This window comes from Rhyacophila brunnea, unplaced genomic scaffold (assembly GCF_057557595.1).
Source record: "Rhyacophila brunnea isolate RB1 unplaced genomic scaffold, BYU_Rbru_1.0 scaffold_16, whole genome shotgun sequence".
In the NCBI taxonomy this organism is placed as follows: Eukaryota; Metazoa; Arthropoda; class Insecta; order Trichoptera; family Rhyacophilidae; genus Rhyacophila; species Rhyacophila brunnea.
In genome coordinates, this window is record NW_028232816.1 from 28,906,340 (window position 1) to 29,028,757 (window position 122,418).

General features: G+C 33.2%; 2 protein-coding genes across 3 annotated transcripts; both read left to right on the forward strand.

Moving 5' to 3' along the window:
- The first annotated feature begins 26,909 nt into the window (after window positions 1-26,909).
- Window positions 26,910-114,679, forward strand: LOC147074612 (uncharacterized). 2 transcript variants are annotated; one of them, XM_085943846.1, is made up of 4 exons: window positions 26,910-27,052; window positions 27,515-27,648; window positions 106,473-110,179; window positions 113,728-114,679. In XM_085943846.1, exons 2-4 carry the CDS (start codon window positions 27,631-27,633, stop codon window positions 114,392-114,394), a joined length of 4,392 nt encoding a protein of 1,463 aa, XP_085799972.1. In that variant the 5' UTR covers window positions 26,910-27,052; window positions 27,515-27,630; the 3' UTR covers window positions 114,395-114,679. The 2 variants fall into 2 exon arrangements, with proteins under 2 accessions (XP_085799972.1, XP_085799973.1); XM_085943847.1 differs by lacking the exon at window positions 26,910-27,052 and having other exon boundaries at window positions 27,097-27,648.
- A 4,648-nt stretch (window positions 114,680-119,327) lies between these two features.
- Dad1 (dolichyl-diphosphooligosaccharide--protein glycosyltransferase subunit) lies at window positions 119,328-121,662 on the forward strand. The gene is made up of 2 exons (XM_085943384.1): window positions 119,328-119,612; window positions 121,477-121,662. Exons 1-2 carry the CDS (start codon window positions 119,405-119,407, stop codon window positions 121,605-121,607), a joined length of 339 nt encoding a protein of 112 aa, XP_085799510.1. The 5' UTR covers window positions 119,328-119,404; the 3' UTR covers window positions 121,608-121,662.
- Window positions 121,663-122,418: the final 756 nt, after the last annotated feature.

Here is a 122,418-nt window from a genome sequence, read left to right on the forward strand (position 1 = left end):
TGGATGAAGGCCTCCACATGCTTCCTCCACTATATTCTCGTCTCTAGTTCTTTGCTGACACATGCTTCCACCGAACTTTAACCAGCGAGCTTTAGGGCATCCTTATGGGCACTTAATGCCCCTTGGGTACCATTCTATGACGATCCAGTGGTTGTTCAATCGCTACACCTGCTTAGCGACCTTTATCACATCTCGTATTTTTCTCTGCTTCCTTATTCAGAAAGTAATTATAACGAATTTAAAAATGGCAGTAGCGAAGGGTGGAAGTAGACTGTTAAGATCCGCCATTAATAGTGCACATTAAACTTTGGTAGTCACACGTGGACCCACGGTGGTCGCGCGGCTTGAGCGTTAGACTATCACGCCGTGGGTCTCGGGCTCGAATTCTGGGTCTGGCAAGTACACATATTGTTTTTCAATTTGTCTGTGAGTCAGGGTATGGACCTAATAGGTTGATCAAGTGGCTGACATCCATTTCTCGTAAAAAACAAAATTTGTCAATACAAACCTCTACTCTGTGGAGGCCCATATGATCCTATTAGGATCGGACATGGTCGGAAGTCACACGTAGTTTTTAAAAATCAAATAAACCCTGCCTGAACCAAACCATAATAGTGTTGGTATACTTTGGGCGATACGACAAAATTGTGCACACTTATTCATTCATACTTATTTTTTTTCGTTGGATTAAGAATATCTATTACACATATTGTTGGTTCATTTTTTTTAATTTGTAAAGCCCTGCCTAAACCAAACTATAATACACAACAAATATTATTCTATCTATAAAATATCCAAAGTAATGTATAATTTAATTGCATATTTTTTGACTATTATCTATTATGGATGGTTTTCGCAGGGTTTAATTGAATTTTAAAAAAACTAGCTAACACCATCTGTAAATTGTAGTAGATTTCAATAAAAACAAATACGTATGACTGACAAAATTTTGTGTGCACTATTTATTTCGGATCTTTGCAGCTTACCTACACCCTTCGCCACTGAAAAATGGAATAGAAAATCGGAATGCCAACTAAGCGATGTTAATATTTGTGAAGTTTACGAACTTAACTATATATTTTAAAATATCATAACGGAAACGGAAGGCTTCTTCTATATTATGTAGTCCAAATTATTTAGTTTTTTTTACATTTAATAATTATTCAATTAACTAGGCAGGTGCGTGAGAAGATATTATCCGTTCCTTAGTTGTTATTAATTATTATATTTATATGCGGTAATTTTTCTTGCCGGAACAAATATTCTGAACTGAAAATAATATTTTATATCAGAATCGGAAGTGGTTATTTTTATTTCATAATAAAACTTTACAGCCGATCTGTCAAAGTCGAAACTCCGTTCGAAATTTGAAAATGTATGCAAGCGTACAATGGGCATTACACAAAACGCTGCCTGGCTCATGTTTTTTTCCTGTGAGAAAAAGTACAAATTACAACAATTCCTTTATTAACACTTGCAATTAGACATTTTATACATTTTGCCATCGAACTGGCAATGACGCAAGTCTTAAAGAACCATTTTAGGTTAAAAAAAAAAACTCGATTTAGATTGTTCTAATTACGTACGAAAAAGTACAATTGCGAAAGGAATGATACATCTGTTATGAAGTGTAAACAATGGAGTAGCTGACATCTATTTGCGGAAAGTGAATTTACAGGTCATTCGAGATCTCTGATTACATAAAGGCGTAGTAATTATAACCCCGTTAGTCAGTATATCTGTAAAGATTTAATGCCCTGATTTTGATTGCAATAGCGATTTTTTAAAGATTTTTAATGATATACATTCCATTTGTTAGCTACCTTGATAATATAAACGTTGCATACAAACATCGGCTTTTATTTGATGCAACTAACGAAATCGATTTATTAGAAGATTTAAAGGGCATCGAAACAGTTAGATATTATTAAATTATACCAAAATCTTTAAAATATGCGAATTTTCTACAAATTTAGTATAAAATATTACGTAAAGCATCTCAAAATCCTTGCAACTAACATCAAAATGGCCGATAATATAACCACTGAAACAGATACGTATATACTTGTACACAAAAATAAACCACTAATATTATGCATGGTCGCCATGACCTATTTTGGGTAAAAGCTGTTTCCTTATGTCAGGCTCACCAGGCACCAATAGCGAGGGCTGTGCGGCTGGTCAATGCACTCCCTAGAGATGTAGACATTTTATCGATGCATTCTGTTTTATAAATTCTATTTATTGTGTAATTTATATTTTCTTTTGAATTATTGTTGCTTTTTTAAATTTAATTTCTTTTCTATAAAATTATTTTTTCTATGTTTTTTTCTCTAGTTGATTTACAAAATGTCATGTTGTGAACGTCTTGAATTAATAATTTGTTATTTGCTCAATGTGTGTTTAAAATAAAATAAATAAATAAAACTATTATATTAATTATTTCATCCTCAATAATAGGTATTTTTAGTTAAAGAAAGTTATTTATGATTATTTATTGTTGGGAGGGGGACGCTCAAAATCAGTCGGTTCGTCGTCGTAAACAAATTGCAAACGAAAATGAAATTAAAAACGTGTCTATAAAATTGTACGTATGCAGCTCACCGTGAGATGTTGTATCGTAAGCTGATGGTCGTGTAGTATTGAGATCAAATTCATCTCTTAAGACGATACATCAGTGAAACGGCAAATAATTTTCAACTATAGGCGCGACGAAATTTTGGACTCGCTGGCATTCGGAGAGCAAACGTCGAGGTGTGAATACGTCAATTTGTTCCGTAATGGCGACGGGGGTAGTCATTCTTAAATCGTATAAAGATAACTAAAAACGTTACCCATTTACTTGAAAAAGAAAAAATGTCGATGAATATATTATTATTGTTACAAATATAACAATAAACAGAACATTAAATGGACGCATGTTGGATTTATATGACAAATTATATTTCATTCGGCATTCGTCATTTGGACCCGCAATCCGCTCATCGCCTAGCCGCGATCTTTTTAGACCATGCCTCAACTGAGGTATAGCATTAAAACATATAATAAAACCATCATAATACAAAGAAAAGACAGAATAAAAGAATTAGGTAGGTAAATAAATTAGAAATACACGCATATCGTATACATCTATACAGAATTATGAATTTTTCAAAAGTAGATTAGCAAGTAGGTGACCGATAGTATCCAGTCGTACCTATCAAAATATGTCTGATAATAGATACAACGCTACTATCGGATATTTGATACCAATCAATATCAAAATTATTGAATATAATAAAACTAATACGGTACTGTTTGCAATGCTTCATACGACGAGTCTTATTTTGATCTCATTTTTATACTGCCATCCCTTTTCGGTATGATATTTCGCGGTGAACTGTGATATAATACGTACAATTCGAGGGCTTAGTGTCAAACAACACTATCTACAAAAGTGCAACTTTACAGGAGAGCCAAAAATCGTTATTTTAGATTCTTGTAACTCAACAAGGGAAATGTTTATTTAAAACTTATGTTAATATTTTATAATTTATTGTGTATTGTACATTTATCTTGCTTATGATGATGCTAAAATTTATAGGGATAGTTTTAAAAAAATATGAAAACAAGGGTAACTTATGTAGTTAGCGTTAAACTTCACTGACGATTTAATAAGAAATTAGAAAAGATTGACATAACGTTGTTTGACTATCATGTAGCCATAAATGTAAAATAACGTTATCTCAAAAAAAAACATCACTTTTTTGTAGATAACGTTGTCTGACTTTAAGCACTCGAATTTACATGTAACAATAAAAAATAAACTCTGGGTCCTCTGATTTATATACAAACTCTGGTGTATAAACGACAATTGAGTTAACTCATTCGCTGCTGACTAGATAATGATTTTTTAATTACCACCTTTAAAATGCACGTTAATTACATCAATCGGCCGCCTGGTCATTACGCGCCAGGTGCGTCTTCAGCGTCCAAAGTATTAAAGCAAACCGGAACTGGCTATTGATGCAGAGGAACCACGGAAGGCTTTGTCTGGAAGAAAAATCAACATCTTTAGTTTTTTTTATGATTTTACCAAAATTTTGACTACGACTCGCTGCCATATCGCTTTTTCTCATCTGGAAGAGGATCCGCCGATCAGGCCCTCACTCCAATTCTGTTAAAGCACGCTTCCGTTCTACCCACGCCAGGGTACCTTTCAATTCATTGATATTCTCAAAGATATTTGCAATTCGCAGCTGTACTCTGTTTCGTTCATATTTAGGGCATTATAAAACATTAGTTGTGTATATTTCTTTATTTACCTTTTCTAATATTTTTTTATATTTTATCTATAAATAAAACCCTATGAAGTTTATAGCCTTCCCCTACCTTTAAGTGGCCATAATGATTAGGTAATAAAATAATAAAAACGATTAAAATTATTGTATTATTAAAACTGATTATGAATGCTTCCTAGACTAAAACATGACTTCCGACGAATTTCCTTTCGTTCGTAACAATAATTACAACTATTTTTTTTATTACAAAAAATGCTTTTACGAACATAATCGTCTTCACCTGAAATGCGTATCTAAATCACTCCGCGGTCAATTTAACTCGAGCACCGAAAATCTGATGACTTATTCTCCATGTTGTAGTTTTCGTTTTCTACTTCTCCTTTCCTGCAGTGCTCCACAAAGGCCATTGTTACATCACGATGTATTTGGAATAGTGATGCCTTCAACAATAATAATTACAAGATAAAAAGAACTTTTTATATACTTACCACGTTTTTAAATTTTCTGTTGAATCATATAAACTTGACAATTCTATGTAATAATAATTTAGGACAAATAAGGCAATTGTCAACAAAACATTTTTTTTGCTATTTTGCAACAAACAAACAAATATAGAATACTGAAATGTTATTTTGATTTCCATAGTAACGCACGTATATATTAATAATTAAGTTGCTAGGACCACCCCTTTAGCAACCAATAATAGTGGATTGTATTACGGATTTCTTCCGAAATAACTTTTCATTCAAAACAGAATTAACTGAAAATGAATTCAATTCTACTTAAAGATGGCTAAAAGTATTAAAAGAATGCATTGGCATCGTGTTCTGATATATTATAAAAGTTTCAAATGTCTAGCTAGTCGGAAAGTTAGTTAAAATTGATTGCAAGATTTGTACTGGATAAAAAACCACCGGACAAACAAGAATACGAGCTAAGAAAGACGTCGTAAAAAATAACGTCAAACCCAAACGGTTCGAACAGAGCTTTACAAATGGGTCTAGGACGATTAGGCACCGGGACAACTGGACGCCACGGAATTCGAAAATAAATAGACGTTAGGTACTTATAAGTACTTTAAAAAATATTTAATATTATTATTTTTATTTAAATAATTATATTATGATTTAATAGTTGGTGAGAATGTAAATATGCAGACGTAAATAATGATTTAATCGTGCATATGTTTAAGTTCCAACGAAAAAAGAGTATCTTATTTTATATAAAGCCTTAGGCATGGTTATTATCATTCCGCAATAAAGAACACATTATGTTAAGAGTAAAATGAATTAAAACTACTAAGTAGTAGATAGAAACTGATTAAAATACCTCGTCTACGCTCTGTATACGTGTATACGACAGTACGGCGTCCAATTGTCCGGAGTCCAGTCCTCCCATTCCCTTACAAATATACTCCACGGTGAAATGTTCAACGAAGAACTCGTCATTTGATTAAATGTTACACGAACTCATGTTTCACGTACTGCGACGCACGAATAAGTGTCCTACGGTGAACTTTTTACGTACAAATTTCCGGATACGACTATGGATGCCTCAAGAAAGCTTCAACCTGATGTACCCGTTTTCTCAAATGAAATTGATACTGACGTTCTGAAAGGCCACTAAATATCATACAGAAGATATCGTCTCTGTTCTGGCAGAACACACTAACTGGAGAATACTAGTTTTGAGTAATTTGACTTTGAAGTTGTTAAAATGTTTGAAATGGTCTATCATGTGAGTTTATTAAGTAATCGTTAAAAGGATGACTTTAAAATAAAGACTGTTTATTTATTAAGAAGGTTTCCAGACGGTAAAGTTTGAAATAAGGAACATTTTGGTATAACTAACTCAATATGTAATTTTTTCGAATTAGTGTCTTCTGCCAGAACAGTGACGATATATACAGCAGAGTTTCGGAATGCCTGGAAAGATGCTAGAATATTTGCGAAACTCTTATTAGCTCTTCATCATATCCACATGCCTCTAATAAGCAGCGAACAAGACCTAAGAAGAAGACGATATATAAAATGCCTTTCGCTTGTAAAACAAATATATAATACATATTATGTTCTTATGTCAAAGCTACCCAACTGTTAAATATTATGCTACAAATTGATCTAGTCAGGGGGGGGCAAACTGCGGCCCGCCGGGTATTTTTTTGCGGCCCGCCATTATTAATTGTACTTCTGACTACGAATAACTTTTTTATATATATTTTTTTTAAATACGAGGGTGGGTCAATAAGTCCTTAGAAAAGCCGACAGGTGGCGCGACTAGTACTGTAAGCGGTTTGTTTTCATGCAGCGGCACTACCGATTCAGTATGCTGCGAAGTTTCAATCAGATTGGTCGGGTTGTTGTGTGTTTCTCGTACATTTAAAAAAAAAATTTGCTTGTGGAAAATGGAAAAATGGAAAATGGAGAAAATTGAGTTTAGAGCTGTTATTAAACATTTTAATATAAAAGGGTTAACAGCAAAAGAAATAAAAAATGAGTTGGATTTAGTTCACGGCATATCTGCTCCTTCACTTGCAACTATTTATAACTGGTTAAATGAATTTAAACGTGGTCGTACATCAACAAAGGATGAACCACGCTCAGGACGTCCTGTAGAGGTGACTACACCAGAAATGGTCAATAAAATCCACGATATGGTGTTAAGTGACCGAAGATTAAAGTTGAGTGAGATAATTGAGGTTACAGGGATCTCAAAAAGTAGCGTCATTTCTATTTTACATGACAAATTGGGCATGAAAAAAATTTCTGCAAGATGGGTGCCGCGTTTGCTCACAGTCGACAATAAACGCAATAGGGTGGTGGCCTCTAAAGCCCTGTTGTCGCTCATGCAACGCAATCCGGATGATTTTTTTCGTCGCTTTGTGACTGTAGATGAAACATGGATACACCACTATACTCCCGAGACGAAAGAACAGTCAAAGCAGTGGATTGCGAAAGGCGAACCATGTCCAAAGAAGGCGAAAACCGTAAAATCAGCTGGTAAGGTTATGGCTACTGTATTTTGGGATGCACGTGGAATTATTTTCGTTGACTATTTGGAAAAAGGAAAAACAATAACAAGGGATTATTATGCATCTTTATTGGACCAGCTAAAAAACAAAATTGAAGAAAAACGGCCTCATTTAAACAGGAAAAAAATCCTCTTTCATCAGGACAATGCCCGTGTTCACACATGTTTACGATCAATGGCTAAAATTGAAGAATTGAAGTTCGAATTGGTCGACCACCCACCGTATTCGCCAGATTTAGCCCCCAGTAACTTTTTCCTTTTCCCAAACTTAAAAAAATGGCTAAGTGGACAACGTTTTTTTTTCAAATGAAGAAGTCATCGATCGGACAAATGCTTATTTTGAGGACCTTCCGAAAACTTATTTTTCTGACGGTTTAAAAAAAATTGAGAAACGTCTAACCAAGTGTATTGAGCTCCAAGGAGATTATGTTGAGAAATAAAAAAAAAATACAAAAATAAAAACTGTTTTAATGCTTTTTTCTAAGGAATTATTGACCCACCCTCGTATTAACAATAGATTAAAATTTAAATAATTTGTTGTTTCGTAAATCTATTATCTCAGTACGTCTTCTTTGCGTCTCGTCTCACACTATATAACCACTATTTTCTACGTTGAACATCGATTGGGAATGAATGGAAAGAAATTTCGGATTGTAATCTTGCTCTGGATGTATTGTATGTAGATCAATGGACATTGATAGTGTACCGACAGAGCTACAACTTGAGATTATTGATCTGCAGTGTGACACTGATTTAAGAGAATTGCATCGTCGTGAAGAAATCTCCAAATATTACAATGCCCTTAATTCAGACAAATTCGACCAACTTAAAGATTATGCAAGAATAATGTTCGTTATTTTTGGATCAACCTATATATGTGAACAAACATTTCCGATCATGAAACTCAATAAAAAATCTTTACGATCAAATATCTCCGATACCCATTTAGAAGCAGTTTTGAGAATATCAACTACAAAATTAACACATGAATTTAAAAAAAAAATCAAAAATGTACAACAGTTTCATTATTCTCATTAATTTTTTTGTAATGTTTATTTTTCGTGATAATACAGAGTGTATATCTAAAAATTGTATTTTGCTTGCGGCCCGCCGCTCATTTTGAATTCTTGAATTTGGCCCTCCATCCAAAAAGTTTGCCCCCTCCTGATCTAGATTAAAATACTTTGGACGCTGAAAACGCACCTGGCGCGTAATGACCAGGCAGCCGATCGATGTAATTAACGTGCATTTTAAAGGTGGTAATTAAACAATTATTATCTAGTCAGCAGCGAATGAATTTATTAATCTTGCTAACCATTTTTCAGTTTACCTGTCATATAATGAAATATCTATACCAAGGCCTAAACAAAAACTAGCTATACGTGAGAGCAATAAAGCATTTGGCACGTTTATATATCCGCAATATGCGTTAGAGTTAGAATTTCTATGGCTGAATTAAATATTCTTGTACGCGTCGCGCGGTAAATATTGATTTGGATGACTACAGTCATTTAAAAACTGCAAGCACGTTTTGCTGAAATTTATTGTTTTTGTGTTAAATAATATAAAGTTAGTGATAATTATTTTTAGTGAATTTAGTAGAAAATATGATTAAATATGTTGTTTAAATTTAGTAGCCGTACTGAAAAGCAACATGATGGTATAACGTTTCATAGTTAAGTTAGAAATAATAAAATTGAGGTTCTACTGTGAGTTATATGCAATAGAAACGTTTTCGTTTTGATTATTTCTTTATATTATTACTTTGAGCTCCATATACCTATCTAAACATGTAAACTAAACTGCCTTGAACAACTGGATCTCGCGAACTAGTGTCGGCTACTAGAGGACATCACTGATTTGCAGGCGTTTAAAATTGTATCAAACCAAAATGACATTGAATGATGTTTTGTTGCCTCAGTATAGAAATGGAAGAATAATAATGTCATTTTACTATTTTTTATAACCAAAAAGGTCGATCTAAAGTAGATTAAGTCATCATTAGGGACGCGTTTTCATGTGCTAACCAAAATGAAAATAATATATATATATATAAATAAATAAGGAAACATTTTTTCTCAGTTTTTATCTATTTTTTTTCTAATACTAATGCCATAAGACGTAGTTTAATAGCACCTGTACACGAACATGGATTTACTTGCACCAATAGTGTGTACATATTTTCAACTATCACAATTTTTTTTACACGTAAAAGTGCTGAATGTCTCTCTAATCCCATTCTTTAAGAGTAAGCGAGACGCGATTTTGTAATTTTATGATAGGTACTATTTGACGCGATGGAGCGACCAAGTGAAAGAGCTGACTGGGGGGCACCATCAATTCTGCCCTGAGAGAAGCGGAAGATCGAGAAGGATGGAAAGCCTTGGTCGCTCAAAGGATGGCGAAATTTAAATGTGGTCATGATCCTCAGCTATGAGTATTGAGCTATGAGTATAATAAGAGACTATTTGACAGGTAAAAATTAGTCAACCTTAAAATGAGTCTCTGCGTGATGTGGTTCGTTTTTTTACCACCAGGTTTACCATTATCATTCTACTACGCAGGCGCAGATATCGAACTGTCTAATTGTCACGTCAAAATACAAAAGCTTCTAAGCTCTTTTGATTCATGCATGCAATCTTGGAATTTGCACAATAATACGTGTTTATACGTGCATTGTTTGTTATGGCCGTGATAATACGTACCTACTGTCAGCCGTAAATTCATGTACGTGTAATGGTAATAAAACAGTGGTGTAATAGTAGCACCAAAAAAACTATTCTCTTCCCTGAAACTTAAAAGCTTTTAGCTTCAAGCCGCCAAAGAAAAGCTTCCCAAAAGTGATCGTCTCTCAGCCCATGTAGCACTGGCCTGCGTTATACTATGATTTATTTAATTTTTACCGCAAAAGGTCACAAAGCTCAATTACAGTAGTGAAACATAGCACAAAAACATACTTGAGGGAATTACCTACATATATATATATATATATTGATACCAAATATCATAATGCCTAAATCTCCCATCACAAATCCTCCAATCGACAGAGTTGGGAATATAATGATATTATTGCTATTGTAAATGAGTCAAGGCTAGACCAGGATGCACAGCGAAACAAAGAAAAAGAAAGTTAGCGTTATCTGTTTCTGGGCGGACGAAGGGTCAAGAGTAGGTACGGTCAGTCGGTAACCTACTCTTGAGCCTCGAACGTCGCCTCTAAAAATACAACTTGCCACCTTTTCGTGCCAAAGCGTGCGTTTACAAAATAATGTTGCTAATAATTAATCGTTACTTCAGTTACTTGTCAAGTAAAATATACTGACGTAATAAATACTTAATGTCCCTGAATCAGTGTTTTTAATAAGTGGAAAAGTGTAAATCAACACCCTACGTAAACCCACACCCTTCAATATATATATTTATATTGTGTCCTTACAGGGGGCCATGATCATCATCCGCAGAGGGTACGAGTGACAACATATTACTTTAAAAGTATTTCTTTACTGGTCAAACGCAGTAATGTTATAATATCTTGTTATATTTCAATATAAGAAAATAACTCTGCGTTTGTGTTAATAATAATTTCGAGAAAGAGAAACGAAACAGGTTTACTTTGATTAAGATCTCTTACATTACAGAAGATAAGGTTCTGTATTATATAAAATGAAGGATTATGATTTGTTACTATGCATTAAATTAAACAATAATAAATGTAAGCTGGTTAAGTAGTAAAATTATATTATCCGTATCCGACCATGTCTGATCCGAATAAGATCATATTATGGGCCTCCACAGAGTAGAGGTTTGTATTAACAAATTTTCTTTTTACAATAGATGGATATCAGCCCCTTGCTAAACCTATTAGGTCCATAATTTGACTCATACACAAATTCAAAAACAATATGTGTACTTGTCAGAACCAGGATTCGAATCTGGGACCCACGACGCTATAGGACAACGCTTAAGCAGCCTTCGTGGGTGTTATACGTGTGAGTTTATTACACTTAAAAGTACTCAAGCACACAGATACACAGCCTAACTCAAAGATGAAATCACAAAACAGATTCATAAATAGAATTCCGATAGTTTATACCGCAATACACTACATTTTGACGCAGGGTTTTGAATATGTGAGTGTCCTACGAAAATGAAACACTCATTAGGTTGTGCACGTCTATAAAGTTGTGATTATATTGAGATGCACATCGCGTACTGTCACGCTGTCGCGGCGAAAAATTTAGCCTATGGTTTCGTTATTTTGCAGAATATTTTGAGCGATCATCACCTCTGTAAATTCAATGATGGAGAGTGCCAACTCTAATGTATTAATATTTTTAATTATTATTCATTATTCATGCTAATTTCAATTAATTTTAACAGTTTCTACGCGTGTGTACGCTAAAATTACCTGCGATATTATATCAATAGATAATATTTTGAACAACCTGCAGACCATAGATTGAAGACAACATTCTAATAGAAAACACGCGATTTTTACATGAATCGAAAATGTGTACCTAGGCATATAGAAAAAAATGTTCATTGAGTCATGCAGGTGTCGATGCAGTGCGGTACAACGTGAGGTGACCTCGTATTCTTTTGGAGATTTAGGCAGATTTTGCTAACTGACAATGTTCGTTTAAAGGTTCAAATATGCTACGGAATCTGATATCTATAATCAGTCTGATAACACCAAGAAAAACGACATTTTATGCTTTTACTTCACCGTTGTGAAAATTTACTGTGACGTCACGTGATAGTACGCAACGTGCATCTCAATATAATCACAACTTAAGATTCAGCAGAGACATTGATTCTAAAAGCTCAAAATTCGATACCTTTGAAGCTTGTTAAGATGCCATGTCTCACAGGCATTAATTAATTCTCTTAATACGTACAAAAACGGCTGGTTATTAATAATTACCCGATAATATTGTAATATCTTTATTCGTATTATTACACTGAGGACATTGTATGTGATCAAACTTTACCGATGGTATAGTATTCTCCACGTAACTTTGCAATTGTACACAGTGACAAAATTTGTGTGTTATACGCACTGCGTATTAGTGTATTGGTAATTGCCAGGTTTGGCTGATTTCATTAAATAATTCAAATTTAAAAAAAATCTATTCCAAATTGCAAGATAAGCTCATTAGTCTTCCTCAGACACCAGGAAATTTGACTAGAGTTAAATGTTTTCTTAAACAGGTTGTCATGTGGAATAATAATGTAAGTACTAGACGGCTTATTGTTGCGTGAAGGCAGTGCCCACTGTTCCATGACATAGATCTTCAAGATAATCACTCTTCTTCGTTCACTCTTACTTGAACGATGCGGCGGTGGTATCTCGACTGGAACGCGGAGATTACATCGAACATTTGACTGAGGTAATCCATTATTATAATAACGATAACATTGACGCATGCAGATGACGCTCGTATTAATTTTTTGGAACGAATCATAAATTACTCGAAAGAAAATCCGGTCTGTTTTAGAGAGTTACATATTATATTATATTATGCTTTTTACATAATTTTTACAAAGTGAATGAAAAAAAAATACTTTTACGGGATTGAATCATAGTTAAATGAGTATTTTGCCAGATTTTAAGAAGAAATAATATATGTGTCGTTAGATTTCAAAATCAGCCAAGTCCATAATAGATGAATAGGAGAAAAACAGCTTTTTGTTTTATCAAATATACAGTCACCAGGGCGAAAGTTTATATTATTTCGAGTATAGAATATTTAAAATTAATAAATTCCACATTTTGATAATGCAGTAATGTTTGAAAGCAGCAGTTTTTCGGCGATTCACAAAAAAGTCAAAAATACCTAAAGGTGGACTTGGCTGATTTTGAAATGTAACTTCACATATATGAATATTTGGTAACATATGGTTATCCTGGATTCAGCGGCAAACACATTTTGAAAATAGCCGATATACTGGATTATTTGTTAGGATAACCTAACCTAACCTAACCAAACCTAAACTAACCCAAACTAACAAATAATCCAGTATATCGGCTATTTTAAAATTGTGTTTGCTGCTGTATCCAAAATAACCGTATAGTACCGAATATTTTTCAAACTGTACAAATCTAAAATATTTATTTTTCAGGAGACAGGAAAGTGTTAAAAGTCTTGCAGCGGTGATTTTATTTGACGCAGATAATGCAAACGATTAGTCAAAAGATTTAAAAGGGACCTCAAAACAGTTCATACACTTATTGTTCAAATATATATATATATATTACCATATCTGATCGTAAGAATATTGTATGGGCCTCCACATGTTAGAGGTTGTATTAACAGATTTTTGTTATTTTGAGAAATGGACGTTAGCCACTTGCTCAACCTATTATGTTCATACTACTCCAGACGCTAATTGAAAAACAACGTGTGTATTTTTCTGACCAAGGAGGAGAAATCCGGGACCCACAACATAATAATCCGACTGAAACAAAGCATATATGCCCCAGATAGTAGCATCAATTTTTGAGTGCCACGGGTTTTCAAGTGGTCACTGGTCTTGTGTGTCGTAGATTGCCAACCTGTTTCATTCGAATTATCCGGGTAACGATCCTCAGTCATAAAGAACAAGAAGAAGTAACATTTCATTTACCTAAATAATTTGTATTTTTCCATTTCTAGAGGGGAGGACTCTGGAACCGAAATCCTCCCTATGTGTGCACCCCTGCATATGCCTACTAGGTACAGTGTACACTACAATTACTATTGTTGTGAAGAAAAAATCATAAAAGCAAATTAATATTCTGTATAAATACATAATAAATATACCTCGATAAACTGAAATTGTAAAAAAGTGATTATGTTAATCCGAATATCTTTAAACTTGGTTTCTAAGTGCATTCAGAGATCATTGTGATTGTTCCGTGGTCAACCGACCGAAGAATTTTGTACAAAAATGAGGATGGCTTTTATTATATAAGTTTTTTTTATTCTGATAACTGTGACAGGCGTGAGTTTTGTTATAATTTTAATGTCTGTGTCATTAATATTATTTTTGTATAATAACTTTCTAATTATATATTACATTCTAGGTAATAAATAGTACTCATAAAAATGTTATAGAGTTACCCATTACCTATATTGTGTTTACCATTAATGCTGAAGCAAATATGGTGTATAGTAATATCTATTTTTAATTAAACTACATATTATTATGTTTTTTCAAATTTCAGTATTGGTATTTTATATGTGAGGTAGTATCCTAGTAACGCCCACGATGGCCGAGTGGCTACTCGTCGTATTATAATATCGTGGGTCCCGAGTTCAAATTTTGGGTCTGCCAACTACACAATATATTCTTTTTCGTTTTGTGTTTGAATTCAGAGTATGTACATAATAGGTTGAGCAAGTGGCTGACATCAATTTCTCGTCAAAACAAAAATCTGTTATTACAAACATCTACTTTGTGGAGGCCCATAATATGATCTCCTTAGGATCGGGCATGGTAAAAAAATTGTATCTAAGTATAATTTTAAATGCTTCAATGAAAATAAAATGCAATGGAATGCTTTACACCCACGATGGCAGCGAGGCTTAAGCGTTGGCCTATTGCGTCGTGCGTCCCAGGTTCTAATTCTGGGTCTGGCAAGTACACATATTGTTTTTCAATTTGTGTATGAGTCAGAGTATGGACCTAATAGGTTGAGCAAATAGCTGACATCCATTTCTCGTAAAAACAAAATCTGTCAATACAAACCTCCACTCTGTGGAGGTCCATATGATCCTATTAGGATCGGACATGGTCGAAAGAAGAAAGAAAAAGAATGCTTTACTTGTGAAGGAAACATAAAATATTAATAAGAAAGTAATATAATTTGTGTATCGTCTATAAATTAAATGCATTGAATTATTCATTATGGTATCAAGAAGGCCCTAAATTATAAAATAAATTCAGTATGTAGGTTAAACTATTGTTTTATTCAACGAATGTAATAATATTTATTGAACATAGATAATACTATTAGGAAAAAATTTGCTGGATATTTGAGAAACGTTTTAATTGCATGTCATTACATACTTAGGTAAGGTACATGTGTCTATATTGTTAAATCACATGGAATATAATTCAAAGGATGTATGCTTGAGGTCTTTCTGGCACTCTATTTATTCAAGATTTTTTTCTAATAAGTATATTTCTGAGGTATTTCCAAATTATGTGTGTAAGATAAATTAAGATTAATGAGGCTGAAAAATTAACTCGAATCTACATAAATTATAATAAGGGTGGTAATTTTAATACTGTGTTCATCTCTATACAGTATTGTTGTAATAATCTACTAGCTCCTCGCCTATTTCCAAAATTTACCTTGTCCATTTTGTTTTGAGATATTCACAAAAAACGAGTATGGAACCTTTACATAGAATAATTACAAGATAAAAAGAACTTTTATACACAACGCTTTTAAATTTTCTGTTGAATCATATAAACTTGACTTGACTAGCTTAAACGATCAAAAAAATTTGTACTTGATAGAAATACTGAATAATGAAATGTCATTTCATATTGATTTCCATAGTAACGCACGTATATATTATTTATAAATTTAGTTGCTAGGACCCTCTAGCAATTAATAATGGTATCAAAATAACTTTTCATACAGAACAGAATTAACTATAAATGAATTCAATTTCACTTAAAGATGGCTAAAAGTATTAAAAAATGCATTGTCATCGTGTTCTGATATATTCTAAAAGTTTCAAATGTCTGGCTAGTCGGGAAGTTAGTTAAAAGTCGATTACAAGATTTGTACCGGACAAATAAGAATACGTCCTAAGAAAAACGTTGTATAAAATAAAAAAAGTAACATATTTTGCTCCTCGGGCCATTGGGCGGGTGCTTTTAATATTTTAACTACAGAGCTTTTCCAAACAAACAGTTCAAAGTTTTGCGAAACATGATATACTTTCCTGTATTGAACGAAAGTTTCAAAATACTCACTCTGTAACTATGGAAAAGATGATATTTGAAAATTGCCACCAGACGGACAAGATGCATTTTGAAATTAGATGATATTTTTCAATCGTTATACTGATTGCAAAAGACTAGTTTTGGAAACATTTATAGAATATTTGTGTGCCACTTTTAATATGCAATAAAATTGAATATTCAGCTAATTTTTAGTCAAAACTGGACAAGATAATTTTCGGAAATGGGCGACTCAATTTTATATTAAGCAGGTATGCATAGTTTATAGTTTAAAGAATATACACGCGCACATACATTTTATAAATTTGTTGTCACGTGTTTAACCTATTCAACTAAATTTATTTTATATTAATTGTGAGGTAGTATCCTCGTATAGGTAAATGCTTTAATGCAACCGATAGCTCACGAGTCAGTTAACTACAAACTTTACATAATTTAAAAACACAAGTATTTTTAGTATTTTTTAGTATAATTTATTCACTACACTCATACTGATTATTGAAATAAAACTGTGTCAGATCAACAAGAATGTGGCTTAAATAGCTACCAAGAGATACGGTCTAACTATAGGTACCCATTATAGACTTAATTAATTATTTCTCCTAAAAGGTAAACATCTTCAGGGCACGAGGAATATTTTAGGTCACGTATCATACGTGTGTTTTAAGGTTGAATCGGTGAAGTCTACTTTGGGGTTAGTAGTAACAGTAAGTAAGAATGTTATATCGAATAGAAAAGTATTGATACTTGATATCGGTAACTATCGAAAGAGCATATTGATTCTTGTAAGTATACATCAATAACTATTAAAAATCAATGCCACACATTGAAATTGATGTTATATTGTAGATATGTGATCAAGTAAAGTTCTATGAAATTGACTAGTCAAAACCAGATAAATATGTTAATTTTTAAGTAACACCTTTCTATGAGGATATACCAACGCATATAAACGCAGGATATAAAGCGCAAAGTGTTCAACCAGTGAGTGCTTCCCGTGATCACATATGCGTGTGAAACATGGACCCTAAGTAAAAGAGAGATCCAGAAACTTAGAGTAGCATAACGTGGTATGGAGAGGTGCATGCTGGGTATAACGCGAAAGGACAAAAAGAGGAATGAGTGGATAAGGAAGCAGACAGGGGTTTTCGATGTAATAAAGTTTATTAAAAGCCTTAAATGGAGATGGGCTTGACACATAGCTCGAAGAAGAGACAATCGTTGGACAAATCTAGTCATCCAGTGGTATCCAAGAAGTACAAAACGTCCGCAAGGTAGACCTAGAGGCCGCTGGATTGATGAAATGATAAAGTTCTGCGGAAGTACGTGGCAACGCAATGCACAGGACCGAGAGAAGTGGAAGCAGCTTGAAGAGGCCTTCATCCAGCAGTAGATAGATTCAGGCTGATAATTATGATGATACCAACAAGGCGGACTATGTACACAAAGAGAAGACCTGGATGACCTAAATTGAGATGGTTTAAGAATGCTCGGCCAAAGCCACTGGAGAGTGTCAGCAAGGGAACTCATAAATACCTTACGGATGTGGACTAACAGGCAACCGATCTCGAGTGTGGAAGAATATAGGATTAATTTAAACACGTGTAAAGAATACCGTTGTCCTTTATTCTGACAACTGCTCTCGGCTTATGCACTGACGATCATTCAATATTCGTGTATGTGAAGGTTTCATCACACACTATTGCACGTCTCTAATGTGTGGTTGATTTTCGTAGGACACTCACACATTCAAAACCCTGCGTTAAAATATAGTGGATTGGGATATAATAGTTTATAGGAATTCTTTTTATTAATATGCTCTGAGTTGGATTGTCCAGGATGGAGGAAGTTTTTGAATGAGGCCAATACCCGCTAAGGGTTGTAGTGCCATAAATGATGATGTCTATATATAATTGAACATTATACACAAGAAGAAATAACAGTTTTTTTTCTTCCAATTTTTTTAAATCCGAAAGTGTATCAAATGAACTTATATAAAAGAACATACCTACATAATTTTGAAAATACTTCTTAGAAAACAACACATTAAAATAGAAAACCTCTTTTTGAAAAAAGTAAGATATCCCGCAGGAATCGAACCTGCATCTCTTGGGTATCGCGCCCACGCACATTGACCACAATGCTAAAGGAGGCATACTTAATTACGACAAATTTTAACTAATGGCTTTAATAATCACTGAAGGGCTTTTTTAAATTGAGCTGCATTGGCGATCGGCTTTTGTATTTTAAATCAAAATATGTATTACTTTAATTACTAACCGATGTCACGTATCACTCCAAGTTTTTTTGTTATAACTTGTTGTATGTATATAACATTGTTCTATATATATAAAAATCATGTTTGTTCAAAAATTAGAATATTACATTCTTACATCTAATAGTTAATTATATAAAAGAATTTAATCAAAACAAGATGAGTCTGACAATTTCTATAGCATATAATACGGTTGACACAGGTATATTCAAATACAATATCATACACAAGAAGATACGGTAAATTGTAATTTTCTTTGTCGATATTAAAGGAATGGGACGACTGGCCTCCAGACAATTGGACGCCGCACTGTCGTAGACACGTGTAGACGAGGTATTTTAATCAGTTTCTATCTACTACTTAGTAGTTTGAATTCATTTTACTCTTAACATAATGTATTCTTTATCACGGATTGAGAATTACCATGCCTAAGGCTTTATATTAAATAAAAAACTCTTTTTTCGTTGGAACTTAAACATATTATGCACGATTAAATCATTGTTTACGTCTGCATATTTACATTTTTACCAACTATTAAATCATAACATAATCATTGAAGTATAAATAATAATATTGAATATATTTTTTAAAGTACCTATAAGTACCTAACGTCTATTTATTTTCGAATTCCGTGGCATCCAGTTGTCCGGTGCCAAATCGTCCTAGACCCGATATAAACGTGGACATATTTGGGTTTGATTATTAAGGCACAATTAGTAGTATCCATACCGTATCAGACTAAAAATAGCAGGTTACTAATTGTGTAGTCAAATATTAAATAATGTCTAAGTGACAACTATGAAGTCAAACTTCAACGTGCTACTGTGGTTGTGGTCCTAATAATAGTAAAGAACGTTAAATTCTTCCTATAGAAAATATACCGTTTTGAAATAAATATCTTCGCAAACTTTGATATACTTCCGAGCAAGTAAATATTAGATTTAATTCGCATTTGTCATAGTTGAGTTAATAGCTCAAGGAAAAAGAGTATTCATCAGGACCGAAACAATATGTGAAGTTCAAGCCTCGCATGGCCTACCCTTTTCTTATAGATGTGTTTTCAATAACAATATGTATCATCATCATCATCAGCCGGGGTCAATCCACTGCTGGATGAAGGCCTCCCCGAGATTCTTTCAACTCTCTCGGTCCTGTGTCGTTCTCTGCCACGTATTTCCGCCGAATTTTACCAGTTCGTCAATCCAGCTGCTTTTAGGGCGATCCTGTGGCCGTTTCGTGCCCCTTGGGTACCACTGGATGACGGCATTTGTCCAGCGGCCGTCTTTTCGGCGAGAAATGTGCCCCGCCCATCTCCATTTCAGCAGTTTGGCAACGTCTATTACATCGCGTACTCCTGTCGGCTTCCTAACCCATTCGTTTCTCTTACGGTCCTTTCGCGTGATGCCCAACATACACCTCTCCATGCCTCGCTGTGCGATTCTCAGCCTTTGGACATCTCTCGTGTTGAGGGTCCACGTCTTGCAGCCATACGTGAGCACACATTGGTCGAAAACCCTACGCTTAAGATACAGTGGTAGGTCACTTTTGAAGATATTATTCAGACGTCCGAAAGCACACCATCCCAGCTTTGTTCTTCGAGCAATTTCGTCGTGCATGCTTCCGTCTATGGATAGACCTGCTGTCCGAGATAGACGTAGCTGCTGACTTGCTCGAGTTGGGTGCCATTAATACAGATAATCGCAGGGTCTGAAAAACAGTTCCTCATCACTATTGTCTTTGAGACGTTTATCTTTAGGTCGACCGTTTGACTGACATCCGCGAGTTCTTGCATTCTACCTTGGAGGTCTTTCGGGTCTTGTGAAAGTATAACAATATCATCTGAAAATCGCAGGTGACTGAGGTGCTCCCCATTAATTGGAACACCTTTTTCCTCCCAATCAAATTTCCTAAATAAGTCCTCAAGAGTAGCGGTGAATAGTTTAGGTGAAATGGTATCACCTTGCCGGACACCTTTGTTAATGGGAAATTTACACGACCGTTTTTGGAGTTTCACGCATGCTGTGGCATCACTGTATATACTGTTCAATATGATTATGTAGAGTCTGGAAATTCTTTGGTTGCTAAGGGCGTCTATCTATTTATTTTATAAAGTTTTTAAATATTTATTTTAGTCTATGTAATGTAAATTTAGCAATGTCTAGTAAATTTAGTCTATTGATTTATTCAATAAAAAAATCTTCTATTATAGACGCCCTTAGAAGAATATGTATAAACTTATATATTTCTTCTGATATTGTTTCAATAGTTTCAAAGTAACTGCTTTTTAGAAGAATATTAACATTCAATAAACATTCGATGAACGGCACTAACATAACCAATATTGTCGCTTGTTAATTTACATTGGAGAAATTTATTGGGCACAAAGTTAAGATGGGAGGCCAATAAGTCAGTACCTACAGCGTTAAGACTGTGGCGTTAATTACAAGGCGACGGATGCTTTGAAGATTTAAATGCCTTTTTATTAAATCTGATACATTGAGGAAAGTAATGGTAGATAAATGTAAATTAACACCGCACGCCATGAATCTTTAAATGAGTGGTACCCGCAGCGCTCGAAATGGAAAAGTTTACGAACCGGAGCGCTTGAAATTCTGAGGATATTAACAAGATTATCAAATTTTATGTGTATTTTATAAACATACGTGTGCCAGATTTTCTGTTATATCTATGGCATATCTAGCTCAGACGGTCAAATTATTTTATCCGTAAGACGGAGCGATAAATTTACAAATTCCACGAACCGGAACGGCGCTCCGGCGCGTTCCGGTCCATTTCGAGCCCTGTGTACCCGGAATCGTACGTATTTTATATTATGTTATATTTATCACAAAGATATTGTTGATTTCATGTAATGTAAATTAAAATCATTGAGTGGTCTAAGCGGCCTAATATATTATTAATATTAGTAAATATTTAAAAGATTATTAAGGCTTGCTGTGATATATAATGTGAAGATAAAGAGAACTTTTTATACACCACGTTTTTATATTTTCTGTTGAATCATATAAACTTGTAAATACTTGATAGAATTACTGAATAAATATAGAATACGGAAATGTTATTTTGACATTTCATATTGATTTCCATAGTAACGCAATTATATATTAATAGTTTAGTTGCTAGGACTGGACACATAAGAAAAAATTTGTACTTGACAAACAAGAATATGAGCTAATAAAACGTGGTAATAAAAATAATTCTGACAGCGAAGGAAAATTCAAACAAATAGAACATTAATTTTTAATTTAAGACAAATTACACAAAATATTATCTATGGTAAAAATTCCAATTTGGAAGGAAGAAATAAATAAACATAATTACCACATTTAAAAAGCATGCTAATTATATCGAATAGCCACCTGAACGTTTACGCACTAGGTGCGTCTTTAGCGTCCAATCAGCGCTCGAAATGGACCGGAACGCACCGGAGCGCTGCTCCTGTTCGCGAAATCCCCAAGATTATTGCTCCGGTTCGTGAATTATTAAAACACAATAAAATTAATTTACTTTATATATTTTTTAAAGTTTCTATGAAACTTCTCGGAATAATAGTAAAAAATATTATTTATGAACGTGACATTAACCTTAATGTTCATCAGCGGCGCCGACAATATTTTGCCCTAATCTGGCATGCCACAAGTTTAAAGACAATTAATTACTCTATTTGACTATCTGAACTTACCAGGTTTATTTCTATATAATACCTACATACAATTATTACATAAATATGTAAATATTTGCGGAAAATTATCGAGCGCTCCGGTTCGTAAAATCTTCTATTTCGAGCGCTGCGTCCAACAACTTACTGTATATTATGTATCAGTCAGTCGTCATTTTTGCGATTGTTTCAAATTTGTCAGTTCAAGATATGTTTTCAGTTTTACTATATTTCATGAGCTTTAAGTATAGTAGCTGTGAAAGGGAAATTAGCCAAAAAAGTGCAATATTTCTGAGCGTGAGTTCCTTCAGTATGACATTAAAAAATCGTATCATTGCAAAAATCAAAAAAAATGTCTTTAAAATGGTGATATTTTTAATCCCACGACGCTATATGCCGATGCGTAAGTCGCGTGGCTATTGTGGGTATAATGTATGTAATTTATGTAGCACGTAATTTCAGTGATTAAGTAAAGAATATATTTTCATTAACAACCTCCAGTACTAAATGTTTTTTTCTGAGACACTTAAAAGAGGTTAAATACATTTCAATGTACACCACCATCATGTACCAGTTAACAGAAAGAATTGCCAGATAATAATCCATTCAATTATGACCCTATGTGTATTCAATTAATTTTTTCACTTTTTAAGTATAAATAATGATAAAACTATGCATCTTATGATATTCATTAGTCATTAGTATGACAGTTTCTTTGATAGGAATGTCAATAAACGATACAATATGTAAATTTAAATTGACCGTACGGGCAAGGTTATTGCAAACAAAATTGCGTACCTTCCTCAATAACATTATTAATGTCCTGCTTCTGGCACGAAAAAAATGCACTTTCCCTCCAATTTGCTCGATTGTCACGAGTGCGCGTGCGTGGTGGCTATATTAAACTGCAAGACTATACACAATTGCGTCCCACTCGACAAACTCGGACTATAATACTTACTAGAAGCTGGAGACATGGTGCTTTTGAATTACAACAGATATGCAACAATGTTTTAAGTGTGAAATATACACAAGATTTAATAACGTTAATTCTTATAATATTAATACTATCGACCGAGGGTACATACATGATGGAATTCGAATTTAAATCTATTAGAATGTAACGTTAATTATTCTTATTACTTTTTACTGCTGGGAAAATTTGACTAAGTGGACACCTATATAGGCTAGCTATTTTTGGAATAAAATAAATAATATTTAAATTAATCTGAATTTGTAGAATTTACTCAGTCAACATGTTTTTGATTTTTTGTGAATATTTTTACACTATAATGATAAATGAATGCTGTTTTAACAGAACAGTTGAACAAAAATATACATGATATTGAGGATAAGTCACGAGTTAGCGTATCCGGAAGTTTGTACGTAAACAGTTCATCGCAGGACACTTATTCGTGCGCTGCAGTAGGTACATGAAACATGAGTTCGTGTAACATTTAATCAAATGACGAGTTCTTCGTGGAACATTTCACCGTGGAGTATATTTGTGCAAATGCTACAACATGTGGCGAATTTTATGAGATGTCTTTACTAGGTTAGATTAGGGGTAATCTAATTGGAACAGTACTGTTTGCAAACTATCGCCGCATTTTGTAAGATACGTACGTATTCCACAGTGAAATTTTCAACGAAGAACTCGTCATTTGATAAAATGTTATACGAACTCATGTTTCACGTACTGCGGCGCACGAATAAGTGTCCCACGATTAACTGCATACGTACAACTTACATGTAACCACGAGTTAGATAAGTTGTGGCTAGATAATAAGATATATTATAACCTACGGGTTAATACATCATTAAAAACAAATCCTGGAAAAAACTTGGATCAAGACGAATTTGAACTCATATCTTTCACTTAGTACTCATTAATTCCCATGAATTATTTATATAAATCGGTAGTTTAACGGATAGGAGAAAATATCTTGATATGACTTCGATTCCCACACCGTCAAAATAATAATATTATTTTGAGTATAATTGAATTGGTAGCCATAAAAAAATCATATTTTGTACGTTAGCACACTGAAAAACATATTTTGACGTACTGTATTATAATTTGCGTATAACATAATATTATGGATCGATAGTTTTGATATCAATGTCAAATGCATACTGAGGATTAAAAAATTACTAGTAATCGTATTATATATTATATGCGTGGAACAGGATTCCATAATATAAATGCATTGCATGAAAAGTTATGTGCATTTTATTTCTAGCATTTGACTACATTTCTTGGAGTTATGTGTATATAATTTTGCTATTGATAATATTTATTATGTACAATTTTGGACTGACTTGATCTTGTAAATTTTTTTTCGAAAATCGTGTTGAAAAATATCTGAGAACAATAATTAATACCACATTTATATAATGTTGAAAAGAGTTATATGAAATTTATAGTTGCATATTACTCAGCTTGTATTTGTTCAATCGTCAGCAACCCAGTAGTGTATTTTCGTTGCCCTGAAACTAAAATCGGATCTGCCGGTGTGATATTTAATAGAATACTGATGCTCACAAGTTGGTGTCTAATTCGCATGTATGTTTGTATGGGTGTGGAATCAGGTAACACATACTCTGACTTAGTCAGGTAAAAGCCGCTGCCGTGATATATCAGAGCCGGTTCATTGATTTATGATAGGGTTGAAGTGAGTCTTGATTAAACCTGTCAACAATACATAGAAATACACTAAAATATACTTTCATTTAGATATTATTTCCTAAAGCTTGGCGAATCCGGATCATAAATTATTCATATTGTATGTATCTTAATAATCGGTTATTTTATGTGATACGTAAATGATTCATGTCAATAATTCGGCGTGTCATAAAATAGCTTTTAGTAGTATACGTAAATTAGATAAAATTTTATAGAATAATTCTATTTAACTATTTTATAAAACATGGAATATTATTTAGGAAGAAGTAAAAAGGTGTACCCACCTACAATCTACATCACAGTAGTTATATATCAAATTTGTTAATAGTGTGAACCATACATTTATTCTTGATGGAAAGATGATAGAATTTCTTTTGAATGTCATGTATGTCGCGGATTAAATTGTGTTATATTTAAATTAAGAATCTTAGAGTTGCCACTTTATAACTTTGTACTTTGGCGCTAGAATGACAATGATGTATTATATCTAAAAATATAATATTTACATATTTTATCTATTTATTTACTTTGTCTACTATACTACATCTTATTAATACAAGTAAATATCATTTGATATAATTTTATACGAGATAATCAGATAAAGAGGCATATCAGTGTAGTAAAAAATGCAAAATAATGCAAAGTTATAAAACGTGTACTCTACCCAGAATTTATAATAAAATTGTAGTATGGGGTATTATTTTATAATTATAATTAATATATAAGTAAGATAGTATACTCTTATTTTAATAAATTTTTCGTGTTATTATTAATATTCATAAATAAATTACAAGTAAGTATAAATCGTATTTACAAGGGTTTTTGAATAAACGAAAAATAATGTCAACGCATGGTCAGCATACAAACCTATCACAAATGAATAATATCGTCATATTGTGTGAGCTTATTATTATTTTCACAATTTCCTATATGATGCCGATGAATAAAATGTTTTATATTGATTGGTTGTCAGCCATTCCTTCGATTCATAATCATTGGAGCGTGACAGGGATTGCATATTCACAAATTAATCCAATTAAGCACATTTCAATGTAAAAAATCGCAGTGAAATTTTTGTCGTAATCGGGCAATTATTGATCCCTCAGATAGTTATACATGCATATTAAAAAACTATCGTCTAATTATTGCGATTTTGAGAAAACTAATATGTATTACATACAGAATTTTGGGAAAAAAATGCTCGTCATGGTTCTGCCGAGCGTCATATTTTTTTTTTCTAAAATGTATGTTTCTGAGGTGTTTCCAAATTATGTATGTTATATTCAAATCTTGTGAATTATTCGTCCAATAAAATACATAATTTATTTAATAATAATAATTACTATTAAAAATAATAATTGTCTATTGAATATTTTGTGTCATTATACACTTATGTGCTTGTTCCTGTTGGTAGTTCTTTATAAAATATCATCAAAAAATAGTATTATGGATAATGGACATAGAGTTGCATTTATAATTTTTAATAATTCTAGTTTATCTATAGCTAATTACATGTGTTTTACCTTATATTGAATTTGTATTTTTATCTATTTCTGAACAAGACAGCAACAAAAAATAAACAAAAATGTGATTATAAAATCTTGTACCTATTTAAAATATTCTTAGCATTGTTTTTGTCAACTATTAATTTGGTGGTGAGTGAGATTAGAATCAAGATTGAAGAAAGCCAGATTGCTAATAATCATCTTGCAATTTAGATAAATAAAATTTTGGTTAAAATATAACTCCACGTGTTATTTCAATCTGTTACCAAATATAAGGTGTATATTTCATATCAAATTTAATAATAAGTCTTATGTCGAAATGATAATACAGAACCATTTCTCGGTGAGATTTGACATGTCATACCAGCCCCTCTCCGGTACGGCTCTGCAATACTGCACTGACTGCTTTCGGAGAGATGGTACGCGGAGAAGACTTAACTAAACAAGAGAGAGAGATGGCCCGAGTACCCTTTACGCTGCCACTGGGTTAGTCGGTCTTTCGCATCCACTCGAGTTGGCTGGATACGCGCACACAATATTACGCCGTATAGTAATTAACAGATAATAATAAAAAAAAAACTACTCACATTCAAAGTGAAAAATAACAATCCATTAGAAACGGGAAGAGAACAATCCGTAATATTAATACAATTTTAAATATGGAACAATGATACGGAGTGGTACCTTCCGCGTCCGACAATAAAAAAAAACAAAATAAAAACAATTGAATGCTTAGATTCGAAATTTAAAAGAATTATGTGGAATATTATAGTTTGATAGCTTGAAAAAAATAAGTCACGTTTGTTTTAAGTAGTTTATTTGTTTGATAGATAATTTATTCAAATATTTTAAATAGAATTTGATAAAAGATAGTCGCGTATGTTTAATTTAAATACACCTGTTCGATGTATTCGTTTATTATGTTTTATCACGCTATCGCATCTAAATGGTAGAAAGGTGTTTATTCCGGTGTTGTTAGAAGAAAATTATTGTCGGTTTTTTTTCTCATGGTAATGACCTTAAGGAAAGAAAGTCAAAGAGGCGATTTCGTTCGTCAGTGTTTTATTTTAATTTTAATTCTGTGTGATTTTTTTTTAGTGATTGCGAAAAAGTATATATTTTTATATCCATTGTGGGTAGCGGATAATAATTAAAACTGATACTCTAATGTGCAGCGTGTGAACATTGGATATTCTGAAGAGGAACACTGAAAAATGAACACATTTATATGGGTAAGTTAACTATTTTATACTGCGATGGACAGGTCTGAAAAATTCACATGTTGTTTTTGCAATATGTGTTTGAACCCAGAGTATAAACGTATTAGTTTAAATAAGTGACTTATATCCATTTTTTATAAAAACTTTGTGGAGGTCCATATTATCGTCTTAGGATTGAAGATGGTTTTAAACAACTTATTATATACTCGTTATAACATATGATACTAGTGGCTTGTTGGTACAATAGCCCCATTCTGTATAAGTTTAAAAAATATAACTTATAATAGAACTTGTGTATATAGTGTGTTTTTTGTATATATAAAAAGTATTATCTAGGCCAGGGGAGGGCAAACTGCGGCCCGCGGGCCGCATGTGGCCCGACGGGTATTTTTTTGCGGCCCGCCATCGATAATTGTACTTGTGATTACGAATAACTATTTTATAATTTTTAAAAAAATATTGATAATAGATCATAATTTGAAGAATTTGTTGTTTCGTAAATGTATTATCTCAGTACGTATTCCTTGCGTCACTCTATTCACACTATGTAACCACGATTTTCTACGTTGAACATCGATTTCAATAGATATTGATAGTGTACCGACAGAGCTACAACTTAAGATTATTAATCTGCAGTGTGACACTGCTTTAAGAGAATTGCATCGTCGTGAAGAAATCTCCAAATTTTACAATGTCCTTAATTCAGACAAATTCGACCAACTTAAAGAGTAGGTATGCAAGAAAAATGTTCATTATTTTTGGATCAACCTGTATATATGAACAAAGATTTTCGATCATGAACCTCAATAAAAATTCTTTACGATCAAATATCTCCGATGCCCATTTACTAGCAGTTTTGAGAATATCAACTACAAAATTCACCTAAATTTAAAAAAAAGTTCAAAAATGTACAACAGTTTCATTCTTTTCATTATTTTTTTTGTAATGTTTATTTTTCGTGATAATAAATAGTGTATATCTAAAAATGGTATTTTACTTGCGGCCCGCCGCTCATTTTGAATTCTTGAATTTGGCCCTCCATCCAAAAAGTTTGCCCGCCCCTGATCTAGGCCTTGCTCGTTCGCTTAGCCTTAGCCGATAGTTATTTTTTTAACATTTTATATTTGCACTCATCTTGGAACTCATTCATCGTTCATTCAATCCATCAACTACCAAAATATTATGTTCAGTGATTTTCACAGAATTTTACGTAATGTATGATATTTTATATACGAGGCTATTAGTTACAAGGTCAGAAACCACCATTTTTATTTTTTTTATATTTTTCTTGATTTTGTTAATAATATCCCATCATTTTTATATTCTTTTATTGTGTTGAAGAAATGGAAGAAGTAGTAAAAAATGCGTTTTATTAAATTAATCAATAAGTTTTTATATTAATAAAACATGAAATTCAGCTCCATTTGCTCGTTAAAAATTGAATCGTTGATTCGAATGTTGATTGCGAAGTATTTTTTATTTATATTTCTATTTTATGCTAACTAACTTTAAATACTTTTTTTGTTTATTTTATTGAATTAAAGACTTTTTATTTCGTTTTACGTATTTTTGTAATTGCTTGCAAAAAAGAAAATATTCTATTTGCAGTCCTTATCGAAATAACTTTCCCATTAATTTAAAAGAAAGATGTTCTCAAACCTGCGTCCTTATTCTGGTCAATGTACTTTTAATCAAATTCTACTATATATATTTATGAAGATATTATCATATATGTAAAAAGCTGGAAAACTTTTATATTTTGGAGTTGAAAAGTTACTTAGAATCAATAATATCTGTAATTCATTTGATAACCTTATTGTCAAAATGAAATTATTTTATTATTCAATGAATAAATCACAAGATTTAAGAATGTAGCATTCGCTATTGAATATTACACATAATTTGGAACACTTCATCAATATACCTAATATAACAATGTTTTTGAAAAACTATTGGTACTAGCGGAAATCAATTACCAATTAATTAAGCCAAGCTATAATTCGAAAAATACGAAACTGTTCATTATGAGAGTATCAGTATACCAATGTAGTAAGTAATGCATACAATTTTACTTCTTGCCTCCTTTCGCTGATATTTCGTAATTGACGCTAGGATAATCAATAAATAACATAATATAATTATGTATTTACAGTTGAAAATATAGCCAAATATAAAGATGTAAAGTATTTCTGTAAAATCTCTCAAGTACGTATGTACAAAATAAATATGTAAATATATCTTAAATATATGAAAATAAACTATTACTGAGGTGTTAACAGTTATTTTTCACTGTAGATTAATAAATTATGCTTATTTGCCAAAGCTGTATTGAGATAAAATACCTTGAATTATATTTAACTATTTTAAAAAAACAGGGACTAGTATTTTTTTCAGTAAAGAGTTGTATGTACCTACCTGCATAGTAGTTATATAATATTAAATTCGTTAAAAGTATTAACTATCAATTTATTATTCATGGAATTATGGTAGGATTCGCATCTAATTTCTAACTAAGCGGCCAAAACTGGAATTCAAAATACGCGGCATTGTGTTACAGTTAAATTAAAAATCATACTCATATTAATGATAAAATTGTAGAGTGGGGTAGTAATTATAAACATATATGTTAGGTATACTCGTATTTTAATAAATTGTTCGTGTTATTATTAATATCCATAAATAAATTACATGTATATTCACAAGGGTTTTTGAAAAAAATGAAAAAAATATGTCAACGCATGGTTAAGCTTCAAACCTCTCAAAAATATTATCGTCATGCTTATTATTATTGTCATAATTTCCAATGTGATCCCGATGAATACAATGTTTTATAATGATTGATTGTCAGCTATTTTTTTGATTTATAATCATTTTACCGTGACATGAATGGCAACTTGACAAATTAATCCTTAAATTAGTGTGACATGGATTTTTTCATGGTTATTCAGAATAGTAAGATAAAAACATCAAAATAAATAGTAAGTTATACATACCTACATAATTATCATCAAAATATTCAGCTACCTTGTTGTAAGCTTCAATCATTCAATGCCTTTTTTATATGGCTACCGATTGTACCATAATATAAATGTTCTTTATCAAGTAGTTCCTTCCTCAAAATGTGGTACATTCTTAGCAACCGCGACCTTAACCTAGAGCTGAGACTGGATATAATTTGTTGCTGTGATCTCTTAAATCCTTTATATGATATGAAGGTGCGGACGCTACATCACAAGATGTGGCTATATAGAGACATATCCTCATTTTTTTTAACCAACGAATGGGCAAGGATCAAGATAGTCTGCGTTGTTATAAAACGACAATACCTCGTTGACTTGAAATGACAAAATTACAGAATTTTACATCTCATCCAAACTCTGATAGGCATTCTGAAATCGTCATCAAGTTTTTTAATTCAGAGCGTTCATATAAAAATAAATAAATATTAGATTGGAAATATAAATCAATGAAACTAAGTCAAGTTTTCAAAATAGGCACCGTTTATCATATTATAAAGAGGTATCAATGGATCTTATATCAAACAATGATATTTTTTTAGTTTTCAGAAAAGGCGATAAGTTTAAAAAATAATAATAATAATAAAAAATGTCACATGTAAGCCATTTTGACATTAATAGGTATCAGAAAGCACTTTGCACATGTTTCTTATTTTAATGGTACAAATGTATAGGCATATCACCTAATATGATATTAATGGAATAATAATTAACGTGTATAATATAAAAAAAAAGTTTCGGCATTTTTTTTCAAATATTTTTGTAGACTAAAGCGATTCATATGACATTGCGGTTTATTGTTGTAAAATGTGTCAATCTGTAATATATATTATAAAATAATATATTAGCTATATAAATTGCTGATGATAAACAAACAATCGGGTATACTAAACAATTGGTATATTATTAGGCGTGGACACTTCTAGCATAAGGCCCAAGATATATGCAGGTAGATGGTTATATCTTCTTTTTTCGTCTCCTGAAAATCAGTGATATTAAACATATATTTTTCTTTTTCATATGTACACTGGTTACTACACATTCGTTTATATTATGTCATTGACGATTACCCAATACTAGAATAAGAGCGAAGAGCTCTCGGAACACAGTGCAGACAATGTAATCACAAAATTAACTTCACGAACAACTAAACAACAAAATAAAACAAGAACATTACATCAAGTATTAAATTCTGGGCATTAAAAAAAATAATGAAATAAATGGAGGAACATAACAATGTCACGCTACCCACTCAATACTGACACATTCTAAAATCTTTATGGAAAAACAGAACCATCTTGTCGGGTCCAAACCATTGGAGACAATCGGCGCCAATAATTTGGTTCCCCTGTAACCAAATTTTAGAGTCCGATACATTTTTTTGAAGAATTATTGGATTTATACAATATATTTTTATTTAAATTTGTCAAAATTGTGATCAGTTCGGTAGCCATCCATCTTCTAAATATTTTGAAGAGTAATATATTTCGCTCCAGTTTTAGTATATTTTTCTTTTATTATTTACTTTTTTCATTGAGTTTTTACGTTTTCCATTTTATATCCAAAAGGTCTAAAAAAACTATATTTGACACGTTTTCTTGATTCCACTGATACACAAAGTAGAAATTTGGTGTGAAATTGTCTGATTGTATGCCATTGATTGCATTCTTAATATTGTGGGTGTTTTTGAGAAATCGCAAATTCTGTAAAAACAGTTCAGTGGATCAATGAATCGATTTAAATTCAGGCGGGTGCGCATGAGATATGCGCATCAGCCATGCACGCAGTCGTCTCTCCTCAGCGTCCTTTGGGTGTCGCATTGTGTAGGTCGCGATAGATTTGCATATTGACCCAGTCGCGCGGAGAAATTTGAATACGTATTATGCACCATCGATGATTATAAATGGTACGGCGCGGAAACAGTAGGTGAATTCGGAAATAGAAAGATACCAGGGATTGTAATGTGATTAGAAATCTGCAGATATTAATATTTTAATGGTGTTAAATGCGTATTTTTAATTAAATTATTTTTTTTTTATTCATGGCTAAATAAATATACACACTATTAAAAAGTCTAGGAACCAAAAAAAAATTGTAAAATGTCACACGTAAAATTTTAGCAATCTTTTCATATGGTTGTTATGGTATTTTAGTATTTTAGCCGTTTAAGTAAGGAAAAAACGTTAGAATTTTATATTTTCAAAAAGTAAGCCTTCCTCTACTTGCTTTTTTCATTTTTTAGGTAGTTTCCTTGCTTTTGTGTGGTAGTTATACTCAGTGTTGTCAACCTGTAAGATGGTATTTATTATGATATTATACCAAAGATTATTTATTTGTTAACGTATATTAAGCGTCGGCCTATAGCGTTGTGGGTCCCAGGTTTGAATCCTAGGTCTGTCAAGTACACATATTTGTGTATGAGTCGAGTATTGACCTAATAGATTGAGCAAGTGGCTGACATCCATTTATTGTAAAAAGAAATAATCTGTTAATACAAACCTCCACTCGGTGGAGGTCCATAATATGATCCTATTAGGATCGGACATGGTCGAATGAAAAAAAAGAACTAATATTTTAGATGGTAAGAGTGTGATGTGTGTGAGTAAATGTCCATCTGAAGCGGACGAAACCAGTCCAAATTTATTTATTAAAGTGGAATAAGCACTACAAAAAAAAATTGCGTTTTATTAAATTAAACAACTTTTTTTTTAAGATGGTAGGAGTGTAAGATTCATAGTTGATTTTGACATGGCTGTCATTTTAGACGTATTTACTAGTTTTTAATGATTATTTTTTTTATATACTTATATATATGTATTACCTTTAAAATGATGTATCGTTCACTCATATATTCAAGGTAGACCTGGAACGCCATGAATAAACGTAGGTAACACAAGCATTGAAGTACATAGATATACCGAAATGTTAAACGTGTTACCTCAACACGTGTTACAATGTTTTTATTGAAAATATACATAATTTTATTTTGGTAAACCTTACATATCTATTAAATAAATTCTATACACTAATTTCTGGACCAAGTGGATGAGCACGAATCTTTCACTATCCCGTTGAATGCTCCCAACCAGTTAAGCTACTGATCAAACTCTACTTTATGCAAATAATTTTTACTGTAGTAAGTGAGATGATTCTAATGATTTAAATTACAAAGATGGTGACCTTTTCTTAGCAAAATGTGAAAAACCTTTGTTTTTAAGAATTATTTGGAATAAGGACAGTTTGATTAGCATCTTGATTAATTGAGAATACTATCCTAGCAGGTGGTGTATTCGATTCTTAAACGTTCAATTTTTTTCACTATATTTTTTTCTAATTGTATTTGTATTTTCAATTAGGTGACATCTATCATGTCGCGTACTCATGCTTCGTTAGTCGATTGGTTTTAAATGGTTTTTTTTTCCATTATTTCATAAAATAGGATTGCAGTTATCATAATGTTTAGATCTCTGATAGATTGAAAACCTATATTTTGTATGTACACGTAAGTTGTTAGGGTCTCTAAAGTCGTAGGTTCTGAGTTCGTTCCCGTTGTTTCATTTATCCAGTGCACGATGACCAATAAATGAAATCAATGATAAAAATCAAATCAAAGTAAACAACGTGAATTGCTTATATTTTGCCGACAGATGGGAGTGTAAAAATAAGGGAGGCTTTCATTAAACGTATCGAACCTTACATGTAATAATGGTGACTATCAGATCAAAATTATAATTATATTATATACCTTATAATTATGTAACACAACTAGATATGGCAAATCATTGATGGAAAGAAATATAGACATAATTTTATTAGTGTGTTTATGAAAGATTATTATATATCATCCATTTTATAAAACTATGGAGATATAATAAAATCGTTTACGTTATTTGCATATTGCGTCTTAAATAAATAGCGCATGCGTTCGATAATATTAATACGAACGATTAAAAAAAAGTGTTACACATAATATACGATGTTCACACGACATAACCGTGACATGACATGGCTATTTTTTGTCCGCATTCGAGCCATCGTAATTTTTAAACAACAGTTATCCAAACAGCTCGTTAAAATAATTAATCAGTCATTTTGAGCGGATAAATTAATTTGGATCGATCGAAGCCACCAACCAAACACTCTCCAGTCGTGGTATTAAAATATTTTTTGGTATTTTAAACAAAATATTATCTCGTAACCGTTTTAAAACTTAAAAAAAAAAATTTTGGTAACTTTATATTATTACACATAATGTAGAATTCTTGTACATTTTATATTTATACAATTGATAAATATTGTTATATAGCCCAACACAACTCCACTCTCCGATTAGTTTCACTACGGATTAAACTCTCCTGAGTTCTTTCAAGTGACGTTCCGTAGGATTAGGCAGATCATGCGTTATATAGGGGTGGCACTTTATAACGGGCGGCGAATGAAGGAACGAATACAAATTTAATATTAGATACAATATATTATTAAATCCAATTCAATTCAATTCAAATTTTTTTTTAAGATATTGTAGACATTACAAATTATGTGTTTAAGATGTTCACAATATGACATGAAACATTATTATAAAGCAGACGATGCAATTGCTTCATCTGAAAGTTCAACATATTATTAGCTTTTAAAAATAACCAAAGTAAAAAATCCTAACAAAATAACTATTATTGCACTGTCCGTATTTTAATCACGCAAAGGAATTTCTTTCAGCAGGGTGCCTCCAAACTTGTCAGGGCCACAGATTTTTACGTACTCAAACCACTAAAATTTGAAAGTAGGTTTCGTGGAAATGCTCTGTTTGCGTAAATTTAAAGATTTTTTGTGTATTTCTAAAATTACCAAAAATAAACTATAAAATAGATGTACCTAACGAATTTGCATCCAATTTTAAATGAAAGTCTGCTTAATAACTAGTATAATACTATACTAAGACTTGACAATGAAATAACTTATATTGAATCAGAGTCTGATGGTAGAGAAATCCGTTTCCGAACATACTATGTACCTATAACATAACGAATGATTTAAAATAAAACTTCGAGGTACCAACTTAAATTTCCTGTGCAAAGTACACTCGATTTTCTAAGCGATTCTAGAAAACTGCTTTATCCGCATAAAGGTTCAATTTATTGCAGTGTCAATTCTCACGGAAATAAGTAAATAAATAGTTGTAAACGACTTCTATGCGATACTGTTGACATTAATTTTCGTGTCAGAAAGAGTTAATTGTGGCGCATGGCAGTATTGTAACTAAAATAAAATTGTACACTCAGTGGAGAAATGTAAACCAGTTCTTGGAGTGATTATCAATAGCCAGTCATCGAGCGCTCAAAAGTGGATCTTGTATAACTGTGTATTTTTAACCCAATAACCGACCGCATATGAGACTATTTTTGTATAATATTACCATAGCATATGAATAATCAATACTGACCTTTGACTTTCAATTTATTTATCATATTTTTTTTATTAATGTTGCTATTTTATTAAAGTATGGAACCGGTAGATAAAATATTCGTCTAAATATATGTGGTGATTTTCTTTAAACTCCAAAAAATATTCGATTCCTCAAAAAATTAGACTGATAAATCTTTTATATGCGCGAATGTAATATTAATTCTTTCGAAGCACATTAAAACCGCTTGGACAACATGTTAATTATTGTCTATTACAACGTTTTTATTAGGTCATATTCTTATTATTTGTCCGATTGTTGTATATCTAGTACAAATCTTGCATTCAATTTTTAACTAACTTTCCGACTAGCTAGACATTTGAAACTTTTACAATATATCAGAACACGACGCTAATATATTATTTTAATACGTTTAGCCATCTTTAAGTAGAATTGAATTCATTTACAGTTAATTCTGTTTTTATGAAAAGTTATTTTGGAAGAAATCCGTAATCCAATCCACTGTTATTGGTTGCTAGGGGTCTGGGGTCCTAGCAACTAAATTATTAATATATACGTGCGTTACAATGGAAATCAATATAAATGTCAAAATGACATTTCAGTATTATTTCTATGAAGTACATTTTTTTTTGATCGTTTAAGCTAGTCAAGTCAAGTTTATATGATTCAACAGAAAATTTAAAAACGTTTTCTATAAAAAGTTCTTTTTATCTTGTAATTATTTTTTTAATATCACTGATTCCGTTGATATCTCGTCAATAATTCTATCACATTGTCTTGCCATAACGCAATTTCTACTATTTATTGTATCCTGTCAAAATTATCGAATATTACTCATTTATATATTTAAGCAAAACGACATTTTAATCATAAAAAAAATGTGGACCGAATGGGAATTAAATCTCACATCTTTCACTGTCCGGGTGAGTGGTGGTCTTATTAGTTAAATTACCGATTTACGATATATTTTCAGGTATCAGTTAATCAAATAATATCTAATAATATCGGTTTCCTGCACCCAGACTGCACCCAGACTCTAAAATTTTCATAACTATGTTTTGTCATGAAGTAAGAAAGTATAAAAAATAGTATTTATGAATCTTGATTTTTTCAAATTTATAGTATTTTCCATCTTTGGCGGCATCAAAGTAAATTTTACTATAATTATAGTAAGATTAGCAACACTGATATTAATTATACATTTTTTATGACTTTTCATAGGTAGGTAACCTATCGAACGGTAAAAATAAAATATGTGTTTAAATTCAATTCTATTCTGGAGTTATTAACAAATAATTACAAGATAAAAAGAACTTTTTATATACAACGTTTTTAAATTTTCTGTTGAATCATATAAACTTCACTTGCCTAGCTTAAACGATCATAGAATACTGAAATGTCATATTGATTTCCATAGTAACGCACGTATATATTAATAATTTAGTTGCTACGACCACCCACTTAGCAATCAATAATAGTGGATTGGATTACGGATTTCTTCCGAAATAACTTTTCATACAAAACAGAATTAACTGTAAATGTATTCAATTCTACTTAAAGATGGCTAAAAGTATTAAAATAATGCATTAGCATCGTGTTCTGATATATTCTAAAAGTTTCAAATGTCTAGCTAGTCGGGAAGTTAGTTAAAAATCGATTGCAAGATTTGTACTGGATAAACAACCACCGGACAAATAAGAATACGAGCTAATAAAAACGTTGTAAAATACTTATGTATGCACTAAAGTAGAGTGTAGTTAAAAACTTTTTAGCTTTTACAGTTTAACCGTGACTCTGAACATATTACTTTTAACTTGCTACATATATACAACTTTTAAACGACATCTTTTCCATCAGTGAGGTCTCTGAACACATTGTTTTTATTTAAATAAATTATATATCTATACTGAATTACTAGAATAAAGGCAAAGGGGCTTCTATAATTTATACATTGAGAAATGCTTATAAAAATAATGACAGTTCTAAGAGGTTTTTACCTACCTACATTGTAAGTATTGATCTATTATGTGTTACTAAATTAATTTGATCATTATATAAATTAATTAATTGTTTGGTCTAATTTTTAAATTTCAGAGAGCGATTGTTGTAGATATTAAAAATGGAGAGAAACTATTTTTCTTTTAATCTATTCATAATAATATGAATTTAATTAGCTTAAAACTATTATTTTTTCGTCGACTGCAGTTTGATTCCAGGGTGGTTTAATTTATTTATAATATTTTTTTTTCGACCATGTCCGATCCTGATAGGATCCGGATCCTGATCATATCCTCAGAGTGGAGGTTTGTATTGACAGATTTTGTTTTTTTTTACGAGAAATGGATGTCAGCCACTTGCTCAACCTATTAGGTCCATACAATGACACACACAAATTGAAAAACAATATGTGTACTTGGTAGACCCAGGATTCGAACCTGGGACCCACGGCTTTATAGTCCAACGCTTATGCCGCGCGGCCACCGTATATAATACAAATACATGTGTAATATTTAATTGTTTTGACAATATGTGATAATATATTATGGTTGTAAGTGTTGTTATGTACTGCAAAAGATCCGATCACGCAGGCCACTTTATTTTCGACAAGATTGGTGAGAAGAGGGGTTTAAATGCTGATCATTTATCGAGAATGAAGGTGGACTTGTTTCAACGAATACCGTTAGCAATTTCGCGAGATCGATTTATGTGTGTGTCTTTTTTATTTAGGTCTGTAGTATCTACGTGTGTGTAATAAATTTAAATTAAGTCTCATTTCAACAAATAAAATTATTCGGTTTAGAATTATTTAGTAATTATTTACATACGAGTATATAATATCATAATACATGTCCACATTCCCGTTGCAGGCTAAGGTATCTACTACTATACGAGGTATAAATGAGAACTCTGCCATTCTGGGCAGTGTTGACTTGTGTGTCCCTGATCTGATAACTATCTTAGAAATAGAGACCATCAGTTGTTTATTCTCCCAAGGTGCAGAACCAACCTGCCACTGGTAATGCCGATTGGGAGGGCGATAACTATGTTCAACGAAATTGCTTCGGCTGTTGATATATTCCACCTACGTGAGAATGAGTTTAGGTGGACGTTGTTTTATAAATTCTTAAAATTCTTAAAATAGGGTCTGCTTAACTTATCCGGTGTACTTCCTTGTACCTATTGATGGGTATGGGTTTACGTATGGTGTTGATTTACACTTTTCCACTTATTAAAAACACTGATTCCGGCACAATACGTAAGTATATTTCGCTTGACAAGTAACAATTAATTATTAATACCATTTGTAAACGCACGCTTTGGCGCAAAAAGGTGGCAAATCGTATTTAGAGGTGACATTCAAAGCTCAAGGGTAGATTACCGACTGACCGTACCTACTCTTGACCCTTCGTCCGCCCAGAAACAGATAACGGTAACTTTCTTTTTCTTTGTTTCGCTGTGGATCCTGGTCTAGCCTTGACTCATTTACAATTACAATAATATCATTATATTTCCAACTCTATCGATTGGAGGATTTTTTACGGGGGATTTAGGTAATATGATATTTGGTATCACTATCTAATTTATCTACTGATCTATCTCTTTTTTTATGTACTACTGTTTTATATTTTTTTGTTTCGAAATGTCATATTGTGAAACGTCTTAAACTTATAATTTGTAATGTCCACAATATTTAAAAAAAAAAATGTCGTATAAAATCACCATAAATCACCGTATAACCATTTACGAAGATTTTGTTATCAATAGAATCTCCTTCTGCCTACGTCTCTGCTGCCTTAAATATGTCCCATTAAATCATCCTTTCCATTGCAGAAAATGTGACTAAAGTGGTTAAATTGTACGTAAAACATTTCACCGTGGCACAGTTCGCCGTGAGCTTTCTATCGGAAAAAGATAACCGTATACTATACGGTCTCCAATTGTATTAGATTAAATATGAACATTAATTCAATTTTTATAGCTGATTTTGGCAAAATTCATGACTTTAAAAGTGGAAACCAAACTTAACCTAACAATAATAATCCAGTATATTGGTTATTTTCAAAATTTCTTTTGCTGCTGGCTTCATGTAAAGTGTAAAAAGGCAAGAACCGTATTTTATTTAAACATTAATTTTATGTCAATACTATACGACCCAAAGAAGTTGGAATGTCTTTAATATTCGGCCATAATATATTTCCGATACAACATTTCACGGTGATGTGTGTTACGGCGAACTGCATACGTACAAGTTTCCGGACACGGACTAAAGTATGCAGTCATTCTGTGCTTAATGTTTTTATAAATTCTCTTGGCTTATTGGTTCGCATTGGTAATGTCATCAGCTCAGGATATCCTTATTGTACGCCAATGCAACCATGTATAAAATCTTATTATTGAAGTGACCCCATTTGCTAAATATTTAACAGAAATGAACACAAATTTGCATTAATCGCCCTTAAGGCATTTTAAATAGTGTATTTTTTTTTTACTAAGTAAGCATGAATTCTTAAATATATTTTTTTAACTTCACGACTTATAAAGTAATAGCGTTATAGTTAAATTCAGAATGCGTTATTATATTATTATAAGTAGATATTAAAAATGTGATTTTATAAATTGCGAATTAGATTCTATCGCTGCAAAATATACCTATATTGAAAATAACTAGAAGCCGTTGTGATAATATTTTGAGGCAGGTGAAATTTGAATAAGTTTTTTTATTCGGCAGGCGTGAATATGATTTTAGGTTTACTATCAGATCAGACACCGGATCGAATATCTTTATTGTCTTGTTCAAAAGAAAGGTTAAATGGCAAAAGAAAAAGTGTGTTTCCTTTTCTAGAATTGCAATCATATAATAACATTATGCTAATAACCTGAACTCGGCCAATCTCGAATTATTTTATTACACCACGAGTGTTTTCTGTAAATAAGAATCGTTTTACAACAATGCTTATTTCAAAACATGGATTTGGTATTAACTCATTTAGTGCTAACACCGCGACTGGCGCGTTTGGAGTCGTTGGCCATTAAATATAATAAACGTGTTATTTAAACATGGTAATTAAAAGGCTAGCAGTGATTTTGTTAAGTGAACATTATGTACATTTATTTTGTTCCGAATTTTCGTCGAATCATTTTTGAACGAATTTTCATTAAAATACGTAACTTAGAAAACTTCATAAATCATCATTTATAGCACTGCAACCCTTAGCGGGTATTGGCCGTCTTCAAAAACATCCCCCATCCTGGACAATTCAGCGCCGACACTCTCCAGTTGCTTTTACCAAGAATTTTTAATTCTACCGTGGCGCAGTCCAGCCATCTCAATTTCGACTGTCCAAGTCTTCTCTTGCCATCGGGGGTTGCGTACATAGCCCGCCTCGCCGGTATATTCTCCGGTATTATATACGCGTCGCCGATCCAGTGCAGTCTCTGCATTTCCATATGCCACGTGATCTTCCCCCCCCCCATAAGGTATGTACAGATCCTCCAAATGCCACTTTTTTCAACAGCCCCATATATTCTTCTCAAAAATATTAATTCTGTTTGCTGAGCACCCAGCATTCTGACCCATACGTTAATACCGGGCGCAGGAGAGTTTCATATAACGTTATTTTGGTTTTTCTTGAGAGTGCTTTGGTCTTTAGAAGCTTTTGGAGACTAAAATTGCACCTATTGGCGAGGGTGATCCGGCATTTTATTTCGTCACTCGTGTCACTAGTGTATGTGACAAGGGACTCTAAATAAACAAGTGAAGCAAAAGCATCGCCGCCAATGCCAATGATAAAGGTATTATTATCATATGTTTCACTGTGGAGAACTAGCCTGTATTTTGTTTTACTTTCATTTATTCTAAGTCCTATGTTTGCAGCGGCTAACTTTACGAAAACAAATACCCATTTGAGTGCTTCCGGAGACCAAACTTCATAAATAACTACATGAAAAATACCTGAATCGATTTGCGTTAGAAAAGTCACCCAGCAACCGATAGGCATGTGTTTTCTTATATTTTCCCTCGTTTATAAAGTTGTGTACCTATTTTAATAATTAACGGGTAAAATATTGATCGATATTATTTTTAATTAAACACAATGAATTAATAATAGCCAAAGGATTGAAGTCATTCATTTTACAACATCGGTTAATCTATAAAAATTGTTCAAATTATTATTAGTTGCCTGCAGGATCTCTTTATTGAAGTGATATATTATTTTAATTAGCTGATTTACATTTCTTAATTTTTTTACCATCTTGCCAGGTTACAATCGTATTTTTAATATACCATTACACTCATTACAGTATCAGCATGGTATTATTGAAATGTTATCTCAATAAAAAAAAACCTAGAGTTATCATAGTACAATGAAACATTGTACAATAATAATTAATGTCATTCTAAATGAATAAAATTTTACGACCAACAGCAAATTATAAGACGTTTTGATTGTCTAAATAAAATGATGCATTGTTTCACACATTTTTTTCACCAATACAATATTCAAAGTATAGTGTTTTTACACTATCATCGATATAATTTTTTTATTGCACCTATATATATTATCATATATTAAAAATAAATACAAGTGTGCATTTTTAAGCAAAGTGAAAGTTTTTCTTAAATATTAAAATATATTAAACGAGTATATAATAGTATATACATAAAATTATCACATATCAGTATTTAATCATGGCTATTTCTATGCGAAAAAAGTGTAGAAAAAGCGAGAAAAAATAAAAATTAAATAATTTTAGTAAAATGGAAAATTTAAGAAGCGATAAGTCAAATTAACACAGATTGATTAATAAATTTCGTACAAAAACAGAAAATCACATACAAAATTATCAAAAATTTAATCTCTGTTGGCTTCTATGAAAAATATTGATTTTAGCTTTTTCTTTCACGTAAATGTATTACTTTAATTATTTATTATTATTATTCTATCAAATTTTTAGAGCGGACCAGATAGCATTGACCCTGCTTGTCTAAACGTTTTTAAAATATCGCATTTTTTGTTTAATAACGAAAGCGTCGTCTGATAAAAACTTTTCAATTTTGCAAAAACCAAAACGATGAAGAAAAATTAAAAAAAAAAACAGCGGGAAAATACCGATATGATTCGCGGTCAAAATAATACGAACATCATGTCGGATGAGGCCACCTCACCTGAGACTGCCGGACAAAATATATTAATATTAAAGGTCATATAAATATGTATTTCAAGTTTTATTTTATTCTATTCATTCACGTTGCTTATAGCAACATAATCATGATGGATTGATGTAAGTAATAAGGTTTTCATTTATGTTTTAATTTGTCAAGCATGTAGCTAGAGTTGGGTATTTGCCGAGAAAATCTTAATCTCGAGATTCGGGATTCCGGGATACAAAATTCCCTGATGTTGAAAAATTGCGCTCATTTTGAGTCGAATTGTGTTAAATGCCCCGACCAGTCTTTGAACGTTTTGTGTTTTCTGTCCACTTTTTTCATACAAAGTATGACACACTCGAACTCAAATTTCGTTAATTTATTTCAATAAAAAAATCGTTTTTCAATTAATATTTTATAATAAAGAAATCCCGAATCTCCAGAAAAGATTCTTGAGATCCGGGATTTCCAGTAATGTCAAAAATTTAAACTCTCGAGATTCGGGATGGAAAATCTCGAAAATTTCTCGAGAATTCCCGTCGGAAAATTCCCGAAACCCAACTCTACATATAGCCATCTAAATATTTCATTTTATGGTCACAATCTTGAAAAAACCTTTGAAAATGACTGGCCGGGACAACGAGATTACACTCATATAAACCATGTTCATAGATTTTTTGTATTCTAATTGGATTTACTCTTCCCTGAGTTCTCACCTGTATGACAATAATTATTATCTGTTAAGGATGGTGATTTTTAATCACACATTGTGTGTCCAAAATAATTATTTTTTCTGTAGTGCACTTCAAGCATAGGTAAGCTAAAAAAGACTAGATCCTTTAGACATGGTAACACGTACAGTCATAAAGATAACTAAATTCAAATATTTTTAACATATCATAATATTTATTTTGTACCAAGGAACACAGAATTAATGGGAACTGAAATACCTAACGTGTCTAGAGTAACAGGCAATCAATCTCGAGTGTGGAAAAATATGGGATAAACTTAAACATGTGTCAAGAATGCGTCATTCTAATCTTGTCATTCGTTTTGACAACTGCTCTCGGTTTATGTACTGACGCTCATTCATATTGGTGTATTTGAAGGTTTCAATACATGTTATTGCACTCTATGATGTGTGTTTCATTTTGGTAGGTCACTTACACATTCAAAACCATGCTTCAAATTTAGTATATTGGGGTACCTATAGATTAACTGAATTCTATTTATTGTGGTTTCTACGTTTTAATGGAAACCGTTCTGGACTGCTATAACGTATTTCGAATGGCGCCTCTTGTGGTGCAGTGCGTAAGGAGCTGGCCTTTCATCCGGGAGCTCTGAGTTCGATTCCCAGTGAGTACACATTATATTATTTATATGATTTTTTCAAGGCCTGGGTGTTTGTAATTGTTCTAAATTACTAACAACCACCTCGTACGAAAAACCAAGTACATTCGCTGCAGATCTTTTAATTAATATTTAATTAGCACATTTATACAACATGCTAATTATATCTAATGGGAAATGCACCAGTTGCGTTGGATGTAGTGAATGGGTTAATTACAAAAAAAAAATATTCCGATTAAACATGAACTTTTCAAACGCCAAACGGAATCACTGCATTTAGCGTCGTTTACCAGTTATTGGCAAAGTGAAATTTTTATGAGATGTTTTTAAGTGTATGAAAAATAAATAATACGTTGTCGGAATGTTGACTTTTAATATTCGGAATGCTGTTAGAAAATTCACTGAATGTGTCGCTACTATTTCGTGAATTGACTTGCATTGATTGCTGACCTTATTCATTAAGACGTGTGAATAGGATAATATTATGTACTATAGTTTATTTTTCGAAATTTTAATTGAGAGATAAAAATTTAATACCGCATTTTATATATTTATTTAAGAAAAGCGTGGGAAAAATATTTTTAACTTAGTAGACAAAATATTTTTTTTTCCTTCTTAGCATTATTGGATTATAATGGTGAGAAACAGACTCGTTTTCAACGGTTTTGCTTCTAACGGAGCATATAAACTTTTTTTGAGTAGGGTTTATATTAATATACTATTTTACGGGGAGTTGTTAGGCATTTTTGTCTAATCCAATAAGTATGTCTTGCTCTATGAGTGTTGATCAACCACACATCATCAAAACACATGTGATATTTGCCATAATGCTGGATAAGAGACTAATGCTATAGCCTTTTTAGGTATATGGTCGACTGACCATACATCTAATATATCTCCATCTCCTCTTTTACCAACACTTGCAGGTACATTCTTAACGGTTATCATTTAAAAAAAACGTTTCCGTTATTTTAACTGTTACAAATTAACACGTAAGGAATACTATACATTCGATGAACGACTAAACGGTTACAGGAGGCTATCTCTAATTCGTAATACGGTACAAATTTAGGTTGGTAGACATGTCGTGTTCGTGCTGCCGAACCCAAGCGGATAAGACTGAACACAAACGGATAAAGCCAAATCAGTACCATCTTAATTTTGAATATGTAAAACTAACTTACTTTGTCTCGTTCTCAAAGTTAGCATGGCTAGAGAGGGAAAAAGTTATCAACCTTTGACAGTTTAGACGGTTAACTTTTTGCATAATTAACCGCCAATGATTTGAGTTTCCCCATCTCCATCCGCCATGTATATGCAGCTGCGGTTTGTGCACGGCCGCCTTCCATGGCGTTATAAACGTGTCAGAATGAAAATATTTTAGTGCCACACTTCCATGTCCCGAAGCGATGCTGCACGGGACTGATGTAGCAACCGTGCACTTTAAATTTAATATTTATCACAATTAGCTCTTTTTTGTGTTAAGTGATGTGTTAGAATAAGCCTGTTGATATTGTCCGTCTTGAAGATGTGTCCCAACAGAGGTATCTTCTATCTTCATAAACGATATGAAAAGCTCTATATCAATAAATTATGGCGAATTAAATTGAGTCATAACATTCTAATTAGATTTTGGACAAAAAAATAGAATCCCTTGAATATTTTAGTGTACCACAGGCGACAAAACAATTCTTGATTCAAGGTGAAATATCTTTAATTGAAAGTTAAAATTTATCATGGGAAAGACAATTATAAATTGTATCCCCTTTAGTGTCTCATAAGAGAGAATGAGACACCTTCTAATATATATTCTGGCTATATAATATTATGAAAAATGTTTCCATCTCCAAAAAAATAGGAAAGGGCCGAAAAGTTCTGCATTGTATCACAATCATAAAATTAAAGTACCTCGGCCACATTATGAGAGGACAAAAATACAGCATTTCCTAAGTATTATAAAGGAATGTTATACCTACGTATCCGAAGACAACGTCATGTTCTGTGATTTAAAACTTCGTAGATCCATCAAACTGTTCCGGGTAGTATACGATAAAATTGCCCTGATGGATGCTGACTTTCGATAGGGGATGGCATGATAAGAATAACATATATCTCAGAAATAAATGCATCCGGTTTATACACGTATACGTTATGGAAAAAATGTTACGGTATTATTCTTAATTAAATAATAATGATGATATCCGTTTCTGTGATTATTATTAGTATAAAAAACGTACAAAAAATATCATCATACATTTTAAAGAGCAGAATTTATTGCTTTGTTTGAGATGCTTTATTTTCTTATATCCGACTTAATTGATGACAATTGGATTCGCATGTCTGGAGCCGCATCAAGTCAATTTCAATACTTTCAAGTTCAAGTGTTGGAAAAGAGTCCAAATCATTTTGTTTCACAGCTGAGATCCAAAATTGCAACTCACGAGATATTGAACTTGCTCTAACTCTTGCATTTTTTTTTACAAAACCACATTCAGAAAACACTGGTTTAGATCAATATTATAGCATCTAACGTCCTGCCCATCTGATTTTTATCTCCGGTGTCTAATTATGATATCACCTTTAAATTACTCGAAGAGCTTAGCATTAGAAAAATCTGTAATAATTAACTGGTACAGTAGAATTTTAGTTTAAAATATTTGGATAGCTTTTTCATTCTTCTTTTTCTTTTTTTTAATACTACATTAGCCCACGAGGTACAATGACAGTAGAGTAATGTAATAAAAGTGAAACAATTACAAACGCCAGACTTTAAGAAAATCGCATAAAAATATTGTGACTTCATCGTATGAATAGCCAGCGCTATACGCACTAGAATACGACAACCACTTTCTTCTTGGTAGTTCTCTCGTGGCTGAGGATCGTGACCACTCTAAAATGCAATCATCTTCTAAGCGACGAAGACTTTCCACACCTCTCTGTGAAGGCTGCTTTCCTCCGCTTTGCGTTTCCTGGAGTCTCCCCAGGTTAATTACTGCAGAATACGTCTTAAACACATTGTCAGCAATTGTATTATTATCTGTTTTGCTTTTTGATTAAGTATATCTAAATAAATACTACTACCAATAAAAAGAAAAATCTGAAATTTACAATCATTAAAAAGTATTGAAATATCATTTTATTTTGCATATAATATTCTGAACGTTAAGTGATATGGCACTTTTGCTACTTTTTATTGATTCACTACAACTTGCAATATATTGCAAATATATAATAATTACGAATGTCATCTCATATTAAATTTAATGCAACATAATGTTAATTCATAATTTCAACAATGAATATCAGTAAGAGCTTTTTTTGTACTTTGTATAATGAATTTTATTGAATAAAAATCAAGAGTTTAATTGCGTATAAAACGATTACCATAATAAAAAGCATTTCCTTTCTCGAAGCAATTAACAGCACCACAGTTTCATATTAAAGGTCAAAAATAATTCACAAAACGATATCTTTTGCTATACTTTTAATATGAATGGTCATAATTTTCATTAAGACCATTCTAATTGATAAATAATACTGACTTGTTTTATAAACTACGATTGAGCTTATATCTCACGATGGTCATTATTTACGTGCGTGTTTTTTGAATCGCTTCCTAGTTCATCATACAACATGATTTATAAAATTAAGAAATCACTCTCGTTTTCTTTTCTACGAATTATTTTGTCATGCGTAGATTAATAAATTAAAAATATATAACCTAAAAATGGTAACGTCACGAGGGCATCACAATACAAACATTTTAAAAGGAATTTATTTTATATAACAAATAAATTAGATACAAAATTAATTATTAAATAACTTTATTAAAAAAACATTCAATTTTTATAAAATGCTGCAATTTTTGCATAGATTGCGATAAATTGCTATAAGTACATCTTTATTTCTATTTCAGAATACTTTCTTTCTCTTATTACAAACTACTTATGGTTAGTATATTATTAAAAGTGTTTTTTTTTATATTCTTTTTCTGGTACTGTTCGGTTATCAGGAATACAGGGGAAAACATATTTTGAAAATAGCCGATAAACTGGATTATTTGTTAGGTTAACCTAACCAACCCTAACCTAACCTAAACTAGCCCAATCTAACAAATAATCCAGTATATCGGGTATTTTAAAAATGTGTTTTCCGCTGTATTCCTGATAACCGAACAGTACCCTTTTTCTTTCGACCATGTTCGATCCTAATATGATCATATGGGCTTCGACAGAGTGGAGGTTTGTATTAACAAGTTTTTTTTATTTTTACGAGAAATGGATGTCAGCCACTTGCTCAACCTATTAAGTCCATACTCTGACTCATACACAAATTGAAAAACAATATGTGTACTTACCAGACCCGACTAGCCTAGCTAGACGAGACTAGCAGGAACCTGTATTCGTCGAAATATCGACCCGTGAATTACCTTACCAAATTACGACGAAATTAACTAATATTCATGTAATTGAACATTTTTTTTCTAAATGGGCGTGTTTATTAGATATTATCAAATAATGTATGATCAATAAAGAACGTTACTTTCTGATATCCTGTGAATTATTCGTTGAATGAAAAAATAGTTTATTATTGTCTTCATATTTAGAATAGTATTCCTTTTAAAAGACAACTTTTCAAAAACCATGAGAAATCTTTCCCCGTTGAAACATAGATACAATTTTTTCCCGACCATGTCTTATCCTAATGATATTATATGAGTCTTTACAGCGTGGTGGTTTGCATTAACAGATTTTGTTTTTACGAGAAATGGATGTCAGCCACTTGCTCAACCTATTAAGTCCATACTCTGACTCATACACAAATTGAAAAACAATATGTGTACTTGCCAGACCCAGGATTTGAACATGGGACCCTCGACACTATAGACCGGCGCTTAAGCCACGCAGCCATCGTAGGTGTGTATTATATAAGAGAATATTAATTTTCATAATCCCACTGACATTAAATTCTGTGGTATTTAAAATAGAAACGAAGTGTTTTATGATGCCGTCTATCGTGCAGTTAACTTATCTGCCACTATCTTTAGAAATATTGTATGTACCTACGTTTTTTTATAGGTGGGTACGTAATTTTTTTAAAATTTTTATTTAAGTAAGTATTGTTTTTAATCAATGACATTATTAATGGACGACGCACTCAATACAGTAGCTAGCAAGTAAATTCGCGCATTCGCATGTATAGGTAGACGTCACGCAATTTCCATTATGCGATATCACGCATCGGGAATTTATAGCAATATGACCTTTATTGTAATGGCGTTAGAGCAGTGTTTCGAATGTCAATGTTCATTTGAGCTAACCCGTTCGAACCAAACCATTTGGCAGACCCAACAAAAAGCATCAGGAATTTATAGCAATATCACCTTTATTGTAATGGCGTTAGAACAGATTATGCCATTCGGCAGACCCGACAATAAAGTGAGTGTCATTTTCTTTTCCAGATGATTCGTCCATATTAATGTCATTGTTTTTAATACTATAATACAGTGTATTTCTCGCCATCCTCATAGAAAAATGCGTTTAGGTTTGATTTCTGGTGAGGTCACAATTAATACATTTAAGTACATAATAATATGTATTTTTTCAAGTTGTGTGTTTGTATGATGATACTTTCACTAGGTACTATAATTAATAACCTAATTGCCTTGAATGAAAGTAATATGTCGTATCGACATATAATTCAAGTAACCATAGAATTATAAATCTCACTTGAATTTCGATTCTAATATAGGGTCATTATAAGAAAAGTTATTAATTAGATAATCAATCACATATGATTGCAAATAACAGTACCATGTATTATGTTCTTTAAAGAAAACATCAACAGTAACAAGTCATCTTCTTTTTTTATTCACAAACAATGCATTCAATATCACCAATTCCTAGAAGATTAATATTTAAATAGTTACCAATTCAACCGTACTAAAAAAATGGATTCAAGTGTTGTAAGTTTATAATAATTTAACATTTCTTCTTCTTGGTCATGCACTCATGGCTGAGGATTGTGACCACATTTAAATTTCGCCATCCTTTGAGCGACCAACACTTTCCATCCTTCTCGATCTTCAGCTTCTCTCAGGGCAGAATGGATGGTGCCCCAAGTCAGCTCTTTCACTTAGTCGCTACATCGCGCAGACGCTCTTCCTTTGCTCAGCCTTCCCTGGAGGCTACCCAAAACTGCCAGTCTTTCCAGGTTGTCCGGTCCGCGCCTGACAATATCTCCAAAAAACTGCAGAATTCTTCTCAGACATATCGTCGAGAGCCGTTCCTTTATCTTCAGTCTCTGGGTGATTGACTGGTTCGTCATGTGATCCGTCCAAGAAATGCGAAGCATTTGGTGCCAACACTACATCACAAAGGCATCAATTGCCTTCCGTTCTCTTGCCTTCAGGGTCCACGACTCGACTCCGTATAGAAATATCGAGAACACTTATGTTTGCACAAGCATCATTTTTGTGGCAATCGAAATTCCCTGATCCTTCCATACAGTGGTAAGGCGTGTCATCGCATTTTTTGCAATTTATTATAGTTATGTTAATACTATCGACTGAATTTACTTGATGGAATTTGAATTTGAATTATTTATTATAATCTTCTTCTTTGTCGTGTCAGGTCTTCAATAGCTACAATGTGTCGCTCCAGAATTTAGTGAAGGCAACACCATTTTCCTATGCTTGTAGGATCTCATCGAAGCTGCAGCTTACTGAGCAAGCCTTGCATGAAAATATGTGCTCAATGCGTTGTATTTCACCGCAGTCGCAGGTTTGGTCAACAGAGAACACCCACCTCACCATGTTGTATCGGGTGCGCCTTACCTTGGTTCTCAGTATGTTTAAGGCTTTACATGTACGTAGAATATATTATAGTAGTTAGTTAAATTTATTAATTTATTACAATAGAATAAATCAATTATTTAGTATGACGTTATCGATTTTGGTAACACAGCGTGAGTCGTAAGCTTATTGAAAAGGAAGAGTCATACTTTTATATTATTTACTTGTGGATATAAAGTGTTTTATCATTTTGCGTTGTTCGTTTTTCACTTTCTTTATCTTAGCAAAGAATTCGCATGCAGCGTAACAATTAATTTCGCACACACACACACAACAATCAACAATCACTTCTGGGAAGGCTAATGTCTCGCATACAAATTTTCACTACCGGATTTTGCAGTCGGCAGTTCGCACATAACTATATTATATACTATATGCTGTTAAGATCTGACATAAATAGTGAACATTAAGCTTTGTCAGTCATACGCATTTGTTTTTATTGAACTAAGAATACAATTTACAGATGGTGTTGGTTAGTTTTAAAAAAATCTAATAAATCCTGCCTCAACAAACCATAATAGTTTTGGTATATTTTGGGCGATCCGACAAGATTGGTCACACTTTTTCACTCATACTTATTTGTTTTCAATGAATTATTAGAAATACATAATTATACTATACGTTGTTGGCTATTTTTTTAAATTAATTTGCCCTGCCTAAGCCAAACTACAATAGATAAAATATATTATTCTATCTATAAAATTAAGTATAATTTAATGGCATAATTTTAGGTATTTTATAGATAGATGAGTATTGACTATTATCAATTATGGTTTGGTATCGCAGGGCTTAATTAAATTTTAAAAACTAACCAACACCATCTCTAAATTGTATTCTTAGTTCAATGAAAACAAATAAGTTTGACTGACAATGTTTAATGCGCACTATTTATTGCGGATCTTAACAGCCTACCTCCACCCTTCGCCACTAGTATAAACATATTATATCTGCTTATAGTCACTTCTTTTAACGAGCTAAAAAGTAACTTTTTCTATCATAATTGTCATATTTGGGGTGAAATATTGAAATAATTACTATAGTATATCGTGCTGATTTAAAACACAATGGCAACCAGAAGTTTTTCAATTGCAGTTATCCCAAAGCTTTAAAAATTTTGAACTCTAGGTACTAGTCGAAATCCAGAAAGCTGAAATATAAAATTCTATTTTGCCATTCGGGATTATGATATTATAATATAATATATACATATATATTATTGACATTGCACATCGACTGCTTAATCGGCAAACTAGCTAACTGCACTTTTGACTAAAAATGATATTTTGATGACATTTTGTTATAAAGCATTTTTTATATGCTCATACAAAATTTCAAATTCTTAAACTTATAAATAAATGCGTTATCGTTCTTCACACAAAACAACCAACTGCAGGAATGTGTCAAATTTCCAATACCATAAATTCAACAACTCCGCTCTTTATATAAATTTTCTTTATATATGAAAGGGAAGCTAAAATAGTGTATTAATTCATAGTGCAGCTCAGTGTATTTTTGGAATTGTTAAAAATTATTAAGTTTTTTCTCCTTCCTGAACAATTTGCCCAAATAGAGTTAGCCGGTTTACAAATTAAGCAGTCGATATTTGGATTTATTAATTGTATCTATAAATGACCCCACGATGGCCGCGCGGCTTAAGCGTCGGTCTATAGCGTAGTGGGTCTCAGGTTCGAATCCTTGGTCTGGCAAGTACATATATTGCTTTTCAATTTATGTATGAGTCAGTGTATGGACCTGATAGGTTGAGCAAGTGGCTGACATCCATTTCTCGTAAAAACAAAATCTGTTAATGCAAACCACCACGCTGTAAAGACTCATATAATATCATTAGGATAAGACATGGTCGGGAAAAAATTGTATGTATCGTTTCAACGGGGAAAGATTTCTCATGGTTTTTGAAAAGTAGTCTTTTAAAAGGAATACTATTCTAAATATGAAGATAATCATAAACTATTTTTTCATTCAACGAATAATTCACAGGATATCAGAAAGTAACGTTCTTTATTGATCATACATTATTTGATAATATCTAATAAACACGCTCATTTAGAAAAAAAATGTTCAATTACATGAATATTAGTTAATTTCGTCGTAATTTGGTAAGGTAATTCACGGGTCGATATTTCGACGAATGCAGGTTCCTGCTAGTCCTGTCCGGCGCCATATTATTTTCAAGATTTTTTACTGATGGGATGGGATTTCTGAGATGTTTTCAAATGAAATATGGAGAAACTTATTTTGTTTTACTCAAAAATTATTTTGAAAATTAGTATATAAGAGGTAGAAGGCAATTATCGTGTTGTTTTAATTTATAGGTACAATGTTAAAACTCTATTGGCTTAAAACTAATGAATCTTATGTACAATAAACAACAATATATAACTGTGGTAACGCTAATGAGTCTGTCAGGCAATATATCATTTTCCATCATTATTTTGCTTTACGGTTTAGACACATGGAAACTGAATAAAGGATAGAGAAAGCTGTTGATTTCTGCTGCTGTAGAAGATCTTCGATATTACATGGACAATAATTGTGTTAAAGAGAAAATAACATCTAACGACCCATTTAACACTGTTATCCAAAGTCTATGTGGATAACAGGCACCGCTAACTCAGGGTACAGGGTTTTCGCACTATCTCTCTGATGAATTCCAATCCTGTTATGGAAAGGACCTTCGGAATCAATTGGTATCCGATGGATAATGTTTATCATATCGTTACAGCGGTTAATTGCGAGCATTGGAAACTAAACTCGAACTGGACGCCAAAGCCTTTTCTGTGAAAGAAAATAACGTAAAAGAACATAATATTATAGGATACAATTAAATTAAATGAAACACCGTGATAATTTAACCTCACTGTATTTAATATGACATTGTAATTAAAAGTCAATGGTACTATATCGTAATAACAAATAATTATGAAAGGACATAAGGCCGGTGCAACGCCGAAGTGAAATCACCATCGTTCATAAACGATGATTTATTATAATACATAAACGAATATTTACGTTACACAAAAGACGAACTAACGTCTGCAAACTAAGATATTTATACAATAATTCCTCAGCAACTTAACCTAGCTTAAACTAAATATCCACACGTGAGTGAGGTTATAATTAAAACAAATACTTAAGATTAATTAATAATAAAAAATGGAATGTATTTACAGCCGCATGGCGATTGCCAAGCGGACTCGCTCGTCTCACGTCCTCTCGTTTCAAGGGTCAACCAGAAAAGAAATGATGCAAGCGGATGTTGATCGGCCAAGGAACGATCCCCCCACCACTCATCAAACCCGGCTGCTCGGAGTACCAACCGCAGGATTTTTGTGTTGCCCGCGAGAGAAAAACCTCTCTACTAATTAAAATTGTTAATTAGCCCGTAAGTGACGTCTGCAACGTCAAAATTGACAGAACTGTACCCTCTAGGTGGATGCATATCCAAGATATATTGTGTGTGTGCATGGTGCAAAGGTTCATTTAAAATTTTGGTCTAAATGCAGCGACAATAATTTTGAAAATATTGATAGTTTCTGGTATTGGCATTGTATGTAAAAAAAAAACTCTGAAAACTGAATAAACATACTATGTTCAATAATTAGAATGTTACATTCTTAAATCTTGTGTTTTAAATTATTCGTCGGATAAAAAAAAAGTTAATTAAAAATTATTATCAAGTTCAAGTGAGTTACAACAAAAAATATTGGAGTAATCCGTGACATCGGTTAGTAATTAAAGTGCTTTGATTTAAAATACAAAATCCGATCGTCGATAGTAGCTCCATTTTTGGAAAGCGCTTCAGTGAATATTAAAATCCATTGGTTAGAATTTGTCGCAATTAAGTATGACTTTTTTGGAATAGTGTCTATGTGCGTGGGCACGCGACCCGAGAGATGCAGGTTCGATTCCTGCGGGGTGTCTTACTTTTTTCAATTTTTTCTCTATTGGTTATAATATGTTTTCAAAATTATGTTTGTTGAATAAATATACAAATAACATATCTACCTGTCAAAAGATTTATGTGTTTGTTATTAAAATTAATGTTTCAAAACCTTGCATTTTTTGTATTTCACTCAAATATTCTTTTGTAAAATTCATTGTTTTATTTAATAAAAAAATATTAACTTCAGCATTGGAGTATCTTCTTCTTCTTCTTTCACCCTGTCACACCTCATCATTTGGGCATAGGGCACGCACAAGTTCACGCAACTTTCTTCGGTCCACCGCCAACTCTCGCGCCTTCCGCCATGCCAGAACTGCAGTGCATGGTTCGGTTTTGTAGACCTCTGCAGGGTGAGGGAGAGCTGGCCATGGTGACGGAACCCTTGAGGCTATACGAAATATCGCATTCTCTGGCGGCATCCGAAACACATGTCCCAGCAATAGGCTTTGGAGTATAGGGCAAGTAAAACTTCACTCAGTAAATCGCCACGTCTCACGTGTACTGCTATTTGAAACCTGCAGTACATAGTTCAGGCTGGGAAAGAGAGGGCAGGCCACGGCAATAGAATCCTTATATTGCACTCTCTGGTGACATCTGGAAAATATGTCTAATCCACGTGAAGTATCTCCTCGTTACTACCATATACCCAAAAGTCCAAGGGTCTTGATTTTTGAATTTTACGAATTAATTTAATATAATCTCAGGAATAGTTTATAAGAAGAATATAATTGGTCTAAAACCCCATCAAATAACACCTACGCTGGCCGCATGGCTTAAGCGCCGACCTATAGTGTCGAGAGTCCCAGGTTTGAATCCTAGGTCTGGCAAGGTACACATATTGTTTTTAAATTCGTATATGAGTCAGTGTATGGACCTAATAGGTTGAGCAAGTGGCTGACATCCATTTTTCGTAAATATAGGCCCATATGATCCTATTAGGATCGGACATGGTCGAAAGAAAGAAGAAGAAAAAGCTATTAAAATATTATTTCCATTGTGTAATATTACACTTATTAATGACACATTTCCCGATTGGTCAATTAAATTTTTTTATCTGCCGAACACACTTTAAGTTCATCCATTAGCCATTAGATCTCTCATTGTCCGCCTTCGTTTTTTTTATTGATACATCAATCAAAATCTTCAAAGTTATCATTATGTATCTGGAGTACTGTAATCACGGATTTCACTTTAACACTCCCTGTCTATTATCAATGGCGCCGGATCTTATGGGTAAAATTTAACATCCTCCGGCTATAGACGAAAGCTTACCGATGTTGGTTTAACAAGATTGGAAATTAACGTAAAAAATGATGGCTCACTCGCATGCCGATCTGCCCAGAGGATTACTTATTAATTTACACATCATCTCATAGAGTTCTTCGTTAATACGTTTTTTGTTCATTGCTTGGGGGCGTGACAGGTAGGTACTTTAATGAGTAGAATTCTGTTGATGTGCATAACAATCTATTCTTAACACTCTTTATTAAATTTAAGAAAATCAATGAGAGAGAAAATTCCGACGCGCTTTTTATTTCGTTTTACCGGTCTGTGTTTAGTATTGGAAATTGTAATTAACTCGATTGATCTATAATACGGGATCCCTACAAAACCGCTCAAACCAAAACCGCCTGGAAAAAACCACCCAGACATTACCGCCAAAACAATTTAGAAATGAGACAATTTTTATTTCTACATAATATTATATTTTAGATACACAAATAAAAAAACATGTGAATAAAGATATATAATATGTTACACCGAATGTGTGAAATTGCGTATTATATGAAATCGGCAAATTAATAATCGGCTATTTCATGACAAATGCAAGCCCGTTGCCTGGGTCTAGGACGATTTGGCACCGGGACAACTGGACGCCATGCAATTCGAAACTAAATAGACGTTAGGTACTTTAAAAAAATATATTTATTATTATTATTAATATTTAAATTATTATATTATGATTTAATAGTTGGTAAGAATTTAAATATACACACGTAAATAATGATTTAGTCGTGCATATGCATAGGGTGTCAGGCAATGGTTTCATTCAAATATTTCATTCATAATTCAAATTCATAGATGCTGTAAAAACAACAATTTCAATATCTCCATGTATTTAAATATAGGATAATGAAATTTGTTTTTCGTCTCATGAACATTTGACATTATTTGATCTATTCGACAAACCAATCCTACAGCGACGATTAGGTATGTCATTAGCCGGAATATAATAGTTGTTACTTGTGGAGTTTCGTACCTACAATTTTACAAATATATTTTTCTAATAATGTATGTTTCTGGGGTGTTCCAAATTATTTATATTACCTATACATATTTAAAGTTGTTTTTTTGAATGAAAGCGGAGTGCTCAACATTCTTGAGAAATACTTAATATTCTTGATGGTAAAAATGGCCTCTGCAAACCATTAAAAATGCGATCCAACGTAATCCGACCGCGATGACACTTCGAGATACGCGTGTCCGTTAATATTTCGGCCGCCAGGTGAAAGTGCTAGAAAGGTGAGCGCGGTGCGGGGAGAGGAGGAAGACGAAGAGGTGAAAAAGTGGGCGGGAAAGAAGAAGACGCTGCCGAGATCGTAAATAATTATGCCATATACCAAAGGTCAGCGGTAGAGTCCGGCATTCTTACAACTCTTGTATTATCACGAAATGAGAAACACTGTTATTAATTATCATATTACTTTTATTGTATCGAAAGAAGTATTATTTTTAATTCGTTATTATTATTCAATTCTTTTGAATAATTGTATTCAATTGTTTGGCGGTCTGTAAATAAATGATAGTAAAGCCCACCGCACCCCTGTGATTTTCGGTTATGTTTTTTTTCTATCATTTAAAACAGGTAACGAAATGAAAGCGAACAATGAATTATTATTGGTGTTGAATTAAAAATTCAAATTGTAATTAAAATAAAATCGAAGATTTATTATCTACATACTTATTTTAACGCTATAGTTTTTATACTTATATATTTTATAACATACTATTACCATCTAAAGGCGGCATGACGTGTTTTAGATTCTAAAATAAATGAAAGTGATAAAATAATCAAACTGACGTTTAATAATTATTATTAAGTTGTTGAGAATAATTGAACAAATACAAGACGTGTACATATATATCAATTTTTTGTGAGATACAACGTTGGATTTAAATCTTTACGGATTCCAAATTAACATTTTTGTTGCCTGTCTGTATTTTAATATATTGATTTATGAATAAATACCATTATTAACGGTGATAATAGGACCAAGGACATCCAATTAACCTTAGCGAAAATTCTACCCGATTAAATAAAAGTTTTCAACAAATATCCAGTCAATCGTTTTAAACTGTCAGATTAAAAAAAAATATTGCATGTTTAAATATTTTTAATATAAATAAGTAATAAGTCAAATATATTGTTAAAAATATTATGTTTGGTATATTATATATAAATAAATAAGATATGTAATGAAAATTGTTTATAATTACAATTATTTTTCATAACAAAATAGATTTAGAAAATACAATTATATTGATGTGACTTTTAAAATAATTCTATGTTTTTGTTCTTACAAATACATACTAAGAATTCGGTTGGTGAACCGCGTAAAATTACCTGGTTTTTGGTTAGTTTAGAAATGTGTAGTTACCCAGTTAACCAATTTCATTTTAAACCAGCGTGGATGCTCTAGCTCAGATAAGTAATCGGTTTTCTCTATAATGGTGTTCTCAATGGTTATATTATTACATGCTGCAGAATCGGGTATATGGTTTTGGATAAATTCACGTATTTTAACTATACGGCCCTAATTTCGTCTAATAAGCTTATCAAACAAAATTATGATGTCCGATTCTGATTGGACAATTATTATTAATTAAATTAAAACTATATATGATCTTAACACAATGATTACGGGCCCTTTTAATTAATTTTGTAATTAACGTGTTAATTTGCATTTGAAAAGTAATTAGCAAAAACACAATTTTGTGCGGCCCGTAAGCTATGGGTTAATTCATATAATTTAATGGTGGTCAGGACGGGAATTATCCGCTTAAAAAGATCACTAATACCTATTTACAGATACATATAGGTAGGTCACTTTAATGGTAGTTGTCGCCCGAATGCCAACGAAAAATTCTCGCCCCTCCATACATAAAAAAATATATTTAATGGCAATATAAAAGAAATATAATATTAATCTTAATTTTTTCAGTAGTAATGTTCTTTAGTACAAAGGAAAATTGCGCCACAGGCGACTTTTTGGCTTCCATAAAACAAAATTATGATAAAAATACCATTTATAATTTTTTATAGCTTCATGGTTCTGCCATTTTCTGGTGTCATTTGCCATACAAAAGAAAAATCTAGTTTTCTGACTGTATAATACTATTAATCATAGAATAACTAATTAAGTTTTAATTCTGCGATATATCACACAATGGTAAGTAGGTACTGAACTTCGTCGGCAAGAAACATAATGCACGTACTTCATATATATTATATTCCATCATAAGATTAAGCTAACTCAAAAATGTTTTTTACGGCTATTTCGCCTGAAACTGCCACCCTGGTGGCTTAACCCTCACTTGGTGCGCCCTTAAATAGTTTTGAAAAAAAACTGAAAATGTGCCTAAATGATAATTGATTTATTTTATTGATAATCAGTATTTTAAAACTGTAGAAAACTTCCCATACTCTATTTTTAAGACTATATTATATTTTATGATAGCAATATCAATGATTAAATAATTTCTTTAATGCCCCGATGTAGTATGAAATATTAATGTCCAACCTCATTAATTTTAAATTAATCTGTTATTGGGATGGTATTATTGGACGGTTAATTTATGTACCTATTGTTATATCATTCTGTCGCTTTGGATTTTGTTTGATAAATATTGTTTTAAAAAAATGTATTCAGTTGAAAATGTTCCTCTGAGGCGGACGAAACCGGTCCTAATCTTTTGATTAAAAGTGTAATAAGTACTACAAATAAAATGCGTTTTATTGAATAAAAACAACAATGATAGCAATATTTCAAAATCTATAAAACACTAAAAATAATAATCGGGTCGTAAAATTTTCGTCATTTCGTGTTGATCTTTTAGCGACTAATTTTAAGTCAATTGCGAGAAGATTTTTTCATCAGTGACCTTTTCTCGAAAAGTCATCATTATATTGTTACTATTTTGACATTTCGATTAAATAATCGTTAAACAGAATATCGCGTTATGTCATTCGAAAGTGTATCATCAGATATTGAAATATTTGGGAAACTCAATCAATAAATAAACATAATATCAGTAGGCGATCTCCAAAAAATTATTACTTCCGGATTATTATATTTTATAAGTATCAATATAAAAGCAATCTCTCTGGGTTATGTAATATTTATTATGCGAGATTTTTACATGTTTACCGATTAAGTAAAATTTTATAACGTGAGTGGTAAGAAATTTTATGTGTCAGAAAAGATTAACATAAAAGTGTTTTTAAGGTGAAGAGTTTTACATAACATTTATATTTCGTAAGTAGTGTTTCCAGTTTGCAACTTTTGAACAGTATGAATTTAATCCAATTACAAAGAAATTGTAAATGTTCTTGTTAGAGTATTTAACTATGTACGAAGGGTACTTACGTGAAACCTGTAAACTTGACGTGTTTCTTTTTAACATATTAACCTACTCTTGCCTTACCAGAAAAATACACATGTTGTTTTCAATTTGTGTTTGGAGTCAGAGTATGGACCTAATAGATTCAACAAGTGGCTAACACCCATTTCTCGTAAAAACAAAAATCTGTTAATATAAATCTTCACTCTGCAAACGTTCGCAACATGACATAACACATTATTAAAAGAAGAAAAGTAATAATAGCAATAAAAATGAAAACATAAAAAGAGAACATAATATAAACATACAAAAGCAGTGAAAATACAATTATAAATATATAGAAGTTCAAAAAAGTATACCGAGTTTTCTAAGGAGACCTTATTTTAAGAATTTATAAAATAGCAATCACCTAAACTCACCTCGTTCAAGTAGAATATATTAACACCCGAAGCAATGTGGTTGAACATAGTTATTGCCCTCCCAATTGGCATTACCAATGACAGGTTGGTTTTTTACCATAGGAGAATAAACAACTGATGCTCTCTATTTTTAAGATAGTTATCAGGGACACACAGCTCAACACTACCCAAAATGGCAGAGTTCTCATTTATACCTCGTTATAAGTCAAAAAAAATACGTAGCTAAATAAATATCTCTTCTAAATTGCAGACTGCAGTATGTAAGAATACCAGAGACAAAGTCTATCGCGTGTAGCTTGTAGTTGCGTACTGATTTTTTACAGTTATTCGGACAAAACTTTTACAGCAATATGGATATATTTGTCTAGGCGAAGATAGGTCACAACTACGTCTCCAACTTTTGGGGATCTGCTGAGAAAACTATATCCAGTGGATCGTCCGAGCAAAACAGAACTGTTCTGAAAACTAGTTCTTATTAAAACTTTGACTATAATCAACTTTTACTTAATTCATAATATTATAAAATGAATTCGTATAGGAACTAGATTTACATTGACGTAATCAGACGGTATCAGTAATTCAGTGATTGCCAACCATGAAATCCTGGGTTTCCGAGAGCCGTGTCAGACAGCAGCGAAGGGTGGGGGTAAGCTGTTAAGATCCGCCATAAATAGTGCACATAAAACTTTGTTAATCATACGTATTTGGTTTTATTGAACAAAGACTACGATTTACAGATGGTATTGGTTAGTTTTTAAAATCAAATAAACCCTGACTAAACCAAACTACAATAGTTTTGGTATATTTTGTGCGATACGACAAAATTGTGCACACTTTTTCATTCATACTTATTTGTTTTCGTTGGATTAAGAATACAGGTTCATTTTTTAAATTCATTAAGCCCTGCCCAAACCAAACTATAATAGAAAAAAAAATTTATTCTATCAATAAATTATTCAAAATTATGTATGATTTAATTGCATAATTTTAGGTGTTTTATAGATAGACGAGTATTTTTGGATTATTATATTCTATTATGGCTTGGTTTTCGCTGAGTTTAATTGAATTTTAAAAACTAACCAACACCATCTGTAAATTATAGTCTTATTTTATTGGAAACAAATACGTAATATGACTGACAAAGTTTAGTGTGCACTATTTATTACACACTTATTTAGCACAACTCGATCAACATAATGCATGGCGATTGTCCTCAAATATTGAATGCGCGTTTTGTTTACAAACTTTAATGCATATTACGATACATGCGCAACCACAGAACAGATTAATTAATAGAATTCAGATAGGTTATACCCCCAATACACAACGTTTTGAATGTGTGAGTGTTCTACAAAAATGAAACATTATAGACGTGCAATAATGTGAAAACTTTCAAATACACTAATATTGAATTATTGGTGGTGTATAAACCGCGAGCAGTTGTCAGAACGAAGGACAAGCTTTGAATGACGTAGTTTTGACACGTGTTTAAGTTTATCCTATATTTTTCAACACTCGACATCGGTTGTTACTCCACACCCGTTAGGTATTTCAGTTCTCGTTAATTCTGTGTTCCCTGTGCGTAACTATTGAAAATAACATATTCTGTCTTATTTAACTCACATTTGAAATATTTTGCAGAAGAGTTTTTTGAGACAGCCTACTTCAGTTATTTATTATATATTGTATAGAAGTGTATACGTCATTTTTTTCATCAATAATCGTACTAAAATATGTTGTGTATGTATATCCATAAAAATAATAAATAATTTCAGTAAGTGGTTTCAAAAAACTCTCTTCTCAAAAAATGTGTCGTGTTTAAATTTATCCCATATTTGCATTGATATACTACTAGATGAGCAGTTCCCATACAAGTGTCATTTTAAAAATGTGCCACAAAAGATATAACGAATATCGTCTTATAATATTTCCTTGTAGGTATAATGCGTTAAGACCGTTAACATGGATTCCCGAATTTCACCCGTATTGCCCTGGCTGTAAAACTAAATTTTCGTTCTTGGAATAGTGAACCTAAGGGTAGCTGCAACGCAAAACAGACAGAGCAAGTCGTCATGCGCTGACTATTAGTTAGAGTAAGATGCAAGCTAGACCGGGCTTACTCAGTAAGTTTTAACAAAGGCCGACTCGCTGAAAATCGGGCGTCATTTTAAGAAGCATAATATGCTTCATATTATGATTCATCCAGTAGTATATCAATGCAAATTTGTCCACATTCGAGATCCGTAGGTATTTTGGTATTTCACACCCGGTATGGCAACCCAGTTAAAATTAATTTTATGTTCCCTTTCAAACATAAAAAGTTGTGATTCACTGCACTAGTTTTTATGCAGATCTCAATAGCATTAAATTACGTGGTGGTTTCATAACTGAACCAACTTAAAACCGAGACGTATCTCTTATATTTATACTGTCATTCTTAAAGTGAATGGATAATATTACAAAAAAATAAGTGCATTCGTAACTCAGTCATACGGCAAACAACATCAAAATTCACAGCATACTTATTTCGTTGAATTATTATTACACGCCCGTCACTTGATTTGGTCTCTCGATTATGTTCTCGTTTCGCGGTGCTGTTACAATACTTTTTTCCCTTTCACGGATAATTAAAATAAAAAGTTTACTCCGTACTGAGATGCTAGTTGCTACACATTAGAATATATTATATTTATTTTGATTTAACTGCTCCAGTGCTTCGTAACCATTTGCGTCAGATGGAAAGAAAAGGAATAGATACGAGTGGGTATATTCTATACACAATTCGGTTATCGACGGTAATTCATATTTATGTATTGAAGCGGATAATTGTTACAATAAGTTAATGTCACACCCCCAAATTGTCATCAATTGCAGGATGTCCTCTGGTGGTCTAGAGAAGCCGGAACCATTTTCGAGTTGAAATTTATAGTAATCGTCGATTTCGAAAAAAAAATATCCGGCAACGAAGTAAATCCCGGCCATTAAAAAAATATCTGCAACGCCGCAATTGTACACCGCTTTTAGCGGAAAGCGCTATCAAAAAAGGCGCTTCTTGTTGAAAGCATAATTCTGGCGGGCAGACGCTCCTAGACATCCAAATCGTAAACAGATACACTTCGTCCTCCGCAAAAATTATTGAAAATTATGTAAAATGTAGTAACCAAATAGTTTTAACTAAATAAAAATCGCCATTTTCGACAATTCCGAGGCTTAATTTGTTCACTCCCAAGTCCCGAACTACAGACGATGACCAGCATACTGAACGAGGAAGGTAATTACATCTCCTTGCTCGCGCTATTTTACAGGAGGTGACATTAACCGTCTCTAAACTGTCAAAGAGTGCTGTTTTAACATCCCCTCTCGTGACTCTGTTAGTTTTTAGAGCAAGATAGACAGTTTTGACAGTTTAGACGGCTAACTTATTGGAACAATTATAATAGGTACTTCAATACATAAATATGATAAACCACCGTTGACAGCCGCCTTGTGTATAGAACAGACCCAAAGGAAAGCTATTTCTATATTATTTGTATAATATTCACAAATTTACATTCACATATACCTGAAAAAAATACTGGACGCAATGCTGTGTATCATAGGCTTTTTTTAATATGCAGGTTTTATGAAAATACAGCAAAGATTTATTATTTTACATAAATGGGAAATCCTGGACCAAGGCTTTGAAGCCAGTCTCAGTTTAATTCTTAATGATGGTTAGGTTATATAAACTAAAGGTTATAAATTTATATAAAAATAATCTTAACTTTAATTTTTTTTTAAATATTTAAAATGTCCATATTTTATGGTTACGGTCATCATTAAAACGTAGTTTAATAAGATTATTCAAAGGTTACATAAAGATTTTTAAATAATTACAAATTTTATGTTATTTTATATTAAACTTTTTAAAACATCGATTCTTCTAATACATAGAATTGCCAATGGGTGATATACTAATATCCCATACACTGCACGGATGGCTCCAGAGCCAACTTAAATTAATATTCTTTAGCCATGTGTACTTTTTAAGAGACCTATTCTGTCCAAAGTTATTACATATTGTTATGCTAATTTTATCGCTCTCACGTACTTATGTATTGCAATATTGTAATGCTGTTAAGAAACGTCATGGTTTAAATTATGTGTAATTTTTTTCCATCATTTTAAGTATTTATTTTTTCGAGTAAATTTTGTAGTATTTTCGTACGTCTCACATAGTGTATAGACCCCGGGCACCGTACCTATTTATTATTTATTTAGACAGTTGATTGAAGCAGCCCTCGATCTTTCACTGGTCATTGTCTTTCCAATAAACAGTGGCGGGCTTAGGGACGTGGAGGCCTTGATGCACTGACTGATTTTGAAACTCTCAACGACAAAAAAATATCAATAAACACCACAAATCACAACATTTAACAAAATTAATTATTATTGATGATGACAGTGACGACTATAATGAGTGGTTTACTTTTTGTGTAGACAAAATATTATTCTTCTTCACCCTGTTATGCCCCAGCAATGGCGCATAGTGTAAGCACAAGTTTACGCCACTTTACGCCTACTCTTGCGCCTTCCGCCATGTCAGACCTGCAACGCGTAGATCGCGTTTGTAGCACCACTGCAGGGTAATGGAGGGTCGGCCACGGCGAAGAAACCCTTGAGACTATGCAACAAGGGTACGAAGTGTCGCATTCTCAAGCGGCATCCGGAACACATGTCCCAGCCACGTGGAGCGTCTCTTCGTTATTAGCTCAATGAGTTGCCGTGTCAGCTCACGAACTCGAGTGTTTATAACGCGAAAAATATTATTCTATCTATAAAATATCTAAAGTTATGTATGATTTTATAAATGGACGAGTATTTTTTGACTATTATCTATTATGGCATAGTCTTCGCAGGGTCTAATTCAATTTTGAAAACTAACCAATACCATCTGTAAATTGTAGTCTTATTTCAATGAAAACCAAATACGTATGACTGACAAAGTGTAGTGTGAACAATTTATGGTGGATCCTAATAGCCTACTTCCGCCCTTCACCATTGATATGTACAGAATACCATATAATTTAAAATAATAGAGATTTTGTAGAGCATGTAAGTATAAGCCTATGTAGAGTGCATGTTGGACAAGATTCGCCTTGTTAATAGATATTTGATGCAAATAGTTACAAACTGAATAAACTCACCGTAGCATAAAATGAGAATCAAATTCCTACTGAGAACACTGCGCATGCTCGCTGACCCTTGACAGTGAAAAGAGTTCTTCCAATAATTTCTTTTCCGACGAGAAAAAAATTATCGTGCGTGAAGTTTTTTTCGTGCGAATGATTGGCCAGTTGTTTTTTTCACTTCGAGAATATTCGGCATTTAAAAATAAATTCAATTACTTTCGGACGATTGGGTTATATATAAATAGGCACCGTATTGATTAAAAGTGTTTATTTTTTTTTCAATTAGGTACTGTAAATAGTGGAAAACTAGTAAGTCAATAAAAATATGATATATTGATGTTGGAAATTTCAATATAAATTATTAATCGTAGTGAAATAATAGTGTGCTGATCTGAAGTCATTTCAAAGAAAAAAAATCGAAAATAAACATACCATGATAATGTATGTTTCATTTTAATTATTTTGTAGATATCATGAGTTTCAAATTTCGCATAATTGTGGGATACTTAAGGCTATACCTCAATTGAGGCACGGTCTAAAAAGATCATGGCTAGGCGATGCGCGGATTGCGGGTCGCGGGTGCAAATGACGCATGCCGAACGAAATATAATTTGTCATATAAATCCAACATGCGTCCATTTAATGTTCTGTGTATTGTTCTATTAGTAACAATAATAATATATTCATTGACATGTTTTCTTTTTCAAGTAAATGGGTAACGTTTTTAGTCATCTTTACACGATTTAAGAATTAATACCCCCGTTGCCATCACGAAACAAATTGACGTGTTCCCAGCTCGACGTTCTCTCTCCAAATGCCAGCGAGTCCAAAATTTCGTAAATTTCGTCGGGCCTAAAGTTGAAAATTATTTGCCGTTTCACTGATCGTCGTATCGTCTTAAGTAAAGATTAAAAAGCAATCAACATACACCGTCAACATCGCAGATCGCTTGAGTACATGATAAGCTTTGTTTTCGATAACCTAATGTCGACGGGATAGTACGGGATATTAGTCGCCATGGATCAAGGCTTTGAAGCCAGTTTAGATTTACCACCTAAAGCTCGCTGAATGTTCTCAAATATTACCAATATCGAACACAGTGTGTGTAAACTTTAATGTATTTCATCAAGACTATTGAAAATAATAACACGTGTTAACTGTTCATATTTATCCCGTATTTATCTACACTCGAGAATTAAATCTTATTACAACCTACGCTCATAAGTCTAGGCGAGCGCGCACACAGAAAAATGGTTAAAGGTGGGGTTAAAAAATCTACTAGTTGTCACTGACTTCCATATTTTCTCAAATAATACTTAAAGTTTCTTGAAGCTTCAATCGCCAACCGTCACTTTTCCAGTTACATTCTCCATACCCAGATACTCCAGACTTTAAGTCTGGCTATAAACACCTGGCCTACAGGTATAACTAAGGGTGTTCACCAACGAGTTATTGCGATCTGACGCATCCATCAGTGGTTATCGAATGCGCGTGTTTTAATGGTCATAAATCTTAGAATCGATGGTGTCCATGTGTGTCGTCCGCACTGTTTTGTCTTTCTAACATGCCGCATTGGAATATCAAAATAAACATTGGGTACCCGAGATAGTTGCATCAATTTATGAGTGCCACTTGTCTTTCAGTGGCTACATGCCTTGCGTGTCGTATAATTCCGAGAGAAGTAGGACCAACCCTTTCAAAAGACTGTTCAATAGCCAAATCATCCTGGTCACGATCATCATTCATGAGATCCTGATAAAAATATGAAGAAGTAATATGTATTCCATATACTTTTTTTTTTACGATATACGAATTTTTCCGTTTCTGGGGGTGATCCGGAGCCGAAACCCCACTCCCCCTTGTGTACGCGCCAGTAGAGTACAATACGTTTTATAACTTTGCACTTTTTTGCACTCTTACTCTATACTGATACGGCTCTTTGTCTAGTTACCATGCATAACATTAGATCAAAATTATATTTATTTCTATTAATATATGTATTAATAAATAAATATAGAGATAATATATGTAAAAGATATATTCTTGGAATATATTACATCATTTTCATTCTAGAGTCTGAGTGCAAAGTTATTAAGCATATACTGTATACCTAGGCAATTTTGCTTATTACCTACTTAAGCATTAGAACAATATTCTTTATAATGAGCGATATAAATCATAATTTGTGATCCATCTGGCGATTGGTGATTAATATCAATTGAGGCAGCAATAAATCGTAAATCGTGACCCTCTTAGAATAATAAACCCAGCTTAATACAATAAAAAAACGTTTAACCTGCAATTATTTCATACATAAAGCACAAATTATAATCTCAGGTTAATTGTACGAAATCTTTTTGTGGCTCTTAATAAAGGAGAGCTTGCCTGACTTTTGAACTCGGCGATTTTGTTGCGTTCGCTTAAACTTAATCAAACACGCAAGGCTGCCACCTTGACAATCGAAATAGTAATTTATTCGACACCCATTATATTAACTTAAAGGTTGATGATCTCGTGTATTAAATTCTGTAGATGCAATGCACGTTTTCGTTGGATGGATCACGAGCAACTTGCATCAATATAATGAAATTGAAAATGAAAAAAAATTACCATAGTAAAAATAACCTTACTAGAGTGCGAAAAGTTTACGGTGATGGGCGGTGGCTTGGAGAACTAGACCACCTCCTCTCGCGTTTCAGTATTCATTCCCCTCACCATGAACACATTTGCGTTTCTTATAAGTGCGCGGTATCAGTCATTTAGACGTGTTAATAAAGGCAAAAGTTTTAAAAAGTGACAGCAGGAAGTTTATAAGTCATCTTATATCCTACTGCGAAGAAGAAAAACGACAAAACAACCTCATTCGGCTCTTCAACAACGTTATCGAAAGAGTTGCCGCGATGACAGCTACAAAACACACTTAAAATTTTAATGTTGCCATATAAAATTTATCCTAAGTTATTGGGAAAAAAATTATATCATTATTTGAAATTCGCAAAAATATATACACATTTAAGGAAGAGGGAAATAATATCTTCCAATCCTGGGAATACTCACAATACTTCTAAATCGAAAACCATAGACAAGATACAACACGAGCGCCACCGCCAGGTCTCAAGTTAAACTTTTCGGGCTCTATAAAAAAATCTTGGTTAAATAGTGGTTTATCGTATGGGCAAAAACTTCAAAAGTGGGCCTCCAAACTTGTCAGCGCCTCAGACTTCTGCGTACATAAAACCACCGCTGTTGGACAGTATGTTACATAGATATAATTTAATCGTCTAATCCTAAGTAGACGATGACTGTGTATTTATTTCAAGATTTTTGTTGCATTTGTCTCTTTAAATAAGCTGAAAATAAATAATACAATTATGTAAGTAGGTATCTATCGAGTTTTCGTTGGATTTGAGACCAAAGAAGAAAGAGAATAGCGTTCTAAGTCTATTTAAATTCGTCAATCGCCACTTTGCCTAAGAGGGCTCGCACATCAGAACTCGCCGCATGCGTCTTACGACGAATTCGTCGATGTGACGTCATCGTAAACCAAGAAACAAACGTTATCAAATGGACCTTCGCAGATTGGCCGATGCAACTGCAACTCTGCGACCCTGGGACATTCGTCTAGTTGCAATGGCCAAAGCGTGCATGTCGATCTCGGGAATGTCGCCTCCGCGCAAGCGCACAGCCTGCGGCCATCGGCCATTTCTGTTTCTGTCTCTGTCTACACTGTCATTGCTCGCTCATCGCGGTGAGCGTTTGACGTTTGTTCATACAATCAACACAATAAAAATGGCAGACGAGAGACTTCTCTTTTTTCGTGTTTGACGTTTGCCGCTGGGCAGATGTGCGAGGATGTACGATGCAACATTCGTCGAAAGTCTTAGAACTTTTGATTTATGGCCGTTAGGCACACAAGGCGCATTGTGATGTGCGAGCCGGCTAAGGATCACTGGTTACAGACGCCATGCGGGTATGCCTTTAAAAGTACCCAAAGACGTAGACATTTTCGGTGACATGCTATGTATTTTGTATTCAATTTTATTTTTTATTATTATTAGTATTATTATAATTATTTTATATATTCTCTTCTTCTCTTTTGTGAGGGTTATATTTGTTATAATGTAAATCTCATGTCGTGTACGTCTTGAATTTAGATTATTTTGTTATGTCTACAATGTTTGTATTATAATACTCGTAATAATAAGTATCTCTATAAAATTGTGACGGGTTTAGATGAATAAAATAAATTAAATAGTAATTCATTTAATCTTGTATTAATTAAGTAGGTATATTATGGAAATGATAAAAATATCGGACGTGTATTTTTTTTACATGATAACGATGTGGGGATGGTCCCTACGAACCCTTAAGGTAGAGCCGCCCCTGGATTTGTAACACTCGTTTTCATCTCGATCGAATTTACATAATATGAAAGCAAATGTTCGACGATTGATACAAAATCCAAATTCAGTATTCAAACGAGGAAACAGTTTGTTGAATATTCTATTACCTCGCTTTTAGATGGTTAGCCTGAAATGATTAATTAAGTATGCTCTTTTAATTAAAAACATATTTAAAACCTATCAGGCAAACAGTTCACTCAGTAGATATATGATTATTTTTCATATCTAAATAGTCTTATTGATCTTTTTTTCCATTTCAAATATCTACATAGAGTAATTAACGGGGGACTCCCCGTGGTTAAGCTATCGTAAATTTAAAATACTTACATACGTCTTAGAAGACCTGCAAACGTCTCAAGTTTAATACAACATATCATTAATCTCGATTATCTCTACTTTACTTGGTAAATTATCGCAAATAAAGAAAGATGCTGCACGATCTGTATTAGCATTTCGCTTTTGATCTAATACTGTCTGTCGTTCATGCAAATAGCTTTTTACAATCATATATCATACAATATAATATGTACTTATTGCAAAATTGTAATATGTTATTCTTATTATTTGTAATGTAGCCATATTCGTTTGTATATTTGAATATATTCAAAATATATGCATTGTAAAAGGGTGGAGGTAGACTGTTAAGATCCGATATAAATAGTGCACACTAAACTTTATCAGTCAAACATATTTGTTTTCATTGCACTAAGACTACAATACGTAGACAGTGTTTGTTAGTTTTTAATCCAATTAAACCCTGCATAATCCAAGCTATAGTAGATAATAGTCAAAAAATATTCATTTATCTATAAAATATCTAAAATTATACCATTAAACCATACATCATTTTAGATATTTTATAGACAGAAGAATATTTCTTAACGATTATGGTTTAGTTTAGGCAGGGCTAAAAAAACTAACCAACACCATATATATAATAAAATGTATTCTTAATTCAACGAAAACAAATAAGTATTTATTTATTAAGGAAACAAGCAGTACATTTTGAATACAAAAATATGTTTACGACTGAAAAAGTGCGCACTATTTTTGTCGGATCGCCCATAGCACACCTGGACTATTATGGTTAGGTTTAGGCAGTAATTAAACTAACTAGAGTAACCATTTGTGGCACTAATACAATAAAAATGGACTGAAAGTAATCTCGAACATTTCACGCATACAACACATACATACGACTATACACGTAGAATACATATTGTAAACACACACACACAGAAGGTCAAAACCAGTGAATTACTATCATGTGCCCTGAGGATGTATATATTTTAGCCTAACGTGATTACATCTATGTATTTTTTTATAAATATATACTTATAGGTGCACTGGATTTCATAATAAATGATCTCGCGGTCACAGCCATCAACCATTGTGCCTGTTATTTTGTCGTGTATATTTGTTATGTCAGTCCAGACGGCTGTTGGGCCCATCCGATCTGGTCGCCACACTGGTCAATTATATTGCATTTAAAAAATATTATATATAATTATTTTCAATTATTTTTGTCAAGTCTCCTTACGTCTCCTTAATTTATGCTTTCTATCCCATGGAACTTTTTATTAAATTACGTCCTTCAGAAATTCAATCAAAGCTCACTTGAGAGCGTGGCGATCTCAGTACTTACTTAGGTATCTGATCCTGAGATATTCCCAGTTGTAAACCAATGCTGATACTTCACATAAAATGTAAGGCCACGTGAAATGCTCGATTAACACCGAGTGTGGTGCGGGGCAGGTTCCATTTTTCGTGTAATATTTATTATAATGAGGTAAAATATAATATTTTTGTTCAGTAAAATACAGAAAATGAACGAAATTCAAATTCAAGTTCTATAAACATGGCCCCCAAAAGGGGGGGCTGACAACGCTCTAGCCTGGGGGCCCTGCGTGACGCGTCTTCCTTGTATGTGAGATAAACACACTTCACAATTTTTGCTAATGGTAAAAAGTCGCTATTTGATTTCAAGAGTATTACAATTTTAACGTATGTGGTTGTGTGATGGATCGCTAAAAATACACTGAATACCCTTAATTTTACCTGGAACACCATTTGAAAAACTCTTTTGAAGAGCTTCACACTGCTTTTAACCCTGTTACAGGTAGGGGCCTGTCAAAGATCTTGACTTGGGGGCCAGCTTTGGGATGTGGGAGGCATGCTTATAAATAGATACTTTTTTCAGTTAGATACCTACCACACCCTACTTATATTCAACAGTCACCCTTCAACACTGATATTATTAAAAGCACTATAAAACATCATTACATTGTATATTATATTGAGTGTTATTTTAATAAACTTCCTCATAACATGATGGGAAATTACACCGCTCGTTTTTGCCGGATCTCTTTTCATGAACATCCGACACACTCGTGCATATTAATTATTTATAGAGCCTTAACATTGATTAGCATAGTACATAAATATTGTGTTTTTGTTCTTCCGACGCACGCACCTCCACCTACATTCTCGTTTTAATACAGGTCAAGTCGTTTCATGACCTCTAATGAACAGAGTCAGATGCGGGGTTTTTTTATACAACGTAAAAAAATAATATTTTTTCCTTAAAACTATTTTACCGTATTTTTTATGTCTGATACGAATCGTGGCTAAACATTCTGATTGTGATTATCTGTGACTTGGCACGGACAAAAATATAAAACAATTATTAGAATTTCAAACATTGTATGTCAGCCTAACTTTTTGTTAGAGAAAAATACAGTTTTGAATTACCTTGCATAAAAACTATTTCTTTTATTCAAATGAACAATTCACAAGATTTTGAGAATGTAACATTACATAATATTGAACATACATAACTTATAAACACTTCAGATATTATATTATACCCACTAGAAAAAAATATATTTGAAAAAATACGAAACTCGACGGGATTTTAACCCGTATAACCATCGGTGTCACGCCAATCTGTACATTAACCAATTATGCTACGAGCCTCCTATCAAATGACGACAATTTAAACTAGTAGGTCATACATGAAATGCTTATCAGATTGCGTTATTATTGACTATCGATTTTTGTGTATTAGATCAAGGAATATTAATTACAGTCACAGTTTTAACACATATTTTTATATAATGAGGATTTTCAGATAGGCATTTAAAAATATTTTTTAACAAGCCTGATTTTGCAATTTTCAATTACAGTATTTCTATTGAATACTCCATGATAGATTTTAAAAAATACTGCAAAGGTAGACATTGGTTTATATGTTGACAACAGTATTACAATGATGGGAAGCAATGTAAAAGATACCACTCAATAGTTATTTCTCACATCACACCAGATTTTGACACATGAAAAGTAATATGAAGCACTTAGTACGCTATTAAATTTATTTATTGGTTTGATGGATACTTATACTATAATATAAATATCTTGGAATAATTAAAACATGCGCAGTCCACAGCGTATAAAATATGCACTATTTATACGCAACTGCTTAATATAGGGAATGGGACGATTGGGCGCCGCGAACTAGCCGCGGGCGATTGACCCCCGCTAATTGAACGCCGGAATAATTGGCCGCAGGGACGATTGGACGCTGGTACATTTGGACGCCGGTGCATGAACATCATATCAGTCAGGATCCAGCTAGTAAGGGTGTCAGTAACATAGTATTTAGGTAGTGAAGATTATAATTGTCTTATAATATATTATCTTCTTATTTCAAAGTATTAACAATATTTTTCTTATATTTAGTTATTGGTTTACAATACTGGTTGCATTACGAGGAAAATAAAATAATGTATCAATGTCAGAAATATTCTTAATAACATTACAAATTAATTCTAGTTATAATATATTAAGATGATGATATGAATTGTAATCATATATTTTCTGATTTGCCATCTGCTTAGTTCGCGCCTGCATGCTTTGTATATTTTAATGTATTCATATGACTCAAACACTTGTAAAATATACGAGAATAATAATTTATACGTAACTGTAAAATGCCGTGGTGTTAATATAATCATTTTATACGTACATGTATGAGTGTAACATTTATAATATTCTTCATCTGAGAAATAGTATGCAGTTTTTTGTCTTCCGCCTTACTTTGAACTTTTTACACTAATTTGTTAGCGAATTGTTATTCTAACGAATGCATTCTGTAATAATTGAGATTTTGTTCTATTGTTAAGCAATTACAACTGCATTTAATAATGATAAAACATAAAAAATACACCGAATATTAATTTTAAATGCGTTACAAACGATAGAAAAAAATATATAAAACAATTAAAACTAAGTTAAAAATAGGCTTTCAAAAATTATATTTATTATTTTAGTAGTTTATTGTAGAGATATTGATTACTTTGGAAATCATTTCTCTGTCAGCCGTTGTTCTGACCAGGGGAGGGGTATAGTGCTGAACTCAAACCAGTCTCTGAGATTTGTAAGCCATTACGTTATTTTTTCTACATTGGGTTTCGTTTCCCTTAAATGAAAAATGCAGCAGTTGATAGTTCTGGGGAATCGCATCATATGATCGAATTTAATATACTAGCTTTAATTTTTTTTAATCACCGATGTATTTGGTATTCTTTATCGTAATTTCTTCCCCTCCTTTCTATCTGAAACGAGCAATTTGACTATATATCCTCATTTTGAAAGCTTCAAGTACTTGTGTCGCTAGATTTCAAAATCAGCATAATAGATGAATAGGAGAAAAACAGCTTTTTGTTTTCTCAAATACACAGTGACAAGGTGAAAGTTTATATTATTTCGAGTATAGAATATTTAAAATTGATAAATTCCACATTTTTATAATGCAGAAATGTTAGAAAGAAGTAGTTCTTCAGCAATTCACAAAAAAGTAAAAATACTTAAAGGTGGACTTGGCTGATTTTGAAATGCATCCACGACTTATTCTAATCGTTGTTTCTATAGTCCACACGTCTAGTCATTCGCCACGTCTTCATATTCGATATGTGATATAGTTTCAACTTCCCAAGATCTTGGTTGTCGAGCACTAGAGTGTGTGTGATTCACATTGTGATTTAAATTATTGCGATTAAACCTCAATGAGAAGAGATCTTCCCTATCTTCGATATTTTTGATTTCGAACACTTTTTCCACCTCGATATAATACAATGAATTACTGTCTCTACTTGGAAAGGCAACGTGCGACGTGATTAAATACATCGAATGATATAATAAAAACGAGCCTTCTTAGAAAATAGTTCAAATACACATTTATTTATTAAAATTTAGTGAACTTAACAAATTACAAATTGAAGGCGTTCACAACATGGCGTGAGGGGGGAAGGAATATAAGAAAGAGGTACTGTTCGGTTATACGGAATACAGCGGAAAACACATTTTTAAAATAGCCGATAAACTGGATTATTTGTTAGGTTAACCTAACCAAACCTAACCTAACCTAACCAAACCTAACCCAACCTAAACTAACCCAAACTAACAAATAATCCAGTTTATCGGCTATTTTCAAAATGCGTTTTCCGCTGCATTCCGTATAACCGAACAGTACCAAGAAAGATAGTATAAAATGAGTGAAATATTATAATAAACATCATTTTCCTAAAACACCAGAAATATAATTGAAACAGAAAAATATGTGTACCAAATCGAACTTGAACCAATAATCTTGACAATATAGTGCAAATATTTTATATTTGTGTAACGAAATTCTTAATTATTTTATACTTAGAAAGCTACAAATTTAATATAAGCATGGGTGGACCGATAACTCAAGGGGCAAAAGCAGTCACTCGAACAGTAAAAAGATGTGATGTTTAAGACTTATTAATAAATTGGTCTACCACTTTTCTTTTTTAAGATTTTCTATTAGGTAACTCGTATAAGGTATTTGTTGAAAATTATGTTGGTATTTTCAACAAATGGATTATAACATTTTGATTAAATTTGATAGTTGCATACGCCTGGCCATTATAAAAGATTATTTATTATACTCGTACAAATTGAATGGCATATTAACAATGAATGACTTCTTTACCATATCGTTCATTGAATCTTCTTCATTTTCGTAGATTTATGCTTCTTAATAGTTACGTCGTGATCGCTTACAATTTGTGAAACTCTGCTTTAAATAATTTGAAAATCACGAAATTTTCATAATATAACAACGAACCGGATATTGGAAATATGTAAGTCTATTGAAATCAACGCCCACACTATCAAAAATATGAATAATATTGAATTGTAATACACATTAGAATGTTATGGGAAACTACGCTAAAATGAAGTCATTATTACAAGATTCATTCAAGAAGCATTCGGTTTATGTGAATTAAATTTGAGAACTGTTTAAATTTTAATTATATATCACTTTTTCTGCTCCCACACATTATAATATGCAGTGCAGTGTAAATGTATCTGAACATCTTCTTCGTCAAATCTGTTCCTTAGGTGAAGCATATTGACACCATAAGGCGTCTATAAAGTTGTGATTATATTGAAATGCACGTCACGTACTATCACTTGACGTCACAATTAGCTGCCGGTACGGGGAAAAAACGTGTGTAATGTCGTTTTTCTTGGTGTTTAAAACGACAACATGCTCTCATCCCTTAGCACATTTTGAACCTTTAAACGAACATTTTCAGTTAGCAAAATCTTCTGAAATCATCCTAATGAGGTCACCTCACGCGTACCGTACTGCATCGACACCTGTATGACTCAATGAATGTTTTTTTATCATTTTCTACATGACTACACATTTTCGACTCATGTCAAAATCGCGTGTTTTTTGTTTTTAGCGGTTGGCACTATATTTTTCCATAAGAATGTTGTCTATTATCTATGGTCTGTAAGTTGGGTTCTTTTCAAAATATTATCTATGGATGTAATATCGTAAGTAATTTTAACGAATACACACTTAGAAACTGTTAAAATTAATTGAAATTAGCATGAATAATGAATAATAATTCAAAATACTAATACATTAGAGTTGGCACTCTCCATCGTAAAATTTACAGAGATGGTGATCGTTCAAAATATTCTGCAAAATGACGAAACCATAGACTGAATTTATTGTCGTGACAGCGTGACAGTACGCGACGTGAATATCAATATAATCATAACTTAAGAATCCTTGTCGCTTGCCAGTATCTACATGGTTAAGCCTCAATTACATTGAGCTTCTTTACGAGCTGTTTATTGGCGAATTTAAAAGCGGGCGATTCAGCTACTGCGATTTGATGATTACACACAAAACTTTCCATTCGCTGAGAAGCCACAAGCCAGTGACTATTTTGACAGAACGTAGTTCGTTTTTTTACCGGGAGGTTGGTACTGCGCTCTACTGCGCAGACGCAGTAGGCCCATACGTGTAGCGTGTAAAGTTGACCGGCTTTCAACTTTTATCGGTAGAGTGTTTACAACCTGCATATTAGCTTATTCGATGATTACACTAGGCAAATTTACAGGCAGATTGTAAATTCGCCAATAAACAGCTCGTATAGGCTTTACGGCCGAGCTCCTTATTATCTATTTAGCGACCTTTCAGTTCGATTGGATTTTAGAAAAAGTAGAAATACTCGACTTAATATAACATTACATTTCTGCCGAAATTTTCACGTCTCTCCAATTTTATTAAATTCAATATGAACATTAATTTAATTTTCATAGCTGATTTTGCCAAAATTCATAAATTCAACAATGAAAATCTAACCTAACCTAACTTAACAAGTAATCCAGTATATCTGCTATTTTTTTTAAATGTGTTCGCCACTGGCTTCCTGTGAGTGTAAACCGACAAGAACCGTGTTTTATTTAGACATGAATTTTACATCAGTACTTTACGATCCAAAAAGCTTGGACGGTCTTTAATATACGACCATGTTATATTATTTCCGATACAACATTTCACGGTGAAATGTAATACGGTGAACTGCATACGTACAAATTTCCGAACACAACGTAGATAGAAGAATGAATTCTATAAAGACAATATTTTTATCAGCAGCTGACACATACTTTTGAATATTAGCGTCAAATAGATTAGTTTGGTAGCCAAAATATTTAAAGAGACCTCAATGTAACATCTATCGATATAAAATAGAACTAACGATCTCAATCGACAATGAAGTACTCATCGCTCGAACTTATTACATTATATTCAGGAAACTCAGAAATAGTTGTAACTGAAATACCTAAGGGTAAGGAGTAGCAGGTAACCGATCTCGAGTAAGGAATAATTTGGGTCACATGTCAAGAATATGTCATATCGTCGCTATAGGATTTGTTTCCCGAATAGACCAAATGTCAATTTTACAGGAGACGAAAAACAAATTTCATTGCCGTATATTTTAATATTAGTAGATGTATCAATCATTCTTTCTATACTGTATGATTGCAACATTATCTAAGAATAGATTTCAAGAATAATATACTGGTATAAATCATTAAATGCACAGAAAATGCGTTTTATTTACAAGTACTCACTGTGGATATTCGGGAAATTTTTAGCGCTCCCTCAGAATAATGGATATTCGGGACAAAACATGGACGTTCGGGATTTAAGACCGTAGAGTATTGCTGCACGGCCCACAGATTACTGAGTGGTCAAAAAGTACGCGCCTCAAATGTTATATTTATTTACACGATAATTGTTAATAATTACCTCTACTATTTAAATACTTAATGATCGCAATTACCCAAGTTCGTATGTAATAATAACATGCAGCAATCGCTTTTTCGATTTTTTTTCGGATTAAGTAATAAAATAGTTTTTAAGTAATTAACTATTTTTTTATTAAACGAATAATTCACAAGATTTAAGAATGTAGCATTCTAATAATTGAACATAATTACATATTTTTTTTAAATCACTTCTGAGAAAATATATTATAAGGTATCTACTACTTCAATTACTAACCGACGTCACGGTCATTTCTTGAATATTTTATGATGGTACTTACTCGTACTTGCTAACAATTTTATATTAATAATTTTTCCAAAAAAAAAAAATCTATTTATATATATCTGTATATTATTATATATATATATATTTCTATAATTGACAATTAAACTTATTACAAACCACCAAATAAATATTATATATTTACTATTGTAAGGAATAACAACACAAAATAATAGCATGTATAAATTAATTACCATTGGCTGCTAATATTAGGTAGGTACCAATATCCTTAGTATATAATATCCACTAAATAAATAGTTACTAACATACATATTAAATTTAATTAACTATCAGCGCATTCAAAAATAAATAATAGCATCGCCTTTATTTTCATAGAAATACCTAGATTAAAAGTAAAATAAAGACAAACAATATTTGATTAATAATAATTTGAAATAATAATTATTTTTTACGTCATAGTAGTTGCTGGGTCATACTGTAGAATTCATATAACCGTTGGGATTTTGTGTCATTTATCAAAACAAAATGCAGTTATTTAGGTTAAAATACTCACTTCCACAACTCTACTGTAAGTTCAAGGTGAACTGGTGATGTATCAGCTATGAATGATCTCTTCAAATTTGATGAATTCACTATTAAAACAATAGTAACGTTAAAAACAATATCAATAAGACGAAATTTGAAATAAGTCTCCGGACGGCCGAAAAATATGAAAGTGGGCTTGATTGTTTTAGAGCTAGACAGCGTGAATGGGGAAGCGAGATGTACGGCGTGAGCGCGGTTTGATTGGCTAAAGTCATATTCGGGAAATAAACACTCAGCCAGAGATATATTTCGACTGAAATTAACTTGGATATTCAGGTACGAATAGTTGGACATTCGGGAGAACACCACGGAGTAATTGTAACTTAACATGGCGTATTCGGGTTTTTTTAAAAAAATATCTCTGTTCCTAGATAAAAATATATTGCTTTTATAAATGATTTCGGTAGAGTTCGATAAAAGAAATTGAACTGCATTAAAATGTCGATTTCGACAAAAATGGATATTCGGGAAACAAATCCTATAGCGACGATATGTCGAATATTGACAACTGCTTTCGGTTTATGCATTGACGCTCAATTAATATTTGTTTATTACACACACTATTGCACGTGAATAATGCGTGTTTCATTCAAAACCCTGCATCAAAATGTAGTGTAAGTATTGAATATAGCCAATCGGAATTCTATTTATTATCTGTTCTGTGATTATATTTTATTATATACAATGAGTAGTCGATATCAAACCTTTCAATCAAGCAGTTCACATATTATCTCTCAATTAAATAATCTTTTATCTTTTATACACCCACGGTGACCGCGCAGCTTAAGCGTTGGACTATCACGTCATGGGTCTCAGGTTCAAATCCTGGGTCTGGCAAGTACACATATTGTTTTTCAATTTGTGTGTGAGTCAGGGTATGGACCTATTAGGTTGAGCAAGTGGCTGGCATCCATTTCTCGTAAAAAACAAAATCTGTTAATACAAACCTCTACTCTGTGGAGGCCCATATGATCCTATTAGGATCGGACATGGTCAAAACAAAACAATCTTTACTCGCATACTGTGTTTGTCCGCAATATACATTAAACTATCAAAATAATGAAGTCATAGAATCGTGTAATATTAAATTACATATGAAACAATAAACGATCATAAACATAGTTATGTGTTTATTAATCAATTTTGTATCCGTGTAAAGTGAAAATTTATAGTTGGACGTTAGACTAAATTAAAATAACATACAACTACAAATGGTGATCCAACAGAAAGTGACAAATCACTGATTAAAAGCAAAATTTAGAAATCACAGACAACACTTCAATTGTGTCGAACTTGGTTATTACGATCACGGAAATAGCTAGATCTCGGATGTGATGGGGAAACATTCGTTGAAATTTTAGTTTATGATTTTTCCATACATTTATTCACATTTATAACGAGCTACTTCTAGGGTATACCGAGAAAAACTGTTAATGTGTCGATGGTTTAAAAACAACATTTTCGACCCTAAGCAATAAATTGCTTCCGGGCGGTTAACTAGACCGATGCCGCCGGGATCGGATTACGTTTATGATACTCGTTAAGTGTCTAAGTACTTAATTGGTGTTTTTGCCGACAACATTGTAAAAGCATATACGCATATGGTTGAAATTGCATGTAAAAAATCCAAGCTTTGTGAAGTTAGTAGGTACCTACCAGCGCCGGCGGCTCAGCACTTCATTACAATAAACAACTTCTTCAGGGCTCGAAATGGACCGGAACGCACCGGAGCGCCGTTCCGATTAATAAAATTTCGTAGGAAAATAATTTGACTGTCTAAGCTAGATCGGCCATAAAACAAAAAAACCTAACACTTATTTTTATAAAATACTCATAAATTTAGATAACTATGTTAATATTTTCGTGAAATCATCGAGCGCTCCGGTTCGTAAAATTTTCCATTTCGAGCGCTGAACTTCTTTTGTAGTGGCAATGAATGCTTTGCTTGTTTCGGGGATTTTTACGACGGTTTTCAGATGTTTTATGTTCTATGTTTAAATAGAACGTGGCGCGAAAAATGTTATATAACGATATAACAAGTAATGCTTATAACGAGCAAATTCAGTCGGTCTCATCTTCCTCGTAATAACCAAGTTCGACTGTATTTGTATAGATATAATAAAACTATTTTTAATAAAAAAAAACTTGTATTTATTTAATAACACACGTAGTTAAACTGGTCGTGACTAACTCCATACGTTCATTAAAATACGTGCATTTGCCTTTTTTTAAACTCAGTTATTGAGTTTCAGTAAACTTATATGACGTAGCGTTGCATTATGAACGGGTTGATGTTTACTCTTCATTTTAGCACAATTTTGTTTAAAAGTTTATGGTCAAAGTGAAAGCAATCTTACATTATCGATTGGAGATAAACTATTCAAATTGCTACGTTCTGTAGATATTGTTTGTTCAGTCAGTTGAGTGGATAAGTACACAAAAAATAAGCATCAGAAAGACTAGTGAATACTTTCTATCATAGTGCAAAAACTGGTTATCTTATAATATAGTAAACGATTCTGTACATACTTAATTTCGTCAATTGGTTTATTTTTATCTTTCACATATCCATCGAGTACATAATTAATATGCAATGTAGTTATTCAGGTACTCATTTTTAAACACGATAATAATAATGATCTGAAAAAATTAATAATTGGTTGTTAATTAATATAATTGTATGAACTAATGTAAGCTCCGATCGCAGAGCCTAAAACTAAATTAATTAGATAATTTAAAAAAATAATTTATATGGTGTTTAATCGAATATTAATAAATATAGACTGTTTTAAAAAATAAAAAGAGCTTTTATCTAATGATTTTTGATGTGTATAAATGTTTTGAAAAAATACGTAATTTAAACTGATCGCTTAATTTTACGTCATCAGTGAGTTTTTGAAGTTTCATTAAATTAGTTAGTTGTTGTCATTAGTGTTTATTCATTAGAAGTAATATCGTATTATCTTCTTATTTCTCGTAAGTATACCTGACAAGTGTGTTCTTTTTAGCAGATCTCCACAACCTACCTCTTTCCAAAAGTCACCCTTCGCCACTGATAAACCATTCCTTTATCTGGAGTATCTGGATGATTGCTCCGTTCATAAAATACAAAGCATTCGGCGCATTCAGGGCACATGCCTCAACACCGTACCGAAATATGGAGAACACTAATGTTTGCACAAGCATAATTTTAGTGGCAATCTAAATACTTCGATCGTTCCATGTAGTTGTAAGAAGTGTCATCGCATTTTTCGCAATCTGTGTGCGCCCTCTTATTTCTGCTTCACATCCGCCTAACTCATCTACAGTTTCTAGATCTAGGAGTGTACATACACGCTGCGGGTAGAGAAGGTTAGCTCGATCGATAACCATTAACTACTTGTTCTCATGATCAAAATAGTAGCAACAATAATTTTATTATCATCTAATCTTCGACATTCTGCTTAGAAAAGAAAATTTGTCCCCATTCTTTGTGTATTGACTTATTGGTTGAATATTCATTTTAATCATAAGCAAATTTAGGTATGTCATTGACTCATTTTGCTCGAAGTTACTGAGTCAAATATTTACAGTTCGTGAGAAAGTTTTGAGGTCACTATTACTAAGCTAAAAATACTACATTTGTTTGAATATGATTCTTGAATTTCCATAAACATTTTTACTAAAACGGCGAACCTGTCATATTGAAATTATTAATTCTGATTTATAAATTGTTGACTCCTAATTGAGTGACTTTTATTTTTTAAGATTTAATAGATACATTGTTGTTCTTGTTTTGGATGTAAGTATTACCATAGAATATTGTCAAATTAAATTGGACAACAAAACTATTAAACTTTTCACTTGTCTTTGGTTATAGTTCACTTATTTTTCATGCCATCAACTATCCAGTTTGTGTATAATGTAAATTAAAGGCCCGGATGCTGTGTGAAGGTCTAAACTCTAAAGCGATGAATTTGGATTATCTTTGCGAAGTTAGTGTAGACAATTTTATAGCTCGCAAAGATATTTAAAGTTATTCATACATCACCGTGGCCATTCGTCTGTGAAATATGTAAAACTTATATACTATTACTAATATATTAATACAAATCTGGGGGTACACAATAGGCAGTAAATGTTTGAAAGGTAAACACAGAGGCCGCTGGATTGACGTAATAGTTTGGGTTTACGTAAGTACGTGATATAGCTCTCACGTGACCACTAAGGATGGAATCAGATCGGAAAGGTATTCATCCAGCGGTGGATTGATCTAGACCGGTAATAGTTATAAATTATAACATGAGTATTTTAAATTAAATAATATACTAAGCATGTTTTTCTGACAAAAACTTTGTCTAAAACTGGCAAAAACCATTTGGAAGTAAATGGATACTCGTCTTTAGTATACTTATTTATATACCTAGTTAAATAAATGAAAAACTGTTAAATATTTGCAAATAAATAGAAATTAAACACCTACTAAAATATAATATTATCAGAAAATATATTGATTTTAACTAAGCGGTTTAAGGCTATACCTCAGTTGAGGCATGGTCTAAAAAGATCGTGGCTAGGCGATGCGCGGATTGCGGGTCGCGGGTGCAAATGACGCATGCCGAACGAAATATAATTTGTCATATAAATCCAACATCCATTTAATGGACATCGTCCATTTAATGTTCTGTTTATAAGCACTATGGTGCATGGTTGCAGCATCAGTCCCGTGCGGCTCCGTCTCGGGACGAAATGAGCACTTAAAATCACTTCTTTCAGACACGTTTAAAGCGTCATAGAAAGCGGCCGTGCATATCCACGGCTGTGCATATATGACGGGTGGTGGTGGGTACTTTAACGTATGTTCTATTAGTAACAATAATAATGTATTCATTGACATGTTTTCTTTTTCAAGTAAATGGGTAACGTTTTCAGTCATCTTTACACGATTTAAGAATTAATACACCCATCGCAATCACGAAACAAATTGACGTATTCACACCTCGACGTTCACTCTCCGAATGCCAGCGAGTCCAAAATTTCTTCGCGCCTATAGTTGACAATTATTTGTCGTTTCACTGATGTAACTGTTAATGGTAGCTATATGTTTACACGTGCTCGCAGTTTTTAAATGACTAGCCATCGAAATCAACATTTACCGGCGATGTGTATAAAAAATATTTAGTTCAGCCGTAGAACTTCTATTTTACTCTAACGCATATTGCGGAGATATAAACGTGTTTGTATAACTTTCTCACTGGCACTAATATTTTTTATGGTTCGTTTTTGTTCAAGCCTCGGTTTTATCAATTTGTGTTTGAGTCATAGTATGGACATAATAGGTTGGGCAAATGACTCTTCAAACCTCCACTCTATAGAGGCCCTTAAATGATCTTATTAGGATCAAAACAAGCAATTATAGAGGTTATATAGCTTTCCTTATACGCGTGTATGATTCGTAATGTCAAAAAATTTAATTTTTTTTTAGAAAACTTTTAACCGCTGAGAAAATTAATAATAGGCAGGAATGTTGAAAGTTTTAAGGAAGGATTGAAAAAAAATACTCATGAATAATAATTATCGCACTGAAGACAATACCCATTGACTCAGGCTATTTGTGAATATGATAATTATCAATACATAACTGTTGAAAACTTTCTTCGCGGATATGACATCAGATGGCTTGACTCATAAAAACGTTTTGCAACCTGCACTTGCATATTTTATAAGTTTTGTAACTATCAAAGTAACACTTTACAAATTAACAATGTAACATAGCAGATGCAATGACTTGTCAAAGAAGCGTGCTTGTTTTCTTTTAATGTAACTACGCTCATCAATAATGAAGTGTAATAATAAATCAGATGTTTCGATTGTAGCTTTTAAAAGATTGCTAAAGGCCACGAAATTTATACGTCGTAGTAATTTTATTAGCAACATAATGTTATGCTAGGAGTGGAAATTAGAGATGAGTTAGAATAATACTGTCACCAGTTTGCGTACTCAAGTCTCGGCATGTAGTACCCATACTCAGTACGTTTGGCCCAATAAACTTGTTCCAAGAAACTTCATGCGATGATTATTATTAATATTATTATATCGCACCCGGGGAATAATAGTGGCACAACTCAAAAACTTGTTTTTGCAGGAAAGCAGTTTGAATATTTTATTTTGGTGTGTTAAATCAGTTTTTTTTTTTATTTACTTTATAATAGCGCGAAGTTGGCACACTTGAGTCATCTTATTTTGAATGTTGTCCGCAATAACAATGGCACAATGATCATTGTATCACTATTTCTGCTTGAATTCAAGTAAAATGTTATAATATGATAATGACAAAAATGCTTTTAAGGCCAACATTATATTTTTAAGAATTATGCCGCTATTTGTGCGGATAAAAATGATATCTTGGAACATTTCTGCATACTTCACCCAAAAATGACACATTTGGACTTGTGCCACTATTATTCCCCGGGTGCGATATAATGTTTAAGTAATATTTATTTGTTTCTAAATGTCATGTTGTGAACGTCTTCAATTAATAATTTGTAATGTTCACTGTATTGTGTATTTTTTATTACAACGTTTTTGTTAGGTCGTATTCTTGTTTGTCCGGTGGTTGTTTATCCAGTACAAATCTTGCAATCGATTTTTAACTAACTTCCCGACTAGCTAGACATTTGAAACTTTTAGAATATATCAGAACTCGATGCCAATGCATTCTTTTAATACTTTTAGCCATCTTTAAGTAGAATTGAATTCATTTTCAGTTAATTCTGTTTTGTATGAAAAGTTATTTCGGAAGAAATCCGTAAAAAGTAAAACACTATTATTGCTTGCTGGGGTCTATTGGTCTGGGGTCCTAGTAACTAAATTATTAATATATACGTGCGTTACTATGGAAATCAATATGAAATGTCAAAATGACATTTCAGTATTCTATGTTTATTCAGTATTTCTATCAACTACATTTTTTTTGATTGTTTATGCTAGTCACGTCAAGTTTATATGATTCAACAGAAAATTTAAAAACGTAAATAAAAAGTTATTTTTATCTTGTAATTATTCTAATTGTATTTGAATCAACCGATACACGCAATATTACGTACTTTGGTGGACTACACACACTCCTAAAATAATTTGCATGATGGAAATGCATTTTATCAATAGCCTCGGGAGGGATATTTAGTGAGAAAGAGAGAGAGATGATCCACACCTTGAATACCTCCCCGTTAGTCACATATGCAAAATGATTTCCTCCAAGTATAAGAAACTCGTTAGGTCAACATCACTTGTTTTTTGTTAATCGCCGTTGAGTGATTGAAATAATGTTAGCGGGTCAAAAGCAATTGACCGCTTATTTGTTTATTCAAACGATGACCTTGTGTTACTGATTAAGCAGAGTTGGATTAAAATATATACTTATAGGTACGTGGCAACATAATAATATTAAGTATTTGTAAAACAGTTTACAATAGGTTTTTCGGTACTGTTCGATTATACGGAATACAGCGGAAACGCATTTTGAAGATAGCCGATAAACTGGAGTATTTGTTAGTTTGGGTTAGTTTAGGTTAAGTTGGGTTAGGTTAGGTTGAGTTAGGTTAGGTTAGGTTAAGTTAAACTAACAAACAATCCAGTTTATCGGCTATTTTCAAAATGCGTTTTTCGCTCTATTCCGTATAACCGAACAGTACCGATTTTTCTTTAGCTACCTCAGTAGTAAGTAAGTCTCAGTTGAGGCTTATTTGGCTAAATAGGCTGTCATTACATGTACCTATATAAGAGTCGCTTAGAACCATAACTCACATATCGCAAAAATCGAGTTTTGAGTTAATCGCAAAAAAACACCAGAGCACTATTTTTTGTAATTAGAAGAAAAATATTGAACTACTGAGTCGATTTACATTATTTTTTTTTAAAATATATATAAGTAATACTCTTGCTGCAGACATACCGTCGCTATAGGATTTGTTTCCCGAATATCCATTTTAGTCGAAATCGACATTTTAATGCAGTTCGATTTCTTTTACCGAACTCTACCGAAATCATTTATAAAAACAATATATTTTTATCTAGAAATAGAGATATTAAAAAAAAAAACCCGAATAGGCCATATTAAGCAACAATTATTCCGTGCTTTTCTCCCGAACGTCCAACTATCCGTTCCTGAATATCCAAGTTAATTTGTGTCAAAATATACCGCTGGCTGAGTTTTTATTTCCCGAATATCACTTAAGCCAATCAAACCGCGCTGATCTCGTGCATCTCGCTCCCACATTCACGCTGTCTAGCTCTAAAACAATCACGCCCGCAATCATACTTTTTGGCCCTCCGGATTCATCTTTCAAAGTTCGAGCTGTTAAGTATTATTTTTAAAGTTACCATTGTTTTAATAGTGAGTTCAACAAATTTGAAGAGATAAATCATGGCTGATACGTCACCAGTTCGCCCTGAACTTACAACAGAGTTATGGAAGTGAGTATTTTAACCTAAATAACTGTATTTTGTATCGATGAATAGCGACAAAACCCAACGGTCATATGAATTATACAGCATTTCTACAGTGTGACCCGGTAACTACCGTAACGTAAAGAATTAATTATTATTTCTTCATCAAACATGGTTTGTCTTTATTTTACTTTTAACGTAGGTACCTATTTCTGTGAAAATAAAGACGGTGATATTATTTATTTTAGAATGCGTTAATAGTTAATTTAATTTATTATTTACGTTACCTAGTAATATTTTATTTAGTTAATATTATACACTTACGATATAATATGTACTAATCTAATATTATCAGCTAATGGTTAATAATTTATACATGCTCACATAGTTCTTATTCCTTACAATAATAAATATATAATATTTATTTGGTGGTTTGTAATAAAACTAACAAGTTCGATTGAAGACCATAATGACGCATTATTTTTCTGTCAATAAGAATATCATATAACAATGTTACAATATGGAAAGAAAATATAGAAATTGATTGTATTAAAACTTAAATTTTACTTTGGTCCTAATCTCGAATTGTTTAATGAAAATTTGACTACGTCATTTTTAGGGTTTGTATTATATGAAAACAGCTTCCTTTTATTTAATTTGCTTATTTTATTTTGTGTTTTATTTAAATTTACCTTTTTCCAGTACCTTCAGAGACTGTATAGAAGCCCCGTCACCAAACCAAACCCAAGGCGAAGAGAATGAGATGTCCATAATATGTTCCTCTTCTCAAAATTCCTGTGGCGTTAAAAGAAAAATTAATCCAACGGAGTGGACACGAAATGTCCGGAAAAATAAAAGGGAACATGGCGAAGAATACGTCGATATTATGAAGAAAACACATCCAGCAAAAATTGTGAAAAGCACATGTTTCCCAACATGTCATCTAAAATGTATGAGTAAATTTACGGAAGACGAAAGAAAAATTATCCACTCTCAATTTTATAAGTTAAGTGATGATAAAAAAAACCATTATTACAGCAAATATACAACGAGGTCAATACCAACAAGAAAACGGACAAAGAAAGAAACAAGTCGGAAACGCTTCTCATATACTTATTATTTTGAACTGCTTGCCGAAAAAATTAAGGTGTGCCAAAAATTTTTTTGCAGCACTTTAGACATCTGTGATAGTAGAGTGTATTATTTTCACGAGAAGGTGCAAAATAGTGTGACAAATGTGCCTAGAACCCCGACAAAAGGGAAATATGTGAAGAGGTGTACAAGCACTACTGATTTAGATATTGTCCGGTCTCTCATTCAATCGTTTCCAGCTGTTGAATCGCACTACTGTCGGAAGAGCACAACCATGAAATATCTTGAAGCATCATTGAACGTGCAGAAAATGTACGACTTGTATTTTTCACAAACGGAAAACCCGGTCAAAATAAACATTTACCGTGAAGTATTTAAACGAGATTTTAGCCTGGCATTTCAACATCCAAAAAAAGATCGGTGTGATTCGTGTGAAAAATTTAAATACCTGAAAAATCCAACTGCTGACGAAATTATGGACAACGACAAACATATCCAAAGAAAAGTTGAAGGCGCTGAAGAAAGAACCAAATACAGAGGTATTATAATTAATACCAATGTTAATAATGTTACTCTTGTTTCTGCTGTGGTAACATTTGATTTACAAAATGTTTTTAGTTTGCCCAAAGCTAATGTTTCCAATTTTTATTATAGAAGCAAAATTAATATGTATAATTTAACCGGTCATTGCAATAGTCATATATATAACGCAATTTGGCACGAAGGATATAGTGGTCGCTCAGGTAACGATATTGCAAGTGCGCTTATTAAAATATTAAAAGCTATCGCTTCGGACAATCCGGATGTCCAACATTTAATATTATGGTCGGATAGTTGCGTCCCACAAAATAAAAACTCTTTCATGAGCACCGCCATAAAAAACTTTTTATTGAATCAGGAGATAAAAACAATTAAAGTCGTAGAGCAAAAATTTTCTGAGCCAGGTCATGGAAACATTCAAGAAATCGATTCAGCACACAGTGTCATAGAAAAATCATTAAGAAACATCGAAATATATAGCCCATTGGGATTAGTTCGCCAATTTTTAAAAATTCGTAGCGTTAAAAATAAATTTGTCGTATTACAAATGATGGCAGGTGATAGTCTTGATTATGGGAATGCAGCGGTAAAACTATTGTACGCACAAATTCCGTACACAAAAATGAAACATATTCGTTATAACCTCGACCAAATTGATTTAGTAGAATATAAAATATCATTTGCCTCAGATTTCATAACAGTTAATATTTATAAGAAAGTTAACCGTACACCGTCTAACAAGGAAATAAGTTTTCCTACAATTCGAAGGATGTCCACTAATATCACGAAATTGACCGAGAAAAAAGTGAAAGATTTGATAGCAATGTTTCCATACATGCCAGACATTGATGTCACATATTATAAAGCTATTTTAGGATTAAGCGATAAAGGACTTTTTCCTAATTCGATTTAGACAAATGTTTTTAGACCTAAGATTAGCATAGATCAACGTTACCAGGCGACATTTTTAATGATCCCGTCTATTAACCAAATACTCATTCACTTATTTTTATTAATTATGTACCGATATGTCTTTGTAAAATTTTATGCTTTTTGTAAAAAATGCTAAATGTAATCCTAGTGCATAAACTAAACGTTTTAAAACATGTTTATGACTACATTTTCTATGTGACTCCACTTGACCATGGTCTTTTTTTTGTAATTTATTATAAGTAGACTTATTTGTATAAGTGTATTGCAATATTATAATGGGTAAAAAATGATTAATTTTAAATGATTTTAAAAATTTAGATTGTTGTTTATGATTCAAATCAGTCAACGAATTTATTATAGGCACAAATTGTCCAAAACCGTTTACTTGTCGAAGTAAAAACTTTTATTTCTATGGATTGAGAACCTCTGAGTCGTGCGTAAATAATTTTTATCCATTGCATGTAATTTGCACTCATGTTTATGTGACATATTTATGTGGCGACTCAAGAGTCTAGACTCGGTATCAATGACTAATTCTGGCAAATATAACAAAAGATCATTGTTTAAATGTGGGTATTTGAAACAAGGTGTTAAGTTTCATGGTTAGTTTGAACCATATTTATTTTTCTATTTATATAATTATTATAATCTAAAATGTGTACTGTTAGTTTTCTTATTTTTTGTATGAATACTTATTTGACAAAGATTGGGGTGATCAAAATAAATTATCAACTAACTGTATGAATATCGTATGTACCTACTCTTCGGAAACTATAAACCATAGTTTGAAAAACATTAAATCATTAATAAATACAAATATTTATTTAATTATCGATACATTTTTGACGAATCCTGAAAATTCCATGTCAATATGTCGACGCATTAAAGAGATATTGCGATTTTAATAAAAACGTCGATATTTTTCGCGACTGCAAAAAAGTTACCTACCAATTTATTGTTTTACCTAATCACGTACGGTAAATAAAGTATTATAATTATATGTTGTATACGTACATAGATATATCTTGTTGTTTAAATAAACTATATTTTTATTGAAGAAATCTATTCGCTATCAATAAAAATGTTGTCTGAAGGTACATCAATTTCCTTTACACGTTTTGTCGCGACAGCTAATCGGTTTACACGATCTGGTTTCGGTGTAGCATGTTTTTTTTTAATAATTTAATCACTCAGGTACCTACGTAATAATATTGGAATATTATTTATATCATTGTGAAAAATTCTTCTGTCTAGAACCAATGATTTTTAATGCGCACTATGCGCTCGTCGAGAGTTTCAAAAACTATGAATGAAGTACAATGCACTTCAATTATCTTTGTTGGTTTCACTATTTTGCTATATTTTTTTCTGTTCACTTGTTTAACTATTTACTTTACTTATACATATTATTATTTTTGTTTACTGAACCCTCTCTATTTTATTCTGTATTGAATTTCTATTTCTCTATATCTGTAAGTATTAATTGTCGTATTTGTATTACATAATTGAAGAGGCCTTGTGCTTTCCAGTGTGAAGTATATTATGTTGTTTAATAAAAAAAGGACTAAATACTTGTTTTTTTTATTTATACAAGAATTATGAAGTTTCAAAACTATGGCCCGCGCGACGAACGTAAGTTGCCACGCGGTTTTTCCCCTCTGTTTTCGATCGAGCAAGCGCAAGTGCCTAGCAGTTAGGGTTACCAACTTTTCCTGTGACGATTACGGGACAAATATGTCAAAACTGAACATCACCATCAGTCAGCCATTACCTAATTTTCTGAGGAAACTTTTTATGTGCAACTTAATTACATATACATATACAGAGCTTTTTTTAAACAAAGGTGCCGAAACTCACTTCTTGCCAAACTTCTTACCTTCTAAAGAAAATTACATTCAAATATAATTTAAAGCAACCTTTTCTATGCCAGGAAGCGCATAAAAAATTAAACAAACAAACAAATAGGTACACATAAACAACTAAAGTTGTAAAAAATAATATTGTAAAAACATATATTTGAATAAAAGTATGTGGTGCTTTCCATAGTCCCCATATCCTGAAGCGGGCCCCCAGTCCAGGATCTTTGGCGGACCCTTACCTATACACACATATTACACTAAGATTAAAGGCAGTGTGACCCTCTATAGTAGCATTTTTTCAAATGGTGTTCGATGTAAAATTAAGGGTATTCAGTGTATCATAAACATTTACCAAAAAATGCAATTCCACAACATTTATTTTAAAATGTAAATACGCCTGAAGGAAAGAAGCTCCGCAAGCGATTTTTTTACGTTTAGAGCAAATTTGTGATGTGCGTTTATCTCACTTATCTGGGCGATCCCCCAGGCTAGAGCCCTGTCAGCCCTCTCCTTTTGGGGGCCATGGTATTTTCAAAGTTCAGTCCAATTCTCGTCTGGCAAATCGTCTCGATTCCTTTTCTTAGCGTTACGAGTCTATGGCCGAATGTCTTACACTGAGTAACCACCGATCAACGCATTTTGAAGGATCGAGAAGTGTCAAAGATGGTCAGGCGAGTTTGATAAACAAAACTGCCGAACCTTTTTTGGTCTTCAATGAAACTCTTATTGGGGTAAAAATTAGATTCATTTTCGAAAATTCACTTTCACGTTCACTTGAAGACATGGTAATGTAACTCAAGGCATATATTAAACGCGATGGTTTTCCAGGATATATCTTTTCCTATGAGATGATGCAGGAAAATTAGCTTGTAGTATGTACCTAAGCGCGAACATTGTTTCACCTAATTGCTTTTGAAACATTAAAAATACCGTAAAAAATGTGCCTATAACGCATCGATGACAATTTTGATTAGTAATATATTTGGGAAAACGGATAATTGCTCCCATGTCAATTCAGAAAATTCTTTATTTTTCTTTAAAGAAAGACATTTTATTTTGTCAAAAATATTACTTTCGTTAAATAAATAATTTTCTTTCAAATATGTGATACATCTCGTAAGAAAACAATTAGCATCAGATATGAAATCATTCTTCTCGTATTTTAGCAATTTATAAATTTCCGGGACAATTGAGTATTCATCCGGGATCTGGGACAGCGATTCCGATTCCGGGAAATTTCGGCCAATCCGGGATGGTTGGCAACCCTACTTGCAGTCCGGTAGTCTATGGGGCTCAAACCTTTGGCAAAATCCGCATGCGACGCCCTTTTGGGTAAGGCAATTATTATTTTTCATTTTTCAACGGCTCTTGACAAGTACTAATCACCGCTCATGGTTCTAATAAATATGCGATACAAAGATTGTCAGTGTTGCTCAACGATTATATTGCTCAAAATACTTGAAAGAAGATAGCATTTGCTGTAAACATAATGGTTGTGGTACTGAGAAGTACTCAGGTGGGGAGCGGAATAAACGATAGACTCGTATGGTAGGTAATAGATAGGCAGATAATTATCAGCAGGTAATACGTCATTGCAAAACTAGGTAGGTAATAAATAATAAATTCAATATTTGCGGTAATGAGAGTAATAGCTAGGAAAATAATTTCACTTAACTATTATAATATAGCGAAATAGGGGTGCTGTGGTACCTATGCATCCCGGTGAAAAGCCTAAAACAATTGAAAATATACATTTTTAGTCGATGGATTATTTTATAACTAAGTATTTAATTATTTATTCCGAAATAAACCGAACATAGCGAATACCGCATATTATTATTACCTATTAAATTAGGTGATTAGGATCCTTCATCTAACATAATTAGGTATTTATATAAGTAGTAAAAGTAATTATTAACATTTATCGTGTAAATAAATATAACATTTGAGGTTCGTATTTTTTGACCACTCAGTACTCCGTCGGTCGTGCCGCATTACGCTACGGTCTTAAATCCCGAATATCCATGTTTTGTCCCGAATATCCGCTATTCTGAGAGAGCGCTAAAAATTTCCCGAATATCCAGAGTGAGTACTTGTAAATAAAACGCATTTTCTGTGAATTTAATGATTTATACCAGTATATTATTCTTGGAATCTATTTTTAGATAATGTCGCAATCATATAGTGTAGAAAGAATGATTGATACATCTACTGATATTAAAATATACGACAATGAAGTTTGTTTTTCGTCTCCTGTAAAATTGACATTTGGTCTATTCGGGAAACAAATCCTATAGCGACGATACAGCATACTATGAAAAATAGTTTGAAATAGGTTCGAAAGGCCTTGGTGACAAAACTCGAATTATTCTTTGAAATATATGAGTTATGACACCAACAGTGAACTTTGTCAACGATTTTCACATGGTTTAGTGACTTTTGATACTCAACCATTTTTCTTTATATAGATTAATGCATTTAGAATCACTTGGCATATTGAACTCAAAAACGACAAAATTGCAAAATGTGTGTTATGACTCCAAGCAACTCAAAGATTATGATGAGGTATTAAAACAAAAACAAAAGATACACAAGTATTATTCATAATGTTTCAGCCATTTCGTCAGCTGAATGCAGAACTATTCTAACTTACATTTGAAATTTTTGAGGAGAGAGTTTTTTGAAACAACTTACTGAAATTATTTATTATCTTTATGGATAAATGGATGCATCATATTTTAGTAGGATTATTGATGAAAAAAATGGTGCATACACTTGTCCATATAAATCATAAATAACTGAAGTGAGCTGTTTGAAAAAACTCTTCTGCAAAATATTTCAAATGTGAGTTAGAATAGTTCTGCATTCAGCTGACGATTTGGTATTATAATTTATACTTGCCGGTTACATTCTCTCAGAAACACTTAGATACACAAAAATGCTCTTGTTGTTTGGCTGAGCTATACACATCTCAAAACACAATAGCTTTCGCACTAAGTGATTATAAATATTTAAATTTGGTGGTTTATTTTACTAGTGCCTATGTTAATTAGACGTTTTTATATCGCGTGTACGCCTTACTTTGTCATTTGATGGCCCTGGGATAAAATAGTGACAACCCTATTTTTTTAAACTATTTTTCAAAATAAAACTAATTTAAAATTAAACTAATAAAGGTATCTTCGGACTATAATTGTATATTTTATTCAAAATAGTTCAGAGATTAAGCCGCCCGATTAAATGTCGAAAAAAACCTTCTTCTATAGCAGAGGGGGGCAAACTGCGGCCCGCCGGGTATTTTTTTGCGGCCCACCATCATTAATTGTACTTCTGATTACGAATAACTTTTTTATATATTTTTTTTAAATATTGACAATGGATTAAAATTTGAAGAATTTGTTGTTTCGTAAATGTATTATCTCATTACGTCTTCCTTGCGTCTGATCTCACACTATGTAACCACTATTTTCTACGTTGAACATCGATTTCAATAGATATTGATAGTGTGCCGACAGAACTACAACTTGAAATTATTGACCTGCAGTGTGACACTGATTTAAGAGGATTGCATCGTCGTGAAGAAATCTCCAAATTTTACAATGACCTTAATTCAGACAAATTCGACCAACTTAAAGATTGTGCAAGAAAAATATTCGTTATTTTTTGATCAACCTATATATGTGAACAAACATTTTCGATCATGAACCTCAATAAAAATTCTTTACGATCAAATTTAATATCTCTAATGCCCATTTACAAGCAGTTTTGAGAATATCAACTACAAAAAGTTTCATTCTTCTCATTATTTTTTTTGTAATGTTTATTTTTCGTGATAATAAATAGTGTATATCTAAAAATGGTATTTTACTTGCGGCCCGCCGCTCATTTTGAATTCTTTAATTTGGCCCTCCATCCAAAAAGTTTGCCCCCCCCTGTTCTATAGAGATGAAGCCTAAATGTATGACATTTAAGCTTAAAAAGACCTCTCGAATACCTCTACCGATTAAGTTAGCTACAAGTGACTTCACATTGAAAGCATTTAAGAACTTGAGACTTTTATTATGACATATAATTTCAGAGTCACCCCGATAGTAAATTAAATATTAAGCCTACCTGATTATATGCGCAGATATTGCCAAATATTAAAATAATAAACCCCTTTATCAAAACTAAAACTTGTTCCAATAACGGTGTTAGTACCTAATATTAATTTGCAAGTAAGATCTGTAAAGATATTACTAATTGTTAAAGGCATATCTATATCCAAATTATTACCATTAAACTAAAGAAGTCACACTTCATCCAATTGAGATCTATATAATGAAAAATACATATTCATGTGGGTTTTTAGTTAATCCGTTTAAGAATCACTCAATAAAGAATTAAATAATCTTTTAATACTCTTCTCATTTACTACAATCTAATCCTCTTTATATTCGATACGTTATAATATAGACATGGCATCATATTATTTAATAAATCATCATTAAATAAATACGGTAAATTAATCTCCGCAAAACCCTACGCATTCCGCAAAATGAAATGCAATAATGGGCCCACAGAATTATTATTCTCTGCCGGACCTACTGACCCATTTCAGGACCGCCCACTTTCGCATGGCTTGACTTGTCTTCATTACTATAATATAGTCAACGGTATCTACAAATTGAAAACGTAAATCATATTCGCGCTTGTGTGCCCACCATGGAGCAGGCGTTAGTGTCCTGATCTGTGGGTCGTATATTATTCACGGCAACGATAATCATGGCCCCCACAAGAGGAGGGGGGGGGGCTGACAGGCCTCTAGCCTGGGGGGGCGGGCTCAGGAGAGGCCCGGCGAGGCGAGTCAACCAGATAAGTAAGATAAACACACATCAAAAATTTGCTTTTTTTTATTATTAAGCTCCGAAGTCTCAATTGAGTCTTATTTAGCTTTACTTTTTAACATACACTATTAATACATATTATTACAATAATTACTCATACAGTTATTACAATGCACATTTACAGGAGAGGAAAAAAAAAGAAAAAGAACAAAAACAGTTTAAACTTGTGGGCTTTAATAGTTAAAAAAAAGTCGCCTGCGGCCTTCCTATCAATAATATTTTAATTTTAAATTATATGGTTGTATAATAGAATTTTAATTGTGTATTAATACTCGACAACATCATAATTCAAACGGATGTATTAAAATATACAAAAAACACTAAAATATACACTTTATTTTTACCGCGTACATCATTTGGAAAATGCTAGTGAAGAGCATCACACTGCTTTTTCCTTAGCGATAGGTAGGGGGGCCCGCCAAAGATCCTAACCTGGGGACCCGGTTCAGGATGTGGGGGCCATGACGATAATCATTCTAAGTTAAGAACAGACATAGAATCATTAATCAGGTTTGCAAAGACCATGGTCCCCACAAGGGGGAGGCTAACATGGCTCTAGCCTGGGGGCCCGGGCTCAGGAGGGGCCCGGCGTGGCGAGTCGATCAGATAAGTGAGATGAACACACATCATAAATTTGCTTTAATAGCAAAAAAGTCGCCTGCGGCGCTATTTTCCTTCAATATTGTTGTTATTTAAAATTTTGTGGTTGTACGATATAATTTTTAATTGTGTATCGATACTCGACAACTCCATAATTCAAACATTGAAATGGATGTATTAAAATATACAAAAAAACACTAAATATACCTCCACGTTTATTTTACTGCGTAGGTACACAATTTGGAAAACACTACTGTAGAGCGTCACACTGCTTTTATCCTTAGCGATAGGTAGGGAGCCCCGCCAAAGACCCTAGCCTAGGAGCCCGCTTCAGGATGTGGAGCCCATGGCAAAGATACACAATTTTCTTTATTTCCGAACTACACAGAGCACCTGAGTCTTTACAACTTGAATAATGTCATAATCAGGACGCAACACACTGTGAACTTTTTATATTCATAATAATTACAAGATAAAAAGAACTTTTTATATACAACGTTTTTAAATTTTCTGTTGAATCATATAAATTTGACTTGACTAGCTTAAACGATCAAAAAAATTTGTACTTGATAGAAATACTGAATAATGAAATGTTATTTCATATTGATTTCCATAGTAACGCACGTATATATTATTTAATAATTTAGTTGCTAGGACCCCCTAGCAACCAATAATGGTATCGAAATAACTTGTCATACAAAACAGAATTAACTAAAAATTAATTCAATTCTACTTAAAGATTGCTAAACGTATTTAAAAATGCATTGGCATCGTGTTCTGATATATTCTAAAAGTTTCAAATGTCTAGCTAGTCGGGAAGTTAGTTAAAAATCGATTGCAAGATTTGTACCGGACAAACAACCACCGGACAAATAAGAATACGACCTAAGAAAAACGTTGTAAAATAAAAATTGGTGGCATAATATGGTGGCATATTTCATTTCTTTTTCAGTGTGATTAAATTGATTTCCATTGTCAGTATTGTAACATGGTAATGGAAGATGGTTTTATTGTTTCGTTATGGCGTATTATTTATAAAATTTCACGTAATTGCTCACTGAAAAAAACTGAGAAAAGTCTAAAATCACTAGATTTCGGACGGCCAAAAGAATATTGATTGTACCATCTATTTTTGTGACACCATCATCATAACCCTGAATCTATCCACTGCTGCCTCTCCAAGCTGATTCCATAATAACCTTTCCATGTATACATGTTTAAACTTACACAGGCTTCGTTAGCGATGCAAGCGAATTTGGTTGGGACAACTGGTTGGGATACCATCGATCCTAATTATTATGACACACATTCGATAGCCACTTGTTGATAGTACTGCTCGCGATAAACTAACACCATCTGTAAAATTGTCTTATTTCAATGAAAACAATTTAATATGGCTGATAAAGTTTAGTGTGCACTATTTATGTCGGATCTTAACAGCCTACCTCCACCCTTCGCCAGTGGTATTTCATTACCAGCCTGAATCTATCCACTGCTGGATGAAGGCGTCTCCAAGCTGATTCCACTTCCCTCGGTCCTGTGCGTTGCGTTGCCACGTACTTACTAAGAACTTTATCATTTCATCGATCCAGCGGCCTCTAGGTCTACCTTGCGGACGTTTTGTATTGTTGGATGACTAAATTTGCCCTACAACTGTCCTTTCTTTGAGCTATGTATCCAGCCCGTTTCCATTTGAGGTTTTTAGCAAACTTAATTACATCGCAAGCCCTTGTATGTTCCCTTATCCATTCATTCCTCTTTCTGTCCTTTCGCGTTATGCTCAGCATGCACCTCTATATACCACACTGTGCTACTCTTTTAACACTTCAACTATTCATAATTTGTTTGTTATATATTTTTATTATGATCCTTGACTTAATATGTAGGTGATAAAGTGTGTATTTGCCTTTTGGTGAGTGTACACAGTACCTGAAGATGAGGAAAGGCGAAGCCCGGGTCGCAAAAAACGACTCAAATGGAATGGTACAAAACTTCAATCATTAGAATTACCATATAATAATATAGTTGGACTCCGTTTCTAATAAGGTTATCTGTGAACGTCTTTGATGATGTTATTGTTTCATTAAGACTTGATAATAATATACTGTTATTGCGGAAGGAAATACATAAAAGAATTACCTGTTACGAGAACACCTTTATGTGAAAATTCCGACTACAGTCACAAGGTAGGTATTTCAATACACTCATTTTACTCACCTGTGTGATGCATTAGCATAAATTCCTTGCGCCACACGGCGAGTCCGCCCAAAAACCGGATCCCCTAAAGGTGTCATGTGGCGTCACTAGGGATTACATACTGCGTAACCTACTTAAGTAAGGCGGGTTACCAAGTTACTGTAGTGATGCAGTCTCCGAAAGGCTATTACGGCTTTTGTTTTCACCACATGAATCAATTTGTTGTGACCGATGACTACAAAAAATGATGGTAGTCTTTTAGTTAGATTATTTTATTGTAGTTTGGTTTTATCAATGGCTATATTTTTTGAAGTTACACTTCTTTTGGGACATTTTGTAGAGAGTGAAATTGAGAGCTGTGTCTAGCTAGTCGGGAAGTTAGTTAAAAATCGATTGCAAGATTTGTACTGGACAAACAACCACCGGACAAACAAGAATACGACCCAATAAAAACGTTGTAAAAAATTAAATTAGCGTTATTAAAAAGAAAAATATGTACTATAGGCACCTACATAAAGTTTTATAGTAGGTAGAGAGATACGTACAACATACATGTAACCACCTTTGGAATATTTTGTAATATATTGGTGAAACCCATCCAGTTAACACATTAGGATAGCTGCATCGGTAGAGATACAAAATGGTTAATCGTAAATAGTTAATTTTGCAAGGTTTTGTAAATTTTCGCGGAATTCCGAACACAAATCACATAACCTGATTGGGAATCACCGTTTTAGAGAGTTGAACAATTCAAATTACATAAATCGAGAGTATTGAGTATCTTCAGTTGGTACTACAATGATTAATAAAACCTTGATAAAATAAAATAATATTCTGACGTTGGCCAACATTGAGGCTAAGTTCAACCAGACTTGATTTATCTATCTGCCTACATGTTATCTGATTCGAACCACGCCCGTAATTGATTTAATTGGCGCCAGGGATATAGATATACAATTATATCGTTAAATAATGATTGATCCAGAATGTTACGGTGATGACAGATCGTAAGTTGTAGTAAAAAGTAGGTGCGAAATGCTTTGAAAATTGTCGGGAAATTACCTTGACATTGATCCGGTAATAGATACCTGCTAAAATACATTCACCATTATCGATTATTATTATTTTAGCAATGGCGTACTTAGGGAAGACCTAAGTTATGAGTTAATTTAAAATAGTTTGAACTATATACTATAATATGTTACACTCAAGCATCAAAAAGCTCAGTGAGGGAAAAAAGCACCCGACACACGTTGTGGATTGAATTGAACGATCTTACACCGAAATTATACTTTTCAATGCATGCTCATTTTTGAGTGTTTTCAATATTTGGGCATAATATATTATATATTATAGGTACAGAGGAAAGTTGCCAATCTCATAAAAAATAATTGTTTTAACGAGTTGTAGCGTTAACGATTTTTGACGAATGTAGTAGCGAATCGAGCAGAGTAGCCATTTTTATGATGTTTCTAGATTTGTATTAAGGAACTTTTACTGCAAATTCTCAATGTTTTTACCGTCTACGCTTACATGAACCATCGAATGTTGCGTTCGATGCCCCCGCTGCCCATCGACCCTTCCACTGTAGCAAATATAGAAGACAGTCAGCGCGGTTTAGCTTCTCGGAAGCATACCTATATACTTAAAAACAGAACCACAGACGGCGTTGATGGCCCCATAGGCGTGGCGTAGTGATGTTGCATTGGTAACCGTAGCAAAATCCATCTTTGGCAGTTGCTTTGAAGTTTTGATATTATAATTCGATTTTTGTGATTGTTCGTCTAAATATAATAAATAATGATGGGTCGATCACTCGATCACGATTCACACTTGTGATCTGAGACTTATTAGCAAGGGCCGAACTGAGGTAAATACAAATGAGACATTAACAGCATTCGTCAGTTAACGACACTATAAAACGTTCTTGAATAGCTATCAATATAAAATCTTTGTAACACTTCCTTTATTTTACGTGTCCGGAAATTTGTACGTATGCAGTTCGCCGTATCACACTTCACCGTGAAATGTTGTATCGGAAATATATGGTCGTATATTAAAGACCGTATACCCCTGTGGGCCGTATAGTTCTGGGATAAAATTCATGTCTAAATATAACACGGTTCTTGTCGGTTTACAGGAAGCCAGCGACATATAAGCCGATAATTACTGGAATATTTGTTAGGTTAGATTAGGTTTTCATTCTTGAATTCATGAATTTAGTATTAGTACCTACACAGTCATCTCTTTCTGGCAAAAAAGCTCATGGCGAACTGTACTACGGTGAAATATAATACGTACAATTTACATGTAACCTTTATTTTAGTCGTTCAGTATGTTTGTGGACGTCACGTTACTGTCAATATAAACCATTTACCTGCAAATCCGGTCGTCTCCGCGAAGAATAAATCCAGTGAGGAGAAACCTACCGGCGAGCGCTTGGAGATTTCGCGAGAGATCTTACGGAAACCGGGCATACATCTGCACCATATTCGTCTAACCGGTTCATTAGTACATAAATATATGTAGGTACATTGAACAGATTAATCAATGTTATCAAGGGATGGCCCAAGAATGATTGTCGTATAGTAAAGAATTTGGTCGACTTGGTATATTGGTAGCATTGTAATGTGTACGTAAATATTTATACTAAAACATTTGTACGTAAGGGGGACATTTCAATAAATTTTATGAATGAAGAAAAATGTTTAAACAAAACAAGTATTGTTACAGGAAAATAATATTTTTTATTTATTGATATTATACTATTAATATAGAAAACATAGACTTATATACTTCTAGACTTCATAGAATCTTCCTTTTTCTGCTTTTATTTAATAGATTTATGCCACTAGATGACAAGCTCATACCACTAACATACGCGCTCTTTGTTCTGCTTATCACTGTTCTTAGATTAAGCGGTTTTAAAAACCTTACAGCACCATCTAGGAGTGAAGGATAAACCTTTCCGAAACATCAAAACGTTGACAAGGGTCTAGGTCTCTACTTATCATTATTCTGTACTTAACTCAATATGGGAAATATGTGCCGCTTATCGTTGTTCGGGGGTTTGCCTTCAATTATTAAATAGTGTATATTTATATAATGTAGGTTAGGGATTCCAATCCCGCACTCCCGAATCCCGGGATCTCAGGATCCCGAACTATTTTTGATACCTATGAATCCTGGGATTGGTAAACACAATCTCGAAACTTCCGGGACTGATTTTTTTATCAACTTTTATGGAAAATAAAATAAAAACGAAAGTAAAACGGAAAAAAATACTTTTAATAACATATAACTACATTAGAAATAAACTGAGGTTGAATGAAGTTTGATGTATTACCCATGTCTTGCCAATTCATTTTGTTTGCTTGGCACTTTTAAAAACCAGAACTAGAAACAGACTACCAGAAAATGCTATTCTGGAGACCCATTGGTCACAGGGGGAATCACCGGATAATAAATAACCATTTTTTGCTGCCTTGCGCAATGGTAACAACATCAGAAAAAACTTTAAAAAGTAACACTTCATGAATTTTTATTACTTCGGGCATATTATTCAGAATAATGTTTTAATTACCTACTCAAATCTTTATTTTTTTTATATTGTATTTATTGTCAACACAATAAATGTTATTTTTTTATTTTAATTGAACTTGTATTAGTATTTTCATAAATAAATAAAACTGTTTAACTCTCACATTATTATTTATATTTACAATATTATCTCTATTAAACCTATGTATTTCCAAGATAGAACGTACACAGTATTAACAATAAATGTCTTAAATAGTATAAATTTAATTATACTAGATTTATTTTTGACCGATTTTATCGATGTTTTTTGTATATATAAAAATTTTATATTAACTATCGAAAAAATGCCAATCCCGAGATCTTGGGATCGTCAAATTGTAATCCCGAAATTCCGGGATCAAAAATTTGGCTTGGGATTGGATTCCCTAGTGTAGGTACATCATTATATCATTCACGTCATGTTGTGAACATTTTGAACTTGACATTTTCACTGTTCAAGTAAATAAATCAATTATTGAGTAATTAAATTCACACAACTATTTACAATAACCAATTCTCGAATATACTATTTATTTAATTATTGTCGTATTTCTATTACTTGCTCCGCCATTGCGCCGGAAATTCAGATTTACCTTTTATCTTTTTTGCAAACATTAGTTCCTAGGCAACGGTTTTTCAACGTAGGTATCCACTTATAATAGAGAATTTTATTTGCCATACTGTATGTACTAATGTCGCTATATCGACAACTCTCTCGGTCCATTGATGAGATCTCATCTCCGGTTCTGGTTACCTGAGAAACAAACGGGTACTTAGCGATTGTATGTACATACTTACCTGCTAATATCCGATGGTAATGGGCGTGTATTATTTCACTGATAAGACTTGTATTCAACGAGGCCTCCGTAGTTCAATGCGAAACGGAATAGCTCCTCACACCAGGAGTTCTGGATTCGATCCTCGGTGAAATTATAATATATACCTAGTGTTTCTATGATATGTTTCACTACCTACTACAATTATTGGTATCTTTAAAGCCTGTTTTGGTGGATGAAGTCTCTCCTTTCTATTTCCATTCTTAGACTGAATCCAAAATATGAGATGTTAATGCGACAGAGTAAAACTCCGGATAGTAAAGACATATCAATGGAAAAATACTAAAACTACGCAAATTTCTGTTAACTGATTAAGCATTTATAAGTTTGTACATACCGTATATTTACAAAGTCTTGATAGTAGTGCCATCACCAAAATTGCTATTTTCTTTTGGTACTATCTTCAATCGAAGATTGACGACCAATTTGCAGTGCATCCTTACTATCCTAGGCCACTAGTTCAGATCACCAACGAATTTGACATTACGCCACATACCTAAGGAAGTTGTGTAGTGAATAGAATCTTTTTCTATCTATGCCTTCGCTGCTCACTAACTGTCAATTAAATCATACTTACATTGCGAAAATATGGCCAAAGTATTCATTTTTTCTGCACTCGTAGATATAGGTTATCTTTGCTTATTTTTTTAAACTGCGTTCGATCCTTAGAAGATCATTATGGGCATCCACAGAGTGGATGTTGTATTTAATAGATTGTTTACGAGAAACGCATGTTAGCCATTTGTTCGACCTATTGCGTCCATACTCTGGGTACATGGGTCCAAAAACACGTTGCTTTACTCATTAGTACTGTAACCCATTTAATCTTCATGGTACAGTCACATATCTGTACTATACTCTACTCGATGAACTAGCTGTTGACTGTGGAATTTTGAAAAATGAAATTTGTGGAATTTAAGATTATTATATGATATAATGACGTCAGGGTATACTATTAATTTAATAAAAGACTATATTTTGTATGTTGAACATATTTTAATATTAAGTTTTTTTTTGCTTTCAGTTGGCGGCTCTGGCCACCGTCATCCTCAGCGTGACAGCGATAGAAAACAAGAAGCCCGCCTTCCAAAAGAGCATCAAAGACCTTGGTGACGAAATCCGAGACAGAAGAAACCTCGAGTACTCTCTCACACTACCCCACTCGCACGTGGCGTCATTCCGTTCACTGGAAAGAAGAATATCCAATACACCCGCGGAAACGAGCCCGCCAAGAAACTTTGGTATTCTTTACCAAGGCAGACCGAGCTATGGACTCACCAGAAGGTCGAGGCCTTCCCTTCCAGCACCCCCGTACGCTGTGCAGATGGAACCTATGGTTCAGTACTCCCAGAAAGACCCACTATATGATCTCAATGCTAGCGAAAATCTAGAAGATGGAATCACGAGAAACGAAATTCAAGCACAGGCCAAAATATTAACAGTAGGCCCTGGCGATCAGTTGACTGATAGTAATCAAGTCGGTGTCGATAACGTGTATGCAGCAGCCCATACTGGAAACTATCCAGGACAACCTGGGCCACCGTACGGACCTCTTCTTGTGCCATATTATGAACATCCTGAACCTATAATTGAAATCATCATCAAGGAATCAAACGAAAGTTTACCAGCGCTTCCAATCTTGTCGCAGCCAATCGGGCCTCGCCCCAAAGAACCTGTGCAGGTATTCTATGTTAAGTATGAACAAAACCCTCATGGAAAGGATATCATTTATGATCCACCAATTCCTGCCATAACTCCACCGTCTAACGGTGAACCTGATCATCACGAAGAGCATACTACTATTGCTCCGGAGTTTCACACCCTACCTCCTCTTCCAAGCACTACATTGCGAGCAATTATCAGGCCAGATTCAGAGCATTATCATAGTGATAGCGGTGTACGTATCACATTCGGGTCTGAAGCAAAGAGTCACAGCGCTGATTCTCACGATTCATTCTTATCTGAAGGACACGAAGAATCTGCTCAGCATATATCTGTCGCATTTCCACAGCCATCTGCTGCACCATTAAAACAGGCTCCACCACCAACTTCTCAGTTTCACAAAAGACAACAAACAATAGTTCATGACCAGCAACCATTCCAGACTCAAAACTTCCAACAGAATGTGAAGTATCAAAAAAACCAGCAGCACGCTCAACAGAGAATTCAGTATCAACCGAACTTTCCACCACAGAATTATCAACAATTACCGCACGCGAATACACCTCACGAGCCGTTCAGATCACAGAGTAATCACTTCCAAAGATTACCAGAGTTCAATGGACCACCTCAGGGATCTTCACAAGGACCACCTCGAGGACCTCCACAACTTCCACCTCGTGGCCCTCCTCAAAGTGCGCCCCAGCTTTCGAGACCAATCCCGAACTTCCGACCGAGACCACCTTCAGATGGACCACCACCATCATTCCAACAAAGGCCAAACTTTTCTCAGGAGAGACCATTAAGCACATTCCAACAACGTCCAGATAGTCCACCTCCGTCATTCCAACAGCGGCCAAGTCATACTCCTAGTGGCCCTCCGCCAGCTTTCCAGCAACTTCCAGCTCAAAATGGTCCACCACCGTCGTTTCAGCATAGACCAACTCAAGTTTCTGACCGTCCACCGCCATCATTCCTACAACGTCCGATCCAAACTCCAGATGGTCCTCCTCCGTCCTTCCAACAGCGACCCACACATAGCTCTGATGGACCACCACCACAACGAAGTCCATTCCCATCAGGACCTCAAAGACCATTCCATCAAGGACCACAGCCCCAGCAGTTGCAGTTTAATGAGCACGAATATCTTCAACAGAACTATCATACGATAACAACTGAGCATGTTGAGCCTAGTCAGCAACTTCCTCGTAAACCTGCTCAAAACTTCCGCGAACCTCAAAGAAATCCCATTCAAGCACCGATACCGCTCAGCCAAGAAGAGTATAATCAAAGATATAATGAGCAAGTGAAGCTTCTCCAACAACAGGAACAGCAGCGTGCCCAGCAACGCCCAACGCTTCACCAATCATCTCAAGTTGGATCGACTCTCAGATTCCAACAACAGCCGATTCCTCAGCAACAGCCAAAACCAACTCCAACTCAAATCAATCCACCACTGTTGCCCAAGCCAATTCCTCAGCACCAGAATCAACATTCAAACTTGAATATCAACGAACAATTTAATCAATTTAACCAACAGCCCCAGAATCTTAGACCTCAGCCACCTTTGAATCAACAGCCACAGCAATTCCAACAGCAAATACCTGGAGGGCAATTTATTCCACCTGGAGGAGAGCTTATTGCGTCGATTCCAAAATACGAACAGCATTTACTGATTACGCCTGCACCTCAGATCCAGCATCATCAAAATAATCTTCAAAATACTCATCAAAACACTCAGCAAACACAAGTACAACCCCAAAGCTTGCCTATTCCTTCACCTCTAGTTCAACAAAGACAACCACAGAACTTGGTGCAATATGATATCCAAAATCAAATACAGCAGCAGTTCAAAACACAGAATAGTAATGTGCAAATTTCTAATAATAATGAATTTTTGTCTGCCTTTGAGCAAAATCAACAAGAAATTTTACAGCTGCAAGCAAAATTAAGGCAGAGCGAACAAGAACATCAAAAATTATTGGGATTAAGTCAAAAACCAAACATCAATAACTTCCCGTCATCCACTCCCAGCTCATCTAAACAATCGCACCAAGTCGATATTCACAATCAGCAATATTTCAATCTTAGAAGTAATCCTAATTCGGCTGACATTCAATCAGATGACATTCCTGCACTCCACGTTCAAAATTCTCAATCTAAACCATACACTTCACATAATACAAACAGGCCACCTCTTTTATATTCAACATCTGGTTCAGCATCACAGTCGTCAACTCCAAGATATGTTTCTTCAACCCCTAACAGCATAGTTGACAAACCAAATGGAGATAAAAAAGAAAAGAACAAAAAGCCAGTAGACTTTGAATTACCTGATGAAGTTCCAGATGATTTAAGACAACAGTTGATCGACTCTGGCATTCTTGACAATGCACAGATTAGTATTCTTGATTATGATAAAGTAGGAGATATCCCAATTGAATCTTTACCTCCAGATCAATTGGCTAACTTCTATGGTGCTGGTGGTGGTATTCAATTATCAGGAAGTTCTCCAGTTGCAGCAGTTGTTAAACCCAATGGTGAACGAGTAAGACAGGTAGTAGAAGATCAAGACGTAGACCAAGAAGAGGAAGGTTCAAAGCGCATTGAAAGTTACGTGGATGTGTATGGCAAGAAGAAAAGCGTCGAAATGAAAGTAGTCCACTTCGATCCAAGCACAGCCAAAGGTCAACAGGTTGCGAACAAGTACGTGCAAGATGGGGCCACGCGCGTTGCACCGGTCGCCCTCAACGACCACAAGTACAACCGTTATCTTCCGTTGAAGGTCAGCGGGGCGCAGTTCCCTCTGCCTGATGTCGCTGAATTGAAGGGCCGTAAGGTGACCTCGGTCGTGGTGCTTGCCCCCGTCGATTATGACTTCGCGAAGGCCGAGCGAGAAGGCGGACGATCGGAGAGGGCCGCTCCAAATAAAGCCAAAGGGGTCAGCTTCGTTGCTGGCGATGCTCTCAAGAGGCTGGTGAAGACACCCACCATCGAGAACTACAAGAAGTGGCTGGAAAAGGAAAACAGTACGTCTCCAGATTTGCAGTCGGTTGTCCTCCTCGTAACTGGGTAGGTGCACAATATTATTATGTTCATTCACCATACCCTTTCAAAATGAGTCAGCGCAGAATATGGGTTTAAGATTATATTAATAGACTTATTTGCAAGAGTAATGGTTATCAGCCATTCGCCCGACTCGACAGGTTCTTGATCTGAATCAAACACTCATTTACAAAAAATGACTGCATCTAATTTATGGCAGACGCAAGATTCGAACTTGCCTATAATTTTTTGGTTTATTGCTCCCTAATAATATAATACTTAATTGTTCTCCACTCTTCATGATTTTTCCATGAGCAACTTCTATACCCTCTATTTAATTATAACTTGAAATTTTACCAATTAGGTACTCCTTTTCCCCACTACACAGTATTGACCAGGAAACACAAAATATAATAGGGACTGGTTTATCCTTCGAGGAGTGTGGTAGCTGTTTTAAAGCAGTGGTCGCTTATTACTTCAGAGCCTTTAGGCCATCAAGTCAAGGGTCAATAAACTTAAAATAACATATTCTATAACACGTGTTTAAGTTTATATCATATTTTCCACACTCGAGACTCGGACTATCATATCCGGTATTGTAAGCCAGGTCCCATTAAATCAAATTTAAAATCAAATTTTATTTATTTTGCATTATAGTGAACATTACAAATTATTAATTTAAGACGTTCAAGACATGATGTTTAAAAACAAAGAAAGATGAAAATTATTAAAAGAGTATGGGCAGTGACGTCCCGTGGGGGTAGGCAGATTGAGCGTCGCTTGGGGGCGGCAGTTACTCTATGGGCGGCAAATCGAGAAGAATCATTTGGAATATATAGAAATAGCTACCTAAACTTAGTAATAACGAAAACACCTTTCCATTAAAAAAAATCAGCTCACTGGTTTTGTCGGGTTCGCGATATCTAGTTTACTTCCGTTGCCCTTCGACATCCTTGATGGCTAGAAATGACACGTGCAGATTTGCGAATAATTACAGTCTGATATTTTGTTAGTAATGTACCTATCCATACAGCACATCTCTTAGATATTGGACTCATGAAAGGATGATAAAAATACTGTATAATAAATGAGGCGGTATTTTGGCGCTACCTAGGGGCAGCATTTTATCTAGGGACGTCGCTGAGTATGGGTACCTATATATACAAAAAAGAAATAGATCAGTACGTCTCTGTTCTGACAGAACACACTAACTGGAGAATACTAGTTTTGAGTAATTTGACTTTGAAGTCGTTAAAATGTTTGAAATGGTCTATCATGTAAGTTTATTAAGTAATCGTAAAAAGGATGACTTTAAAATAAAGACTGTTTATTTATTAAGAAGGTTTCCAGACGGTAATGTTTGAAGTAAGGAACATTTTGGTATAACTAACTCAATATGTCATTTTTTCGAATTAGTGTCTTCTGCCAGAACAGTGACGAGTATTAAGTTTGTGTTCGCTGGTGCCTATTTACAATAATTATAACACTACATAAACGTATTTTGGTAATCGTGTTTAATAAAGCTCACCGTGTGAGTAAAACACGTGTCGTAAAAATAATATTTATATGCGGTGAATACCAAGTAATAAGCCTATTTTATAAATTCCCTTTACTCATACTATTATTACGGTAGGCCATAGACAACATGTAAAATTATGATAATAATTGCATGATTACAGCAGCAATTTCATTGTTTTTCTGAAATTATTTTCACCTTCGCTTTATTGTAATAATGCTATGCGAAATAATTTATTGTGACTCACGTAAAAGTGGTGATTTTACAGTGACCGTCTGTGAATCTGTGACTTCAGGTTCGACCCCCCGTCTGACAAAAAAATATCAAATACCACGAATATATCAGGAGTGGCCAACATTGTTTGTCCATCGGCCAAATTAGGTACTATCGAAATACCTCGAGCTAGATTAATAATATCAATGTGAAAGAAAAACGTCCAATATGTTTATGTTATTACTAGATACCTAATTATGTAGGTTCACAGGATTATGGAGGTCACGTAAATTGCATTTAGTCCATTTACTACTTGGTGGCGATCACTAGTTTAGATTGTGAGAGTTTTATTAAACCGCGTACCTACACGCAGAGAAAAAGTTGACAGCCTCATAAAAATGTATCATAATCATTATAATTTAGTATACCGTAAATAGATTGTTTAATTAAGTTTTCGCCACAGAAAAGATTAATATATGATATATATGCGGAAGTCCGTCGCCATAGAACAAAGCTTTGACAGAAGTTTTGGTTATGAATAAATCAACAACCGTCAACACGATCCAATTGGTGCCTGAAGTGTTTCGTGTAATTGCTATTTAATGTCGACGATCATTCACCACGATCGGCGTGGATCATTGAATCGTGTTGCATTCAGAGTGAAGATCAAACGACTCGAGCGATTAGCTAACAATATTACTATGTAGTCGATATCCCAAAAGCCATAATCTCGAGAGCCGAAATCCTGAAAAATAAAAAATATATATTTATTCTTAAGTATGTAAAAGGAATTCAAATAATATATAATGTCAAATTGGTTAGTTAATTAAATAATAAGCTTGTTAATTATATCCACTATCTCTTATATTAGATAATTCGGTAGTTATAAAATAGAAATGAAACAATTAGTTTTTTGCAACTTCAAGTGATTATTCTTTTTTATAGCGAATTTCTAATATTGCTTTAATTGTTTTATTTAATAATGTTTATTATTATTATTATATATCTTTATTTTAAATAATATCCTATTTCACTGGTGTTAGTAAACCCCCTTCCGGCTTGCCTTTTTAATATTAATGAATGTTTTTAACCTATGGTGTGAAGTTTGAAATCTATGTAAATACCTCAGTGACGTCCCTAGACAAAATGCCGCCCCATTTTTTAGTATAGTATTTGTATCATCCTTTTATGACTCCAATACCTGAGAAATGTGTTGTATGGATACATTACTAACAAAATATATTATAAGTACCCCTAAAACATACAAAATTAAATTTAGATATAAAAAAACTAATAATTATGTTAGAAGCTTACCCAAATTACCAGAGTCTGAGGTTCTATTTGATTGATATTTCTGACACAATTGGTTTGTACCATTTAGCAATACACAGATTTGTTATTTTCATACCATTTTTACAACATTTGCACCAAATAATTTAAGCTATTTCTATATATACGCCCTCGGTGGACGCATGGCTTAAGCGTTGGACTATCACGCCGTGGGTCCCAGGTTCGAATCCTGGGTCTGGCAAATACACATAATATTGTTTTTCAATTTGCGTATGAGTCAGAGTATGGACCTAATAGGTTGAGCAAGTGGCAGACATCCATTTCTCGTAAAAACAAATCTGTTAATACAAACCTCTACTCTGTGGAGGCTCATATGATCCTATTAGGATCGGACATGGTCGGATATATTATATTCCGATTATTGATTCTCCTCGACTTGCCGCCTCTCGAGTAACTGCCGTCCCCAAGCGACGCTCAATATGCCTACCCCCATGGGACGTCACTGAAATAAATGCATTACAAGTATATTTAAATTAAACAAATTGATTTTTTTCAGAGCGGAGGATGGTACAGAAAGCGACAAGGAAATTTTCATGTACGACGTGGGCACCCAAACCGTCAGCAAACTCAGCGGAGAGCTGTCATCAGCATTCGTGGAAGTAGCAGAAACCAACGCACACAGCAAAGACTTCGATCAGCTGACGGTAAGCGACTCCGGAATCATCGAATCGACTGTCAAACTAGCACCGCAAGAAGATACCCAACAAAAACCAGCACAAAAAACACAGCAAAAAGAAATAAAGTACAGCAACCACAAGCCAGTATATACGGAAATCGACCCGAAAAAACAGAACCCGACAACGAAGACCTCAACGAAAGATAAAAAAGTTAATAATGGGGCAGAATATTTAGCAGTCACGGAAAAGGGAGGGTTTCCACAAGTCAAATTGCCGAACAGCGCTGAAATTTTAGAATTTTTGAGCGACATTGAAAGTCCAACGTATAGTGGTCAAGAATCTAAATTGTCAGGGATAAGATCGTCGAACAGTGAAGAGATCTCAGACTTTTTGACAGGCGCAGAGAGTACTGGAAGTAAAAGAATACCTAGCAGTGCAGAAGTTGCCGACTTCCTGAACGGAGACGAGCGGCCTCCAAACCACGTCTTGATAAGTTCCGGCTACAGCAGAATGAAACTCGGCAGAACTCTACAGAACGACGAATGAGCTTTCCAGACGAAAAATATCGATTTAAGAAATTATTTAAAAGCCTTAGTTTGTAATGAAAAATTGTAAATATTACTCTTGTGGTGGTGCGAGTACGAGTGGATACCATGATGTCTTGGGGTCATGCGATATGTCTTTTTTTATTTGTTTTATTTTTATTTTTATTTTATTGCTGGCGACAGCTCCCTGTAAAATATTTTTCGTATGAATGGGTGTGAGAGTTTGGAATATTTTATAATAATTTTATTGACAAGAAAATAAAAGTAGCCGTTTTGGTATTGCGAATTTGTTGTATTTTTAGTATTATTTATTGATGTTTTATTCTTTTCGTAACCAGTAGTAGTGTAGTGGAAGCAGAACGCGCCAGGCGACCCGGTACTATTTTTCAAGATGGAGCGCACTCCAGGCACTAATTGCAGGAATAACACACCAATTCGACATAATGTCTTATTCAGTGTCGCATAGTAAAATAATCCAACACCAACTGGAGATGGGTTGTATTTCCTGCTATGTATGATAATTGCCAATGTTATAACAAATAAAATATAATATAATCATAATGAGTAGGTACTAATTAAAGAGGTATTTTTCTAGAAAGAACAATAGCTCCTAAAGTATATAATACATTGTTTTGACTTAGTGTGTTATTCCATGAGGTACCTAGTCGAAATACTATCATTACAAATTCTCAAATTCGATACCTATTTGTATAAAATATTGAATACCTAGTGTTATTTAGAAAAGGGGACACGGCATTTATAGAACAGGTTGATTGTACGAAATATATTTAACATCTGTACCGTTGTTCCAAGGACACTAATTATTATGAGTAAGTACGTATAGTTTATAATGATCACGTCGATATCATTTAGATCAGTACTGGTAGGACCTGCTGCCCTCCTTCAGAGCCAACGGTAGCCGGTATAGTAATATACATATATATATCATCAGAAGCAGCAGCTAGGATCAATTTACTGCCGGATGAAGGCCTCTCTAAGCTGGATATATTCCACGCGGTCCTGTGCGTTAATATACCACGCACTTCCGCAAAGCTTACATACTTTACCGATCCAGCGACCTTCGGGTGGATAACGTAAAAATCAAATAAAAGAAAAACAAGGGTATGCAAAATAGGTACGCCAAAAAATTTAAATATAAATGGGCAGTACATATAGCTCGATAAATAGACAATCGCTGGACAACTTACTCTATTGATCAAGTGGTAAGGTCATCATTTATGGCACTACAACCCTTGGCGGGTCTTGGCCTCCTTGAAAAATCTCCTCCATCCTGGACGATCCAGCGCCGACACTCTCCAGTTACTAAGACCGAGCATTTTTAAATCTCCCGTGGCGCAGTCGAGGTATTCTCTTGTCATCGGGGATAGCGTACATAGCCCGCCTCGTCGGTATATCCTCCAGCATTCTACGCACGTGACCGATCCAGCGCAGTCTCTGCATTTTCTGGAACCGGTAAGTGGTACCATAAAGGCAGAAAACGTTAGACTGCATTAGGTGTATTAAATTAAGTAGTAGGTATATATTATTATATTAAAGCTTTTATGTGAAGCGCCTAGTTTAAAAAGCCCCTAAAACTGTTTTTGAAAATTACATTTGAAAATGTATTTAGAAAGATATTTTTAAACTTATATTATGGCCAAAGATTGAATTTAAAAAAACGCCAAAAACCGTCAATACGTATGATCAAAAATTAGGGTAAATTTCAAAACCCGCTAAAATGGTTGGGTGTGCTTTTCAAATACCCCTAAAATGGAAAGCCAAAATACTCTTTAGAATGTAACGAATTAAAAAATAAATTGACAAAGTTTACAGATTTAATAGATATGATTTTTTCTCATTTTTCTCAAAACTACCAAAAATCGTTTTTCTCATTTTTCTCGGAACTACCTAAAATCGTTTTAGGGGCTTTTGAAACTAGGCGCTTCATGTACAAAATAATTACAAACAGTGTAGGTACTTATATAATATATTCAAATAACATTAATTATTATTATAATCCTACAAGAGTATAAGGAGTATAAATCAATTAGTACTTACCAGATCACTACAAACTACTTACCAGACTTCTTGAATTTAAAATAGATTTATAAAAAAAATACTTATAACATAATAGGTAGATCTGTGGCAAAGGATGGAGATAGGCTGTTAATATTCACCATAAATAGAGCACACTAAAGTTTATTATTCATTCGTATTTTTATTTGTTTTCATTGAAATAAGACTACAATTATTTACAGATGGTATTGGTTAGTTTTTAAAATTCAATTAAGCCCTGCGAACCCAAGCCATAATAGATAATAGTCAAAAAATACTCCTCTATCTATAAAATATCTAATAGTATGCGATTAGATCATACATAACATTGAATAGTTTATAGATAGAATAATATTGTGTACCTATATATTATAGTTTAAAAAAAATGAACGAACAATATAATTGTGTAATATCGTCACTGTTCTGGCAGAAGACACTAATTCGAAATAATGACATATTTAGTTAGTACCAAAATGTTCCTTATTTCAAACTTTACCGTCTGGAAACCTTCTTAATAAATAAACAGTCTTTATTTTAAAGTCATCCTTTTTACGATTATTTAATAAACTCACATGATAGACCATTATTTCAAACATTTTAACAACTTCAAAGTCAAATTACTCAAAACTAGTATTCTCCAGTTAGTGTGTTCTGCCAGAACAGAGACGATATGATGTAACCTAGGGGCGGCATGGTATATGAAAGTATGGCGAAGCCGGCAAGTATGGTGAAAAAGTATGGTGAAACAGGTTGGTTATCAATTTGCGGCAAAATTTCCACGTTAACATTATATTATATGGGTACGTTATACTGACCAAAGTAAATCCTCTGTGATGCCCTGCATTTTTTTTATCGCGTTGTCATTTCTCGGCAGTTATCGGCTGTTGTAGGCATGCTTCATTCAGTTGTATGAGGAAGCCAAATCGTTGCCTATCTGTACTTTTAATACATCTATGGATGTAACAAATAAATATGAATGAAAAATTGTGCACAATTTTGTCGTAGGTACCCTATCGTCCAAAATATGCGAAAACTATTATGGTTAGTTTCTTCTTGGTCGTGCACTCATGGCTGAGGATCGTGACCACATTTAAATTTCACAATCCTTTGAGCGACCAAGACTTTCCATCCTTCTCGATCTTCCGCTTCTCTCAGGGCAGAATGGATGGTCAGCTCTTTCACTTGGTCACTCCATCGTGCAGACGCTCTTCCTCTGCTTCGCCTTCCCTGGAGGCTACCCAAAACTACCAGTCTCTCCAGGTTGTCCGGTCCGCGCCTGACAATATGTCAAAAAAACTGCAGAATTCTTCTCAGGCAGGGTTGAATTGATTTTTAAAAACTAACCAACACCACCTGTAAATTGTATAAATCCATAAAAACAAATACGTATGACTTACGAAGTTTAATAATATTATACTTATTAAGTAGTTATTAGTCATAAAAGATTTTATTATAATTAATTAGGTAGGTACCTAGTCTTTTGTAACTTCATAACATATAATGATAAAAAAATAAAATCTACTATAAATTCAGTGTAAATAGTTTGTTTATAAATTTCTAAAAACTAAGCTGACTATTGATAGGTTGGATGGAAAGGATGCTAGACGACAGAATATCAAAGATCCCCGGGGAATCGACGTAGTGGAAGGTGGGTTGACAGCATGGGGAAGTCAAGAATGGGCAAACAGGATATTGGAGACGATTGGCAATGGGTGGTATTAGCCAGTAGAGGACACTTTAAGTATAGTTATGAAAGAAATTAAAGTAGCGCAGGGAATGAATAAGTACTCACCTATATTCTTTAGCCATAATAATTAGTACTAAAAAATTTTAAAGAATAACATTTGAAATCAAGAAACAATGCAGTTAATTTTGGATTTAAATTTAGAACATTCTCTCTGTGACAAGTATTTTATTGCAATATAATGTCACCATAAGAAAGAAACATTAAAAAAAGAATTAGTTATATTATAATAATGTAAGTATCTACCAAATTTTTTTAAAACATTCTAATTTAAATAGAATATTTTTAATATCATATTTACCAATTATTTTAATAATAAAAATATGCTTACTTGGTAGGTAATATTTTAGATTACGGAGATAGACAAAACAGCGAAACTAGGGAGGTACCTAGGTATCATCGAAAATATAAAATAAAAATAAACTTATTCAGTTAGTTGTATCATGGCGATAATGCAATGTCTAGACGAGAATGTAAAGTTAAAGAACAGCTAAACATAAAGTAAAGTTCAAGTATAATTTCTATACCATTATTAGTAAGCTGCACGATGGTCTACAAAACATCACAGCGACTAATAAAAATAATGATAAATTATGTACGTACCTACGACCCAGACTGCAATAATATCAGCTATTTCTATGTTGTAGAAGAAGAATAATAAAACAAACACTCGCTCATGGTAATGAAGAAAATTTTTGATTTATGTAAAGTTTCAAGAAGATGCAGGAACTTTTATTTAACTATTTATTTTACAAAACTATTTTCCGAATTCCAATTTTATTTAATAAAAGAAAACTTAAAAGAGCTCTGCAATAAAATTACAATAACCTAAGATACAAAAAAATGTATAATAAAACCGACAACATAATACCGCAATTTGCAAGTTTTAAAAGTTTATATAAATTTTTCAAATTTTTATTGGAATATTTAAGATTATTTAAGATTATTTGTATATATATTTTTTAATTTTACTTATACATTTACGTTTATTAAACATCTACTAGTGCGCTAACGTGTAAGCTACACCAAGTTTTTTTGGTACAAGCGAAATTGTAGTTGAGAACGATTACTGATTAAGTATCCAAAGTAATGAAATATTTTTTTTGACTTGTATCACTGAGCCATAGACAAAATTAGTCGTGTTTTGTTGTCAAAGACACGTATTCAATTGCCGGTGCCTGTCAATTTGTATTATACCTAAAATCAATCACAATGGCAAATCTAACCACTGTTTTGGGGAAATTCTACAACGAATATACTACCCGAACATCTAAGAAACTTAAATTGATCGATGCATACCTGTTTTACATACTTTTGACCGGCATCATCCAATTTGCTTATTGCTGCCTTGTCGGCACGTTTCCCTTCAATTCCTTCCTTAGCGGATTTATTTCGACTGTCAGCAGCTTCGTACTTGCAGGTAAAGCTTATAAATCGTATTCAAATGTCTACGATATTAAATTAATCACTTCTGGGCGTCAAGGCTATCAAATTGTAGTGTAATCTGACAGCTATTCACAGGTTTTGTTCAATTTAAAGTCATTCATGCACTGACTGATAATGATTATAACCTAGAATGTCCTAGATAATTGGTCGTAGGCTAGCATTCTCTATGGCTCCAGATCATCGCATTCAACAACACATGGGGCTTGTGTCAGTGGAAAACCTGTCCCATTCTTAATTCGGAGGGTGCTATTCTTCGTCTTCTCTGACTTTTGACCTGACTAATTACTTTGAGTTATTCCAGTTTATCGTCCTTGACGACATGACCAATGAGATTTTTCACATCTGCTCTCTAGTACCTACTTATTACATTTAAAATACATCCAGTGTTAGTCCTATTCTTGCTATCTTAAGCTTAGAAGGCAATATTCAAATTGGTAAAACATCAAAGATCTAACTGTACGCATTTTAACAATCTTTATAACGTTTTTCCTATCCCAATGTAGTAACAGTTTTGACAAATCATTTTTATTATTCTCCTTTTGATGTAAGCATCGTAGGTATTCATCTTTACCAGTGACACTGACATGAGATATGCATAAGTACTCTATGAACTCATCTATCTGTCTAACACCAGAATGAGTTAGCATTATTACTGCCAACTATGGATAAAATAATTTTGTCTTGGGTTTGTTTATTTTTACACCAATCGATTAACTTTAATTTTCTAATATTAAGTAATTAAAAGACAACAAGTGAAACACAAACTTTCGAAATACTTGTTTTCATAACAAACATTGTTTGTATAATATGTATTTGTAATATAATATTATTATGATTCTTTCGAGAGATAGATATGAGATGTTTTCAAATTATGTATGTTCAATATTAAAGAATGATGCATTCAAATCGTGTGTATTATTTGTTGAATAAAAAGGAATAGTTTATTAAATTATTAGCAAGCATTTAATTGATACCTACCTTGATTTAATATATAACAACTGATAGTCAACATTATAACACAATTTGATAAACATTTCATGTAAGAACCTACTAGTTAAATTCGTCATAATTAATACTTTGGACGCTGAAGACGCACCTGGCGCGTAATGACCAGGCGGTCGATCGATGTAATTAACGTGCATTTTAAAGGTGGAAATTAAAAAGTCATTATCTAGTCAGCAGCGAATGAGTTAAGTAGTATGACCGTAGCCTAATTGAAAAAGCACACTGGCGCAAATCCAGTGGTTACAGGTTCAAGTCCAGTCGGGTGTAGTATTTTTTCAGAAAAGATTTTTTCTAATGGGTATTTATGTATGTTCAATATTAACCATTTCGCCGCGGAGCATTTAATTACTATTTAATTACCACATTTAAATAACATGCTAATTATATCTATTGTCCCCCTAATGAGGGCGCAATAGCTTTGCCATCAGCGGTCAATGAGTTAATAGGTTATTTGCTCATGCCGGTACAATTTATAATAAAAATATTTTCTCTCCACGAAACGTCTCTCCAATTGCGTGTCAAATTCATCAGACAGGTGACACCTTGCTTAATGGCATGATGTTGATTCTGCAGCAGAAATTTTAACACACTATAGCAATTTTAAACACAAAATTACTAAATTATGACATAAAAACTATAATCTATATTCTATAAAATGAATATTTATCTCAGCATGAAAATAGTAAAACAAAACCAAATTATGAATCTATTTTGTTAATGAGAAATCCTATAATATTGTCTATTTCTACAGCCCATACGTTTGTATCGCTTGAGCATTTCATGACTGTACAGCCTTCACCTTCGTATTAATTTCATTTTCTGTTTGCTTTCAGTATGCCTCCGTCTCCAAGTGAACCCCGAGAATAAGTCCCAGTTCTATGGAATCAGCGCTGAACGAGGATTTGCCGATTTCCTATTTGCCCATATCGTACTTCATATTGTTGTTGTAAATTTCATTGGATAAGAGACCAAATATACCTAATTATAATATAGAATAACTGTTTTGTAAAAGCACATAATATATCTTGTTTTATTTACTCCCTTCCCTATTTACTTAGGTTACATGTAAATTGTACATAAAACATTTCACCGTGGCACAGTTCGCCATGCGCTTTCTCATCGGAAAGAGATGACTGTATACTATACGGTCTCCAATTTTATTAGATTCAATATAAACGTTAATTCAATTTTCATTGTTGATTTTGGCAAAATTCATGAATTCAAGAATGAAAATCTAACCTAAACAAATAATCCAGTATATCGGCTATTTTTTAAATTTGTTTGCTGCTGGCTTCCTGTAAAGTGTCAAACGTCAAGAACCGTGTTTTATTTAGACATGAATTTTATGTCGGTACTATACGACCCAAAGAGGTTGAACGGTCTTTAATATATGGCCATATATTTCCGATACAACATTTCACGGTGAAGTGTGATACGGCGAACTGCATACGTACAAGTTTTCGGACACGGGTAGAGTTACATGAGCTGGCACTTTCATCACAAAAAACAACCAATTTAAAACTGGTTTGTGGCAGCCAATGCGAACGCTACGCATGCACTGGAATGCATTCATCTAGCAAAAGAATAATATGCACGAATGTAGACGAGGCTTATTACACACACATCAATCCCATCCCGCCACTTCTCACCAAAAAACATGTAGTAACACCAAAAAACAGAATAGTAAATAGTTACATAGGTGAGAATCTCAATCTAACTGGATGAAACCGATCCTAATCATGAGTAAAATATGTAGATAAAGTATTATTATATAA

Coding starts and splice junctions, on each gene's coding strand:
- Dad1 (XM_085943384.1), top strand. CDS start 119,405: ATGGCAAATCTAACCACTGTTTTGGGGAAATTCTACAACGAATATACT. Junction 119,613..121,476: donor CAGCAGCTTCGTACTTGCAG/GTAAAGCTTATA, acceptor GTTTGCTTTCAG/TATGCCTCCGTCTCCAAGTG.
- LOC147074612 (XM_085943846.1), top strand. Junction 110,180..113,727: donor GTTGTCCTCCTCGTAACTGG/GTAGGTGCACAA, acceptor GATTTTTTTCAG/AGCGGAGGATGGTACAGAAA.